Source organism: Centruroides vittatus, unplaced genomic scaffold (genome assembly GCF_030686945.1).
Source record: "Centruroides vittatus isolate TY-2023 unplaced genomic scaffold, ASM3068694v2 contig_1907, whole genome shotgun sequence".
NCBI classification, from domain to species: Eukaryota; Metazoa; Arthropoda; class Arachnida; order Scorpiones; family Buthidae; genus Centruroides; species Centruroides vittatus.
The window spans coordinates 48,469-192,647 of NW_027121173.1; the positions used below are offsets into that span (position 1 = coordinate 48,469).

At 32.3% G+C, this 144,179-nt stretch overlaps 2 protein-coding genes across 2 annotated transcripts; one reads left to right on the plus strand and one right to left on the minus strand.

The window, feature by feature from the left end:
• Nucleotides 1-26,069: 26,069 nt before the first annotated feature.
• LOC136970299 (ubiquitin-like modifier-activating enzyme 6) lies at nucleotides 26,070-94,812 on the minus strand. Its single transcript, XM_067264712.1, has 34 exons — nucleotides 94,793-94,812; nucleotides 91,477-91,533; nucleotides 90,758-90,852; nucleotides 89,849-89,877; nucleotides 89,661-89,755; nucleotides 84,561-84,669; nucleotides 84,403-84,483; nucleotides 82,363-82,467; nucleotides 79,184-79,240; nucleotides 75,292-75,368; nucleotides 75,159-75,219; nucleotides 71,745-71,891; nucleotides 71,485-71,537; nucleotides 69,256-69,325; nucleotides 67,063-67,137; nucleotides 65,297-65,374; nucleotides 63,317-63,365; nucleotides 62,104-62,133; nucleotides 59,628-59,730; nucleotides 57,809-57,914; nucleotides 57,647-57,736; nucleotides 57,374-57,454; nucleotides 55,325-55,453; nucleotides 53,724-53,772; nucleotides 53,585-53,648; nucleotides 52,719-52,788; nucleotides 51,117-51,191; nucleotides 48,123-48,231; nucleotides 46,604-46,683; nucleotides 44,628-44,741; nucleotides 42,891-43,018; nucleotides 31,981-32,068; nucleotides 28,986-29,080; nucleotides 26,070-26,339 (listed from the first exon to the last, which is right to left on the minus strand). Exons 2-34 carry the CDS (start codon nucleotides 91,497-91,499, stop codon nucleotides 26,222-26,224), a joined length of 2,733 nt encoding a protein of 910 aa, XP_067120813.1. The 5' UTR covers nucleotides 91,500-91,533; nucleotides 94,793-94,812; the 3' UTR covers nucleotides 26,070-26,221.
• A 1,228-nt stretch (nucleotides 94,813-96,040) lies between these two features.
• On the plus strand, nucleotides 96,041-112,085 carry LOC136970301 (ribosome biogenesis protein WDR12 homolog). Its single transcript, XM_067264713.1, has 13 exons — nucleotides 96,041-96,174; nucleotides 98,294-98,379; nucleotides 98,977-99,080; nucleotides 101,572-101,678; nucleotides 103,440-103,555; nucleotides 104,742-104,896; nucleotides 106,153-106,198; nucleotides 106,487-106,575; nucleotides 108,898-109,038; nucleotides 109,132-109,237; nucleotides 111,181-111,313; nucleotides 111,405-111,528; nucleotides 111,960-112,085. The coding sequence occupies exons 1-13, from the start codon at nucleotides 96,110-96,112 to the stop codon at nucleotides 111,996-111,998; spliced, it is 1,311 nt and encodes a 436-aa protein (XP_067120814.1). The 5' UTR covers nucleotides 96,041-96,109; the 3' UTR covers nucleotides 111,999-112,085.
• Nucleotides 112,086-144,179: the final 32,094 nt, after the last annotated feature.

Below are 144,179 nucleotides of genomic sequence, written 5' to 3' on the forward strand. Positions count from 1 at the left end.
AAATTCGGTAGGATTCGACTGATTTTCCTTTTTTCAAGACGTAAACGAATCTTCGAGACAAGTAATTTATATTCTATCAGAACTGATAACACAAATACTTGAATTCGTCGTATGCGCAATGTCACGTGGTCTTTTTCTATTTTACAATGTGACGTAGATATCTTATAACAAATCTTTTCATCTGTAAATGCAAATTACGAAATCTTTACTTTCAAACGCAGGAATATTTTTAAATAGAAGTTATAGCGTAACTTTTTAAGAAATTCTTCTCTAACGGGAACAGTATAGTTTTATAATTTTTATAAAGAAAATACTTGAAGAATAGGGAACTGACAAATCAAGTTGCACGTAGTCGCAATTATTTTGTAGAAGAAAGTCATTCGAAATTCATTCCCGATACAATTGAATCCATTCAGAATTAACAATTTATGTAATCATTTACAGGAGAAAAATCGAATAATTTGAACTTTTGTAGCCCGTACTCTTCCCGTGTCCATCTCGAATATGTATAGAAAGTTTCGCAGGAATCGGTAGGAATTGCTTTCGTGATACTCGATCACACAAACAGTAATTCGATTTTATAATTATAGATTAACACGCGTTATAATTTATACAATAAATAAACGGCCACAACAATCGAGTGACATAATACATTACAAACGATTTTGGGAACGGTTGAAATCGTCCCAATGACTGGCGATTTTGCAAATCTGTCATTAACTGATACGTCGCTACACACATTTCTGTGTGTCACTTCATACGTTACTTCTTTCTACAATTATTTTAGAGACGTGTTATTTGGCACAGTACAATATTTATCTAATAATAAGAGTGTGGAACTTTCGAAGATTAATTCTGAATAGTTAACTTTTTAAATTTTGTTTTAAATTAATATATTCAAACCATACTCCGAGTGAGATAACACCTCCACTCTCCTCTCAAATATGACGTTTTCTTCATCTCTACGGATTCGATAAGAATATTTTCCAAACAATTATATACCTAAATTAATTAACGATTTCTGGGTGGAATATTAGCGACATCTGTGTAATTATCAATATTAGATCACAGTTGTTTCGGCACGTGTGAATCACACGTGGCATGTCCCCGTTGCCAATATTTTCTGTTATAAAAGTAGATTGGAATGGAAGAGGCAATCACTTCTCTTCGACTTCGTCCAGAGAATAACAAACTACGAGATGAACAACTTCTACCTCTTCTGTGTTATCGGTAAGTGTTATACCTGGATTTTAGTGTTCGATCTTTCGTAAAGACGTCGTTCGTGTCGTGCGTTTACGCTATTTCTTTCGATTTTATGTGTTATGGACAATGGAAATTTTTTGTTGCAGGCTTTACTTTGTTGTTGACAATCGGCGGAGTGAATTCTGTAAGTAATAACTTCAATTCTCTTCCAACTTCACGAATTTTGCACTAGAATTTTCTCTTCTGTAACTTTAATAATGAAATTGAAAAATCAAAAAGAAAAGCAGAAATTGTTCTGAAATGTGATGAAAAATATTAACAGTTTCTGTTGCTTTTTATTATATTTAAATTTGTTTATCAGACATTTTTCAGATAATTGGGCTGAAATATCCCATTTGTAGACATGTAGATACCATTGTTATTACTCTTCCTTTATCTCGAGAACGGAAATACTCAGATGAAAATAGAGACCATATATGGAAATTTTACGACTAGGTGGTCCTTATTCACTACGTACGAATTTCCGGTCTGCACCTCAAATCACGCAATTTTTTAAATTAAAATATGATTAAAAATTGCAGCCCGGCATTGTGACGATGTTACAATGAGTAATTGCTTGTTTCTTTGAAAGTTGATTTGAAAAAACAAAGTGTTTTCTAAGAAAACGTTTCTTTCCACTTGTAATATAATTTCTTTTTTCTCTCGAAAATGTTAAAAAACAAGAATAATGTGTTAATAATGTGTAATGTATGATGAAATTCGTGAAAATTATTGTTCAGAATTTGATATTTTTGAAGAAATTTCTTCAAATAACGAAATTAATTAAATGAAATCTCATTTCGTTTTGTTTCAGGTTGAAATTCGTCGGGAAACTGGGAATGATGGCAAGGAAGGCCCACGACAAGTTAACATTGAAAACATTTTCAGTGGTGTCGCCGAAATTTTTCTTGCTCCTCCACTTCAATTCTTCGCTATTGCGCTCTCAATCGCTGCTATTTTTCTTGGAATACCAGCTCCTCCCGTTCCAATAACATCAGACACAGAAGCACTAAATAAGTACATTGCATTATTGTTTCCTAAGGTTTTGGCTGCAATAACTGGTACTGCAAAGTAAAAATTGAAATATTAAGTAATATGTAAATTCTATAAGTTAAAAAAATATAAAATGTAATTACTTGCTCGAAATTAAAAATGTATTCAGAAAACGAACCTTTGTTTCGAATTAATACTCGACTTTCTGCAACGACCTTTAACCTTTCCAAATAACATTTTCACTAATTCCGGGTTTCCATAACGTGTCGAACGCCTTAATACGGCCAATTTCCCATAGAAAATCCACCCGAAGGTGCCTTAACCTTTTTACTGTGTGGGGAATTGTCCTACCCTTATTAATAAATTTGGGTAAGGTTAGCATTATCAAAACTATATTTATTGTTAAGTCATCTAATCTTCCTTACACATTGTCAGTAAACCGGGTGCAGCGAAAAATAGTTATTATGCAGCCATACGTAATTAATATCTTTTCAATCATTTTATTGAAAATACTATGTATAATGTAAACTAATTAACATTTATTATAAATACATGCACGAAGTTTAAAGATAGCGCAAAAACAAAATTTACCAAGTTTGGGTACAACACTTAAAAGTTAGGTCGAAAAATACCGCATTATGACGAAGAAATTGCCATATTTTAGGTTTTCAGATTTAGCTGCAAGATTAAAATATTGCGATTGTATTTATTACTGGAAATATTTCACTGGACTATCGACACAGTGTTTTACTACAGCACCATCTCGTACCCCATAAACTCATCTTTGTCTGAAGGTCTCTTGTACACATTTATCATAGTTGAGCCAACTGGAGAACTTTATATATCTTGATACGAAACATTTAAAATATCTAAAAGTCTTTATTTCTCGCTAATTAATTTTGTTTTTACCTCGTTAATTTGAGAGTGGTCATCCTTTGTCTGTGGGCAATAAGCTTAAATGAAGAATAAAAAATTGTTGGTCAAGAAACCCGAGTAATTTCGCCATGCTCTAAATAAAATCGAAATTTACAGGCGCGAGCCGTAAACTCTCACTAATACGCAGGATTAGCGACTCTACGCAAATTTTTTTATTTATATCCACAATAAATTACAGGAAAGCAAACATCCTTGAAGATCAACTGTTTAAGGATCAACAAACTCAATCGGTTTATTACAATTTTCATTGAAACGATTGGTACCATTTGAGTAGAACCAGATCCAGACACGCCCTGCAATCTTCTACGATATCGTGGTTAGGTGTCTGGATGATTTTACCCAAATGCTAAAGATTTTAAAGACGATCGATACGGGAATCCGCGTCTATCTGGAAATATAATAGATGTGTCCACAATCTTCTCATGGATCAAACGAAGAGCTTTCAGATCGTTTTCAATCCGTGTCCGATGATTATTGTCTCTTTGTTAATAAAATCTAACAAAGACTGTCTCATTTCTGCAAATGGCACTAACAATTTTCCGATCATTTCCCTGCATTTCTTGTTATGCCCGAGTATAAGAGACTGTGGCAACATGTTCGTCTCGTATATTAATGTACCATCGAACGACATGAGTATGATCTTATTGATTTCCTTCCCGAATTTTGTGTAACGCATTTCTGTATCCAATACTACTATGTTTTTTGCTAAGAAATTGGACTCTTCTGTAGAAAATAAAACGTCCGACAGTCTGCATTTTGATGTGGAAATGTGATAATTATCGAAGAAACACCCCATGCTAGCTTCTTCCTTCTGCAACAGGCATATATTTTATAATTATTTTCTGCGCGGACAGGAACTAGTTTTTTGAAATGAAACGCAGATATCCTCGGGATCGTCCATCCATACATTAAAATAGGTGTAACATCGAAGACATAATCGTTTATTTTCGTCTTCCGTATAATTTTCCATGCCTGAAACGTTATAATACGTTTGGCCAGTTGTCGAAGACCGTAAAGGAAACCCGTAGTCTTTCAAATCTCTTGGTTTTAACATAATATTTTCTAAAAATCCATAGAATTGGTCCAAGTAACCTTCGTTGTATTTTGTCTTAGATGCACAACGGTAGATAATAGACTCGAAATTTGCACTAGTGGCCATTCTGGTATCTTGAGTATCTAAAAAATAAACACGAAAAAGAGAATTACTTATAAAATATTTTTTATCACAGATTAATTCATGCTATTCATACCCCTGATTTGAATAACGTGTCATTAAAAAAACATTCCTTATTCACGACAAATAGAAACCTTTGAAAGAAGTTCCGTATGTGTTTCTACTCATTTCACACGAAGATACTGTACATAAGTGTTCGGTATCGAGTGAATCACTCCTGTATTTTCTTTTAAAATTCAAAACGTAACAATAAAATGAATTTAATTTCCAACAATTTCGTCTTACAGTTAGAAAAGTGGGGTTTATTTAACAAACACAAACTTTATGCAATTGAAATATCAATTAAATAGTAATCAGGAAACTATAAATTATATTAATTACAGTCAAACCTGTTTTTATGCGCTCTTTTTATGTGCGATTTTTATTTGTGCGATTTTTTTAATGCGAATTTTTAATTTGTGCGGTATAGTTGGCGACTAGTCTCGTGCGATTCGTCATGTCTTACGTTGACTTATTATAGCTAAATAAACTTATTATAGCATAAATGCACTTATTATAGTAATATTATTGCATGAATATGCGAAAAATGAAATAATTTACTTTTTAAGTCAACAAAACACCACCTGGACAAAAATATGTAAAACAGACGATAGACCAGACGATGCAGTCAAGTGCCGACATCTGTTGTCAATAAATTCTATTTCGTACGGTTTTGAGTTATTTTCTATGTGAGACTTCTTTTATGCGGTCCCTGTTGACCGCATAAAAAAAATATTTTTTAATTGTGTCGCGAAAACTATTATTTACAGCCATTCGTGAAGTTTCGTGAGATTTTTTTTAATGCGTTTTTTTTAATGCGGTCCCTATCCCCCGCATAAAAACAGGTTTGACTGTACTTCTATTTTATCTCATTTATTTAACTTTTTTCCCAATTATCCTAAACATGTCTTAGAGAATTATAAATTTAATATCATTTGCAAATTTTGTATAAAAGCCAAAAAGTAATCCATGATTTAAAAATACCATAGAATCTCCGTAAGCATTCTTCGGGACTTTTAAAGTACTAACTTTTACCATTAATGTCATTTATGAATTAATTTAGAAGCGAAAGTAAACTTGTATCTCTTTGCAATATAAATCTATAACTATTGAATAAAACAAATACCAGTAGGAATAAATTAAGCATTATAAACATTTACATTCTGCTGACGAAAAAGTTAACAATAAAGAAACACCTGTAAATATTATATGCTATTTTCTAATAAGCTAATTCTACCGTTTCCTCGTAGTTTTCTTCGAATCCCTTTCATACCGAAAATAATGCTTTCAATCTTTTCCAATATGCCCACTGCTAATTTCAAAATAGAAAATTCGATTGCTCGTAATGTATATATACATTAAGGACCCATCTAAAAGGAAATGCAATTAGTAAAAGCTGAGTAACAACTAAGTTTTCAAACGGCACAAGACATGATGCATCAAAATTTACGAAACTCGCTGTAAATCTTTTAACCGCTAATTAACCGAAAACAATGCAACGGATATTATTCGAATTTTGTAATGACGTAGGCGAGCGGTAAACGAACCTAATTCTAGATGACGTGACCATTCAGTTTTGATTATATAGGCGATATTTGCACTGTAACAGGCCCCTTGTTACAACTAGCCCCGGTCTCCCCTAATCATTCCGACTTTATAGCGTTTTCGATTCTTTCCACGTTAATTACAAGAAAGGATAAAGATTAACGATGGTTCTTTGTCCGTGTGTCCCATTGTCACGAACGGTTCTCTCAGTGGGAAACGGTTTTTTATATACGCTCTAAGACGACCGTTACACCTGGAGACAATTTTACTTATTTGTCTACAAGCGGAATCTTAATTTTCCGATTGATCCAATGGTAATTATGCAATTTAAGGGAATATGAGTTTTTTTAATTATTATTTTTTAAAAAGAAGATATATTTAATAGCCATTCAGAAAATGCATAACATTTTTCCAGGCGATCCGTATATAAAGTGTTATAAACAAAAAATCATAAGACTACTTACCGATTGTGCTCCGTTCGAGACGCCATTGCTTAAGCTTGTATTCGTCGCGGGGCGACACATTGGACGGCGGACGCGTATGAAGTGTGTCTCGTGACATTTCTCGATGCCATCTGGCCACGTGACTACTCTCTGATAACTTATTCTTCTCGTTTCAGCTATATTTATTTACATCAAGACAATAGACATCTTATGTCGCATATGACTAATTTTTATCATCATAATACTGTACTGTATATATCGTGAAAGAATTATCGTCGTTAACGAGCAGTTTTACTTTTGTTGTTTTATATATTTATTCATTATTTATTATTATTATTGTTAAGTTATCAGGAACACGTCGGATGCGAGGCGAGAGAGTAGTCACGTAGCCGGATGGCATCGAGAAATCTCACGTGACACACTTCGTACGCGTCCGCCGTCCAATGTGCCGCCCCGCGACGAATACAAGCTTAAGCAATGGCGTCTCGAACGGAGCACAATCGGTAAATAGTCCTATGATTTTTTGTTTATAACACTTTGTATACGGATCGCCCGGGAAAATGTCATGCATTTTCTGAATGGCTATTAAATATACCTTCTTTTTAAAAAATAATAATTAAAAAAACTCATATTCCCTTAAACTGCATAATTACCCAAGTACGAAGAGTGAGCATTGTTAGAAAAGAACTACAATTATTCTTAACTACAAATGTTAAACGATAAGAAAAAAATTATGTTACTTTTGTCAGTAATTGTGTTAAACAAAAAGAATTTTGGGAAAAGATTCGTATAAAAACAGTTACAAAAAATTTCAGAGGACTACTTACCGATATTCAAGTATTTAAGGCGACCGAAGTTATTCTTTTATACAATATCTTCTCCGTATACACGATCGGTAATAAGAGGACCAAAACCGAAACACAGTTGACTACTTGAAACACACAAAGGAAACTATAGGTGACAAGTACGAAAAAACTTGTTCTTAACGAGTGGCATTAACACAGCTTCACGGGAAAGCCAATAGCGTAACCCGTTTCATTTGAAACAAGTTATGCCATTGGCTTGCTTGTTCAGCCGAGAAACGCTTTATCGAGTCAACGTGTCCAATAAACGGGAGCTATATTTTTATTAGCGCCATCTCTCAGAATTGAAATGAATAAAAAGCTTTAATATTTAATTAAGGATATATTTTTGCTACCCTTTTCTGAAATAAATGATAATTTTTACTCCAGAAAATTTTTATTGTCAATATCGTTAAATGAAAATTCTAATTTAAAAAACATTTAATCGTTATTTTTCGTATTATAAAACAACGAAAATAGCTAATTTTACATAGAAATTTTTGTTAAATTTATTATAAGTGCTTTTATATATTGTGTCATATTTTATGAGAGAATATAAAATAACAGAAGTGATTAATTTACACGTAATTATGTCTAATTTACATGAATTGTATGCTTATGTGAAACGGGAAATGGAATTAAGTGACACACCTGTTTAGCCTGAAGTCAGAAAGGTTAGAACAAAGAGGCTTAAATCGAATTGTGAAATGACTCTACGGGTCATTTCACAATTCGATTCAAATCAGTATTTCACCAGCGATCGGGCGATATCAATAGAAAAACGGCAATTAATATAAATAAAATATTGGCAATATTCATTGCTTGTGATTCACGACCGTATTCTATTCTTCAAGTTGTGTAATTAATACACGAATTAGAACCAAGATATGAACTATCCTCACCAAAAGATATCGGCAATATACTTGTATTTAACTTGTACAAAGAGTGTAAAGGAAAATTGAAAGTTACGATCGATAAAGTGAAACATGTATCCATAATAACCCATATGTGGACTTTTATAAATAATCAGTTATATTTAACTGTAACGTGCCATTTTATTTTTAATCGTATATTTACATCTAGTGTACTTAAAACTCTGATAGTGTCATACATTTGAGAATATAGAGCTAGTGGAACTGAGTTGAGCGCCACCTGTACGCAGGCAAAGAAAACTGCTTCGGGAAAACACGTGAGTCTTTGGGTTGGATGCGGTACTCGTTTTCTTCCTGTGATAATGAACCGCAGCTTTCTGCCACACAGAAACTTCAAAAAATAACTGTTGTGTGGTCGGTTGTAGTGTTACCTATATTAGTGCGCCGCCAGGTACAGAGTTTTATTCGTTCCTGAATGAACAATACCTTGGCAAATTATTTAAATATGTACACATTATAAAACGACTTCAAAAAACCAAAATTAAAACGCCAATTTGATTACATGACATAAATGGAATCGCCTTGTATCATTACTTGTTTCTAATTGTAAATGCATGCCATGTATATATTATATATTATTTAAATATATACTTATGAATAATATAGAATTTATCAAATTTCTATTTATTAAAATATATATAGTGTTACATGTAACACACCAAATTCATGCAGGATAAATTCATATATTGCAAGAATGCTATTATTCCTAGGTGGAACGACACTGGTGCTGCCTTTGTAGCCCCGATTCTGTTCCTCGGCGTCACCGCTAGAGGCGCCTCGATCTAGTTTCGCCTAGAGCAGGGATGTCGAACCTTTTTGAGTCCGCGGGCCATATTGTAAGCATACTTAGCTTTAAAGATGTTAATGAGTGCCAAAGTCTTAGACTTCGAATAATGATATTTAAAGAAATTAAACGAATACGCTTTAATTCGAATAAATGTAAAAAATCTAATTGAAAAAAGGATGATTAGGTGATAAACAGAAAGGATGATTGAAAAGGACAGAAATCATATGATACATTACGTGCCAGATGATTTCTCCTACGTGCCACTTTGGACACGCGTGCCATAGGTTCGCTACCCCTGGCCTACAGTACCTAGATTATCAGAGTAGCCACAATGGCTTGTCTAACTTTCTATCGGTTAGTTGTATCACGTGGTTAAAATCCGCCATGTTCTGTCAAAAATTTTGCGTGGCTCCGTGTATTTTGAATGGTAAGTGTTATTTAAAGTAGAGTCGTTTATAAAGAAATCTAAAAGTTTTTGAACACATTTGACAACAGATAAAAATATAGCGAATTCATGCCTATGTTTACGTTCATATTTAAGCTTTAATCTAAGGCAACAAATGAAAATATTCGATAGTTAGGGTATCTGTTTACATTAGAAAAATATGTATGTTGAAAGAACTTTGTGTTTAACTACGCATAAATTGTTATAACTTAATAACTTAACTAGAATAACTTAAAAATTAGTGTTCCAGCGAATGAAGCTTATCTGATTGGAGTACTGTAATAATTATGCTGTACTGTAATTTGGTTCTAACATAATAAATTACATAGATAAAAGATAAATAATTACTAACCTTAAATCTATAAAAATATTGCTATAGAAAAGTATTATTTATAATAAAACTAAACATGTACTGTGGTGCTTAAAAAATTATTTTGTTATCCTGCTCAAAACAAATTTAAATTCTATTACTTGTAAGATTTCTTCAGATTTAAAAGCCTTTTATTAAAATTAAAATACTATCATTAAGGTACAATGGTTATATAGAACAAAAATTAGAGGTAAATTCAGCGAAGGTGCTGAATAAACGCGCGTCCATGGGCACAGAGCCTGCTAAGGTATTTACAATAGAAGATAAGAAACGCGCTTTACAGGGGCTCAGAGCCTGCCAGAAACCGCGTACACTACGTACAAAATGAGAGTCGCGTCCATGGGCACAAGCCAGCTAAGTGATGAACCGAGATACTCGAGATGATTACTGCAGAGAGGACTAGTTACGTTCAGCTGGATTTGGATTTGCCTGTCGGTGATGTCCCGGGGGGTAGTTGTTTGGTCGGTTATGTTGCCAGCTGCTGTTTTCTTGGTTGCCGTTTAGGTGACGTATATAAATTTCACCGCTCGCTGTGATGGCATCGCTTACCATCAATTTCTTCATTGTGGCAGCGTATTGTCTTGGGATGGCTAGACGTCTCAGGATGGATTCGTTGGCTGGATCCCAACCGCCAAGGGCACCTACGATGAAAGCATCTACAAAGGTGTTATATCCCTTACCTTTCAAGAAGTCTGCCAGAGATTTGTACTTCTGTATTTTTGTTTCCCTTGCAGTTTAGAAGGCGTCCGACCCATTCTCAAAAGGGATAGTTACGTCAATTACAGTAGCCTCTTTCGTTGCGTCGTTGAGGAAAGCCAGCTCTGGGCGACAATTCTCAGGAAAGTCGGGTATTCTTTGATTGATGAAGTGTCTTCCAGCCGTTTTGTCGAAGGCGTTGGCCAGTCGATCCAGAACGTTATGCCTCTTCGAGATGCTTACCATGCTTGGGAGGCAGTGGCAGAGGACGTGGGCTAATGTCTCGTTTCGATGGGTGCAGCGTCTGCACTTTTTGGATAAGTTACCATATCTCCTGTGGCCATGGAGCGGAACCACACTCATGCGGGCACGGTGGATTAATACATCATGTACAATAACCATACAAAGACACTACCTTATTGAAAGGCAGTATTTATTTGGTAATATGTGATTATTTAAAATATAGTTTGTAAAGCTAATGTAATTTAGAAAGCATATCATGCAATAATCATGCAAATGATTATTTTTACATACTAGTACTTTTGTGTTGTTATTCTGCTGCATGCATTAAAGGTATCTTAAAAGTCACTTTGAATCCAATTTTAGAATATACCCTTTAATTTTATTATGCAGATATCACTGGATGTTCAGCTTTTAATTGTTCTAATTCTTCTGTAAAAGGATATATCGTGAAATGATTTCCAAGAGATCCCGTTCGGAGAAAAATTTGGGCTAAGAAAAGTATGCAGAGAAAATTGGAAACCTACAAGTAATTCTTGCTTGTGTGAAGTTCATTTTGAACCACAAATGTGGGGAAAAGTGAGAGTTGATGGGAAGGAGAAATAAAGCATAATGCCATTCCAACTTTGTTTTCATTCACAAAAATTATTCACAGAAAACCACCAAAAGGAAGATTCTGGATTCATGTCTTCGCTGTCACACCTATTTTAATGTATGGATGGACGATCCCGAGGATATCTGCGTGTATCATCCCAAAAAACTAGTTCCTGTCTATGCAGAAAATAACTAAAATATATGCCTGCTGCAAGAAGGAAGAAGCCAGCATGGGGTGTTTCTTCGATAATTATCACATTTCCACATCAAAATGCAGACTGTCGGACGTTTTCTTTTCTACAGAAGAGTCCAATTTCTTAGCAAAAAACATAGTAGTATTGGATACAGAAATGCGTTACACAAAATTCGGGAAGGAAATCAATAAGATCATACTCATGTCGTTCGATGGTACATTAATATACGAGACGAACATGTTGCCACAGTCTCTTATACTCGGGCATAACAAGAAATGCAGGGAAATGATCGGAAAATTGTTAGTGCCATTTGCAGAAATGAGACGGTCTTTGTTAGATTTTATTAACAAAGACACAATAATCATCGGACACGGATTGAGCTTTCCAGAAAAACTAGCAAAAATAGTAAGAGATTATTTGGTATAGCTGTTATCGTAGACCACGTATTGCAACAACGATTTTGCATTTTTTCAGAGGAACACTGAAGTGAAATGGGGACATACAAACCAAGGGTCTTAGTTTAAGTTAGAATTAACAAAGGAAGAATCGAGAACAATAAAAATTGAAATGAGTTTCCTAGTACAAAGTTCGTTTGCGAGAACACACGATGAAAGTTACTAGAACAAAGGTAACACACTGATGCCAATATAATATTTGCCTTGTAAGAAATGGTTATTATAGACAACTTGCATGCGACATATTAGAGTCCCGGATGTGCTTTCTGTCCGACGTCATATTTCTGACGTTTCCGTTCCGTTATAACGTCACCCGATACATGGCAGAGTAACCAGAGTTTAATGGTGAAGTCAACTGGGCGACTGCGAGTGGGTCCAGCTGTCGCGTATGCCTTTCAGTTTTTCACCTAATGAAAAAATACGAATTAATTCTATTCGTATTTTTTAGATACTCAAGGCACCTTTGGACAGAATCTCCATTAGTGTAAACTTTGAGTGTAGCAGCTACTGTTGTGCATCTAAGACAAACTATGGGTTTCCATTACGGTCTTCGACAATTGGCAAAACGTATTGTAACGTCTCGCGCATGGAAAGTTGTTCGGAGGACGAAAATAAACGATTGTCTTCGTTGTCACACGATCATTTGCGTGCACCATCCCGAAAAACTATTGCAGATAATAACTATAAAATATATGTCTGTTGCAAGAAGGAAGAAGTCAGCACGGGGTGTTTTTTCGATAACTATCACATTTCCACATCAAAATGCAGACTGTCGGACGTTCTCTTTTGCACAGAAGAGTGCAATTTCGCAGCAAAAAAACATCGTTGTATTGGACACAGAAATGTACTGTACTAAAATAACTTTTAAAAATCCAAGACAAAATGTCTATTCGTACAATTTTAAAATATATAACATTGAAGTCTTCTAAACGTCCTTTCACAGTCACTGGATGCACAGTCAACAATGCCGGAGTCGACCTTCCTTTATAGGCTCTTCCCTGCGTATATTTATGTAAATTGTTTAAAAGTTCTGTGACGTCGAATTATCTTCAAAATTTTCATTGTAAAATAATATTTTTTTTAAAAAAATCCAGGAAGATTTATATATTTTACAATGAAAATTTTGAAGATAATTCGACGTCACAGAACTTTTAAACAATTTACATAGATATAGGCGGAAATGAGCCTACATAAAAAGATCGATTTTGCCAGTGTTGATTGAGTCAGTGTTGAAACACAACAAATGTTTTTAAATTTGAGCAATCGAACGCGATTTTAAATACATTTATATCCATCTTTATAAATCACATATTACGTCATACACAAATGTATTCTTCTCAGTGGCGTAGCATAGTGGGTGCGGCAGGGGCGGCATTTTTAGAGGGCGCCAAAATTTCACAATAAATAATAATATCTTGTAAAAAATATCTAAATAAGGGGGCGGAAAAATTTTCCTTTGCCCCGGGCGGCTGACACCGACGCTACGTCACTGATTGTTCTCGTTCGCTATGGAGATTATTGCATAATCGCTTATCATCGGCCACACAAATGTATTGTTTCGGACAAAAATGTGCGATTAGATGATAACATACTCCTCTCTGGTTACCAGGAAAGGACCAATTCATTGTTTATAGTGGTAGTCGTGGTAGTGTTTTTTGTGGTATACAGGTAGTAATCAAATTCCAAATTCCCCTCTGGAAATCTGTTTCCTTCCGATTCCATAAATGCAAGGTGTTTACATCAACATTCGACAGCACTTTTAGAAGAAATTTTGGAAAAATTTCTTTGGGGGACCATTCTGTTGTTCGTGTTGCATTTAATTTGTATCGGGTGTCCGTTGACCTTGGCACGTGCATCGGTGGGCATGAGCTGTTTTAAATTAGCCTCAATGAAAATCGGTGGTCCTGGCAATGCACTTTAAACAGGATGTGTCCGATTCGTATCTATACGCTTTTATGTGCGGGAAACTTTTGCGTTGAGAGAAGTTAAACCTGGAGAACATTTCGGGGTATTCATCAAGCATTTCGGAAAAGGAACCAGGTACAGGCATATTGCAGTGTGGCAAGAACCAGAGGCTCCAAAAATTACAGCCACGAAACGAATTAGATGCGTTGAAAAACTGGGCCAAGAAGCATGTTCGAAACATGAATGAAACAGCCAAGAAATTTGTGCGTTCCGAAGTAAAAGAAGAAACGAATTTAAGCATGTGTTTTCGGTGAATAGTATTTAATACATTTTAATTGCCTTAATAGATAGATAAGACAGTGGCACCGGTCGTCCTCCTGCTTGTGGACGTCACGTTCGCAAGCAAGATGGCGACCGAAGTTCTGCAATTCGGTTTCCATAAGTAAAAATCTTCCCCATTTTTCTATTAAAACAGTATATTTATAGAACACTACGGAGAACACTATGAAAATGTCGGAGATAAGTGGTTCAACGCCTCTAGCGTACAGAAATGATATAAATATATATTAATTGTGAGTTAAACGAAGTGGATTTGTATTTAATTTTGAAAAATATAATAATAAACCCATTAAATGACCCATAAACCCATTTAGTTTCAAATGTTATCATGACAGTAACTTTGATGCATAGCGACAAGCCTGTGTCCCATCAAAAATGCCCTTTCATGAATAAAAAAATCACGCAGATGTGCATTTTATGTAAATAATATTAAAACATAGACCAAAAAAAATTATCTGTGATACACTGATGTGAAATGGCACACAGATTGAGCATAATAAACCTTCGAAAACTGTGTAAAAGTGAGGAAAATTCGTGAAAATTTGACAAACCCTCCCTCCATCTCCGATCCCTATTGACCTTTAACCTCCAAAACTTACTAGCGACAATGCCCCATATATAGAAATAACCCTACCAAGTTTCAAAATTATCCAGTGCTGAAATATAATGCAAAATAGACAACACGCACACAGAATTTTTTAAGGGTTTTCTATATTTTTGGATATCATAAGAGTCAAAACATTGAGAAATTAATAAACTCGAGGGGATTTTACCGATCGCCATAATTTTCCTCTGTTGTATAAAACCAGAAACAAGTATTCGTGTGAAAAATACATTTTTAATTTCCAGCAAATGATTACATTTTATATTTATTTAAATATATTTTTTATCATAAAACTTTCAAACTTTTGTTACGTTTAGGTTTACATGTTTATTTGTTACCAGAAATGGCAGAAAGCACCATAGGAAGCACCTTTCCGCAATAATTAACAAGTTGATTTGTATTTGCAAACAGTGGCAATGGGGGTGCCTCTAATCCTAAAACGAAGGCTGCGATCGACAGTGCAGCTGCGAAGAATTGTAACGGAATGAAAGTAAAAAACTGCAAGCCTGCATTTATTAAAGGATCGATATTAAATGATTGTCTCTTGATGTCACTCGAAGTATCCTGCTTAGTTTCAGCCTAAAACACAATGAAATCAGTCTTAATTTCAATTCTTTAATAAAGTTTAAACAGAATTGAAGTTATTACTTACAGAATTCACTCCGCCGATTGTCAACAACAAAGTAAAGCCTGCAACACAAAATTTCCATTGTACATAACACATAAAATCGAAAGAAATAGCGTAAACGCACGACACGAACGACGTCTTTACGAAAGATCGAACACTAAAATCCAGGTATAACACTTACCGATAACACAGAAGAGGTAGAAGTTGTTCATCTCGTAGTTTGTTATTCTCTGGACGAAGTCGAAGAGAAGTGATTGCCTCTTCCATTCCAATCTACTTTTATAACAGAAAATATTGGCAACGGGGACACGCCACGTGTGATTCACACGTGCCGAAACAACTGTGATCTAATATTGATAATTACACAGATGTCGCTAATATTCCACCCCAGAAATCGTAATTAATTTAGGTATTTAATTGTTTGGAAAATATTCTTATCGAATCCGTAGAGATGAAAAAACGTCATATTTGAGAGGAGAGTGAAGGGGTTATCTCACCCGGAATATGGTTTGAATATATTAATTTAAAACAAAATTTAAAAAGTTAATTATTTAGAATTAATTTTCGAAAGTTCTACACTATTATTATTAGATAAATATTGTACTGTGCCAAATAACACGTCTCTAAAATAATTGTAGAAAGAAGTAACGTATGAAGTGACACATAGAAATGTGTATAACGACGTATCAGTTAATGAAAGATTTACAAAATCGCCAGTCATTGGGACGATTTCGACCGTTCCCAAAATCGTTTGTAATGTATTATGTCACTCGATTGTTGTGGCCGTTTATTTATTGTATAAATTATAACGCGTGTTGATCTATAATTATAAAATCGAATTAATGTTTGTGTGATCGAGTATCACGAAAGCAATTCCTACCGATTCCTGCGAAACTTTCTATACATATTTGAGATGGACACGGGAAGAGTACGGGCTACAAAAGTTCAAATTATTCGATTTTTCTCCTGTAAATGATCACATAAATTGAATTGTTAATTCTGAATGGATTCAATTGTATCGGGAATGAATTTCGAATGACTTTCTTCTACAAAATAATTGCGACTACGTGCAACTTGATTTGTCAGTTCCCTATTCTTCAAGTATTTTCTTTATAAAAATTATAAAACTATACTGTTCCCGTTAGAAAAGAATTTCTTAAAAAGTTACGCTATAACTTCTATTTAAAAATATTCCTGCGTTTGAAAGTAAAGATTTCGTAATTTGCATTTACAGATGAAAAGATTTGTTATAAGATATCTACGTCACATTGTAAAATAGAAAAAGACCACGTGACATTGCGCATACGACGAATTCAAGTATTTGTGTTATCAGTTCTGATAGAATATAAATTACTTGTCTCGAAGATTCGTTTACGTCTTGAAAAAAGGAAAATCAGTCGAATCCTACCGAATTTAGCACTTAATAATAATAATCGAGTGGCCAATTTGTATTCGTTTGAAGAAAACACAAGTAAAACGCAATGCGTTCGGAAAATAAAGTTCATAAATATAACAGTAAAAATACAAGATAAAAAATATTGTGTTCAAAATTTAAAAAATTCATATTTAAACATTCCAGAAGAGCGGATGAAAAATGGGTTTCTAGATTTTCTGAATATGTGTTTTACGTGTAACAGTAGAACACAGCAGTCTTTATTCGGCACGGCCGACGACTGTGTCAGTTGTTGGGGAACGAACCGAACTCATTTTTAATAACGAGATTCTGTAAAAATGCCGGCATAACCAGTTTACTAGGCTGGAGAATTAGATTTAGTTTAATCGTAAACCTTCTGTCCTTAAAACGCTACCGACAGATGATAAGTTCTCTGTGTGCTTATTAAAAAAATCTGGATTTTAGTAACACTCGGCGACCGTTTTACGAAATTAGATCTATTCACGAACACCTATTATAAATGGGAACAAACAGGTAAATATCATTTTAACACAAAGTGCGAATGCATTTATAAATCATAAATTTGGAATGTCGTAACACTAAAAATAAATGTTTTAATGAAAACAAACCCTGAATAAAAAACATTCAAACGGCGTTTGTACACGTTATGGACGGTACATATACGTGTGCGTAAATTCAATACGTTAACTGGAAAAAATCATTGTTAACGTTGATAATTTTTGAACCGAAACTGTACTTGTCGATTCAATTATCAAATAAGAAGAAGCTCGTTTACGAACAACCGATAGAAGAATCGAAGGACCTTAATTAAAATTACAGTTACAAAAGGAACAAAGGATTAGTTTGACTGCTTTACAGAAATTGTGGTAAATGCGTTTAAACTCAAAAGTATTTCGCTCTTTGTTTATTGATATAAAAGGAGTGGACAGTTAGACTTTGTTTTAAAACTCTCTTTCAAAAATATAGTCGTATAACATTCGGAATTTACATTAAAATAAAAGAAACACGCGGGTATTGTGGCTATGTTCATCTCGCATCTTACCCCATAACATTAGTAATTTCTTACGCAAGTAATTCTACGTTTTCAATTACAACTCCGATAAACAATTGAGGCAGTTAATCATATATTTTTTAATGACCGTCGAAGTATTTGGATAATCAATTATTACCGTAATAATCGGCCGCTGGCATTTATACAGAAGAGACGTGGTGTTAACAGGTGAAATCAAACATACGCCGCAACATAAATTAAGTATGCAATAAGTTCACGTTCCCGTTTATGAAAGCAATTGAATAGAAGAAAGAGCCTTTACCTGGCTACAAACTGTAAATATTACGTTAATTCTTCGTATTAATACGACGGCATTGGTCACTTACTAAAGTTATAAAATTGTCGCGGTTTTCTATTTATTTATTTGCAAGAAAATGAGGAATCTTGATAACACTGCTAAATTTAGTGTAATTAGTAGGGTTTCTCAAACGGGATTCCGGGATCCCGGTTGTTTTTTAACCCGGGAAATATCCCGGGAAATCCCGCAAATTTCTTAAAATTTCACTTTTTTCTTATTTTACGTTACGGTTGAGGAAATTTTCTAAATAGAAAGTATATTTCACTCATAAACTGTCAGAATATATTTGTATTTATTAATTTTAAACCTACTTATTAGTTTTTTTTTAATTTTTACTCGTTATGGTACGTCACAAATGGTCAATAATCAACACGTAGCTTATTTGTGGCAGGACTCTCAAAATTCTTTACCAGTAATATCTGCAATAAGTGTGCTTACGCTGTTTTAATTTTTAACCATGCCCAGTAGCTTCGATAACTGCGTAACGCCACGTTGTGCAAATTGGGCAAGGATACAAACGAGTACGAAGTCAGCGAGTATGAAGCTTTTCTTCATAATCTGATTATTAAAGATAAACGAAGTGCCGAACTATTGGGCTATCATTTGGGCTATCATTGGATTTCATGACATTTTGTATATCATAAAAATAATTAATTTTCCACGGGATTTCCCTTGATCCCGGGAAACAGTTCACTTTTATCCCGGAATCCCGGAACAAGCAAAAGACTGGGAAATGAGAAACCCTAGTAATTAGATACGTGATAAATGATAAAAGGGAAATTTGAACGTTTTCCTAAGAATATTATCAGTAAATTTTGAATATTTTTAACTAGAAAATCATTATGTAAGTAGATAGTTCGTCTTCATGCTTGACAAGGAACTACCTGGTTAGGGGTTTGGTCTTTTGTCCGAGTCGGGGCCGGTGGGAGACCCCATGTTAATATGTTACCATAACATGCTGAAATGGTAAAATGTATTTATCTTATTCTTTTAATGTGGAATTTACTTAATGAATATTGCATTGCTTTCTCTTAGACATCGATATATACGCTTCTAAATAAATATTTAAAAAAATGATGACGACGAAGCAAGGTCTATATAAGAAGGTCAGGACACGCGTACTGGAGCCGCCATTTTGGGATTTTTAGAGTCGCATGTTTAAAATAAACTTGTACGAGCAGTCAGTTTTATACGACATTAATTTAACTAATTCATGTAATTTTAGTTAAATTAATGTCGTATAAAACTGACTGCTCGTACAAGTTTGTTTTAAACATGCGACTCTAAAAATCCCAAAATGGCGGCTCCAGTACGCGTGTCCTGACCTTCTTATACAGACCTTGTGACGAAGGGGTAGAGTATCTACATATCAGAGTAGCGACATACGAGTCATCGCCGCCATGTTATGTCGCGTGGTTAATAAAGCATTTTTAGAATAAAATGCTTTATTAAACTAAAAAAAATCATCATTTCTTAATGTAAACCCATAGACCACGTCATGACAGTCGACAGAACATGGCGGCGATAACTCGTATGTCGCTACTCTGATATCTAGGTACTCTACGAAGGGGTAAGAAGTAGCGCCATCTGTGGAGTAAGAAAAGAAAACAAACAAACCTATAAACGCGCAGTTTGGTATACGAATAATATTTTGTATTTTCTCGTTCATTTATGATTAATATTCTGAACGAAGACCTTTGCTCTCTCCGATGTTTGCTTCGAGTGATAAATAAAAATAAAATGTCTCCTGAAACTTAATACGAAATTAAAAAAAAAAAAAATCATAGCGCAGTAATCTACTAGCAACTTTCGCCATCTAGTGACGGTCTTGCGCATTAACATGAAATTTTTAAAAAATTATTTAAAATTAATAACAATTATCTGTATTTAAAAAAAAAGACTATAAAATACAATTTTAAAAATAATTTTTTAATTTACTGTAAATATATATATATATTAGACACCAACCAAATGTCGAAACTCTATCGGACTAGTTTAAGGCTAATTACTAAATGAATTACGTACCAATTTGGCTCTAAAGGTAAGCGTTAGGCGCCATCTCGTATTAACATTAATAATTATAATTTATTTAATTATAATTATTAATGTTAATAATTATAATTAAATTATTATTAATATTATAATTAACTTGAAAATGTTTATATTTTCGTCATTGTCTTAACTTTCAAATTATAATATAATTAATTAATTTAATTACTGTATTTAAATTAATTAATTAAATTATAATTATCAATGTTAATACGAGATGGCGCCTAACGCTTACCTCTAATGCCAAATTTGTACGTAATTTATTTCGTAATTAGCCTTAAACTAGCCCGATAGTGTTTCGGCATTTGGTTGGTGTCTAATCTTATAATATATCGGGTTTAGCGATGTTGTTTATATATATATATATATATATATATATATATATATATATATATATATATATATAAATTTCAAAGAATTGTAGACCTATATAAATAATTGATTTAGGGAAGTTAAAACAAAAATGTAAGTAGGAATCTTGTACATATTTCATACTGTTTTAAATTTTATAGATTTACATACTAACTTTTGTATTATTTTCTTCAGATTTTGCTACCTGTGCTGCCACAGGAACCAGCGAGTTCTGTGTACTAAAGTTCTTTCATTTAGCCACGTTTTGGACCTTATAACAAAAATTATAAATTCTATAGGAGCTGCACCATTACAGCACAGACTTTTTAAAAAGCTATTGGAAGATAATGATGCCGAGTTCTTAGATTTAATAATGTACACAGAAGTGAGGTGGATTAGCAAAAGCAGAGCATTAGACCGGTTTCTTAATTTGATTACTGAAATAAAAGAATTTCTTGAGCAAAAAGGAGAAATTTATAACGAACTTTTTAACGAGCCTTCAAAATAAAATCAAAAAGAATCAAAATTAAAAATGACAAAAATTAAATGAATAAAAAAATCTTAAGAAAGTATAATTAAGTAAATTTTATGGAAAATTGTTTAATTTATCTAAATTACGTAGTGAATCGCAATATATATATTCGTGTCCGGACTATATTGACACGTAACTCTTAGACATAAAACATATTATAATTAATGTCGATCCGAACAAAGACGTACTAAAAGAATTATACGATTTAATATCATTAATATATACGGTACCATTTAACGGTGGGTCTGCTGAGCGCAGTTTTTCGACCACGAAGCGAATTCATACATTGGCCATGAACACTCGGTCGGAGGAAAAATTGTCGTCGCTAGTGTTGCTATCGATAGAAAAAGAGTTTTCAAATACGTCGATGGAGTCGACGACCAGCGACTTTTATGATAAAGTAATTAACGACCCTGCGGAAAAAATCGCCGGATAGAGAGTTAGTTTATAAAACAATTAAAAAAACAAGTTTTTCTGTCATTGTATCATATCAATTTGTATTATTTGTATTTTAGAAGTAAAATACATAAATTGTTTATTTTTGTCATTTCCAGTATTTGTTTAAAGCTTTTATGGAAATGTCATGTACTGTACTGGACAGGTATGACCCCACGAAAAATACGAAAAAACGATAATTTAGAGAAAAATTTATTAGTTTCAAAAAATATAGGTAAAATTCGTTTGTAGTCGGACATCCATTGTTTATATCAAACTGCGACGCAGAAACCATAAATCACGCTCTGGGTAAGAGTCTGGTTACGTTTAGTAACCAGGGACCAACCACTCGGGAAGTGTGATTGAGGGAGAACGACCAATCAAAAAGGATGAAAGAAAGAGGGGAGATTGATATAATCTCCGACAATCGAGGACACCTGGCACTCGGTGAACGTTCCGAATAACCAAAACGCCGTGTGTCAACGCGCAAGAATAAAAAAAAACTGTTTCTCGTCTATTGTGCCAACCTGTAACCCGTGCCACTTCGGACTTAGACAGTGTCCCTGACGCCAACAGAAAGCCGACGACTAATTTCATATCTGATCTGGAATAGGTGATTTTGAATTTTTGTTAGGTATGCATTTTCAACAGTGGCGTGCCGTCATTGGAAGCGATGGAAGCGCCGATTCCACCTTCCAATGACCTTCCCTTGTATTTTATAAAATATAAATTTTCACATTTTAACGTACTTTGCATTAATTAAAATTAATATTTTATTATAACTGCATTATGTATCTTTTACAAATTTCTATACTACATGTGAAAAAAACGATAAGATTGCTATTGTATATTCGAATGATTCGGTGGCGGAAGGAGTGTCAAAACCGGGTCAGTTTCCAATCAGCCAGATTTTTTTTTTTTTAACTCTTTCCACCCTGTGGGCACTAAGAGGGCCTCTTTTAGAAGGCCCATTATGGGTTCGGCCAGGCCCACAATGGGGCGACCGGGTGGTGAGGGACGGGGCCCGACATATCCGAACGGACCACCCCCCGAAAAATTCCTGGGGATTATTCGACCCGTTCGGATTCGATCCCGGGTCCCCCAGAGCGGTAGGCTGCCACCTTGACCGCTCGGCCATCCGGCCACTAATTAGCCAGATTATATAGGCATTGTCACATGCGGTTTACAGAGCACCAACCTCACCCGGTTTAGCTGGTAGAAGCGACACACGCATAAAGAGTCCTACTTTATATCCCGGAACGGTTGTGGGCTGTTAGCCGCCTACTAGATATTCGGCCACCCTCGCCTGATTATGTGAATCACGAGCAGACTAGATCAACGGCGGGCAACCCCCGGCCCGCGGGCCAGCTACGGCTGGCGAAAAGTTTCTATCCGGCCCGCGAGATCTTTAACAGATTATTAAATTGGAAAAATAACTAATTAACAGTTATTTTTCCAATTCTTTGTAATTTTCGAAAACGACAAGAGAAATAAATGTAGTAATTAACTTTTTTATTTATTTATTTCATATTTGCAGACTTAAAAAATTACGAGTTACAAAAAGGCGTCAATTAACTACTACGGCCGGCGGAAATAACGTAAAATTTATTCTGGCCCATATTATAAAAAAGGTTGCCCACCCTAGACTAGATTTATAACTTAACCCAACCGATAGGAGTTTACTGGTATGTTTTTATGATAGTTCTGTATAGTTGATAGGAGTTTTAAAAAAATCCATTCGAATATTTGATATATTTATTCTGCTCTCCCATCGTATATGACTTACGGATTTCAATGTTAAACCGGTGATATTACGATTTAGTATGTCCCATCTGTAAGGGGATGCAGATAAAACGTGTACAATTCTTGTAGTGTTAAAAAATTAACTGTTACTTTGGCAGCATCATTTACAACCAAATTTAATGAATGAGACGCATGAGGTACAAAAAAAGCTCTAGAATTTATTTTCCTTAAATTTACGATTTATGTATCGGTTGTCATAAAAATTTGTCTTTCCACTGTTTTCCCAAGACTACAAATATTCAGGTACAAAGTAACTGGTTTTGACTTATTTCTACTTAAGTAGTAGTTAAATAATTAAGCGATTGGGGAATTAGAAACATATATAAAACCCTGATGAGAGCCGAAATTTTACTTAAACAGAAGCTTAACCGAACCAATCTCTTGCCGAGTACAGTGGGGTCTGATCTCTTCGTAATATTAGATGTAATAAAGACAGAAATTTCTCCAGTTCAATGAGAATGACCGAAAAGTTGGAAATTTTGGAAATTTCCGTGAACACTTGGTCCTAAAACGAATTAGTTAGAAAACGAACGACGGACAATCTGTTAAGTTTAACATATTTAGATTTTTACAGCTATGGTGAGAAACGTTTAAAATCTACAACAGCCCTGTGGCGTCCTTTGAGATATACTAGTGATGCGACAAAAGACGCATTTGACATTGACCGGTATCGGCACCCTCGGGATTTGGCAGCCTGCGTGCATTTAAAAAGTAAAGAATATTTTGTTATTTTTATGTACGTTTCTTCACAAAGTTATATTTAATTATAAGTTTCTTTAAAAGTATATTCGTACAATTGAACAATTTTTTGTACTAGGCATGTATATTCATCACACATTTTGTTTTACCAAGTAAGTTTTTCTGATAATTTTAATTTTAGCCCTTATATCGTGGCTAGTGATTCAAAAATTTATTTTAAAAAAGTTTTGGCTCGAGACCGTATAATGAAAAAGAGAACATTATTAAAAGAGAAAGACCAATGCCTAAATTAAATATAAATACGTCGGCAAAAAAATTTCGACATTTTGACGATAAAATTTATGGCGAATGACGATTCTTTCGTAAAATTGAAGCAATTTGGAAATCAAAGCGGGATAGAATTTAACATTGGTAGACAATATAAAATAAATATTGAAAATTATAACGAGATAATTACGATTAATAGATATATCTAAATTAATAATTATATGTTTTATCTCAAAGCGAGAATTGGAATTTACGGGCCATAGGTAATTTATTGAATCTAATAACGGAGGTAATTATATTGAACTTTCTTATTTATTAAGTACGTCGGATAATCTATTAAAAATACATTTAAAGAAGTATACGGTTTTTACTGGCTTATCGAACAAACGAATACGAACGGGCCCTGACGCGCAATTAATTGATTGCCCTGTAAGTCGGCTTCTTACAGAAACACAGCTTCCCTATCATCAAATGTCACGGCACGCCACTGTACGGTACCATTTAATGGTGGGTCTGCTGAGCGCAGTTTTTCGACCACGAAGCGAATTCATACATTGGCCATGAACACTCGGTCGGAGGAAAAATTGTCGTCGCTAGTGTTGCTATCGATAGAAAAAGAGTTTTCAAATACGTCGATGGAGTCGACGACCGGCGACTTTTATGATAAAGTAATTAACGACCCTGCGGAAAAAATCGCCGGATAGAGAGTTAGTTTATAAAACAATTAAAACAAACAAGTTTTTCTGTCATTGTATCATATCAATTTGTATTATTTGTATTTTAGAACTAAAATACATAAATTGTTTATTTTTGTCATTTCCAGTATTTGTTTAAAACTTTTATGGAAATGTCATGTACCGGACAGGTCTGACCCGTCACGAAAGATGCGAAAAAACGATAATTTAGAGAAAAATTTATTAGTTTAAAAAACATAGGTAAAAGTCGTTCGTAGTCGGACATCCATTGTTTATATCAAACTGCGACGCAGAAACCATAAATCACGAAAGGAAGTCGTCCTATGATCGGTGGAAGATCGAATTCGTCTTCGATTTTGACTTTTCTCCCGCTCCAGGTAAGAGCCTCGTTACGTTTAGTAACCAGGGACCGACCACTCGGGAAGTGTGATTGAGGGAGAACGACCAATCAAAAAGGATGAAAGAAAGAACGGAGAATGATATAATCTCCGACAATCGAAGACACCTGGCACTCGGTTAACTTTCCGAATAACCAAAACGCCATGTGTCAACGGGCAAGAAAAAAAAAAAAAAAAAAAAAAAAACAGTTTCTCGTCTATTGTGCCAACCTGTAACTCGCGCCACTTCGGACTTAGACCGTGACCCCGACGACTAATTTCATATCTGATCTGGCATAGGTGATTTTGAATTTTTGTTAGGTATGCATTTTCAAAACCTCACAGATGAATATAATGTGTAAAATATACCTGTAATGGGTTGCATTTACAATAATTATAATTAACAGATATTTCGTGACTGTATGAAGGCATGCGACAACGCTGGTTACTACAGTAAAACCTGCATAAACTGTAATCTCACAGAACCAAATATTTTTTCTGGTTTGGCAGGTTGAACAGTTTTTATTTAAACATAAAAAACCTTTTCTGTTTTAGATAGGTTTTACTATCTACATTTCAAGCATTTATTCCATAAAATAAATTGAATATTGTTCTGTTTTGTTTATGAAATATTGCATAATATTAATATGTATATAAATAAAAAAAAAATTTATTAAGAAGCTGTATTAAAAGAATTTGTGTAAAAATTTTCTTTTCTTCATTAACAAATGAAATTTCTACAATTACCAGTTACAAAGATTATACAGTGAAACCTGTATAATCACACAGTTTCCTGGTTTGGGAGGTTTTCGTCCCGGACGAGTTTCGCCGTACTTCGGCATCCATTTTAAAAATAATATAAAATAGAAGGCGCCATCTCTTCTTCTCCATTTTCGTCGTAAACGGACACGGACAGTTCCACGTGGTCTCGCCGCTCCTGATCGGGATCTATCAAAGATTTTATTCTGAAATAAAAATTTAAAATTTTAGTGTGTATTTATATAAAACTTTTCACTATTTTTGTAACTGTCAAATATAATTGATCATTCTTCACTCAAATAGTCTTACATATTGTTACACAAGTTTACTGTTATTAAAAACTACAAGAATGTAGTAAATATTTGTCTGTGGAAGAAGGTAATGGCAATAATTGCATGCCTTGTGTATAGAGGATTTGATCCCGGGATCCCGACCACTTTTTAGTCCCGAAATTTTCGGGATTAAGTTTTCCTGATCCCGAGATTTTCGGGATCGACATAATTTTAAAGAAGTTGCAAAATAGACTGCATGAAGTGAAACATTCAGTGAGAGTGCTCTTAACAGAATTACCTGCCTATCATTTTAATATAAAACTTCTTGTATTTTGAACTAAAATGATAGACAAGCAGTTCTCACTGGGTTACCTGTTAGATGACCAGGGCTAGATTTAACAATCAGAGGCCCGTGGGCACAAATACAATGGGGGCCCCTTTTAAGAGTAGGCAATTTGAAGATTTAGAAAATTTACACAAAATACTGTACTTTCAACTATATTTCATTTCAACTAGGAACTTGTAAATTTCATTTAAAAATAAGGTTATTGTAAACATACATATATTTTATTGTGTAAAACTAATTATTTAAATTTAATTGAAAAATACCTATGTAAAATTTTTTCCCAGAATTTTCCGATATGTTTCATAGGTTTTTTCCCTGGGTTTGGTTTTCTCCACCTGTGGCCCTCGCGATTAGGCCACACTAGGCTGTCGCGGTAATAGAGAAAAAAATTTATGTTTAAACATAGTTTTGTGGTGGCCCTGGGCACCGGCCCCAAATGCTCTTATGTAAATTCGGCCCTGCATAAAGGTTTTTTCAATTTATGTATGTTTAAAGAGATCTCACTGATGCTTGAAAAAGAATAACTTTAACATGAAGACTGAGTGATTTTACGTCTGGTTAGTCTGACTCTGTCTGATTAGTTAGAGTAATTTGATTAGCTAGGTGTATACAGTAAAATACATTGATTTTTGTCTAAATTTTGATTTGTTGATTAAAGAGCTGATTTCTGTAAGACTTTCTTATTTTTTTATTTTTTATTAACCCTCAATACTGAAATAATCCCGGGATCGACTAAGTATAATCCTGAAATCCCGGGATTAGAAATAAGGGCTGGGATCGAATTCCCTACTTGTGTATCAATAATCTTAGATGGATTACTTGGTTTTAAAAGTATATATGATTTTAGAACTGCAAGTGCAGTTATCTAGCTGGCATTGTCACTGATTTGGTTAAATTGCTCCTAAATAATACATTATTTTATATTCTCATACAAACTTTAAATGAATTTCTTTTACAGTTTCTTGGGAGTTTTAAATTCCAAAAAATGTCTGTATTTTTAAGACTTAATGTTTTATTTCTTTGCACGTTTGGTGTCTTTTTTGAAGAGTTGTAAACTCTCCTAAAGACTACAAGTCTTGGCAAAGTTATTTATCTTAAACAGTTGATTTTTTATGTTTATTAAGGTGTTTACATACTATTCACCATGCAATTGTTGAATGACTTTGTAATACCCTAGAGACTAGGTCATGGATGGTGAACCTTTTTGAGTCCGGGTGCCATATAGTAAGCATACTTATCTTTAAAAATGTTTATGCATGTCAAAGTTCTAGACTTTGAATAACCGTGTTTAAATAAATAAAATAAATATGCTTTAATTACAGTATATGTAAACAATCTAGTTGAAAAAAAGGATGATTGGGTAATAAACTGAAAGGATGATTGAAAAAGACAGATGATAAACTGAAATTGTACAATAAGTTATGTGTGAATTTGGGATTGTGTGTCATAGGTTAGCCACCCCTGGACTAGATAATCAAAAGAAAAGATTGGAAGCAGTGAGAGAAGTTTGCTAACTCTCACTTGCAGTGTTATTGATGCCATAGCCAGTGTGCAACGAGCATAGCCAAGTTCACAATGTCACTTAACTAAGTAACAAATAAACTCTTTGCATTAGTTCTCACAAATGCTGCTTTCATTGATCATCTGGTACTTCTTTTTTCACAATTTGTCTGTATAAATTGTGACTGTGACATGAATTGTGTGTGTTATATCTGTATTAACTGAACAAATATTGCTAACTGTTTGTGTTCAAGATACAAGATTAATCAATTAAATTTAACTTATTGATAATTTTTAAGCATAATTTGGAAGATTTATTTTCCATTCATTGTGTTATAAATATATTTATATCTTAAAGCTTGAAAAAATTTTAGTTTCTTTTGAGATAGATTCAGAAGAAAGTAATAAAAATTATGATACATCTTACAAGATCATAATACCAGTTAAATGTTACCTTCAAATGATTACACATCATACATATAAAATGGAGGAGACATCAAGATGTCAGCTATTATTTTTCAAAAACTATTGCTTTCAATTGTTCTAGAAGTATCATTCATGATAACATAACACAGTACTCAGTACCTGTTTCCTAACAATTGTCAGTCTTTGACCTAATCATTTACATCTTATTTTATAACAATATAGACTAATATCCATCCATTTTTACAAGTGGCTTGATACAATATAAAATTTTATCAACTAATTAAAATATACGTAAAATTTTTACTTACGTCTGCGACTTTCTTTTCTCATACAAAGGTATAAGTGGTAACCATAATATTTTGGAGCCGTAAACAATCATGGTTGGTTCCAAATTAAAATTTGCCTTGAAAATTAACAAAGTTTATTATTAGTATTGTGTGTCCAACACAGTATTTAGTACTATGCTAGACCAGGGTCAGAGCATAGCTTCAAAAAAGCAAAAATGTGATATTGCTGTGTGTGTGTGTGCACGTGTTTGTTTGTATTTAAAAATTTCTTGACTGATATACATCACATTACGAAAAACAACCATATTAAGCACATATCTAATTGTTAAGACCTAACTTTTCTAGATTTTTGTATAGGGAATGTGCAAGAGAGGACTACAATTACAATAAGTGATCTATCCATTCTCCATGATGCATTCTAAGTATTCACTGATTCTTCAATCTACATATTTTGTATGTTACAGAAGTTTGAAATAGAACTGTCTGTGATGTAAGTGACTTTGTTTGTCAATGAGATGTCTGGTGTGTTGTTATTACAGCTTAGTTATAGTATATTTTGTGTTGTTTTCTAAGACCATCTGCAGTGTGTATTTGTAATGCAATAGTTGAGTCCATAATAGTTTGTTTGTGTGCAGGCTTTTCATGTTTGTTGTTTACTTATGTCAATTGTAAGCTTTTATCACATATCTTGTGATATGTTGTTGTTTTATATGTGCACATTTACACTTTTATACCAAAATATATATCTAATATTAATAAAGAGCAAATTGTTTTCAGTTATAAGAAACAGAAGTATAACCATTTATTATGGCTAAAAATATTAAACAGGACAATTTTAAAATGGTCAATCATTTTTACATTTTCAAATCTTTCAACATCTCTGCTTTTGCTTTGAATCAAGAAAGATGAATTATACGATGATCTCACAACCTTATGAACTTTCTCTTTTGAATCTGTGTCTGATAATTAATTAATTAATTGTAAATAATTAATTAATAAAGTAATGTTAGTTTCTTTTATTATGGTGTGAAAACTTTGAAAGTCATTTTTCTACTGATTTAAAATCTTTATTTTCACTGATGACGACTGTTGAATCATAATTCATTTGTATAAAATAGATGAAAGATCACTTCATACTTTAATAATTATTATTCTTGTGTATGTCTGAATGATGGAATCCCAATACAGTTAACCTATACTATATACTTAGCAATCTTTAGAAAGGGAAATAGCTGGGATGTAGGTTGAAATACGTTGACAGCATAAAAAGCAAAAAAATTCTTTATTAACATTGATATTGCACAATGCTTATATTAAATACCTTTAATAAACAAAATTTAATGTTATATCTGCATGTGATATCTTATAAAGCTATTGCCGTAAACACTGTCAAGTGTATGGGAATAGCTTCATACTCTTTAACATCACAATTTAAAAAAAGTCAAATATTTTATGGGACATATCATAAACCTACACCTAGATTTTTGATGTTTCATGATTCTTGATATTGAATGATGAGTGCCTCCCGTTATATGCTTTTGTGCAACCATTGCACAAAGGTATATAACGAGAGGCACTCATCATGCAATGTTTTCCCTTGTTAATCATTTCTTTTGTCATGGTACAATGCACTCATGATAGTTACTATCAGTCTATTGACTTTCACTGCAATTATTAAGGACAATAACTTTTCTGTTATTTACTTCCTAATATCATTTCCTTTGTAGTAAAACCACCATCAGCCTTACTATTTTGCAAAAATTACAAATCTTTGTAAAATATTAAGGCTGATGATGGTTCTTTTCTTGAGAAAGTTCATACCATTACATCCTATATATTCTTAAATGATGAATCAGATGTTTCTTCTTTTTGGTGAAGAAACTGTAGTGTTGCTAATTATTTGGTATAATTGTAAAAGTAACTCATTTCCTTCTGCTGATTTATTGGCCATAATTGATTTAACTGCCAACATAATAGCAAAGGTTGCCAGAATTAAAGATGCAATTTATCTTATCTGCCATTTAAAATTATCACATTTGAGCTAAAATTCTCATACGTATACCACCATACACATATGAAATTATTATTCTTGGTTCTTTTGCAATTGAAGGAATTTGAGAATGTTGTTCTGGTTTGCTTCAGTCATAATAAAATACACAATGTCTTTGGCATATATATTGGTGTTAGACTCGTTAAATGAAGTGTTTATGTGATAATACCAAACTCTCTAAAAACGCTGACAAAAGAGAAAAGTGGTCTGTGTGCTGACAGAGCATACGAAATGCTGCTGGTTGGCAACTATGATACCAACAATGAGCTACACCAGCTCTCAAAACCTATTTAAATTTTCATTCTGCTATTTAATAAGAAAATAACAACCATCAAATTTGACATGTAAAGATGAAAATTTTATTAATCTGCAATGTATTTTAAGCATGGTTTATCTTTAATATTTTATAATGTGAGGTATTAACAAAATTTTATTTTGTAGAGCTATATTTGGTTACTTATATTGTTTCCTTTTTCATTTCTGTTATCCTAAGTTTTGGGAACTGCTTTTGTTTAAATCTCAACACTTCCCAGCTTATTAATCAATTTGTGAAATCAGATTCGTCCATCAGAATATTGTAAAAGTTTTATATGAATTAGTACAATATCTTTAATGTTTTTAAAAAATTAATGTAAAGCAGACAAGATATGCTTTAATATATACTTTGTGCTTGTCAACTTTTGTCATTCAATACTACAATAACATAAGGTATTTAAGATTTCCTCCTCTCCCTAATTGAGTTAATTCAAAATTCAACATATACAATTAATCTTAAGTTTAGAAAGTTTAACACTAGTAAATAATCTAGTTTTTTGTTTTTGTTTTACATACTCTAGTCCCTGGTTCTTTTCTTTTTAATAAGAGACTACAGTTATATGTTTCAGGTTTTTTTACCTAAAACATATAACTGTAATCTCTTATTAAAAAGAACTTTATACTTGGTACTTTATACAATAACAAACTTACCTTAAATTTATTTATAAACTGCTGTAATGTTTCTTCTTTTTGTCCATAAATATTCCAACAGTCCCATACTGTATAAGCTAAATCTTTTCTGCAAAATAACTTTTTTCATTAATTAAATAGCTAAAATTAAAAATTGTTTAAAATTTGTTAAAATGCTTCATTAAACCTTATAAAAACACACGTGGGTGTTAAAGCCCACATATGTTATTTCTTATACCATTCATCCAACTTACTAGTAAGAATTTATAAGGAAAGTATTAAGGAAAGACACAATGGTGTGACTTAACATTTGTAAGTTTCATGTAGAGAATTGTGAAATACATTGTGAAATGAAGAGAAAAAACAATCTGGCCATAGACTATTTTTTTTTTAATCTTAGAGGTAACATCAGATCAGACTGTAGATTATTTATGAACTGATCTGAGTTACATTTGGATGAGATAAAAATGTAAGGAGGTTTCATATTTTGTTTTTCAATATTTCTATGCCAAATCATTCTCCAGTTGTCTTTAGTCCCTTTAGAATAAGTCCAAAATATTTATTGAACAGAAATTAAATTAGTCCAGAGCCAAGTAGCAGTCTGCATTTAAGAAATTCATATGGGTTCTAAAGATTGATGATAATCCATATAAATTGCATAATATCATATACGAGGGCTGTTCGGAAAGTTCGCGACCTCGTCTGTATGCAGCCCTGCGATCAATTTAATTTTTGGCAGGAATTATTCAGCCATCTTTGCTAAAGATATGATACCAATTTCCGCTTGATTTGTCGTAAAGTTTTGCCATGACAGCTTAGCAGATAGTCAGTGTGCAAGTGCTTTGTCAAAAATGGAGAAGACGGAGACTTGTGCGGTCATAAAATACCTGACGAAAAAAGGGTTGACCCCATCTCAAATCAAAGCTGACATGGATGAAGTTTTAGGAGAGTCTGCTCCTTCGTACACCACTGTGAAAAAATGGACAGCTCTTTTTAAATCTAGCAGAGAGAGTGTGGAAGATGACCCTCGCAGCGGACGGCCATCAACTGCTGTCACTGAAGAAAATATTGACAAAGTTTACGATTTGGTGTTAGCAGATCGCCGTTTGAAAACGCATGAGATAGCTGAGAGAACAGGCATCTCTGTCGACCAAGTGTACCCCATCTTAACCAAAAATTTGGGTATGACGAAGGTCTCAGCAAGGTGGATGCCGCGTCTGCTGACCGCCGAGCAAAAACATGTTTGCACTTTGATGTCAAAGGAGTGTTTGGACTTCTACCAGAAAAATCCACAAAATTTCTTGCGTCGGTTTGTGACTACTGACGAAACATGGATCCACTACTACACTCCTGAAACAAAAGAACAGTCAAAGCAATGGAAACACCACAGTTCGCCACCACCAAAGAAGGCAAAGACAGTTCCATCAGCGGGGAAAGTGATGGCCTCAGTTTTTTGGGATGCTAAAGGCATCATCTTTATTGACTACCTAAAAAGAGGAAAGACAATCAATGCTGTCTATTACTGTGAACTTTTGGAAAAACTGAATAAAGAAATCGAAGAAAAGAGGCCACATTTGAAGAAGAAAAAGATTCTGTTCCACCACGATAATGCACCTGCACATTCCGCCAGAATCACCAAACAAAAGATAAACGAACTTCGCTTCCAATTAGTTCCACATCCACAGTACTCACCCTGTGACTTCCACCTTTTTCCAAACCTAAAAAAAATTCTTGGCTGGAAAGAGATTCCACTCAAATGACGAAGTCATCTCTGAAGTGAATGAGTATTTTGCACACCTTGACAAATCGACCTATTGTGATGCATAAAAAAGCTAGAACATTGCTGGAATAAGTGCATTGCTTATAAAGGAGACTATATTGAAAAATAAAAAAGTTTTAACATTATTTTGTTTGTTGTTCTATTTGAGGCCGCAAACTTTCCGAACAGCCCTCGTAGTTCTTTCTCAAATCATCTCAGTAATACAATTTATATTAATTTTATAAATGTATATCAGCCAAAACTATAGTTTCTGATGTGTTGTAGACCTTTCCAGAAGTATCTGTTTCAAATTTCAATGCAAATTCCATGTATCTTTGGCATCTTTGATAAGTATCACAAATAATATTTACATGTAAGTGCATGAAATAATATTCTTTTTTCCATTTGTTTTTTCTTAGCAGATACAGTAAATATAAATAATTCCCAAAATATTTGTTGCCATTGTAAATTCTGCATTACAATTCCTATTATTTAATTTTATTTTTCATTTCTGTTCGTTTCAAATGAAATTATTTTTCATACACTCGTGTAATTATACAGATTTTGATTGTATTTTATTTCATTATTGATAGACAAATATTTAAAGAATTGTTATACATGTGTAAAACAGAAAAATATTCAAATTTTATTTCTAAATAATCATTAATAGTTTATTATTTACTTAATAACTGTTACTTTAATTTAATCAAAAACACTTATTCTCACAGATGGCGGTTCGGAGGAGTTACGCGTTACGCGAGTGGATGCGAGTGGAGGAAGTGCATGGGTTCGACGGTAGAGCGGCGGATGATGACATTCGAATAAAGGACATTACAACGGATAAAACAATAACAAAGATTTATTAAAGCTAACTGGTCGATTACAGATACGGCGAGCGTCGGTCGCCTGAGTTCGGATTCGCGGAGGGAGAGTTTACAAAACTTCGGGTCATACCTCGGGATCCGGGTCGCTCTTCACAGTCGATACGATTTCGTGGATTTCCGGCGGTTCCCCTCGACTTTTTGGCCGCACGCGCACAGGCTAAGAGATAGACGTAACCGACCCCCCTTTTCTCCGTCGTCGCCCTTTTATTCTCTCGGTCACGAGTTTCAGGTTCGCCAACCCGCGTTTTTCGACTCTTGTTCCTCCTGATTCATTTTTTCTATCTTTTGACTCATATCCCTTTTCCTTCTACTCGCGCGGAAAGGGATGTATCATTACCGGCTAAATTCCGGTGGGTTCGAATTTTCACACCACCTTGGGCTTTCTAAAATCGAAGCTGTCCCTGAAGGCAGGTTCGATTTTTTAAACAGGTTGAACCCTGAACCTCATCGACAAATAATGTTAGAACAATATCCGCGAGAATATCCGGAGTAAAACGGATAGGAGGCTCACGAACTAATTTAAGTGGCTGCCTCTTCTCGACGGGAGACGTCCTTTTGTTCACCTTCCAAACCCGTGAAACGGAAGATAAAAGGATCCAAGAGTCACGGGAGACATCCGGAAAGACCGACGAATCAAGAAGCGGACGATGCTACTCAGTCGCGACAATGATTGACATGGTGAAAAAAAATTTTCCACGATTTACTTGGCGACATTGATAATTTAATGATTACGCGACAATCAAGGATTAATCGGCGCGCGTTACAATAAGCTGTTATGCTAAACCGACCACGGTGAGTGGGTAAATAACAACGGTGTTCCCGGAAGTAGGGTTGCTTCCTGGCTGGCACGTGGTGCAGACGTAGTTTTCTTTCGTCACTTGGGCACGAGAGTAAAGTTCAAGGTCTTGAGTGTTCGTTGTTCTCGCGCGTTATGTGAAAACTTTGGGTTCGCCTCGGGCTACAGCAACAAGTAGTGTATCTACTGGTAGTTCGGTTGTGTTGGTAATAGTTCTATGTCTGGCACAGATGTCGAAGTTAAACAGGAACTTGAGGGCTGGAGGATTCCGGTGAGTGGTGTCTTGATATCGTTTTGTTGTAGTGTGGCGGTGTCGTCGGGTATGAAGCTCGGAGCGGTGATTAATTTTGGTGGAGGGTCGTCATAGTCTTAGTCCGTTGCGGCGAGGATGTCGTCCTATTGGTACTCACAAAAGTTAATTAAAAACAGTATTTGAAATGAAAAGATGATTTGTTCTCGGATCGAGGTACACATTACAAAAAGTTATAACTGGGGTTACTCTCCCTCAGGTCGCTAGGATAATAAAATTCTAACTTAAATCTAAATGAGATAAGCTAACACGTTGGTCCAATTCAAAACGGTGGTTAACATGGTTAAATAAAATTCGAACGATATTAATATAACGAAATATAAGTAATATAATATTTGACTAATAGTAAGTAATAATATAGGTTAAGATGCGATATAAGATGATATATTATAATGGATTATAATAAGGACAAAACTTCGAAAGAAAGAAGTTGAACAAAGGATCTAAAAATGGCGGTGTTAATAGGTTTGAACAATGGTCCGTTGGTGAAGGCGGGTGGGATCGCTCCGGGGTGCTTCCTGTAAGGGTGTGTCGCTTCCCGGAAGCGGGTTAGTTTCTCTTTCTTGAAGACGGATTTCTTCAGGTCGAGTATCTTGCGATTGTTGTCGGCCCGCCGGAAGTTGTTGTCGGCGGCGTATAATCGATCGGAAAGTATAGAAGAGGCCAATCAGAATTACGGCAGCACCAAGGCAACTAGCAAGTATAGTGGATGGGTGCATATAGGAGGCTGGCTCGGGGTTTGCTGTCATTCGCAACAAATGATTGAGATCATATTTGACGTTAGAGAGAGATTGTTCAGCCATCTGGATGTCATAGTCCGTCGTGGATGAGAGTTTTTCCTGCATTGCGGGGTTCTTAAAATGGTTCAATAGGAGTTGCATCTCCGTTTGATTGATAATCTGGTCGATGGGTGGAATGACCAATTGGTGGGTCCACTGTAGTGATATAGTTGATTGGCCTTGGAAATGTGAGGTAAGGATAACTCCGGGCAAGGATCCGGAAGTATCCAAACAAACGGGAGTGCTTCTTAAGTGGCCGTTCGGCTTCGGTTTCTGTCGGTAGGGCGGCGGCGAGAAGAGGACGAGCCAGTGTTTGGTTCCGCTGGGGCCGCTGACTGGGGATGGCTAGCCTTCATTCCCTGCGCTCAGGGGATGACGGTAGACTAGTCGTCGGTGAAACGAACCGAGGGATGCGACTACGATTTCGACTGGGCCGCGGCATCACCCATGGCTGTTCGGGGACCGGGCCGCGGCTACGTAGCGCGTATGGAGGCGTACTCTCTGGTTCCTCAGTTTCCGATTGTTCGCGTTCTGAGTCCTCGTGCTCGGTGTCCTCTTCACTTTCCCTTTCTACTATTTCTCCCGAAGGGGGTTGAGTAGGGATAGAGGTTAAGATAAATTCGTCCCACGGGTCGAGATACGGGGATGGATCAAGCTCAGTGGGTGCGGTCAAGGTTGTGAGCTGATCATTATTTTGCGTTTGCCGCAGGTGGACTTCCTCGCGGGCGGTTGTTGGTTTGATTCGATCCGCGTGGACATGCATCTTACGTTTGGTTTCTAAATGTTCAATTTTAAAGTTTACCGGACCGAGAGCTTCGATAATTCGATAGGGTCCAGACCATCGCGGTGCTAATTTCTGCTTTAACCCTCTTGGCGTAACGACTTCCTTTAATAGAACCCTGTCTCCCACCTTATAACAGGGAGGTTTATTTTGTCGCCGGTGTCGTTCTTGTCGAGCTTCGGCGGCCTGTTCGGCCACCTGTTGAGCGGTTTGATGTGCTAATTTCATCCGTTGTTGTAATTCTGAGGCAAAATTGTCATCTATATCATAACGCACTTCCACCGGCTTGGTAACTATATCAAACGGATAGGTAGGGTCTCTACCATACAAAAGGAAGAATGGGCTCTCATTCATAGAAGCGTGAACCGAGGTGTTGTACGCGAAGAGAGCGTAAGGTATCCACTCATCCCAATCGTGTTGATCTCTGGCTACATAATGTGCTAAAATATCAATTAATGTTTTGTTAAATCTTTCCACAACGCCATTACTGGCGGGATGATAGGCGGTGGTGAGGAGCCTGTTTATGTTCAGAAGCTTGCATACTTCGGTAAACATTTTCGAAATCAGATTCGGAGCTCGGTCCGTCAGTAAGTGCGTCGGCGTCGAGTGACGTAATATAATATTGGTAACGAAGGCTTTCGCGATCGTCTTACTACTAACATCCGGTAGTGGAATAGCCTCAGCATACCGGGTAAAGTGATCGACGAAGACTAAGATATATTTATTCCCCGTAGTGGTGCGCGGGAGTGGTCCAACAATATCCATAGCGGTACGTTCAAAGACGTGTGAAAGGGGAGCAAATAATTGTAATTCGGCTTGGGCTCTGCGTCCGCGCCGACGATGTTTCGCGCAGCTTAGACAGCTTTGACAATAATTTCGTATCTCCTTGGTCATTTCCGGCCAATAAAACGACTTAGCTATTTTAGAACGCATCTTAAGTTCTCCCAAATGTCCAGCGATGGGATTATCATGGAAGGTATATAGGAGATAATCCTTAAGAGCGGCTGGGACAACAATTTGTTCCCACCAGTCGGACTGTCCTTTATTGGTGCCTTTGTGGCATAGGGCGCCTTCTTCATTGAGATAGAATTCATCTAAGGTAAGGCCGTTCCAATTTCCTGAGATTGCTCCGCTTTGCAATTGTTGGATAAGGGGTTTCCACCGCGTATCTCCTTGTTGCGCCTTCGCGATTTGCGTCAGGGAAAATATAGGTTCTACCTCCTGGATTTGCCGAATAGGGATACGGCTAAGAGCATCTGCATTTTTATGCGACTCTCCAGCTTTGTGAACCACGTCAAAATCGAATTCTTGGAGGAAGATAATCCATCGTGATAGCCGCGAATTGGTAGTTGAGTCCTTACAGTCTAATAACCAACGCAGAGGTCGATGATCTGTGAGTATCGTAAATTTTCGTCCATATAAGTAAGGTTTGAAATATCTCACAGCCCAAACCGTAGCTAAACACTCCTTCTCAGTCGTGCTGTAATTAAGTTCGGGTTTTCTCAGTAATCGACTTGCATAAGCAATCGGTTTCTCGGTGCCATTTTCCTCTTGGGATAATATGGCTCCTAAGGCAACATTTGAAGCATCTGTAGCAAGGATAAAAGGCTTCGAAAAGTCCGGTGATTTTAATAATGGAGTGGAGGTTAGAATGTGCTTTAGCGTCTCGAAACTTTCTTGTTGAGCCGGGCCCCATTCGAAAGAGGCATCTTTCTTCAATAAATCCGTTAAGGGTTTCGCAATTTTTGCATACTTGTCCACATGTCGACGATAATAACCAGTTAATCCTAAAAAGGATCGAATTTCTCGCTCATTTTCGGGCCTAGGGAAGTCTAAGACGCACTTTACCTTATCGCTATCTGGTTTTATACCCTGTTCAGAAATTTCATGGCCTAAAAATTTTATTTGCCTCTGCAGGAAATGACATTTTTTTGGTTTTAGCTTAATTCCGGCTTCGCCTAATCGTTGGAATATTTGTTCCAAGCGTTTGAGGTGAGTAGGGAAGTCGGGACTGAAAGTCAAGATGTCGTCCATGTAGACGAGGCATGTCTTTCCCTTCAGACCATGCAGGACAAAGTCCATGGTTCTTTCAAAGGCTGCAGGTGAGTTACGGAGCCCCATGGGGCACCTGTTCCATTGATAGTGCCCATCAGGTGTGGAGAAGGCTGTTTTCTCCTTATCACATACACTCAATTGCCAAAATCCTGAGACTGTGTCCATGGTGGAGAAATATTTTGCTTGGCCCATCAAGCTAAGGGATTCCTGCACTAAGGGCAGTGGATATGGATCTACTTTAGTGATTTTGTTTAACTTGCGGTAATCTATAACTAATCTCAAACCGCCTAGTTTTTTCTTAACGAGAAGCGCTGCTGAACTCCAGGGTGATGTAGAATGTTCGATGATGTTATTCGCTAAAAGTCCATCGATTATTTCATTTAATTGCTGCCGTTGCGCATATGGAATTCGATACGGGGGGGAGTAAACGGGCGCCGCATCGCCGGTATCAATTTTATGTTGCACAATATCACAATACCCCAAATCGTAATCATTAACGGCGAAAACGTGTCGATATTTATATAATAAGGTTAAAAGCTCTTGGTGTTCATCTTCCGGGATATCAGTCCAATCAAATAATTGGTTAAATTCGGCCTCTGATAATTGTGCCGTTTCTCCTTCTCGGATAGTCCCGACCGGGTCTATTTCCTGGACCGCCTCGAAATACGTGCCTACTTTTTCTCCTTTCTTTAACGTTATCGTCTGGTGGGTCGAATTGCGGAGACGGATGGGTACTTGTCCCTTTTTGTTGGGTGTGACCAATACATCGGCTCCGAATATTCCTTCCTGGGCAAGGGGAAGTGTCTCAATTACTCCCATTTTATTACTTGTGCGACGTCCTCGGATGGTCGCGCTTACGATATTATCCGTCATGGGGGGAAGTCGGCACGGTTCTATTAAGACTACCTCCTTTCCTTCTCCGTTTACCTGTCCTTGTGATCCCTTTTTAGATCTTATAGCCGCAGTTACCTGGGCCTTTTCCCTCGATTTATTCCGACTTCCCTGGACCTGTCGGTTACGCGTTGTCGTTTCGTCGGGTAGTTCCGTCCCCGACTCGTCTCCGGACATCGTGGAGTTTAATAACGTTACTACCGTAACAGGAGGTATAATCAATTCTCCTTTCTTTAAGTTGATAAGAAAGCCCTTATCAGCGATCATATCCCTTCCAATAATGCCGTCGCAAGGATATGTAACGTCTATATCCACTAGACAACACGCAAAGGGGAACTGCAGGTCGCCGATTTCGAAGGTAGGGTTCGCAATACCGTAAGTTTGAATGATATGACCGGTAGCGCTTCGTAAATCGGTCTCTTTATGGTGATCGATGTGTATCCTTTCCTTCATTGTTTTGGCAAAAGCTTTAGACAAGAGGGATACCTTAGCTCCAGTGTCTATCTGCACAATGGCCGGGCTTCCTCCTATATAACATTCAAAGGTAGCTTCGCTTCGAATATCGGGATACGTAATAGCAGTGACCGCTTGAGCCTGGGGTTTCCCGGTGTGCGGGTTTCGCTTTTTGTCCTTTTCGGGAGTGTATTCGGCACGAGAGGGTCGTCGCCGGTTATTATACGGGGATCGCTGGCCCTGGACGCTTCGTACTTTTCCTCTCCACCTGTTGGGTTTCTCCTCTCTAGCACGACCCCGATAGCTCTCGCCGCTCTCGCGCCTTCTTGGGGCCTCCGCATGCTCGACGTCGCTTCGCGTACGCATAGGAGCATCGCTAGGATTGTTCTCTCGGCGATCGGAGGGATTCCGGTTCCGATAGGGTTGATTATTCGGTCGATTGGACATACGACTAGTGTTACCGGCGCGGTAGCCTCCTCGTTGGGAAGGCGGATTATTCCGATTACCTCGATTATCTCCCCAATTATTTCGCCTCTCTGGAGGGATTCTAACATTACCGGTCGCGGAGGTTCGGGTTAACCCTTCCACTCTGGCTTGCAGTTCTTGCATAGCCGACGTCAATTGAGCTATCTGATCCTGTGAGGGGGGGTCGGTCACTCGCTCGCTGTCCCGGACTGTTCGTAATATTCCCCGCGGATGGGAGGTGAGCTGTTCGATCGTCTCCTCACTGATCGCGGCTTTGAGTGCCTCATCGAAGGTCTCAGCCTCGCGACTCATTACTCGTCTACGGATCTTTATATCTATTCCGTTAAGAAATTGCGCCTTTAACCGTTCATCTAACTCCTTTCTTTGAATGCGCTGAATAATAGCGGCTTCTGCGGCGTCGGCTCCGGGCTCCGGCGTGATCTCGATTTCCATCGCGAGCGCTTGAAGTCGGGCGGCGTACGTTTGTACGTCCTCGTCCCGTTTTTGGACGCAGGTATAAAATTTACTAAGCCTAAACGAATATGGTTCCCTTTCGAACCGCGCGATCATTAAGCGCTTGAACTCGTCAAATTCGTCGACCTCTTTAATTCTTCTATCCTTCCGTACGAATTCCCGAGCTATCCCGGTGAGTTTGAGCTTGGCTACGGCCAGCATTTGGGCCTTTGACCATGCCGCGACTTTCGTTACGTCCGCTAACGAGTCAAAAAAATCCGTAATTCGGAGACCTCCCGTTTCTCCGGAAAATACGGGCAGGAGTGGAATGATTCCGCCCAACCCTCCTAGGGTGAGGGGGTTTGGATTCGGATTCGCTTGAGCTGGCCCTACCGCGGGTTGTGGATTGCCCTCCATTTTTTTGCGATAGGTTTAATTAGCTTAGGAAGACAGACTAGGAACAGTATCGGAAGTAGTTCTATGACTTAGGTCCCTACTTCGACTGGAATGGTCCCTTTTATTCGAATATGATCCTTTCCGCTCTATCGATATTTCGAAGGAGTCGAACCCCACTCCTGAAAAACCAATTTGTGGGTGCCGGGAGGTGGCCGATTTCTCGTTCCCCCTTTTTGTCGGCTAACAGGTCCGTGAGACCTGCCCACGTCAAGATGGCGGTTCGGAGGAGTTACGCGTTACGCGAGTGGATGCGAGTGGAGGAAGTGCATGGGTTCGACGGTAGAGCGGCGGATGATGACATTCGAATAAAGGACATTACAACGGATAAAACAATAACAAAGATTTATTAAAGCTAACTGGTCGATTACAGATACGGCGAGCGTCGGTCGCCTGAGTTCGTATTCGCGGAGGGAGAGTTTACAAAACTTCGGGTCATACCTCGGGATCCGGGTCGCTCTTCACAGTCGATACGATTTCGTGGATTTCCGGCGGTTCCCCTCGACTTTTTGGCCGCACGCGCACAGGCTAAGAGATAGACGTAACCGACCCCCCTTTTCTCCGTCGTCGCCCTTTTATTCTCTCGGTCACGAGTTCCAGGTTCGCCAACCCGCGTTTTTCGACTCTTGTTCCTCCTGATTCATTTTTTCTATCTTTTGACTCATATCCCTTTTCCTTCTACTCGCGCGGAAAGGGATGTATCATTACCGGCTAAATTCCGGTGGGTTCGAATTTTCACACATCATGTGTAAAACAGAAAAATATTCAAATTTTATTTCTAAATAATCATTAATAGTTTATTATTTACTTAATAACTGTTACTTTAATTTAATCAAAAACACTTATTCTCACCTTAATTTGTATATTAATGGTGATGCAGGTTCAGAAAGTAAAATACTTGGTTGTGAAAGATCAATAAAGTAATTGGAATATTGAGATTTTTCAAAATCTTTCAAAATTTTCAATAATTCAAAAACTGCCTGCAAAAATAATTATTATTACTAGACAAATTTCTTCAAATATCATTGAATAAACTATGTCAATAAGAATAATATCAATAAGATTAAATTTAATCTTTGAAGATATTTGTGAAATGGAAACAGTTGCTAAACACAGTGAAACCTCTCTATAACAAACACGTGCAGGACCAGAGAAGTGTCTACCTGAGAGAGATTTTTGAAAAATTATTCTAAAATTATCCTTTAAACATAGCTTGCGCTATTTTATTTGCAATTTTATAATTTTTGAATGTTTTGTGCATTATAATATGAGGAACTACCACAAGAGGGTCAGTATAACTTTTTAAAAATTCAGTCATGATTGATTATAGTAATCTGTCTCTCTTTAAGCTTGTGATAGCTTTGTATTGTCTATGTCTTTTCTATTGATGTGAAACTGTTCGTGTATTCCAGGGTTTAACTCAAGCAGTCTATTTGAAACCTGCTACAGGGCCGCCAATAGGAATTGGTGGCCCTGTAGCAGGTTTCAAATAGCTTGTGTCAGCTCTTGACTATAAAGCTAAAGTACCACCAGCTGGATTTGTTGCTGAAGGGGCTGTTTGGCAATCATTTCAGAGTAAGGCCAGTAACTTTTGCTTACAACCTATTCAACCCAATAAATACAACTATGTCTCTATGAGTTATTTGGCCATTTAGAAACTTTTAATCCATCATAGTGACATAAGAATGAGAAAAAAAGAAAAGGTAAATTAGCATGCAAGACAAGTTATGACAATTGTGGGACTAAATGAATGTCCACAGAACTGTTTTCAACCAACATCAACAATATGATTTATGTTGTTCTTTGAAAAATGTTGATTCTGCTAGTTACTGTCATAAGGTGCATATGCTTCCTATAGACTGATTTGAACTGAGTAACTTACTTTGACACTTAGCCAACTCCTACAATGGCAAGTTAGTTAGCATAATAATACAACAGACTCTCACTAATCCAAAAACTCCTAGCACAAAGAAGTGACAGATTACTGAGAATGAGTAGGCCTAAAGACAGTGAGTGAGGCAACCTATCACCTTACAGTACCCCATTCTTTTTGGAGATATTTCAAGCAAGCAAATAATATAGCATACTGACTTGCAATACTGTAGAAAGAAATAAAATAGTCATGTCACACATCCTGTTTTCCTAACATTTTCATAGAAATGGAAGCACGGACGATTGCACTGGAAGGTATGCCAGATAATTGAGAGTCCACTGTATCTCTGTCATAATAAATCAGTGCAGTTAAACTGATTCTAAAAACTTGGAGAATATTGTATTGAGTTTTTAGAATCAATTTTACTGCAACTGCAAAAACTCCAAACAAGGAAGTCAACTTTGTGAGAATCTATTGTATCCATTAAGAGAGAGATTGAGAAATTAACTTAATGCATTTCATGTGTTCATGTCCATTCTGAAGTTACATATTTTTTTATACCAGACTGTGAAAATTGTCTGTTACGAGATTTCAGTGTACATAATAATCTATTGTAATTATATATATAATTAATAATTTCAAACTACTGTATTTAATTAAACATATAAAAATCTGATTTTACAGTTTTAACTAAAGTTACAATTTCTTAATCTTACCAAAGCAGATATAACAGCATTAGTAGCAGGTAGTGATGGAATAATTTGTCCAGTCATAAATCGAATTCTTAAATAAGATTCAGTTTTGATATTATACATCAATGCTCTTAGATTCTAAATAATAAAAGAATAAATTTTATTATAGTTTCATAATTTAGTACATTTATTATTCTTACTTTAAATTTAATACAATAATTGAGTTAATTTAATGATAATATTAAGAACTGTTTGTCAATAATGACTTATTTGATTTCTTGCTGTTAAAAACTAGAAGACAAATGTCTCTTTCTGATTATTTTAATCTTCTCTTTTGAATTCAAAATGTTAAGATTGTAAAATATTTTCAATGCATTATTAGCAAACTTAAAAATTACACAAACGTTTTCATTTCTTTAAGAAAAACAAAATTCCATGGGTTAATTTAGTTTTATACACATACATATTAAGGATACCTAATATCTAATGTCATAAAGGCTTATGTGAGAACCGGCCCAACAAATTTTTAAATTTTATTGTTCAAATCCCCTCGGGAGATGTCGGAGAAGCAATCAAAATTCAAAGGATGTGCAGCCTTCCGCCGACGAAACGCACTTCCCTCCTCTCTGGATCCGACCTCTGAGTCACGGAGATCGACTCATCACCCATTATCGCAATTGGTGATCGCAGCGGACGGGACCTGGAGTATATACAGGGGGAAAATATCTGTGAACGGGGTCGCTGAAAGTCCACATAAGACGCCCGACCCGTAGGATCCGTCCAGAGAGAAGAGGGCCGACATCCGAAGTCACCAAAGCCCGCCGCCGAAGAGCCGCCCCGACCGATCCTCTTGCTTCCCTCCACGACCGGAGAACCGAGACGATTAACCCTACGATTACAGCTAATCCTTCGACTAATCCTAGGCAGAGGTATGACCCCCCCTAAATCTGTAAACTCTCTCTCCCGCGGTTAGGAACGGAACACGTTAGAGCTTTTGTATCTGTTTACCGTCTAAATAAATCGTTATTTGTTTTCCTCATGGTTCTGTTTATTCGAATATCGCCGTAAACTTATCGACGAACCCACACACTTCCTCCACTCGACCTGACAATTAATCACCCAATCCCGACAAGTCGGGATAGCATAAAATTTTAGCCATCCTTGACAGTGGGGTGGGTCTTGCTGACCTGTTCGCCGAAAGAAAGAAAGTACGACTCCGTCCTACCTCCCGGCGTTCCCACACTTATAAAGCTAATGATTCATTGTTCTTTATTGGAATATTTATTAAATATTCTGCTTAATTAATTTATTGTAAGTCATAAACAAAGAAATGTACTTAACAGTTATGTTTTTCTTTTTCAAATACACAGAATTTTAATTATATTGGAGTGTTTATACTTAATTTTCATTAAAAGTAGTATCAGTGAAATATGTCACTGACTGTTCCTCATATTAATTATTGCAAATATAATCAATGCTCAATACATTTCTATTACTGTACATCATTGAGTTATAATTTATTTGTAAATTTTAATGATGCTAGCAAATTAATATATGAAAAATATCACAGTAAAGATACAAATAAACACAATACCTGGTACTGCTTATAATTAGTTGTAAATGGTCCAGAAAAACGTTTAATCATAACTAATGGTAATTTATCATCACATTAGCTTAGAATGAACATAAAACCTTTTGAAAACATTCAATGTTGATCTAAGGATGATATGTAAATTATCTCAAAAAACATTCAGCTGTAATAAATGGATGACCCTTTAAACTTTATTAACTATCATTAACTTTCCAACTTAAGAAACATATTATTACTAATAATTTATTTCGATATTGTCTGTGATAACTAAGGAGAATAACTAATTAACTGTTTTGAAACATCCTTTTTCCTGTATTTACTTTTGTGTTCTTTATTCATGAATTTCTGCATTTAAAATAGTTATCACAAATAAAATATCACAGAATAAATCATTAAAAATCCAACTTACCGAAGCAGAATATATAAAGTCCATCTGACCTTCCGTTTCATCATATTTATTAAATTTTAGAGGTGACATTTTCAAGCATTCTATAAAAATATTAAAAAAGCATTTATAAAATTATTAAATAGTATCAAATTTCATTTACAGATAGTACATATAGTAGTAAAATACACTTAATTTTAATATGGTATTGTAGTAATTACAAGTAAAAAGCTTTTTTTCCAATACAGAATTTAATCCAAAATTTACACTAATATTAATTATCATTTCAGAGAAAACACCTCAATATAGCTTTTAAAACTAATCCAAATGATACCTGTAATTAATCACACTATTATTACGCTATAATTAATAATTAGAAACTAAGTAATTTGGCTTCGTATCAATACATTGGGTATCAACATGTTGATTTGGACAAATCTGTGAGAACTGTCTTATGTAATATGTATGAAAATGATTAGCCAAATTCTAGCCAAACAGTTTAGCAAATCTACGACTGCTTACAGCTCTTTGAGTTCCCGACCGCAACACAATCGCATCAGCATGCTTAACTGTCTTGTCCTACAAAATATAAAGATATAACAATATGATGTCCACTTTGTAGAATATGAATTCTTTTTGACGCTGTGTAGTAGATAAAATGTCAGTTCTGGTCTAAACACAAAGAAAAAGCTGACACAACTCTCTTAGGAAATATTTTAATAATATTGTTTGAAAATATAACATAACTTTTTCTAGAAAATAAGTGGGATGGGTGTGCTTGTTGATCAACAGCCTAAATGAATAACTATGCTTATAGATTGGATTGAACTAATAGGATAAGGCAATGCATTACTTGGGCAATCTACCAAGGGGATGCTACCCAAGAAGACTTTCTGCAGGAAACTTGAACTCTATTTAGGTGTTAGTCACATGAATGAAATCCAGAAAACTCCACTTGGCTGGCTTGTTGGTGAAGTGCAAACTCGCCATCAATTACTGGTGTTCTTTGGTTTACACTTGATCACTGGCGAGTCACGTGTTTATAGACTCTTATGTCAAGGACTAAACGTGAACAAGCTACTGTTGTTACTATTACACAAAACTTAATAGGAAGATCTGAAATTTTAATGCTGTTTTAATTTTTCTAGTTATTTGAACAGGTTCAATTGGCAATTCCTCACATCTCATCAATAAAATAAAACATAACGAAAGTCCACTTCCTCGATTAATATGAAAACTTTAGATTTATCTACAACTAAAGTGTTAAACTCATCGATGTTATAGGTTGTTTTGTTTGATTAATCTGTGCCTTTAATTTTGACTTATATACAAGCAAATGAATATTTTACTACAGAATAACAATTACTAAGTTAGCCTTAATACACTCCAATAATCTGACAGATCATTTGACATTAATTTGATGTTTGTATTAGAAATTGACTTTTTTGCATTTTTGCTTCAAATAGTTTTAGTGAACTATATATTTTTAGCATATTAAAATTGTTTCTATATTTAAGTTACATTTATTTAAGATTATACTAACCATTAGCAGTTGATTCCATTTCCTTTCTGAGAATTTCTAGAAAAACTGGAACCATTTGATCTCCTTCCTCGTTCATTTCAGGTTTTTCATCTTCTGCAACTACAACTTTCTGTAATCAATTTAAAACATTTATCTTATTAAAAACCAAAGGTGAACAGTGCATGTGATCATACAGCCATAGAACCATGTTAGAAATGATAATTATTTTAATTTTATAGTTATTTATCAAAACTATTTATTGTATATTATAGCATGTACTACAATGGCCATTAAAAAAACCATGCAGATATTGCAGCATAGATTTTCCAAACATATTAATTCAAATAAAAATAAAATATCTGTTCTGACAGTAAAGTGCATTCAAATATAAGCAGGATTTGGTTTATTTTTCTTAATTTAAAAACCAAAATATGACTCCGTTGTCCTATTTTGGTATCAAGAAATTAAGGTCAGCCTACTAAAATACTAATTGGGATTAAAAAATATAATTAAAACATGCCAGGCCAAAATTTATACATTACAATATTAAATGCACAGAAGTAACCACAAAAGTGTCTTCTTTTAAATTTTAACGTCTTTTTCACTCTTCGGGAACTAACTGTCTTTACGGCAAAGTCGACCTTCTTTTGTAATCTACTCTTCCACTCTACTCTTTTATAACCGTGTTTTACATATTGAGGTGGAAGAGTAGCCTACAAAAGAAGGTCGACTCCACCGTAAAGACAGTTAGTTCCCGAAGAGTGAAAAGGATGTTAAAATTTAAAAGAAGACACTTTTGTGATTACTTCTGTGCATTTAATATTGTAATGTACTAATTGGGATGCTCTACTATTTGCATATTCACAACAAAAAATTTCTCTAATGGCTTTTGCAGAACATGAATGTGGTATAATCCACTTATTGTAATCATTTTGATATTCATCTACACTGGTGGGTGATGATAACCAACTAATTACATTAACAGACACAAACAAATGTCACAAAACATTGCATTTCGAGTTATACAGAATGATGAGTTATAGAAAGTTGCATTTCCAGGACACCACTGTAATTATAAAACATCCAAATTAGACTTGTAGGAGAATGAAATCATTATTTTTAAAGAAGTGTCTTGTGACAGTATGGCAACTTCAATGCCTATCTTCATAGATTCCACAAGATTAAGGATGGACTCTGTACCTGCTCAGATCCGGAAGAAGAGGATCTCCAAAAACATAATTTAAACATATGACAACATCAGGTTTCAAGTTATCACTGTAACTTACAGTGAGGGGCTCTCCTGGTCAATCAATCTGCAGTCTCTTTTGGTATGATCGTCCACAAGGCATTCTTCGACTTTATAAAGAAGATTGGAACTTTTCAACCATGCTTAAGGACTGGATGCCCATTTGGCTCTGACTTTGGCTTTAAAGCCACTCTTTTCATCTACCTACATTTATAGACATTGTATATATATTCTTGCATGATTCTGATTATTATAATTATCTTTGACCTCCACATCTCTCTCATTGTTTCTCTCACTGTTATTGTACACTGTCAAGCAACTTCCCCTCATATTGGCACTCTTCTTTAATTCAACAAGTCACATTTCTTCTGTCCTTTACCACTGTATAACTGAACATAACTTTATTTTGTATGTCCTTATAACATTCATTGTAATCATCAGCTCTTGAATGAGCTACTCTGTAACCCTTTTTGTTTCTTTATATAAAACCCAGCATGGCACTCTTAGCACTCCATTCTTCCCTTTCCAATCTCTTTTTCCATCTTTCATCTCTATTTCCCTTCTCCACTATACGCAATCACTTTCCACCTCTACGCTACTTCTCTCTACTCTCTCTTAACCTCTTTCCTTATGGCTATACCAATGAGTGCAGCCATTAACACCTTTCTCTAAATAATAATACTATTGCAACAGTATATTAAACATAATCAGTTAATTGTTATTTCTAAAATAGAATGTTCTGTTATCTGCCAAAAGACTTTCAGTATAATATTAATTGTTGATTTGTGAGTGTAATGTAATTGAAGTTAATAGACTTTAATGTCATAACAAATTTCTCATTGCACAGTAACTTTTCTATATGTTGAGATTTTTCCCCACTTCAAAACCTGTGCAATACTTTGCATATAAAAACAATTTTATCTATTAATGCATTGTACTGTACCATTGCAAGAAGAAACATTTTTATAAAAGTTTACATTACATACATTGATTCCACTGCGTGATTGTCATTCCTGTGATGTGCCATGTGCATGACCATGTTAAATTCATTTTTAATTTTACTTGAAATGTATTCTTGTGATTTTGGCTAGGACACCAGATGATATTTTTATCATACTTTACATTTTTTACTATGGAGACAGTAGCCTACAAGGAAAGGTCATCTTCATGAGTTTTGTGATTTTATGAACTGCAGATGATGCAAACAACTGAAGCAAAGTTTAATCTTTGGTAAAAGTTGTAATTATATTTATTATATTATTAAGATATACAGGGTGTCCCAAAAGTTTCCATACATACAAAGGTAAAATGTAACTTTATTCACAAAACATTAGAATGTCAGCATTAAGATTTGTGTCAGTGGATTGACGGAGTAAGGCAATGGAACACATGGATGATTCCAATGGGGTAATAACTTTTAGCAGGACTTCCTATGTGGAAACTGGATTCTGTTTAGGTGTTAGACACATGAAGGAAACCCAGAACACTGCATGGTGGCCAGTTCATTGGTCAGACATGAAACAATGACCAACTACCAGTGTTCAATGGTTTTATTTATTCGGCCACTGGTGGGCTTGATTTGTGTCACTGTAGGAAACTTTTGAGACACCCTATATATTTTTTATGTTGTAATCGATTTATGAATTTCAAATCAATTAATCATTTTCATTCAATAATTTTATTAATTATTTGATAACGATGTGTTAAACTAAATTTAATAACAAGACAAATTAATTAAAATATTTAAAATTCAAACTTTATATACTTACTTTATTTGGATCTGGTTCAAACTGTGGTAGATTTACATGATTTAGTATCTGACAAATGTTGTTAATTTCTATATCCTAGCAAATAAAAATAATAATTAGAACATTTATCAATTTAACCCAATTTATCAGAAATCAGATTCTAAATTAAATTAAGTAATGCATGGTAAGAGAGAGTTGCAGGTTTGAGTTCTGCTCTGAAACAATTCTTTTCTTCCATTTTAAATTAAATTAAATTTAATAATTATAAAAAAATAAATTTTATCACGAGATGGCAACCTAACTACCGAACTCTGGCCAAGATACTTTGTTTTGGATTAATAATTAGACTTACAACAGCCGTACAAAAATCTGGCAGATCGTTTAGTTATTCATCTTTATTTTGAATTCCATAAATTTAGAATTATGTCAAGCATATTGTATAGAATTTTTAAATTATTTTAATCATATTAATAATGCGTCATATTATTTTTATACTCTAAAAATGAAAATAATATTGAAACTTGAATTTTCTAGTAAATTATAAATAATAAAGCTAAAACTTCTGGGCTAGATTCATAAGCATCTCATATCATAAGTTACAATGAAATTCCTCACAAGTTGCTCAATATAAAAAGTTTGGTAGTTACAAAACAGTGTAAAATAAGATATTGTAGAAAGTCTTAGCGATCACTTTCCCAGTACATTAATTTATAAGTACTGTATTGGCACTATCAGCAGATAATCAAAGTCATTATTCTTAACTGTCTCTTTTAAAATATTTCTAATTCTAAACCTTTAAGAAGTCATTAAATGCCAAAAAAATTAATAAAATTCCTCACAGTGAAATTAAAACTGTTTATAAAATGTCATATCTAAAGATCTCGTTCGTTATAATTTAACATTATCCTTACTTTTCTTTGTAAAAAGAACTATTAGTTTGTCGATTCCTTTCAACTTTCTTCAATATTTTTATTAAAACATTAATGGCTTTATGAGGCACATGTGTCTAGTTAGGATGACAGACATAATCGCTCGTTTTCCCCTGGGGCAGCACATATATTTTGATAACTGATAATACTACAGGCATCATACTTGATATATCAATATTATTTTATTCGGTGCGAATAAAATATATTAATTTAATAGCACGAGGCATGGGTAACTCGTGCAGCCCTGTATTGAAATAGACAATGAGTCACCCATGACTCGTAACACCCAGCAGCTGCCTATTTATTTAAGTGAAAAAAAATAATTATTATTATCTTAATAATACAGATATTTGCTAATTATATGACATTTGTATACACAGTTTATAATGAGAATTTTATGTTAACACAAAGAATGAATAAGATTCAGATCCAAACAGCTTTATTGTTTAAAATATCCCTTTGAATCTATACTAAATACTGTACTTTTAAAAGAATATAGATTGGAATGATAGAATAAGGCAATGCAATATAAAGACAATCTGCTAGGAGGCTTTCTATGGGAACTGTCCCCCTATTTGAATTTTAGAAGCATAAAGAAAACTGGAACAACTCACTAATGTTCAATAGTTTTTATTCATTTGGCCATTGATAGGCATATAAAAGAATATGACTAATTATAAATTGCAATACTTACATCATCATCATAGGAAATATTCCATAATTTAGCATGTAATCTGGCTGTAGAGACAATGAACAGTCTATGCCTAGAAAATACAATTTTAAAAACCTCTAACCATTATTACATAGATATAAATTGTATTAATCTTATGTTTTAAAAGATTTAAACTTAGAGACCATTTATTACTTTTAATTTTTGCTATTTTTTCCTTTAAATGTAAAATAAAATTTTAAATTGACAAGTAACTGTAATTCATAATGATTCTCCTTCTTCTCCAAAATTAAATCATTTTTAAAAATAATAAAATATATATCCAAAAATTTTTTTCTATTCTTTAAATAATATTACAAATTTTGTAAAATATAATTTGTAATATTAATTTTCATTTAAAACTTCAAAAAAATATTTTTTGTCACCTCAATTATTTTTATGGTCTTGGATATGTAAGACAATTTAAGAATTCTGCTTTCCTGGAAAATTTAATATTACATATAACACATAACACACTGTCTCTAGCACTTTTATTCCTGAAGATATGCTAAAATAAAGTTCAAAACTATTTGATTAAAAAGATTGTTTCAAATTATCTTTAATAACATTCTTTTATGCCTGAGCATGAGCTTTAAAGTATGTTCTAGGAACAAAATATCTCCTTTTATTAAGTTCTCCAGTAAAGCAGATTAAAGATTAATCTAAAAATGGCTTTAAAAAAAGAAGTTGCAAGTGTTCAAAAATGTGTTCGTCATAATTGCAATTTTTCCGATAACAAAGACAATTTTAAAAAAATAATAATTGAAGACTTGGACTTCTTTGTGTAAATTTTTAAGAATTGATAATATGAAGTTAAACAAAAAATATTTATAATATTAATTTATACCTACAAGGCATTTTTCCACTCAAACAGCAATGGAATAGGAGCACATTTGGGATACTGCCAAAATGGTTCTATAATCAAAAATTACATTGTTGTCATGTCACCAAGAACATAATATTCAGTTTCTTATCAATAATGAGACTTACTTCCTTCGGAAACATAATCAAGAGGAAACAAATGTAACAACTGATGAGCCTAAAATATTTTTGTTGTAATTCATAAAGTATTTCGCATTAAGCTTAAAATCAAGTAATTATTGGTTATTAATATGCATTAAGTAATAACGTATATTTTATTATATATAATAAAAGCATATTTAAAAAAAAATTAATTAACTTCAAATATCTCCAATTTTATAATTAGCTGATAACTAGGGCTGATGTTTTTGAAAGTACATATTTGAGTTATTGCAAACAAGCTATCTCTTGTCCTGACCCATCTGACATCACACATGCATGAACAGCTCAATCTGAAAATCTGTTCTCTGTAGGGATGCAAATATTGTAACCTCACAAATTGAAATTATTTTTTAAACTCATATATTATAGTTTTAAATAAGCATTAATTACTTAAATTATTCATTAATTTAAAAGAAATATTCCCCCAATAATATTTTAATGCTTATCCCCACACAATACCCAAAACTTCTTGTTTGTCTGTCTCCTGATACCAGTTAAACATTGCTAGGCATTTATTTAATTACCATGTTATGGGCCATCTCTGAAATTTAGAAATTTTACTTTTTATCGATTTTAAACATTTTAAGAATACAGTAGAGCGTCGATAAGTGGAACCAATTGGGGACTGGGGTCCTTCCAGTTAATGATTTGTTCCAGTTTCCGACTTTGTACGAAAAAATACATTAACCTGTCCGATGTTCAAATTTTTCTCCGTTGCGTATCGCTTCCTGTTGAATTTTTCTCTGTTGCGTGTCGCTTCGTGTTGAATTTTCGTCGATTTTAAGCCTAACGAAAATTTTTATAATAATCATCGAGGCTATCGTATCGTTAAAAATTATTTCTGCATTTTGTACAAACAAAATAAATATATTAAAGAATATAAAGAACATGAAAATTATACTTTAGAAGTAAATTTAGCATCAAAAACATTCGATTCGGCACGACACAGTCTGACTGAAAATCGTTCCACTTTCCGGCCATTCCACTTATCGACGCTCTACTGTATATGCAAAAAATACTTTATTTCAGAAATTTTATGATTTAATAACTATTCTATATATTTTGTATATTACTTTATATATATTCTGCTTGTTTTGTATTGTTAATTAGCCAGTTTTATTTGAGACTTTGTTACTGGGTAGAAATAATCAATAGTCTTTGGACTTAAATAAAACTTTTTAAATTTAAGTACATGTCAATTAATGAAAGTGCTAGAAAAAATTAAATCATGTGAGGACGCCTAGAATAATGGCTGAAGTCTTTTTGATTTGAATGTGACACGTTTCATCATTTTCACAATAAAAAGTGTTCAACAATTTTATATACTCAAATCCAATATATTTGGTTATCTAATGTATAAATCAAATAAATATTATAGTTATTGAGGATGATAATCAAGATGCTATCAAAGAATTACCTGTAATAATTAGATAAATTTGGAGAGATACTGAAGATAAATAAAGTTATTTATATTTTCTTGAACTATATAGAGATCTACTTCCTTATTTACATCTATTTTATTGAAAATTATTATTATATAAATCACTTGATTTTTAACATTTACTTACCTTATTACAAAAATATTTTTCAAATTTCCGTCTGGCGAACTCAACACAATCCTTCCAAGACTTAGGCCTTGTCAACAGTAACTTTATGGCTGTCGATAACCCATTAACTCTTTCTCCCGATTCCAATCTCTATCAATTAAAAAAAAATCTGTTAATGATGCTGTATTTTTTAAATATGTGTAACATTTGAAATAAATAAATTTTAATTAGACTTGCATGACTGTTTAAAAATAGATATAGTAATACAAATGCTGGATTATGGAATATTCCCAATATAACTGAGATCGATGATGTCAAAATTAAAACTACTACAGCTAATTTAAAGCTTTGATAATTACTTATGTAGAATCTTGATTATTCAAATTACTAATTAACTGAATCACTAGTAAGAAATGTGAGATCAACTAGGCAAGCTACATGGTCATAGTTGCTGTCCATTCACAGCCTGTTATATGTATCAGTACATCATGTAAATGTTCTGTGTGATTTTCAAGCATTGTAAATTTTTGGAGTCGTAAAAAATATACTACAGACTGTTGTCAGTGCTGTAAACAATTAATTTTCCGAAGAAAAGATAATCAAGAAAAAAAATTGCTGAAAATTATGGTATCAAAGTAGCCAGTTTCTGACACTAAAAAGAATAGAGTCAATTTAATTATTTGTTTAGAAAAATATATATATTTTTTAAATGTGAATTCGTCCTGGCAATTTTTAATGTAACTATTAATTTTTATAATTGTGTTAGCCACCGCTAGAGGACCTTTTTTAACTTATTTACATTGGACGGCAGAGATGTAGCCTCAAATAAAAGGTCGGTTTTGCCGTAAATTTGTTATTGCCTCTACAAAAGTGTGTGACAGGACAGAAGGAGTAGGACTCATTTGTATGTATAGTCCAAAAGAAATATATATTTTTCTAAATGTGAATTCGTCCTGGCAATTTTTAATGTAACTACAGGTATACCTCGTCTTACGTCGGTAATTGGTTCCAGGAGAGGCAACGTAAGTCGAAAAACGACATAAGTCGAATTTACTTGTGTAGTTATGACGTAAGTCGTAGTTTCGACTTACATCGTAACTAAACGCCAATAATGGAGGAAACGCCAATAATGAGCACTTAAAGACCGCTAAATAAGACAACATCACAGAAACACAGATGTTTTCATGGTTCGTTTCCTAGGATTTATGATGATTATATTAACATTTACTGTAAATGTACATATTTTAATATGATTTTGTCAGCTTTCAATGCTTTTCTAGTGATATTACGACTTCAATGTTTATGGCGGACGGATTTAAAGTCGAATAAACTGACTTAAACTTGATTTTTATTTTTCCATATACTTTTTTTGACAAACGACGTATAATCGGGAACAACGTAACTCGAGAGCGACGTAACTCGAGGTATACCTGTATTAATGTAATTATTTGTTTCTTTATTAGAAAGTTAAAATGGTAACTTGCAATATCGAAATAGAAGAATCATACAAATATTTATGTAAAATAAAAAGATCAGCTGGATAGCCAATTTCAGAACTGATTTTATATGAGAAAGTTTTAAGAGATATTAATAATATAAAAGTCAATGTTAAATTACCATCTAACTTTAAATCTCAACATGGACTTCTAGAGCTTAAATTGTCTGTTAACAAAAAGTGTTGAATGGTTCATCGATAAACTAGCTTCACTTATTGAAGTTGTATATAAAACTGAGATTGTACTTCTCAAAGCTAATAAAGTAGGTTTATGCTAGAGAGACCTGTCTCAAAACACAAATACATTGCTTTTAGTTATAAATTGAATAAAGATGAGTTGTAGTAACAGTTTATGCTATTTCAAGTGCAATTAAAAATTATTTGACTTTCCAATTAGAAGCAAATACAAATGTCCCAGAGTTCTAAAGAATATAAAATAAAGCAAAGTGTGCAAATAAGAGTAGTGAATTTTATTATTAAAATTTATACTATTTAATTCATTATCTTATCCAAATCACTAATGTTTCAACACCTAAAATTTTAGATTAATAAGGAAAAATAATTATTATACCTACCTCTATGATGCCATTTATACCCTTATTTTTCTTCCAAATTTCATTATAGGATGACGGTTTGATGATAAATAGATTCACAAACTGCAAAAATAAAAATTCTATAAATAATTCCTGTAACGTAATTAAGTTTTTATAATTTTTATGAAATGAAAAAGTCAATACATTCTGTTGTATAACATTCAAATAAATTTTATTGTAATTAGTAATAACATTTTAATTCAAATGAACTTTTTCTTCCTTATTTAAATAATAAGATAATAGAATATAACTTACTTTTTCATATGCCCACTGAACAGTATGTTCTATTTGCATTGGAAATGATTTTATGGTACAGTAAGGGTATTCAACATCAGAATAATCACACTTTTAAATAAAATTTCAGTAATTATTAATTTTATCACATCTAAAATCAGAATTATTTTGAAAAAAACTTACGACTGCAGTATAATTTTCAGTTAAGTGGGGTAAAATAACTTGAACGTGTCCATAAAATCCCATTGATCCAGTATCAATCCATGGCTTACCATTTCGTATGCAACATCTAAAAGACAACCACAAAAAATTAAACTTAACAAATAAACTAATTAAAAATTAATGTTACATAAAAGTTTTGTATTCCTTAATTAATAAATTAAAATAATAATTCTATATTATTATATTTTTAAAATTTGTTCATAAACAAAATGCTTATTTACAAGAATTTAGTTTGTTTGAAAGGTTAAACTCAAATTTTGATTTTATTAAAGAATTTTGAAACTATACACAATTCTTCATCTCAGTCATCAAAATACTCTCCTTTAGTAAAGAAAGTAATATAATAAAATATTTTTTAAGACGAGATTTTTTCAATAACAATTAAAAAAGAAATCACTCTGTCAAAGCAAAATTTTATTGTGAAATATATTGTCAAAAGACAACAAACAGAGAAACGAGATATAATTGAAATAAATATCGGCAACTTAAACATCTGTACTTTGAACAAACGATTAACATTTAATGTTTGATGCACTGGTTGAGATTGATATTGTAAAAAGACTATTTAAAAAAATGCCTATTTAACAGGAGATGATGATAACTATAACCAAACACTGATTACAGTAAGCAGTTTTATAATGTGTTTTAAGAAATACAGTAAACAACTGTCTTTTGACATTAAAACTCTTTAATAAACACAAAATATATATACAAGTACTTTCAATGGTGCATTACTAGAGTTGCCAGATGTCCCAGTTTTCCAGGATTGTCTCCCAGATATTTTCCAATTACCATCTAATGACAGGATGACTTTATTGAAGGAATAGTTTTTAGAATAAAGGAACTTTTCCATATTCTAAATAAATTTCTGTCACTGTTAGAATAAAAATATACATCTTCCATATCCCAGAATTGAAACATCCCAGTATCTTTCAGGAAGAACTCATTTTGTCCTGGATTTTATCCTAAAGTATCTGCTTATCCTAAATGTATTACCTTCTTCTTCAGGCAAAAGATTTTTGTAAAAATTAAATATTGAACGAAATTTTTAAGTAATAAAACGCAAGTTTAAATTTTTCTTATGTGCACAAATACTTAACGATCCTTTTAGTAAATTTTTAAGGTTCAATTAAACACTAGAGAGGCCCACCAGTAGCCAAGCGGTTCTGTCACTAAACACTGGGAGTTCGGTTGCGGGTTTGCACCGCACTCGGACGGGGTGGCCACGTGGAGTTTTCCAGGTTTTCTCCATATTTATAGCACCTGAATAGGGGCCAGTTTCCCTTACAAGATCTCCTGGAAGGCATTTTCCCTCACGTAACATCACGCACCGGAGAAGGAAATGAGGAACCACTCTGGTTGTAACTTCCCCAGGATACACCTTGGCGCCTTACTAACCACTTATTAACCTGCACCAGATGCATGCCAACGTCAGGATTTCTGATATGGCACGCAGAGAGAGAAAAACGCTAGAGAACACAAATTGATATAAAACATATAAATAATGGTAAAGGCCATATTAATAACTTTTTAAGAATTACGAAAATGAAAATTCTTTGCACTGTTGAAAGTAGTTGCAAATATATTTTGTGTCATTAAAGAATTTTAATACCAAAAGGCAGTTGTTTATTGTGTTGCTTATGTCATTTGGCATCAAATGTGTGTTCAAATTTTGGTAATGTATTTTAACTTATATGTTTTATAACATGCTAATTAGATAACCAATAACAATATTTGTGATTACAGTAAGCTTATTCTATTATATAACAAGTAAACATACTTATCCAAATATTTTCTGGAGTAAACATTATCCACATTTGCTATTATAATATCTTGATTTTTAAAAAAATTGCCATCATAGATTTTATCAGTTTCCAAAGATACTATAAATTAAAAAAGAGAAAGAGATTATTCAGTATATGTATTTAAAAATATACACAGTATCAGAATATCTACGCTTTGTTTCTTATGCAATACCTAGATTTCTAAACATCAAAAATACAAATTACAGATTATTGAATCAAAAACAAGAAAAAATATTTTTTATCAGGAATAAATACTATGTTAAATACAATTGTATATATTAATAAGCAAAGACAAAAGTTTATTAGTGAATTTCCACTCCATGAAATCAGCGTAAATATTAAGCAAAGAAAATAATTTATATTTCTTCATCTGAGAATAAATCTAAATAAGTTAACGTATAAAGCATTTGTTCTAGTATCATGAGCTAAAAAGATAGTCCAAGGTTTTTTTCTCCAAACTAAAACCCATAAATTTGAAGAAAACATTACAGAAATGCGGAATAATTCTGTTACATGTTGAGAATTGTAAAGTTTGCCATCAACTTCACTTAATTAATTAATTAGAAGATATATGATTAAATGCTTCATATGAATTCCTTCCTTTTTACTTTATACTATCATCAATGATGTGGAAAATTATTTAAAGCCATATTATCTACCAAATTATCAGACTATGCTTAGGCTAATAATTAGATAACTCAAAAAGACACTTGCTTTATTAGTGTCTGTGAGAGATCAGATGCATGAGATTGATGCGCTGGCTCCACATATCCCTTTCAGTTTAAGAGACTAAAATTTCCTGTTCAGTGAAGTTTTGCAGAGATACATAACTGTTACTGACCTACAACTGGATAAATCTTTCTTTACCAATGGACAAATACATGTAGGACATTAAAGAGTTGAGTGTTCAAGAATCAAAGTTTAACTTTAAATAATTTTTTTGTTTGTACTCTTGCTGAATGCATAACATTGTCACTGAACATCTCAAAATAAACAATGTTAACCAGTATTTATATGTACAGTAGAGCATCGATTATCCAACCTCCAATTAACCGACTTATCGGTTAACCGACCGCGTTCTAGTCGGCAAATTCGAATGTCCGCTAGTGATGTGGCGCTACAATATTTGGTTGTCTTGGCTACTTTAATATTATTTTTGTTAAATTTTTGCATGTTTTAGCTGGCAGCACTGGCTCGACCGTGAAAGGGAAGCTAGTATTTAAACCAGGCCTAATACACTATACTAATAATGTATTTTTTCATACTTTTTGGTTATCCGACTTTTCAGTTATCCGACCAACCCCAGTCCCCAATTAAGTCGGATAATCGATGCTCTACTGTATTTTACTATATATTGATAAAGAGTGCAGATCAATTTAGCAAATTACATGTGTCTGTTAATTGATGGAAATCCATATTAAAAGTTTGGTTACTTTTTAGCTATTTAATGCTTCAGTATTTTTAATTAAAATAACTTGACCTGCATTTTTAATATATTTTTCATTTACAATAACAAAAACTTGATTCTCTGAAATTTTAGATAAATATTATCTTTACAAATATAATACATATATTAAACTTACTAATAGTAATTTTAATCATTTCTAAAAATCTAAAAACATTAAAAAATTTTTGATGTTAAGAAAGAACTATTCTCATGTTTTATATATTATTTGCTGATTTGGGAAAATAAAACAAAATAAAGTATGCCAAAACTGAAAGAATTATAATAATAGCAATAAACTTTATAACATAAAAGTTTCAATATTTCTTTCGAGTAAAAATGAAACTACAGTAGACCCTCCTATAGCATGGTAGATACGTTCCGTGTTGTACGAGTCACTTAAATACATGAGCCAATCACAGCCTGGCACGTGTGCAGTTTAGGGGCTACGGCTGTTTGAAAGGTTTTCTTCCATAAAATTAATCAATTCTAGACTAATTTGACTCAACATTTCCAAATCACACATAATTTTTTGGGAATAATCCATATAAACTATGCTATAAACAAAAAATTGTAGGATTACTCACCAAGTGTGCACCGTTCGACAACGCCATTGCTTAAGCTTGTTTTCGTCGTGGAGCGGCTCGTCGAACGGCGGGAGCGTGTTTCCCAATAAGTCATTTTTCTGCGAAAAATTCGCTGAACTTTGAAAACATCATTAATATAAATATAATTTTTATTGCCATTAAATAATAAATGGTTTTTTTAGTAGGTCCACTGCTCATTTAAACTCAACGGTTTGTACAATATCCACTATTGGTCCAGATTCAACCAATCCTGTCGTGACACGAGTCAGAGATGACGTTTTACCGTGTTATACAAGTCTCTTTTAGCATGTTATACAAACGCGATTGCAATTTTTTTGCCGTGTTATACAAATCCGTATTATATGAATCCGTGTTATAGGAAGGTCTACTGTATTTGAATTAAAATGATCAAATACTTACATTTGTTTGTATTTGGAATAATCTTCATTTCTAGAAAAGATTAAAGAGCTGAATAAATTTATACTTAAGTTAAACACAAATATTCAATGGACAGTCTCCAATTTATGATGGTCCAAATTATGACAATTCACAAAAGAAATTCCAAAAATTCATTAAAAAACAAAAATAAAATTTTAAAAATACAAAAACCTGGCATTGGTATAATTCGTAAAACATTCATACCAATAGTGCATAGTTCTCTCAACAGACATCATACCACTGTCAAACAAGATCAGTAAAGAGCTTGGCAGTGTATTACAAGAGGACTGAACTCAGGTTAACCTAAGTGCTCTAATTTAATTTTTGTCACTTTTAAACAATTACAGTATATTATCATGTTATTTATTAAAATGTAAGTATTCTTAATAGTTCCTTTACCAGCTCTAAAATATTTTAAACTCATTCAAAAAAATACATTGTAACTTGTATTCCATTTATGTTATTTCCAGAAACATAACTTCATCATAAATTGGGGCAGTCTATATAATCTAAAAGTTGAAATTTCAATAAGTAATTTTTTATGATTTTATTTAATGCAGAAACTACAAAATTATAAATTTTTTTCTGTTGTTGTTCTAGTTTGTGATGATTTCTTTTAATTTTTACAAAAATATTTTCTAACAAGTTTCTTCTATAACGCTTTTTTAAACTACAGAATGATCAAATGTACGCAGGAATACCAAAAAGTAGGGTAAGAAGTTTCGTGATGCTTTGAGCTGGCTGTTTGTCACCGCCCCACCAGAGAGCACATTAAATCTAACATTTACTGACTACAGACTTGACAGAGAATATTTGAAACTCTAAATACACAAACAAATATTCGTTATTATATTTAAGGCCAAAATTGATTCTTTTTGTTAGCTGTATGAACAAAGCCATGAATTTAATCTCTTGAGAAGCACTTTAAAGAATTTGTGCAACTCACTTCTAAGCATATTCAAATGTCTCAAATTTTTTCCTTAAATAATTTTTGATTGCTTTAATTATTTTTGTGAAATTCAAATTTCAATTGATCACTATTTCAGTAAATTAAAGTAAAAGGCAAAATTAACGATTTCTTAATCACAGAAATCAATTAAAAGTTATAATAGCTACATAATTGGTAGATGAAGATACCATTTTGTTTTAAATAATGTAAATAAATTAAAATAATAAATTCGAAATTAAGACATACTTGAGTTAATTTTCAAAATTTCCTCACTTGCTGCAATGCTTTTATATTGCTTGAAATATAAATAAAAAAAGTTTGATTAATATAAAATCTGAGAAACATAAAAGTTCAAAATTTTTTTTCTAGATTTTGATTTACAATAAAATTAATTTTAATAGTTCAAGAACTTTAATGTTTTCAATAATAATAGCGAGGTTGAGGCTGAAGTTTTAAATGAGAAAACGTGTACACTGGACGTTCGGCGCCGCTTTCCTGTAAGCCTAGAAGTTTGACAATGGTGTTTGGAATGTCGAGCATGATTCCACTGACTTTCCAAACACCATTGTCAAACTTCTAGGCTTACAGGAAAACGGTGCCGAACGTCCAACATACACGTTTTCGCATTTAAAACTTTGGCTCAACCTCGCTAATGTAAAAATTTAAGAACCTTTCTCATCAAATTTAATTACTTTTTTTTTACATTTCTTACATTAAAATTATTTATCTGTAATAATTTAAAATAACAATAGTTATAAATTATATCTAACAGGCATGTAAAGCATCTATATATATTATATATATCTAAATTAAATATACATCTAAATTAAAATAATTTAGCAAAAGTTATATATATATATTGGGTTGTTCAGAAAGTTCGTATCAAGTTTTAAGAGAAATAGAAGAAATTGTTTTAATACTAAAAATATACTTTTATTCCATTATATATGCGCCATTGTTTTTAATGACGTGTTGCCATCTATGAGGGAGCTTCATGATACCCTCTTCGTAGAACTTTCTAGTTTTTCCCGCGAAAAACTGATCCACGTGGTTTTTGCAAGCTTCCAAACTATCAAAGTTTTTATCATGAAGGGAATTTTGCAGAGAACGGAACAAATGGTACTCCGACGGGGCAAGGTCGGGTGAGTAAGGGGGTGGGGTAAAACATCCCAGCCTAGTTCCAATAATTTTTGGCGTGTTCGTAAAGACGTGTGAGGTCTGGCATTATCTTGGTAAAACACAATGCCTTTTCTATTGGCCAGTTCAGGACGTTTTTCTTTAATTGCCACGTTCAGCTTATCCAATTGGGAACAATACTTATCAGAATCAATTGTTTGATTCTGTGGAAGCAGCTCGTAGAACAGGATTCCTTTCCAGTCCCACCAGACAGTGAGCATGACCTTCTTTGGATGAAGACCGGCCTTTGGAGTTTTTAATGGTGATTCATTTTTCTTACCCCATGATCGTTTTCGGCTGATGTTGTTATAAATGATCCCCTTTTCATCACCTGTCACTAAACGCTTCAGAAAAGGGTCATTTTCATTTCGTCTTTCAAGAGAATCACAAATTGAGATACAATCCAGTAAGTTTTTTTCTGTTAAGTCGTGAGATATCCAAATGTCGTAACAATTCACGTATCCGAGCTTCTTTAGATGTTGAAATATAGTACTGTTTGATGGCTTCACTATGTCTGCAATCTCTCAAGTTGTGTAATGAGGGTTTTCATCCAATAATGCTTTGATCTGGTCCTCTTCAATAACAGGAGGTCTTCCCGAGCGAGGAGCATCTTCAAGGCTGAAATTACCCGTTTTAAATTTTGCAAACCACTTTCGAACAGTTGATTCTGAAACAGCACTCCCACCATAAACATCACATATCTTTTTTGCTGTTTGTACAGCATTTTTGCCTTTACGAAAAAAGAAAAGAAACAAGTGTCGATAATGTATGTTGTTCGCATCCATTTTTGCAATGAGACAAATTAAACACTATTTGAATAATCGTAACAGTTTTTTGTAACGGACGCAGCTCAAGGTCATTTATCGTAATATTCATTGGTTTGTACAATTCTAATCATTTTTGCGTCAATCGGTGTCTCAACTGTCGGCTATCAAAAATCGCTACGAACTTTCCGAACAACCCAATATATGTTTGAACTTTTGCTAAATAGATTTTAAACTTTTATTGGACTTAATTAATTATAATTTCAGAAATAAATATAATGTATACATTTATACGATTCCTTGAATAAAGAAAATGTTGTGTCACATGCGATTTTCCAATAATACTGTCATCGGAAATTATAATCTGCAAAAATAAAAACATAAAATTAATTGACTGCTGTCATATTTTTTAAAATTTTTGTTAACTTTTTATAAAAATGTATTATACATATTTTTATAATTACAAGAAGTTTGTCAATGTTGTAAGTCAGGCTAGGCAACACCATAACTCATGACTCTGCTAAGTTTGACTCAGAGCATCATCAAACTCCTCACAGAGCTCACGAGTTCTATTTTTGTTGATCACTCAATATTAGAAGATTTAATCTAACTTTCTATGTACCTTTAATATATTGTTTTATTTTATAAATTAATAAAATTTTAGATTTTGAAGAGTAAATACGTACATAACACTAACTACATAGCAAAATAAATCATCATTCACTTATAACATTTCTTCACTAATGAATGAATTTAATACTGTGATATACATTTTTATTCAGAAGTTAGATAGATCATTCTAATCGTTTTGGGTATGTTATAACATATTTTGTAACACACATTTTACATAAATAAAGTTATTTATTTTGTGTTTTACAAAAAAAATATATTTTTTAAATTATTAGAATATATTAATTAGTAAATTCAAAGCAAATCCTTCCTTTACAGGAACATGGTTTATAACTTCAAATATGTGTTAAAAGCAATTCATGAAGCAGTACATAAAACTTTAAATGATATCAGGTTTTATGTGTAGATCGGTGATATACAGGTATACTTCACCTTACATAGGTAATTGGTTCCAGGAGTATTCCAAAACGTATGTCCCTCAATTAAAAACTGCGTTGCATCTCATTTGTCCACAGAAAATAGTTCCTTATTACTTATAAAACCATTAATGAAATACAGATCACTTAGCAATGCTTATAAATGTGGTTATTTCATATTAGTTAAATTGTTATTTTTAATGAATATTAGCACATTCTGAATCATTAAAAATAAACTTTTTCCAGTCATGTGCATTATGTTTTGGTTTTGTTTTTCATTCATCGTGTATTAAAGCAAACAACAATGTTTGCCTTAATACATGCATTTGATAATATTTTATTTGTGATTAAATGAAATAAAATTAGAATTGTATTAATAAATCTAATTTTCTTTATTTTGATCCTTAGAGTCACACCTTGTCATATATATGAGATCATCTTATACGTGAGTAAATATGGTATTTGACAATGGGCTGAATGTTTTAATCACTTAACCTATAGTGCACAATTTTTTCTGTCTTTTATCTGAACTTTATTTTATTTTATTTTTTTTTTGATAAATATGCAATTTATACATTAAAATGTATAACATAAATATTATTTGTTTATTTATAATAAAATCCTCTACTAGTAAATAATTTTTAAATACGTAATTATTATTATTTTAAAGTCTAATAAATCAACTTTAACCTTTAACGACGTTAACATCTACACTTATCTGTTTTCTTGGAGGTCAAATAAATCTTTCCTAATCTGAACACTCTTAGACCTTTCAACCCATTGTTAGAGATATAAAAATTGTTACTGTTTAACAAAATAAAGGACAGAATCCAAACGTCCAAAACCATTGAGAAAATCCGAGTTGTATTTCTGCTACAACAATTTTTGTATCTGTAATGATGAGTTGAAAGGCTTGAAATAACTTAAGATTAAGAAAAACATTTGTTTGATGTCCAAGAATTTTCAAAAAGTATAGATGTTGATAAAGCAACTATTTAAGTTTTACCTTTCCTTGTCCAATAGATGCATTTAACAATGCAAGATTTTTCAAAACTTCACAGCTGATACTTCCACATCCAACCTATTCAAAAAACAGAAATACTGTAATTTTATTCAAGAAATTCAAACGTATTTGATTGAATTAAGTACATATACACCAAAATATCTTATAATGTAATTTCTAAAATCATTTAATATTTTTTTATGACTTATTAATTCTAATGTACTGCAACATATTACTGTATTCATCAAAAATTCCATGTTTACCATTTAATTCAATACAATAAAGTTTATTAGCTTATTGCTTCATTGTTTTGTGAGAATAGTAAACCTGCAATCACTTATCAATTTTTGAATATATTAATGCAAATGTTCCTGCAAAATAAAAAGTATATGAATTGTGTTCCACAGATGTAAAAAGATTGAGAACTACTGGTCTAGACCAACATTTCTCAAACTTTTTGCTCATGTGACCCAAATGCCTATAATAAAATTTTAAAAAATCCTGATAAACAGGAGTCACTATATAATATAACAAAACATCATTATGCATTATAGATAATTACTTCTGTATGTGAAATGTAACATTGAGTACATTTCTATTAAGAGCAGTTTAGGCTAATTATGATTTGTAACAAATACAGTGGAACCTCGCTTAATAAGCACCTCACATAACAAGCAAATCAAATTTTTAAAAAATGACTTGCTTAACAAGTTTCGCATAACGAGTAACAAGGAGAGAAGAAGTCCTGGATTGTGTGCATGCTCCATTATGCTATTATCTGTGATTTTTTTGTTTTCTGCAAATCGAATTTGCATTCCAGTCGGTTCATTCCATGCTAGAAGAAAAGACGATGATGGTTCACACTCCTTAACAATGTATATTGTATAATTTTCTTTGAATAAACGTTATACGTAAAATACTATATTTACTCACGTATAAGACGACCTTGTATATAGGACAAGGGGTGACATTAAGGATCAAAATAAAGAAAATTAGATTTATTAATATAATTCTAATTTTTTGTTTCATAACAAATAAATTATCATCAAATGCACCTATTAAGGCAAACAACCACGTTTTCTTGATGCGATCACCTGGTATCCACATACCAAAACCAAAAATTTATAATGCACATGACAGGAAAAAGTTTATTTTTAATGATCCAGAATGTACAAATGTTCATTAAAAATACCAATTTAACAAATATAAAATAACTACATTTATAATCATTGCTAAGTGACCAGCTATTTTCGGATCATCTCTTTAAAAGGGACATTCACCTTGACCTCGATAGCACTCTGCTTTAACGGCTGCATGAACTATACACAGTTCACAAAAATTATTGCAAAAGCACAAAGGATACTTCACTCATGCATATAGGATGACCCAAGTTTTTGAAGCAGTGAAAAATGAATAAAAACCTTGTCTTATATGCAAATAAATACAGTATTTGAGTATTTCTTTCAGAATGGAACGCATTATGATATTTTACATTAATTTCTATGGAAAAAATTGTTTCGCTTAACGAGTGTTTTGCATTACGAATAAGGTTCTGGAACAAATCATGCTCATTAAGCAAGGTTCCACTGTAACCTACTTCAATTTCAGTTTTTATTATTTAAATTTAACTATTAAAGAATGTAAGACTGACAATTATAAATTAAACAGACTGTTACTAAATTATTTAGGAGTCTGTTTTACTTTGAAAAATTAATAAATGCTTAATTTTAAAACTTAATAAATCCTATTTTAAAATATACCTTTCAGATTTTAAGAAGAGTTTATCAATTTCATTTGTATATACACAAAAATAATTAATTGATCCATTTGTGCCAAAATTCATCCATTATTTATTTTTTATAATTTATTGTTATATATGACAATAAACCTACAGTTTAAATAAACAAGGAGATATTTTCAAAACCACTGTGACTTAAACAGCTTTATGACTACAACCTTACATATAATGATGTAAGGTCTAACCATGAGTATTAATTATAGATTAATGTTTAAATCAGTTTTTTATATAAGAATTTGCATAATTTAAAAAAGTAATTAAAAATTCTAAGCTTAATTAATTCTAAATAATTTATATCATCAAATTAAAACACAAGTACATACCAATAATCAATGATTTCATTATTAATATAATTCTGATAATAAATAATTAATATAATTTGAATGTTACATTCTTACCATAAATAAATTAATATTCTTTAATTTCTCTAATAATTTTCCATCAATGCAGATTGATGACATATTCTTACTGAAAAAAATTAATTAATTTTAGTATTTAAAAAACAACTATTTCACTTTCACAATTATCATCACTAAAAAATCTTATTTCATTTATTAACACCTATAAATTTTTAAATTAAAATTACATAAATTTAACTTTAAGAAAAAAAGCTTTAAAAATGTAGTCAGATATGCATTATACAATGGGACCTTTGGCCACCACTATATAAATACATGTGAGCTATTTTGCAGAAATTATAAATATAATCTGCAATACTGAAACATACATAGACCTCTTTCTGTGAGAAAGTAGAGATTAAAGAATTGAGAAGAGTAGAGATTTCAAGAAATTCAAGAAGAACAGTTAATATTTCTACAAATTATTGTATGTACATTACTTAGATGCATGATAATACATTTTTAAATAACAGACTCATTAGATCATTACTTTTGATTGAACAATAGAGTAGCAAACAATCACAATAGAAATTTTTTTAAAACATTTCTTGCGTAAGTGAACGATGCAGCTGTTTTTTAATTTAACAATTGAATTTTAAAATTTTATTTCAAATTCTATTTAAAGTTGTATTTACAACAATAATTTAGCTGTAAAACTTCTAAAGTTTCATCAGCACAATCCCTTGGATAAAACATAAATTGTTTTTATATTTAAAATTTATTAAATTTTATATATATTTTCAAATTAAGTAGTCTATACCTTTTTGTTGAAACATAAAAAGCACCTAAGCAAATTTTCATCTGAATTGGACAAAGACAGCAGGAGTTATAATGAAGTCACACATACACGGATTAAGGCTATTATACTAATAATAAACTAATTATATCAGCAAGAAACGTGTACAGTAGTGTTTCCCAACCTTTTTTGTGCTATGCCCCACCTAAGCCTTTCTAAAATTCTTATGCCCCCCAACATATATGTTGAACTCTTTTGGAAGGTCTCTTGTTGCCGTGTTTGTTGAAGTTTTTTCTTGCACTTAATTGTCACACTGTTTTATTGTAACCACGATAAAACCCAATCCTTTCATCAAAGTCTCTTGCACTTTCCAGTCATTGCCAAACGCGACCTGGAACACCACAACTCACGTCTGCCCACCTCAAGGTCTGGGCAAAGAATGTTCTTTCTCCTCTTTCACCGGCCTCAGGGCCTCGTTCATCTCTTTGTTCTCAGTGGTTCCCAGAATTGTTAATCCCACCCCAAGGGAAAAGGGTTATAAAGGAAAGTTCTAGAAGGAAAGGGAAACAAAGAAAATTAAAACTAACTTAAATCAATATTTACAATAAATATGGCATACAGCAGCTATACGGTTAACTTAAACTCTGGATGAGTTTCGAATTGCCCCCCTTAACAATCAAATTGCCCCTTGTGGGGCGTGGGCCCCATGTTGGGAAACACTGGTGTACAGGGAGATTTACAGCATAAATAATAGCAGCTTTATTACATAATTTGTATGAACGCAAATAAGAAGTGTTGAAAAGTTTAATATTCTGACACATTAAGATTAATCTTAATATATAGCAAACCAAAATTGTAAATTTATGATTTGTGTTTTTACAAATTTATTAAATGTGAAATTCATTTAAGGAATAAAAATAAGGAATAGGGGATAAGGAATAAAGGAATAAAAATAATTTATTCCTTTAAAATCCAGAACTGTTTATACGAATTCACACTATTACTCAAACCATTATGATTCAAGTCAGATCCCTAACAGTACAGGTAAGGCGTGATCAGATCAGAGATAACATCCAAAGTAAAACAGCTAAAAAAATTCTGGAAGATTTAAATTGAATTTAAAGTTAAAGCTCTCAGAAAGGTAGTTGTACTCTTTTGTCTCCTCAGCATGCAGTTGGCTAATGTTAATGTTTTCAAAAACATTTATAAACATTTGCATCTTAAATTATTGGAAGCAGTAGTCAATGGATTCACTTCATAATTGTAGATAAATAAATAACATTTAAACATTTTTTACACAGTTTTCATTAATTAAAATTACTGTTGTCTAATACTAATCTATTATTGCTTAATTTCAGTAAACAGAAAATTCAGCTTATAATAATTTAACATATGATTTGAGATAATCTAGTACATGTTTTGTTAAGCTCAATTATCTAATATTTCATAATAATATTTACAAATAATTTTTCAATTAATTAACTTTTAATTACCTTCCAACATTCACTGGATCATTATTTACAATTTCAGGTGTACAGAAATGAATCTGAAACATATTTTAAATTATCAATTTACACACTTCATTAAAAATTTCTCATATAGTTACTATTAAAAATGTATATTATTAACAATTATCAAATACTTCACATAATTAAATGATATTTAAATAAAAATATTTCTAAATAATTTCAGGTTTATAGTAGCTATATATACGAATTATATGTTAAAAATTAATGTCTTGTATGATAATTACCCAATGATTAAGATGATCAAATTTCTTTGTTATTGATTTTAAAACCTCTTGTGAAACAATACCGCCCACAAATGTCGAAAGAATTGGCAGGGTTCTATTTGAATTCGATAGTAATAATTCAAACAAATTTTTATCTATTTGAATAATCTGAAAAATAAACACAAAAATTAATTATATATGTTGTGTATATACATATATTAGAAGAGAATAACGTCATTATTAAAATTTACATAACTGCTTTTTAATAAAATTTAATTATAATACTTTTTAATTGACTAATATTTTTATAATTATGATTTAACTTAATATCTTATATGTATATATCTATTCGATAATTTTTCTCTATTTAATTTGAATAGAGATGATAACGATGATGTAGCTCCTTATCTAATTGAAAAATTTTAATTATTATTAATAAATAATTATTATATTTACGTCGACATAACATACCTCTGAAAATACATTACAGTAATTTATATCAGCAGATTAAAATTTGACAAAATAGCATAACCATAAATATAATGTTGAGAAATTTGGAAAAACAAGCACAAAAGGTTACTTGAAATTAATTAAACTATATTCAATAAATGTAAGTACATAATGGTTAAGTGCAGAAGGGTGCTGACCTCATTAAAACTTTTGAAGCGATAGAAATAAATATAATAATATGCAAAAAATAATTTAATACTAATTGCCATCTATTTATATTATTGTTATTTATTCTGAATTTTAATACTAATCAAATCTTTAAATTTAAATCAGCATTCTATGTACGCTTCCAATTTTTGACCAAATACAACAAAAAATTATTAATTCATTATTTGATAATTATAAAATACTAATATTAAAATTGAATTTTAAAAGTTCTGTTACATATTTTTCTGTTTTATGAAATGAAATGCTGATCAAAACATTAGGGAAAACACTAAAGGTGACTGTGGTTTGGGAACAAGAGAGCAAAAAAAGGAAAGATCAATCAAGAATAAAATGAAAAAAACATTCTGAATAGCATAAACATAAGAGGGCAAGAGACAAGGATGTAGAAAAGAATGGTAACTAAGATTAATGAAAATTTTAAGTTTAGAAGACTGTCAATAATGAAGAAATCATGAAAGAAAAACAGATATTCAACAGCATATACAGCAAATTCGATTCATTCTTTATAACTAAGAAATACAGAATTTTGTAAATAATGTACATCAGTGGCGTGCCGTCATTGGAAGCAATGGAAGCGCCGCTTCCCTTGTATTTTCTACAATATAAATTTTCATATTTTAACGTACTTTGAATTAATTAAAATTAATATTTTATTATAACTGCATTATCCATCATATTACAAATTTCTATACTACATGTGAAAAAAAGATAAGATTGCTATTGTATATTCGAATGTCAGTGGCGGAATGGAAGCGCTTACGAGACAGCTTCCACGACGAGAATAACTGAATGGTGTAAAACAACCAGAGGGCATTGGCGCATGCACTTTACAGAGCACCAACCTCAGCCGATTTAGCTGGTGGAAACTACAAATGTGTAACGCTTCCAACGATTCTATCCCTTAGCTATCTGACTAAGTGAATTGTTTAAGATTTAAAAAGTAAAGAGTATTCAATGTTATTTTTATGTATGTTTTTTTTGCAAAGTTATATTTAATTACAGTATAATTAAAAGAAAATTATAATTATATTGACAGATTTTCAGACATAAAATCTTTAGAATTTTTATCACTTTTAGATGTTTTTCATATTAAAATTATTTACAATTTTTCCAAGCGTGTTTTAATTCTTTAAATGAAGCAAATTTTATGGGAAATTTTTTGATTTATCTAAATTATGTAGCAAATCGCAATATTTATATTCGTGTCTGGACTATATTGATAAGTAACTCTTAGACATAAAACATATTATAATTAATGTCGATTCGAACAAAGACGTACTATAAGAATTATATGATTTAATATCATTAATTTTTACGGTACCATCTACCGGTGAGTCTGTTGAGCGCAGTTTTTCGATCACGAAGCGAATTCATACATTGGCCAAGAACACTCGGTCGGAGGAAGATTGTGGTCTCTAGCGTTGCTTTCGATAGAAAAAGAGCTTTTAAATACGTCGATGGAGTCGACGACCAGCGACTTTTATGATAAAGTAATTTACGACTTTGCGGAAAAAATCGCTGAATAGAGTTAGTTTATAAGAAATTAATAAAACAAGTTTTTCTATCATTGTTTGTATCACATATTATATATATTTATTATTATTGTATTATGTATGTATTATTTGTATTTTAGAACTAAAATACATAAATTGTTTATTTTTGTCATTTCCAGTATTTGTTTAAAATTTTTATGGAAATGTGATGTACTGGACGGGTTTGACCCGTCACGAAAGACGCAAAAAAACGGTTAATTTAGAGAAAAATTTATTAGTTTAAAAAAACATAGGTAAAAGTCGTTTGTAGTCGGACACCCATTGTTTATATCAAACTGCCAGGCAGAAACCATATATTGCGGAAGGAAGTCGTCCTATAATCGGTGGAAGATCGAATTCGTCTTCGATTTTGACTTTTCTCGCGCTCCAGGTAAGAGTCTCGTTACGTTTAGTAACGAGGGACCAACCACTCAGGAAGCGTGATTGAGGGAGAATGACAATTGAAATGGATGAAAAAAAGAACGGGGATTGATATACTCTCCGACAATATAAATCATACCCTTGCCCAGCAGAATTAAATAAATAAAAAACTTAATCAAACACCTTAATATTCGCTGAGAGATTTTTAATGTAAGGTGTTTGATTAAGTTTTTTATTTCTCCGACAATCGAGGACACCTGGCACTCGGTTAACGTCCCAAATAACCAAAACGCTGTGTGTAAATGCGCAAAAAAAACAAAAAACAATTTCTCGTCTATTGAGCCAACCTGTAACCCGTGCCACTTCAGACTTACTCGTAAACCGTGTCCCCGACTCTAACGGACGAAGTCACCCCATGTCTTACAGATTTATTGACGTCACTGTCCCGGGGCCACCTTCGATCGACCATCGAAGAACCACATTGATGCTCAGGACGTCCGAACAGTTGATTGTCATAAAAGCAAACAATTTCGTACATAGTGTATGTTTACTTATGTTAAAATAAACGGTTTTTGTCAGATACTTGTTGTCTTTGTCTCTTCTGCCACCACGCACGTACGAATGGATCCTAGACCATTACTGACGCGCAATTAACTGATTGCCCCTGGAAGTAGGCTTTTTACAGAAACATAGCTTCTCTATCATCACATGTCACGGCACGCCACTCATGTACATTGAGTAAAATATATTTTAAATTTACATGATTTAAAGTAAATGAATGCTAGATAGCATATAATAAAAGATGATAATAAATTCTTTTTAAAATGTTAAAAATTATACTAACTGAAAATTTTTCTTTTAAACTTTCTGCCAGGTTTAAAAATGTATTGTGATCTTTTTCATTCCTATATAAAAAAAAAAAAAATGAAATATAAATTAAACATTTTGTATAAGATAAATGTACATATTAATAATACCCAATATATGGATGTCTTCCAAACTCCTCTTCGAACTTATAAAGACATAATAATCCCAAGTGTAGAATCTCTTGTCTCTGTATAATAAATAACATTAAATTAAATTTTTATAAATATTTTTTATGTATTTTTTTTATCCTAAACGAATTTCTTAATTATAAATATATATTACTGGATTACAGCATATCTTATTTACACCATCTAGTGCACATAAAACATATAAAAAATGAGCATGAAACCTGCAAAACCATTAGAACCATAAGGTACAGATAGATGAGATGACAAGTTGTATAATTTTAGAATTGTAACTATACAAAATTTAAGAGTGTAGATAAAAAAAGCATTTATTTTAAGTATAATTTGAGTATTAAAAACCAAACAATAGTCTACTAGAAAAACTCCACACAGTTTTAAGTACAATACAATCAGTGATGATATTCGAAATATTTAACAAAGGGTTCGCTAGCAGAAAATTTTTCCCGAACAATTGCCGACAAACAAAATGGAAGTTTTGGCTAGAAATAAATACAATACCTTTTCTTGCAATATATCTAATAATCAGTGGTGTATTTGGAACATAAGGGGTCCTGGGCGAAGACCAGGTAACAATAGTATATTAGAGCTGTCGACCATTTTTTTTTTTTGTTTTTTTTTTGTTTTTTTAGGCAGAGAAATTTTTCACCCCAGATGGCACCACTCATAGTAAACAGACATAATCATCTCTCATAATACAATATCCTTTTTATTTCGCTGTCCATAGCCCGACACGTTCCACAAACATCTTGTATTATCTCGCGCGCGTGGGATTGTGGGATCTCTCTTATGACTGGATCTAGTTTCAAGAACTCTCTTGAATCAATTGCGATTAAACCTCATTTCGGTAGAGATTGAAATGGTCAAGAGAGATTGCACCAAGACATAGTCCCCGACCTTGCTCACAATCTAAATTGAAATGCTCGGTACAAACGGGGTATAAGGCTCTAGTTTAGTAGTATTACAGAGTATAATACGTATATTTTAATATATTTAAAAAAAAAACAAAACCACTTAGAAATGTTCCGTGTGTTTAACAAGGTTTGGAAAACTGAAAATTTTACCAACGGGTTCGAGTGAACCCGTTTAGAAAAACTGAAAATTTTAACAACGGGTTCAGCCGAACCTGTGCGAACTCGCTGAATATCACCACTGAATACAATTCCCCAGAATGTCTGTATTGCACTTAAAATTGTGTGGGGTTTTTCCAGTAGAATATTTTGTGGTTTTTAATACACAAAATTTAAAAAAATTATGTAGGGAAAATAATATATACATAGATACAACATTTTTAACAAAATAATGTGTAGGAAAAGTCTCCAGTAACATTCCCATACAAGTGGCAAAATGTCAAAATTATATGTAGACATTTTGAAAGCAAAGTATCAACAAGAGATATGTAAACTTGCTTTTATGGTGTCTTTCAATAGTCAATCAATTCTATAGTTTGTAGAAGTATCAAACACAGAGACATTCTTAAAAATTTATTGCAATTTATTCCTTATTTTTGTTATTTCTGCCCATTTTTTTCTAATAAATTTATTGCTGGATGTTATTTGCCATGCTATATCACAACACTTGTAGTATTTCATGCAGACTACACATGTTAATGCATACAAAACAACTTTGTTTTCAACTACATTAATTGTTTGGTGATCATAAAGCAACGTTTAAAGCATGTTACTTGTAATATGATAGTCTGTAATATATAATAACTGTTTTTTATTTATATATAAGTATTTTATTGTGTTTTAGTAATGATTTTGAAAAGTAGTTGAAAGATTTAGTTTTAACATATTATAATTTCTTTTTTATTTTAAAGTAATGGAAAATAGGCTTGCAGTTAACATTTTCCAACAAAATGTCTGATTTTCAAGAACAAGTTATTGACAGAAAATGCAGAATGAAGTATATAAGGAAAAACATATTAAAAATATAAAAATATGTACAGTCGAGTCCGCATAAGTCGACACCTGGATAACTCGACACCATCGGTTAAGTAGTCAGTTTTCTGTGGTCCTGGCCAACTTACACAGGCATTAATGTTAAAAACCTCCAGTTTACTTGACACTATCACGTCTGTAGATTTGTAGTTTAACTCTGGATAAGTCGACATACTTTTGCTGTCCCACACACTGATAAGTCGTCACCCCTCCTGAAAAAATGAATTCACTCCACACGTGTGGTGCAAACTTAATTTTTCAGGAGGGAAAGTCGATTTATTTATTAATATATAATTAATATATATATATATATACAGTCAAACCTGTTTTTATGCGCTCCTTTTATGTGCGATTTTTATTTGTGCGATTTTTTTAATGCGAATTTTTAATTTGTGCGGTATAGTTGGCGACTAGTCTTGTGCGATTCGTAATGTCTTACGTTGACTTATTATAGCTAAATAAACTTATTATAGCATAAATGCACTTATTATAGTAATATTATTGCATGAATATGCGAAAAATGAAATAATTTACTTTTTAAGTCAACAAAACACCACCTGGACAAAAATATGTAAAACAGACGATAGACCAGACGATGCAGTCAAGTGCTGACATCTGTTGTCAATAAATTCTATTTCGTACGGTTTTGAGTTATTTTCTATGTGAGACTTTTTTTATGCGGTCCCTGTTGACCGCATAAAAAAATTATTTTTTTAATTGTGTTGCGAAAACTATTATTTACAGCCATTCGTGAAGTTTCGTGAGATTTTTTTTAATGCGTTTTTTTAATGCGGTCCCTATCCCCTGCATAAAAACAGGTTTGACTGTATATATATATTAATAAAATAGATAAAATGTTAAGGCATTTTTATCAATATGTACATATATACACATATTAATAAAAATGCCTTAACATTTTATCTATTTTTATGTATAAAATAATAACAGATAAACAAAAAGAAAATATACAATCTACATCAATGTCACACCAGAATCCAATTTTGCATTTTCTCACGCTAGAGGCATTAAGAATCCTTAGACGTTACTTGCCAACAATTGACAATTGCAAAGATGATGTTTTCGAGGTATTCATGATCGTTGAAAAAGAAAGTCGAGACAGTTAAGTGCTCAAAACAAACAACACTAAACGAATTTTTCAGTTTTTCGTCTACAGAGTAATTGTAAATGGAGGACACAATGTATTGTAAGCCTATACTACTGTATAACGCACTACTGTATTTTCCTAATTGTAGTTTTGTGGTTTTTTTTCCAACTTCGCTTAAGTTGTCACATCGGATAACTCGACACATTTTCACTTCCCCTTGGGGTGTCGACTTATGCGGACTCGACTATATATATATATATATTTTTTTTTATTTCATAATTTTATTCTGATTTATAACATAAAAATTATATGCTAGAAACATAAATAAGGTAAATTTTTGATATTTTTCTAAATATTATTTCTTATTTCTTATTATTACTTAATATTTTTCTTAATATATGATCTAAATATTAATATCAATTTGATGATATTGATCTTTGACTAAATCAGTATGGAGTTAAGAATTTTTTTTTAGAAGATTAATAATAATAATAAATAATAGAATCACTCAATTTGTATTTAAATTAAAGAACTTCTTATTAATAATATATGAACTTTATTTTTCATTTCAAAGTGTAAAAAATAAAGTAAATTGTAAAACATTAATTTTTTGTGTTATGTTTTTCATTGTAATATGTCATTATAGGAAATATTAAAAAAAAATCTTTAATGCAATTCTTTTCAACAAAATAAAATAACCTAAAATATACATTATTAATTGTGAGAGAAATTTGTGAAATTATCACTAATGTAGCATTATGTAACTAATTATTTAATTGAGAGAATTAAATAAAATGTAGGCCTTCATTACCTGTATTCCAGAGTTATCATTTATTAATCGTGGATTCCATATTTGTTTTTCTATTGTCTGAAAAATAAATTATAATAGCATCAATGCCCCTTTATATACAAGCTACCATGCAAAATTTCATTTCATTATCTTCACCCCATCCTGAGATAATAAGCGAAATAGATGCCAACATACACACACATATCCACAGAATGTTTCTGCCTTCTTTTTTACTTTTTTGGGTTCAGGGCAGTGGCGTGCCATCATTGGAAGTGATGGAAGCGCTGCTTCCCTTGAATTTTCGAAAATATAAATTTTCATATTTTAACGTACTTTGAATTAATTAAAATTAATATTTTATTATAACTGCATTATGTATCTTATTACAAATTTCTATACTACATATGATAAAAACGATAAGATTGATATTGTATATTCAAATGTCAGTGGCGGAATGGAAGCGCTTTCGAGACAGCTTTTACGACGAGAATTATTGAATGGTGTAAAGCAGCCAGAAGGCATTGGCGCATACGCTTTACAGAGCACCAACCTCAGCTGGTTTAGCTGGTAGAAGCTACACTCGTATAACGCTTCCAATGTTTCTATCCAGGACTGGTTCTGGGCTGTTAGTCGCCTGCTCAAGGGCGTCACCAAGGAGGCAGGAGGGGGCAGCTGCCCCCTAGAAATTCCATAAAAATTATTTAAATACTAAGTTTTAATTAAAATAATCTTCTTGGGCTTCTTGTAAGTTAAAAAAATGTGTTAATTAAGATATTTCTTCTCCAGTACATAATAAATGATTAAAACTTTATGAATTGTTTTTATTTTACCTACATACAATTCATATCCTCTATCAATTTATATCATCTTGCTCCACTTGACCCATTGACTCGCTACGCTCTTGCACCTGCCTGCAAGATATTCGGCAGCTCTCACCCGATTATGTGAATCACGAGTAGACTAGATTTATAACTTAACCCAACCGATAGGAATTTACTGGCATTTTTTATGATAGTTCTGTATAGTTGACAGTTAAAAAAAATCCATTAAAATATTTGATATATTTATTCCGCGTTTATTCTGCTTTCCCATCTTATATTACTTACGGATTTCAATGTTAAACCGGTGATATTACGAGTTAGTATGTCCCATCTGTAAGGGGATGCAGAAAAAACATGTACAATTCTTGTATAATGTTAAAAAAATTAACTGTTATTTTGGCAGCATCATTTACAATTAAATTTAATGAATGAGACGCATGAGGTACAAAAAAAGCTCTAGAATTTATTTTCCTTAAATTTACGATTTATGTATTGGTTGTCATAAAAATTTGTCTTTCCACTTTTCCCCAAGACTACAAATATTCAAGTACAAAGTAACTGGTTTTAACTTATTTCTACTTAAGTAGTAGTTAAATAATTAAGCGATTAGGGAATTAGGAACATAAATAAAACCCTGATGAAAGAGCCGAAATTTTACTTAAACAGAAGCTTAACCGAACCAATCTCTTGCCGAGTACAGTGGGGTCTGATCTCTTCATAATATTAGATGTAATAAAAACAGAAATTTTTCCAGTTCAACGAGAATGACCGAAAAGTTGTAAATTTTGGAAATTTCCATGGACACTTGGTCCTAAAATGAACGACGGACAATCTGTTAAGTTTAACATATTTCGATTTTTACAGCTTTGGTGAGAAACGTTTAAAATCTACAACAACCCTGTTGCGTCCTTTGATATATACTAGTGATGCGACAAAAGAGGCATTTGACATTGACCGGTATCGGCACCCTTGGGATTTGGCACGCACACACCTACCTGGACAGTCTCTGATTCCATTCATTAGCCACTCGTAGTGAGCTATTTCACTAAGTGGATTGTTTTAAGATTTAAAAAGTAAAGAATATTTTGTTATTTTTATGTACGTTTCTTCACAAAGTTATATTTAATTATAAGTTTCTTTAAAAGTATATTCATACAATTGAACAATTTTTTGTACTAGGTATGTATATTCGTCACACATTTTGTTTTACCAAGTAAGTTTTTCTGATAATTTTAATTTTAGCCCTTATATTGTGGCTAGTGACTAAAAAATTTATTTAAAAAAGTTCTGGCTCAAGACCATACAATGAAAAAGAAAACATTATTAAAAGAGAAAGACCAATGCCTAAATTAAATATAAATACGTCGACAAAAAAATTTCGACATTTTGACGATAAAATTTATGGTGAATGTCGATTCTTTCGTAAAATTGAAGCAATTTGGAATTCAAAGCGGAATAGAATTTAACATTGGCAGACAATATAAAATAAATATTGAAAATTATAACAAGATAATTACGATTAACAGATATATCTAAATTAATAGATGTTATATGTTTTTTCTCAAAGCAAGAATTGGCATTTAGAGGGCATAGGGAATTTATTGAATCTAATAACAGAGGAAATTATATTAAACTTTCTTATTTATTAAGTACTGTACTGTACGTCAGATACTCTATTAAAAATACATTTAAAGAAGTGTATGGTTTTTACTGGCTTATCAAACAAACGAATATGAACAGGCCCGGATGCGCAATTAATTGATTGCCCCTATAAGTCAGCTTCAAATGTCACGACACGCCACTGGTTCAGGGTATCTCAAAACATGAAGATTTGCATGAAATTGGAAAGGTGAGATCTGACATGATTCCCATACTTTCTCTTGTTATGTATACATAACAGCAGGGAAAGTAAAAGTGAATGGATAAAACCACTGAACACTGGTCATGGGTTTGCACCTCATCAATAGGCCAGCTGCATAAAGTTTTCTGGATTTTCTTCACTAATAAACATCTAAATAAGAGCATTTCTTATAAAATCCCCTCTCAATTAGCAAATACCTTACAAGATGTTAATTTATATTAATTATTCAGTTAGGAGCTTTCAAAATAAAATTTACTTATAAAAATTTAAAGTAAATATAAAATAAACTGATTTAGATAAAAATTTTCAATGAACATTAATATTCATAATTAAAACGAATACATTTTATTCTGTAACAGTAATAAAATCGTTATAGAAAAATGAATAATAAACGCAACATAGAAAATAGTTCAGAGTTCATATTATAAATGTAATAATTTATATTTAGAGAAAAATAAATATTTTTTAATTCAAGCCTATCTTCTGTTAAAATTACTGTTTAATTGCAAAATATTTACCTCATATTCATTTTGTATCATTTGCTCATTATCAATGCTTCCTTTATTATATCTCAAATCACAGAATACTGAACACAAGATTCCAAACGTGTTTGCAGAAATAAACTGAAATATGAAATTAACATTAATTATATATTGAAAGTATTTAATGAAATTAGTTTCAAATTTGTTCAGAATATCTTTATTTTTGAATCAAATGAAAAACATCGGAACACTTTCAAAACATTGAAGAAATTGCGGAAAGTATTTTTAAGGTAAATTAAATATTTTTAATATGTAAAAACACTTTTTAATTATTTGTACTGCTGTGACTACTTATTTTATATCACAAAATTAATTTTTGCATTAATATGAAATATTGTTGATTTTTATCTCATTTAAACATAAGATAAAAGTTATTTGTCCTGTGAATAATTTTCATTTAAACACTTATTAAAACTTTAAATCAAAATAGCTTGTTAACATATCACAATTTTATGTTAAAATTTTCTTGTTATTCTTTAATTAAATCATAGCAAAATCAGGAAACTTTATTTTAAATTATGCAAATTTTAATCTTTAAATGCTTTCAAAATTCAGCATTTAATTTTCAAAAATTTTAACAGAAAATTGAGGAAAGAACTGCCCTGCATATTCCTTTATTTCTGGTTTCTTCTGAAGACAAAATATTAAATTCCAAATTATGTGAAAGTAATTATAATTTTCTAAAATAAGGCTAACTGATTGTATTTTTTATTTCACTAAAAGTTATTTAAATAAAGTTGTAGAAGTCATTTATTCAAGTATCAATCTAGAAAGTTTTACTAAACTTAGGTCTGAATTCTTTTCTACATTAATCTCTTCTAGACATTTAAAATTCATTTTAATTCATTTAATACTTCTATAATTATTAAAATATTTATGAGATAACATTGCCTACTTCAGCCCAAATCACAAATGAGTTAATTAATTTAAAATCTTATAATAATTTAGAAAAATTCCAACAATAATCAGATATTTAGTTTAAGAATTTAACACTGAATTAGTTTTTGTATCCAAAAAAATCATAATAATTTAAATCTTGTTCCTTTACTTTAAATTGTAATTGCTATAGTATCTTTATTTTTCCAGATTAATTATGTAACACAGTAGAAACTGAATTATCTAAAATGCCAGATTAGCCAAAAACCTAGAATATTTAGTGTTGCACATACAACAGAGTATAATATAGAAATGTCAGGAGAAGTTTGAACTAAATAGAACAGAAAGCTGATTAAATTTGAATGTTCATTTTATAAATCATTCTGTTTAGTAATGTAAATAAAAATACCGTAAATCTCGGCGGATAAGATGATAGTTGAATCAAATCATAAAAAAAGGCCCCGAAAATACGGGGTCATCTTATAGGATAGATACAAAAAATTATATTGAAATTTATATAAATTAAAACCATTATAAAAAAATGGACAAACTGTAATTATTTACTAGTAGAGAGTAGGGTATGTGCACAAAATAGAATAGCCCATACGACGTTTTTGTGAATAATCAAGGTCATTACCCGAATGCCGAATCAGTGCAAATGCTTGCAACAATCGCAAGGCAGTGCTGCCAGATGCAAGAAAATAAATTTGTTCATTTGAAAAATTACAAATAGGACATAATTCTGTATACGCTATACAGTATTATTATTCAGATGATGATCGCTGATCTAAACTAAATTCACAGGCTGTTGATAGTTTGGGGTCGTCTTATAGGACAGATATAAGTTAAAACTATAAAACTTCGACAAAAATTTATATCTCGTCTTATCTGAAGGTCGTCTTATCCGCCGAGATATACGGTACATATTTGGCAAGTTGTAAATGAATTTTGATAATTGTTTTATGGTTTTTCATCATATTTTTTAATATTTTTTTTCTTTTGTATCTCTTAAGATGTAAGAGCATTATAAAATAATAGCAGCAAGATGTTATTATATCAAAAAATTTAATAAGGAAATTAAATCAATAAAAAGTTAACATTTAATTTGAAAATATCACAATGTAGTTTAAATAAACTTACTTTAATAGGAGGATTTTGCAAGGTACAAAAATTATTTACAGTCATTTGTAACATTAAGGACTGATCACATAAAATTACAAGCTGAAAAATAATTATTATTATTTATTTAAATATTAAATAACATTATGCAAATTTTTATTGTTATTTAATATTATTACCTGATAATATAATAGTGAATTCAAGTCAAAATTTTCAAGATCTTCTGTTTTTACTTGCACTTCTGCATTTGGATTCATTGTCTTTAACTTTTCATAGCAAACTACAGCTCTGAATATACATTATAAAATATTTATACAAATAAAAATTAATTTAAAACATTGTAATTGTTAAATTAATATTTAATAACATCTAAAGTATAAATATTAGTGTATAAACCAATCTCTAACCACAGAATTAAAACAAATGATCAAGAAGGAAACTTCATTGGAATAGAAATCAATAGATTTTTTTTATTCTGATACAAATATATGACACTATAGAAATCTAACACATAGAACAATGTTTATTAATTAACAAATCAATTATCACTTATTTCCATTCTTTGACTCATTCCTTAACAAGATGTAACACTTCAATCTTCTATTTAGCCATTTATTTTAATTGTTTAGTACTTTAGATAGATTAATCTTTCAAAAATATTCAACATTAAAATAAATAACTTCTTAAATAAAAGTTTGGAATATTTTATTTTTAATTTTTAACATAATTAAAAAATAACTTAACTAAATAATAAACGCATTTAATGTTTAAAATTTTGGCCATTCATAATTTGATTAGTAAATTCAAATTATGCTAAATACAAAATATGAAAAAAAAAACAAAATTGTTTGATTCAAATACCAAAAAGATTTCTTCAGAGAAGTTTGATCAAGCTATCATAAGTTCAGACAAAACTAAATATTGGGTACGTTTGTTAAGTCGAACGAGTTAAACGAGAATGACGTCATCGTTATTCTTGTTTCGTTAGACTTTCCGAACGATTCCTTTAGAAAATGGCCGTTTCTAAATCTGAAGTTTTAAACATTGTTAGTGCAATTGTATCTGAAGTATTTTTTTCGGATGAATCTGAAGACGAGATTGGAAGTTATGTAATTTTAGAAACTTCAAAAAAGAGAAAAAGGAGACTGCATATAAAAGGATACGTAGAAAGTGTCGTTCCTTCGTATTTAAGCGACGACTTCCAACGTCATTTTAGAATGAAGCGATGCACTTTCGAAATTCTTTTGGAAAAATTAAAACCGAAATTACTAAATTCTTTCGGAAGACCTTGTTTAGATGCAAACAAGCAGATTTTGTCAGTAATTTGGCTTCTAGCAAATCAGAAATCATTCAGGTAAAATAAACTACTTAATAAATTTTAAAGCTAAATACTGTATTCAAATTTATTAAATAATGTTTCAAAATTAGATAAGCCAATAGTTAAGTGATAACATAATTCATTGTTACTAATTATGTACGAAATTTGCCAATATTAAAGATTTACAAATAAATTTATAATTTTCTTAAAGAAATTCCTCAAGTCTGTTAAACTTAATGAAGTTAATACAAATAATTTGTATGGTAATATTGGTATTTATTAAATTTAAGTATAATTAATAAGTTTTTTATTTCATTATAGGTCAGTAGCAGACAGATTTGACATATCAAAATCTACCCTGTATAGCTACCTGAATAAAGTTTGTAATGAACTCATAAAAATGGTAAGTGATGTTATAAAATGGCCAAAATTGGAAGAATATGCCCATTTAACCAGAAAATTTAAAAATATAGCTAGTTTTCCAGGTATAATTGGTGCAATTGATGGGTGCCACATTCCCATTAAAGCTCCAAGTGAAGCAGCGGAAAAATATATAAACCGGAAGATTTTTCATTCTTTAATTTTGCAGGCAGTCTGCAACCATAACTTAGTTTTTACAGACTGTTATTGTGACTTTCCTGGTTCTGTCCATGATGCCAGAGTTTTCAGAAATTCTGAAGTGATTCAGAAACTTAACGATTCTTCATTATCGGATTATCACATTGTGGGAGATGCTGCTTACCCACTTATGGTGTCATTAATGGTACCATTTAAAAATAATGGTCACCTAACTGCTCAAATGCATACATATAATAATAAGCTGTCAAAGAGCAGAATTGTTATTGAGAGAAGCTTTGCATTATTAAAAAGAAGATTTAGACGGTTAAAATATTTTGATGCAAATAAAACATCAATGTTTCCCCTCTTTTCTGGAAGTAGGATCTCAAGAAACAAATGGTATTGATGGTGTTGTCTCCCAACCTACTTATTAATGAACTGCATATATATCCTGCTGCAAAGAAGGCCCTTTCTGCTTCAGGGTCCTCAAATAATCATAAATCATTCCGTCACGTGATTCTTTGTCGTCACAACTGACTGTAAATTAGAATTACGCACCAGGACTAGGAGAAGAGTTACTTATTTTATTTAGCGCGAAGACACTTCATTTAGCGAGAGCAGAAAGTCAACTGGCAATTACATCAGCAGAGGTAAAAGGGCGGGCGGTGCGGTATAGAGAAGGGGGTGTAGCTTGTCCCACACTTAACGGCAACGTCACTCTTGCCATCGAGCGATAGTGCACGTAGCAAAGCGGCAACATCGACAACTATAGACTTTTGCACCATTATTTAGAAAGTTAATTGAGTATTTGCAGATCCGCAGTGCTGGATTAGCAGTCCGCAGTGCTGGATTCAGCTGGATTGCTGGATGAGGGATCCAGCAATTGCAATCCCTAGACAGGGTATGACCGCTAAGATATACAATCGGTACAGAAAACGCCGGTGAGTCCTGAGAGTCAAAACAGCAAATCTCTTTGAGAAAATCAAAAGAAAAGAGAACTAGTAACAACTAAGAAAGAAAATACATAATTATACCAGTGAAATCCAGGGGACTGCAAAGGTATATTTGGACAGTTTCATCATGATACATGAAGCAACAGGTACCCTTTTTCTAAGACTTCTTTCTTTGTAAATCTATCTCTCCCTATCTAACATCTCTTCCCTCTTTTAGCATTAATTAGAGTAAAAAAACATAGGCTGTAAGGTAGTTTTAAGCAAGGCTGATCTTTGTGTATACTTTTGTGATTTGAACCCCACAGGTGTGGATCTCGAAAAGTAGTTGAGAAAATCCTTTTGTGTAACGATCTTGATTGTACTATACTGTTGAATAAAAGTATTCACTAACAATGCACCAGAGTTGGGACCTAATCTTTTTTTGTGTTCATACGGTATAAAGTTTTGTTCTTCACATTATACCTGTTTCTTATCTTCGTCATGCTGAAAACTACACATAAGACTAAAATGCTAACAAGCATTCAAGAAGTCACTTTATTAATGTGATAAAACATTGTTGAAGACATTTCATATCTGATCTTCAAAGCCACACAAAAAAGAAGTTTGAAAAACACTAGCAACTTAGGGCAATAGTAGAAAAGCAATGATCTCCAACTATAGTTGTAAAATGGTCAGCTTTGTCAAAAATAATTTCAAAAGATTAAATGACTCAAGAATATAAGTTAGTAACTTTATGTTATCTTAGAGAAGACTAGAATTCAAATTAATCAATTTCATATCATTGGTGTATATAAATCTATTGACAACCAAATTAAAATAATAGTTTAAATTTAATCTGAAATTGATGATAAAATTTCTTTTGGATTACTCTCTGAATATGCAGAAACTTGGGTTTTTCAGATCAATATAGGCACCAAAACTTTGTCAAATGTTTTCTTAAATTTTTTTAATTCATGTGTTAACCAATAGTTTGAATTTAGAATAATTCTTTTCATGGGATTCACTCATATAGCACACTCAAAATGACTGTAAACATTACTTAATTTTTGCTTAAGTGAGACAGTAAAGCTTACGAAGGATTACCAATCAAAAGAACACAATAATCTAGGCAGGCCCTTCCAATTGGTTTGATTCCTCATGGGAACAATGGTATGGGAAAACATCATAGACCAGACAGAGAAGTAACAATAATTCCAAACAGACCACACAATCTAAAGCCATCAACTAGAGTGAAAATGACATCCATACAAATAGAAAAAAAACAAGATCAAGGAACAAATAAACATAGATGGAAAAATTAATGTGTTGCTTAAAATTAAAAATAAAAATACATTTCATTCTTAAAAAAAAATTTAGAGGAATCTAACTGATAAACAAATAGTTCAAAATTAACCCAAAAAATATTGGACAAGCTAATCACAACACAATAAAATTGTATAGGTAAAAAATGTACTAAAATAAATAAAGAAAATAATACAAAATAAAAATATATTCTCACAAAAGGAAGTTAGGGACATTGATTGATGCAATAGATTATGAACAGTTTTGGTATTTTAAAGGCTAAGATGGAATCATTGTATTCAAAAATTTTTTAAACATGTAAAATAGAATTTAAAAAAATAAATAAAATAAAATTCCATTGCCATGTTGCCTAACCTAGAAAGGCTATTAAAACTGTATGACTGTAAACAGTTCATATTATACATTGAACTGAGAGATAACAAATTCTCAGTGATTATAAAAATGTTATGGTCATCTTTCATAACAGACTGCAAAAAATAACTCTTGTTCTTTAAGGATTCTGCATTTTGCAGAAATATTGTGAAATATTGCATATTATTTAAAGATCTGTAATTATGTAAGAAAGGTAACTTGATAATACGAAACTGAAGTCACAAAAAGACAGAAATAAAGCATCCGCTGAACTCTAGCTCATTGGAGATTTAATAGCACATACTACACTGTTCTCATTGAAATGTCCTTTAAATTTATTTGAATTTTAAAAATGTATCTGATAATATATTCTTGTTCTTCAAACTTTCTTTGAGATAGTTCACATTTCATCTTCAGAGAAGATGAGATATGAACTATCTCAAAAACTGTTTTATTGCACTAATAAAGTAAGTCCTTAAATGCTCATTAGCATTTTCATGTTGTGATGTTATGGAATTGTTACCTACTAAAAAAATTTACAAGAAAACATGCAATTTAATACATTCAATGAAACTTTCAATATAAAAAAAGTTAAGATAAGATACTAAAATTTATTTTTTAAGTTTCATCTTTTTTCAGTTTGAATTTAATAAACATCAATCATCATTTAATAAAATATGAAAACAGGAAAATAAATAATGTTAACTAATGATATATTGTCTACCTGTTAACATTTCAATACTTGTTTTTCTAAATATTAAAAGTAATAAAGGCAAAAGAAATTATATTAACTGTACCTATTTGTATTTACATGATTATTTCCCCATCTTATTAAAAAATTGTTTTCTATATCGCTTTCTGATACATTTTGACTGTCTTGAATAGTAATATGCTAAACAAACAAAACACCACATTCTGTTAAATTTGATATATAAAATAACATGATTTTAATAACTAATTGTAGATAACATAACATAATACATACTTTTATTCCACTTAAAATAAGATTCTTTGCTGTAAACAAAAATAAAATCAAAAGTAAATCTAAATATGTATATAGTATTGTATAAATGATGACATTTATGTTGATTTGATAATTACCATTAATGTATCAAGATCCTTAATTAATATACAGGATGTCCCACTTATTATCGAACCCAGCTTTTCTTTAAAAATTTTGACACTATTTGGGCAAGCAAAAATCCCAATGAGATATATGAAGAGCCCTTTCATTCCAAGAAAATTGTGTTTATTGTGGAATGTCCCAGCAGCACATAACTGGTCGCATCTTCTTTGATACAACCATCACAACAGCTGCATATATGGAAATCTTTAACACCTTTGTAAATCAACTGGATAAAACACTCTCCATTGGATACTTCCAGCAGGATGGAGCAACATGCCACACATCACATACCAGCATGGCCAAAACTCAGAATTTTTCAGTGGCTGCATTATTTCAAAGGGACTTTGGCCACTCTGCTCACCCAATGAGCAGGATCTGAATAGGAAAGTTTATACAAACAAATCACTAACCATAGACAACTTGAAAGCAAACAACACTGAAGCAATTCATACAGTCACAGCTGAAGTATTGGCAAGGACATTCTGAAATATGATACAATGGGTTCAATGTTCTCTGGACACAAATAGTGGCCACTTCCAACACAAAATGAGGTAAGCCCACTTCAAATTTCATTGCAATATCTTCATTACTGTCAAAACTTTTAAAGAAATGCCAGGTTCAGTAGCAAGTTGGACACTCTATATAAAAAATTTTTGAACAATTTCTTCTATTAGATATAATTACTTATAAATATTGACAGTCAGGAAGCTATATTATATGGTTTTAAAAAAATTTTAAAATATTCTTTTCAATAATCAATACATTTACCAATTTCTGCTCCTAAATTTGTCATTCCGTAGATTAAAACATGTTCCTCAAACATTAATGAAATTGCATCTTCTCCAAATACATATTCTTGATGACTAAAAAAATTTTATAATAACAATAAACATTGATTTCCATATAAAAGACAAAAAATTCTATGTAGATGATTTTTAATTAGTTTGAGGTTGATACTTTAGAAATTAAATCATAAATTTCATTTTCTTTCATAATTCAATCTAATTTTAAAACAAAGAAAAAAACAATTTATTGCATAAATTGTGCTTTACTATAATTGAAATCCATAAATCTATTAAGTTATAACTTCAGAATCATTAATGAACTGAGAAAAATAATTCAAAAATAACAATATATCATTAACGTAAATTAATTAAACATGTTTTTACTTCATAAAAATAATTTCTTTAATCATTAATAATTAAATCATTTTTTGCAATTATAAACAGAAGCATTTTTATAATTTAGAATGAAATACTGTAAGAAACATCCAATGATGTTATATTCAATAAATTTCTAAAAATAAAAATCTTAAATTCTTATTAATTTAAAACTTTTTTTTAATTCACAGATAAATTTATCTTATTTTGTAAATCAGAAAAGCTTGAATTTTATATGACAATAGACAAAATCAGTAATTGTTACTTAAAATTTTTAAAAGTTATGTTTAATTATGAATATGAAGTATATTGATAAGGATAACTTACCTAAGATATAATGATTGATCCATATTAATTAAAAATTCTATGATGATCTTACATTTCCTAAAACAAACAAACGTTTAATTCGAATGTCCTTTTAGATGATAAAAGAAACAAAATTATAGATAGATATTTCTTCTTCCAATAGCAAGACGAGTGATCTTTATCACGTCTCTCTTAATTATCCACAAGAAGTGTGATAACGAGCAATGTGATAATGATCACTAGTTTCTCTATTGGAAGAAGAAAACTTTACTTACGGTTACGGTATATCAACACCATTTTAATAATTTTATTAAACAGTTAACAAAAAATATAGACTTTACACAGGTTTACAAAATACACATCAAGATATACTCTGGGCCAAGGGCATACCCAGTGAAAGCAGGGAGGAACAGTTGCCCCTCCCTAGAAGAAAAATTGAAGTGTAGTAATTGACACACAGCACAGATGTATCAATTTAGTATATTTTGAATAATACAATAATTAATAATTCAGTTTTAAATAATGAATATTGTGATTAGACTAGAGCCTAGAGCCATCTGTCATGAAATCTTACAACTATTTTGCTGTTTGTTGCTATTCCTGTACTCAAAGAAACTAAGAGTTGCCCCCTGCAGTTCAGATCCTGGATATGCCGCTGCTCTGGGCTTATTTTTTATTATTATTGAAAATGTATAGTATATGTATATAATACTATATAGAGATGTAAATTTAAAGATTATGTATAAAAAGTTTAACAAATTAATTATACTTTTTTCCTACAATATTATGACAACATAATAATTAGAAACATCTGCTAAATTATAAAAATCAAAATATATTTAATTCAGAAATATATAAATTGAAATAAATTATTCAGAATTCCTGTGCAATTCACACATTATTTAAAGATATATATATATAAATTACACTTATTGACAAAAAAAGAGTTAAGCACCCAGACAGACTTAGGCTATCTGATATAAATGAAAGTGGTAAATAAGCATGTCATAGGCAGATATTCAACTGATGTTGGTTTGGAATTAAATGGAACAACAGAAATTTCTACCAGAGGGCTTACGTGTAGATATCTGATAAAACAGATTACAGCCACCATACACACGCCTTGTGTATTGTGTACAGTACATTTTAAGAGGAGTTCTGTGAAGATGAGGAATACCTAGAAGACGTAAGACACCACTATCAGCAACTAATGAACTTTGAAAGAGGACACATCATTGGGATTCACAAAGCAGCCTGCTTTCTGAAGCTATATTACATATCCTTTCTCACAATGTGAGTATGGAAAGATGTCAGAACTAGTGGGTAACATAAAGGGACTCGCACCCATCAGGAAAGCTCTGGTCAGCATATCTGATCAATTCTTGGTTCTATCAAACTAATTCACTTCTGTATCTAGTATCTTCTGATGACACAGTGCTAAATGAGTTGTAAAGCATAAAACAGAGTTTTTGACATGTCTGACCACACCAGAAAGAACATAAGAAAACTTTGGCTTGGTTTGGTTCACTTTGATGTAAAACAAAACATATGGATGATCTGCTGAGGGATAAATATCTTCCAGGAAGACTTTCTATGGAAAACTGGCCCCTATTTAGGTGTTAGATGTGAAGAAAGCCCAGAAAACTCCTCATAATCAACCCATTGGTGAGACACAAACCTACAACTAACTGCAGCATTCAGTAGTTTTAGTCATTTGGCCACTGGCGGGTCAGAAAACTCTGAAGATGATCTGCACATCTTAGCAACAGGTAAACTAAATTAAAATAGACTGAACTTCTTCGAATTGCAGATGTTTCTAGCGGCTCACTTTCCAAGGTATAATTAATAATTAGAGTATTTTCCAACTGAATCAAATTATAAAAGAAAAAAATTTCAGTTAATTATACTTATTAGAGAGGTTGCGGCCGAAGTTTTCATCTCTAAAACGTGAATGTCAAACATTACCATCTTCTAAGCCTAGAAGTTTGACAATGGCATTTGGAACATTATTGGAATCATGCACAACATTCCAAATGCCATTTGTCAAACTTCTAGGCTTACGTGATGGTAGCACTCAATGTTCAACGTTCATGTTTTAGAGGTAAAAACTTTCGCCGCACCCTCTCTATTACTTAAAAATCTTAAATATAATTAAATATCAACTAATTATATTTAAAATTTTTATTTATTACAAAATCCCATTAATGCACTGACAACTTCACTTTCTTTTACATCCTCTACATTTTTCACGAACCATTCAAAATCCTTCCGCAACCACGTTGCACAGGACTTCTTTGGCAAAGGTTGCTCTTGTTTCTAAGATGATGCTTAGTTTTGAACAATTACACCTCTAACAAGATGACTGGAACCTTACCAGAGCCGTAGACCATATCTACAGGAGAGTAAAGTCAAAAGAACCATATATCTATGTGCAACCCTTGTCAAGATACGGCCCCCAATTCAGCACATGCAATTGGGAGTTGTGCTGTGCTCTCTGCTAAAACTATTGCATTTAACTATTTAGCCTGGGCAACTATGCCAGCTTAGAGTAGTCTGCTTGACCATTTGTGTAGTACTCAATGTTATATAGTTTTAGGGAGTGTGGGAGCTTGCCACCAGGTGTCAAGATGTGAGCGATAGCAGGAAGTTTTGTATGTCTTTTCTCTGGAAAGTTCTGTGTCTTTTCTACGTGTTCTGTACGTAGTCATGCACCGAAGTGCAAGACCACAGAACGTAGAGAAAAGGCAGTTTACCAGTACACGGTAAAAAATGGCCTTCGGAGGTGAATATCTTGCAAAGGGACATACAGTTATGGTTTCTTTGACCTTTTTGCTCGTAAAGGGAATCTACAATTCTGGAGGGCGGAAAACTTCTCACTCTGATCACATCTTATCCAGGTATTGTTTCTTTTACTTTCTTGCTTGTAATGGGGGCCTACAATTCTGAGGGTGGGATACCAGTAAAAACTGACCTTTGGAGGTGAATATCTTGTGAAGGGTCACATACAGGTATGGTTCCTTTGGCTTTTCTTGCTTGTACGAGGGTCTACACTTCTGGGGAATAGGAAACCCCTCATTCAGAGTTCACATCTTACATTAGTTTTTTGTTCGTACAGAGATTGCCTGTAACTTTAGCAGGGTGTCAATGGTATATGAGACAAGTTTTTCATTTTGAAATGTTTGTCAAGATTCTAAGACGTTCTGATTTAATGTTTACTATAAAAGTTGTGTATGTGTAAAGGTGTGCATTTTCCACCTGTTGTTTCATTATAAAATGTCTCTTCTAAACACAATTTAATGTTATTTCTAATGAAGACAAGCAGACGATTTAAATTTACCTGTAAAGATCTTTACGACATCAGCGCCCTCTCTAAAATGGTTATCGCGCGTCTACATACACGAATATTTTTAATGGAGAAAAAACAAATTTTCTTTAAGTATATATTAAATTTAAAGTACTTAAAATAATTCTAAATGATAATTATAATAAATTTTAGAATAAATTTCCAAATACAGTATTTTTATGTTCTCTCTCTGAGTTTTACGTGTATTCCCCCCCTTCTTTTTAAATGTTTCTTCTCGATATCCTACATTAGAAGAAAATTGACTAAATAAAAACTCAGTAAAAATAAGAATTAAAGATTTCAATAAATTATTTTTCCAAACATATAGCAACAACGTTATTTAACGCTTGATAATTCTTTGTTCTACTACGCACATGATCAATTCCTGAATGGTCGAGCGATCAATGTAGCAACCTACCGCTCTGGGGACCCGGAGGAATCCCAGACGAGTCGAAGAAGGTCCGGGAATTTTTCGAGTGACGGTCCGTCCGGCTATGTCAGGTCCCGTCCCTCACCACCCGGCGTCTCCATTGTGGGTCTGGCAGAACCCATAAGACCCTTTGCTTAAAGAAACTTTTTTAGTGCCCACAGAGCGGAAAGAATTTTAAAAATATCCCTTTCTAATGCCTACAGGCAGGCGAGGCCGGATGGCCGAGCGGTAAAGGTGGCAGCCTACCGCTCTGGGGAACCCGGGATCGAATCCGAACGGGTCGAATAATCCCCAGGAATTTTTCGGGGGGTGGTCCGTTCGGATATGTCGGGCCCCGTCCCTCACCACCCGGTCGCCCCATTGTGGGCCTGGCCGAACCCATAATGGGCCTACTAAAAGAGGCCCTCTTAGTGCCCACAGGGCGGAAAGAGTTAAAAAAAAAAAAAAATAAAAATATCCCTTTCTAATGCCTACAGGCAAGAGTTTGAAAAAAAAACCGCGTGGTGTTTATCATTTTATTTATAAATTACTTTATAAATAAAAATAAATTATATACAAATACTTATTTGTATATAATTTAGCGTATTTAAAGTTTAATTTTAAAATATAATTTATCTATTAAAATAAATTATTTTTTATAAAATAATTTTTTAATTTGATATTTACACGAAAATTATTATTTTATTAAATAATTTAAATTATCATTATTATTTGTATTTAGTATTTTATAAATATGCCTACAATATATTTTATATTTAAAAATGTTTTGTTTATAATTATCGATCGTTATGTCGCCATCTGGTGTTGAAATTTTATTTATGTACAGTACAGTCCATGTGGTCCCATTTGAAAGATTATTTATAATTAAGTAATCGTTAAAGATGGATGATTTGGATACTCAAAGTATTTCACGTGTTCAAGTTAAATTTTTCACTAGACATACAGAGTAAGTTTAAAAATACAGTTTTAATTATCTTCTGGATGATTAATAATTTATTTAAAAAATAAATGTAAATGTAACTTTAGAATGAAGAATCAATCACATATAATGGGATTATTTAAATATTAAATACTCTTAATCAATCATCATCCGAATCTACAGATGTGTTTATGATTAGAAAATCATCATTTTTTTTTGTGCAGAAGATGAATATATTATTAAAATTATAAAATACTCATTTTGCTGTATAACTGCACTGAATTGATTTTCATCTCCAGTCATTTTATGTGGATTTATAACTGTGGAATTGGCACTGATGGATTTACATTGAAACTTGGTGATGAACTTTGAAAATATGAAAAGTATGATGTAGAATTTTATGCCAAATACAGTAAAACTTCTGTAACTCTAATATTTTTATTAACCTGAAGCAAATTAAGTACTTTGTAGGTTTCAATGGAATAGCATAGGGATTTAACATCTTCAAGCTGAAGTTTTCGTGGTCCCCTGACACTAATTTTCATTAGTTTCAACTTCGTCGACTTGAATTTTTAATATTTATTCTATCAAAAGTGATCCTGATTATTGGATTTCCATGAAATTTTCAGGTAGTCGTTGTATCTACTATTCAACACTCATTTGCAGACAATGTTCCAGTCCAAAATGAGAAGACCTCTGCCTTTATCTCAACACGATGTACCTGCAAAACTGTTCAATTTCATTTGTTACATCAAACATTTTGCTGGAATGCATTACAGTGGCATGCCGTCCATGGAAGCTGTGGAAGCACCGCTTCCCTTGTATTTTCTAAAATATAAATACATATTGTGTGATTATTTTCATATTTTAACATACTTTGAATTAATTAAAATTAATATTTTATTATAACTGCATTATGTATCTTATTTCTATACTACATGTGAAAAAAACGATAAGATTTTTATTGTATATTCAAATATAAATTCGTGTATGCGTATTTTCAATGGAAGCACAGTACTGTCAAATACGGGACAGCTTCCATGGCGAAAATAATTGAATTGTGTAAAGCAGCTAGATTATAGGCATTTGCGCATGCAGTTTACAGAGTACCAACCTCACTCAGTTTAACTCAACTACACACTAAAATATTGTATAATGCTTCCAATGATTCTATACAGGACTGGCACAGCTTCCCTATCACCAAATGTCACCACACGCCACTGATGCCTTACACAGGCTGATTCTTTATATATTGTAAGAGAGGTAAAAATATAAATCTATTCAAAATTGGCATTTTTCACTCTGTTGTTCTCTACTCGAAGTTTTTTCTGCACCTTGCAACTTTGAGGTAGAGAAATTTTACCAAAATGTATGTTATTGCCTATTTCTTGTTATGTTAAATTGATTAGAGGGCTGTTTGATAAGGTATTGGCTTACTTTTATGAGAGATCTGGACAAAAATCCAGGCAATATTCTTTGGGTAGGAGATTGTGACATCATTCCTCGTCCCTCACTTATACTGATTATTCTTAGGTTAGGCTTGATATATGATTAAATATTATAAATGAGGGATTTTGTATTGTTATACAAATACATGTGAATAGTTGATTTTTGAAATCAACTGTTAACTACTACTGTGATACCTTACATCAGCAAAGCAATCCTTAAGGTAAGGCTTATAAGGTTATTATAAAGTATTCAGATTTTACAGTAAACAGTGTAAAATTGCTAACTTACTTATCACCGCTAATATTCTAATAATGGATTTCCATTGGCTGTATTATTACACGTTCTTAATTCAACTCTCAATTAAACACCCACTAATTAGATACATGTACTATGTTCTGAGCAATTGACATCAAATTTAAATTAAAGAAGTGAATTATATCAGCATCGGCCAAACCTTGTTACGACAGCAGTCGTATATCGTCTATCAGAAATACAGGCTCTACATTCTCTATTGAAACTGTATTTTACATAATGGATACGTATTCCCATATGTTTAATTATAATCTATACATATAAAAATCAATTCTTGTTGTTTTGTCCTTACACAAATCTTTATTAATATTAAACCGATCTGGACCGAAGTTTGTAAGAGTCTTGTTTGATATTTGAATTTAGCCAATGCATTTATTTTTTACAGATATTCAATTCCAGATACGACGTATTCTATTCCAAGTCATGTGACATGCAAAGAACTTTGCACTTTTATTAATAAATTACTTTCAGGTAAGTTTTTTTTATCATTTTCTATGAATATTATTTAAAGTTTTCATTTTGTTCCATAATGATTCTATATATTTCAAGCTAAATTTGAGTTAATTAAAATATAGTTTGATCTTCACAGAAATGTTTGTATTAACATTATACTTAAGTACAGTGTGTGTGAAAAGTTTCTGTGCATTGAAAAGTTTATAATGACATTAAAATCATATGTGGAGCATTGCATACAAGACCTGTAATTTGTATGTCTCGTGTTTCAGCTTTACTGTAGATGGGTTACTGTTCGCTCACATGTTTTGGTTTTTGGACTACAATTTTTGGAAGACTTCTTTGCTAATTGTATAATTTCGTCTGGAATCTGGCTTGCTAAGTCTCTGGACCTCCTGGATTTTGATGTTTCTGAGGGATATTTTCAGCATTTGCTGCAGGAGAAACTGCAATTTTTATGCAAAACTTCACATAAATCATTTCCACTGCACAGTGTTTTTTCAGACACTCTGTACAAAATAAGGTAGAAAGTTTCGAGTTTTCATATGAATATAATGAAAAACTTATTTTTTTCTTCCCAAGTTTATTGTATTTCTTATTTATTTTTGCAAATAGATGGTTCCGAAGAAGATAGGAAAATTGCATTTGATTTTTTGATTAATGGAGAAATATTAAGATTACCTTTGCAACAGTTTCTCGAACAAAAAGAAATTTCATTGGTAAGTTTAATAATATAAAAATTAATTTATTTTTATTGCCTGATGAATTGCTGCTTGTATTTTGTAAACGTTTCTTCAAATACTTATTACTCTTCATAAAAATTCAATAAATTTATATATAAAACAAATACACACCATGTATGAGAAGAAATTTGATCTGATTTGTTTTCAACACTTTTACTACTTCCAAAAACTAGTTGTATGTAATAAAAAACACACCAAATATAATAAAAAAAACCAGTAAAATCATTTAATAATACAAACATTTTTGTCCATTACCCACAAATGTCATCAGGTGTATATTAACAAATACTTTAAGCATTCGGACACATTTAAATATAAAGGTTTTGTATTTAAATATTTAAATGTATTCAATCACTTAAAGTTGTTCTGTTTCATATTCTTTAATATATACCTGATGATGTTCATGGGCGACAGACAAAAATGTTTGTATTTTTAAATGGTTTTACTGGTTGTGGGGAAATTTTGTGTGTTTTTCTTATATATTTCTTATAATCTGAGCATTTCTGATGCACCCAGATTAACTTAAGGAAACGTCAAACAGGTTTGAAAATTGCACGCGTTTTTGTTAGTTGGTGACTATATACATTGAATATTTGCTTTTATTGTAGTACCAATGAACCTTGTCATTTTACCGTTTGATCATCTCTTAAAATAAATTTTGTGATATTGGATATGAAAAAAATGTTTAGGACCCTACGTATCTTTCTTCTCTTCTATACCTTTTCTTTCTGTACAAACAGAGTGTATAAAAAATAGTTAGGAAAATAATCGGTTTTGTATACAAAGTTTAGAATTTTATAGTAGACTTTACCTACTTGAGTGTTTTATTTTAATCAGGACTTATTACACTTGTAGTATGGAAGGAAGAAAGATTTCTAGGTTGTTTCTGTTTTTCTTTTTATTACTCCCAAATGCATTTCAAACATTTTCTGTCCCTCTTCAGTGGGTACAAAGATAAAATTAGTTGGCACAATATATTGAGGTTAAAATACATAAAACAATTTTTATAATATATAATAATAATCATATAAACTTTTCCACCTACATATTATACAAGTAGTATACAAAGTTTAGGACTTATTAATATCAATTTATACATGAGTACAGGTGATTGTCTGTTGTGACATCACCTCTATAAAGTGATAAACAGTGTGGTTATATAAAGTCTTTTATCAATGCTGGGATGAAATTCTAGTGACTGGCAAAGGAATAGTATTGTGAGATCTGGAAATTCCCCTGAACGTAAAATTATAATAATTGTTCCCTATATTGAATTGAGAATTTTTCCTATTATAAACATCCTTGCTAGAAAATGTCCTGGCCGAGAAAATATGCGTCCCTGGTCGTATAACTGTCAACTATCCATTGTTCTTACGCTGAGTACAGATCATCTTGCAACTTAAGTTTATAGTTAGCGCCCGAATTCTCCGTATTGTTTCCAATCCCGGGAACACCTGTGGCCTAATCACATTCACGTGACCACTTTCCCAGCAAAAAGCTATATAAGATGCTTCCTTCCCCCTCGCAGGGGAGTCGATCATCAACTGGTAGATAGAGGGTGTGCCGAAGATAATTAACTTCTCTTGCTCAAAAATAAGTAACGTCTTTTGTGCGAAACTGTGGATATCCTACCGATTTGGTATACGGGTACGACGCTATAGAACATTAGATTGTCTAAGAGGTATGGAACCTGTTTATGTGAGCTCTTCTCTCTCCTCGCATGGTAGGGATATATAGCTATATATATATATATGTCACCCCTTTAATGTCAGATTTTTGTAACTTTTTTTTTCATTAAATCGTTGTTATTCTGTTACATGGTGTCTTGTTTGCTTGAATATTTGTCTATCACCTTACCACGACTCCACCTTCCCTCCTACATTCGACTGCATGAAAAAGTAGTCCTGTCTTTATGGGGACCCTACCGACAAATAAGCCATCTCTGACTCGTGGGCAAGTTTCTCCGACTTGTTAGCCGAAATTAGACAGAGGTCCAACTTCGTCGTACCTCCTCGGTACCCACAGTATTGTCAGTATACAAAAATCTAGTTGTAAATGTGAATTTCATTGTTTATTAGAAATCAGTGTTTGTCTTTATAACATAAGTCCACATCATGGATTGGAAGGTCACTTACTTTTAGGTCCAACATAATGTTAGGAAGTTGTCATCATCAGTGAATCTGTAGCCATTATCAAAAAAACTAGAATTGTTTTTGGGAATTCTTACTTTATCATTATTAGTTGTATGTAAACAACTTTCTCATTGATCTTTGCAGTTCCTTTCTCTTTGTCAATACAAGAACAAAACAAAAGTAGATTTATGTGCAAGAGTTTGGAATTTATTATATAAAGAAATTGTTTTTTATCTCCTACTCCAACATCAATTGTATTAAAAACAAACATAAGATGCTTTCATTTTCTGCTTTTTATATTAGATGAATCTAATGTTTTATTTTTAATTTTGTAGGAAACTGTTGTAGAAATAGAATTTATTCCTTCTTATCCTGAACCAACACCAGAATTAAGTCTTGCTTGTGATGATTGGGTTAGTGCAGTGCGGGCATGTGAGAAATGGTAAGCTGGTTTATATAAATATATTTTATATGATTAGAATGCTAGTAATTTTGATTTTTGTTTTATGTAAAAGTCCAAAAAAATTATATTAGCAATTGAAAACATTATTGTTTATATATTAATATTAAGTAACCTTTCTTTTTGGTGGTTTTATTAGCTTCTTTGCAGCTCATAAATGTTAATACAAATTTGTTATAACTGTTTTATCAATATATATATATATATGTGTGTGTGTGTGTGTGTTTAACACACACACACACACACACACACATTCTTATAAGTACTATTAATTTTTATTTATGCTGTAATACGTTGCTTAGCACTATTCTATAATAACAAATGTAAAGGAGTCTCTTATAACATACCATCAAAGCATGTCAGAAAGGTGCATGGTCCTCTCTGAGGCCCAACCAGATAAATGATGGTGGGGAGGCCAGCCTTCTGTCAACAATGGTTTTATCTTTTGGAAATTATCCTCTAGGTATCCAAGAAAAAGAGGATCTCAGACTTCCATAGACTGTAACACTCCAAAATCTGTTGCCACCAAACTACAATCCTAACGTAGGATGTGCCATACTGCTAGACTATCACAAGCCCATTTGTAATAGTGCTGTCTTTTTATAATGCTATTGTTACTAAAAATATGAAAGAATGGAAAAAAAACATGTTTCATGAACCAAATGCTTGTAATACACTAAAAGCCATTAGTTATAATTACATTCATTTAGTTAATCAGTGTGTTCTACATGTTTGTGTTCCTTTCCATTACTCCAAGCTTATTGTGATCATTCTATATTTCTTGTCTCTTAGATCATAACTGATAGCTTAGTACACAGGCAAAGAGAAATGTTCTCAATACAATTTCCTGCTAACAAGAATTAGTGTAATAGAAACAACTCATGTCTCTTTGAATAATTTTAATACATTGTAGTGATATCGGACCTTCTCGTCCTCCCTCACTTGCGGTTTGGTCGAAAAGGGTGCAATCCACCTACACGCGGTAATAAAGGGTTGTAAAAGGGGATAATAAATATAGACAAAGAACCATAAAGAGGAAGGGAGAAAAAGGCGGGAAGAGGGACGGTGAGAGGAGTTCGGGACACGAGAGAGGAAGGACGAAGTGGTGGTCCCTGAGTGTAGATTAAAGTTATTTTGTGTGGATTATCTGACTGTTTTTTGATTTTGTGAGACGAACCGACGGGGTGGAATCCGCTGTTTCAGAACGGGTTCCCTACATACATTTTAAAATTATTTAGAAAAAAAAACTTGCATTGATCATGTTTATTGGATTTCAGTTGGAGAGGATGGGAAGGTTGGACTACCATTATTAAAACGTATTGTTGTCGGGATTAGATATGTCTTGAAAGTTTCAGCATTCTGTCTTAATTAGAAGTGGATAAATTTCAAGTTGCATTATTTTAGGACGGGATACAAAGCAAATTAAATAAAAGCATTTAAGAATAGTCAAGAAAATGAGAACAGCTCACAGTTAGCCACTCATTCTAAATGTAAACTGATGTTCACGATGCTGTTCAATATAATGTACAGTACATTACTGTATTAATCTGTGTTTAATATTACCAGTGTTTTTCATATTTAATATTTACAGTAAATAAATAAAAAATAATCTAATTAAGATTGCATTCTATATTTAATATTTAAATCGTGTCATTTCAGTTAATGTGTCATTTGTCACTTACGTATCATAATTGCTACATATTAGCATAAGTTTTTCTTAATTTATTTTTGATCATCAAACAGGATACTAACGGGTTGTTATGATAATACACTTCACATCTGGACATCCGAAGGAGAACACAAGTTGACCATTCCTGGCCATATTGCTCCTGTAAAATCTGTTGCTTGGATTAGTATTGGTAAGAAAAGTTATATATTATTTTACATGTATTTTAAAGTCCTCTTCTTTGTTCTTGTGTTTTTTCTACTGGTGAAGAGTCTGCTTTCTTGCACACTTTCTTTCACTTGACTTGATTGAAAGCATCCTTGGAGACATTATCCTCCCTCAGCTGCTTTTGCAGTTACTCACACATTCCTCCTCTACATGGGCTAAGATGCAGCACTGTCTTTGCTACTAATTGTCTCTCACTCCCTAACTATATGCCATATTGGTGGAGTCATACTTCTTGCATTTTTTCAGTAATAAGTGCCACACCCATGTCCCTTGATGTTTCTGTTGTGGTTGAATCAGACCCTAGCTCTGAGTTATCTTGGGCAGATCTTGTCCTCCAATGCTGATGTCATTTGTATGTGGGCTACTCTTCATGTATTCCATGTTCAGAATATTTAACCTCATTTCATTCTTTTCTAATTGAGGAGCTGGATGGAAAAATGTACAGTATCCTACACTAGGAATTTTTAGAGAAAAGGAAGGATTTGTGTTTTAATTTATAAACACTTTAATATGCAATGGTTTATTAGCATGGGTTTACAACCTGCAACCGAACCATGAAAGTTTCTTAGAAGACAGTTCGATTATGCATAATTGGAAATTTGCTAATAAATTGTTTTTTGTACTTTTGCAATCCATCTCCTCAATTATTCTTTCCATTTATATCAAGACTGCAATCTAGGTTTGCACCTGGATTGCAGTCTCGATATAAAGGCGTGTCGGGGATGGGTTGACATTATGTAAGCAGTGACTGTGTCCATTCCAAGGCTAACTAAACCCTTGGAAGGAGAATCACATTGGGAGAAGTTTGTGCATTTGTTGACATCACCCTTATACTTCCAGATTAGCATTGTGATACACCCAAGTTTAGGGTATCTAGAGATGGTCATGAAGAGTTTGATGCTGCATGGCATCCCAGCAACTTCCATGTTTCAGTGGAGATATCATCAGACAATTGGTTCATATAATATTTTATTAGAGCTGGAATGAAAGTGCTTATTGCTGAGCTTTTTCTTCTTGAATTATCTGAAATGTTATAAATAGTTTTCCGAATTTTACTAAATAAATCTTCACTCAATTACAATTTCATTAATATAACTATTTTGTAAAAAACATTGTTTAAAAATCGATTCATGAGGATTTTGCTTTTACAGATAATCCTGTGAGCATTTTTGTCAGCACTTCTCATGATGAAACTGCAGTTATTTGGAAATGGAATCAACAGATGAATGCCGTGGAATGCATTCATGTCTGTCGGGGGCATGCAAGGAGTGTGGATTGCGTCGATGTCAGCTTGTGTCGGAGAAAGGTAATTTGTATTAATTAAACTTCTAATGAATTATTTTGTTTATATATCATACTTTAATGTTCATTATATATTGTATATTTGAAATATGACAGCTTTATTCATTTTTCCTGTTCACTAACTTACTCAGTTTCTATTTCTAAGTACTTTTAGTTCCATAGCCTATCTTTAGGGACATTCATCCATAATATTTTACATTATATATCATAAAGGAATCATTAATTATAAACTTTGCTTAACACAAAACTCTCATCTATGCCACATACTTTGATTATTTTTCATTTGAGTTGCCTCCCAAATCTTCAGGGATGTTCAGTTTACATTACAATATTATGAAACAATGAAAATTATACTTACAGTCTACTCCATACAGCAAATTTTGATATTTGCTATTTAAGTCAGTTTCCATTAGAAGTTGAAAAGGTGACTCTTGTAATGTTTAATTTAAACAATTATGAACCAAAAGCATTTGGAAATAGAAACTGTAAGTGATATAAACTCTTAGTTAGTCATGTATAAAATTTCTGTTTAAGATTGGAGTTTGAAGTGCAGTAAGTTATTAAGTTTAGTAAGGATATGTTGTGCCGACCAGTGGTCGAGTGGTTCTGTCGCTAAACACTGGGAGTTCGGTTGCGGATTCGCACCACGCTCGGACGGACTGGTCACGTGGAGTTTTCTGGTTTTTCTCCCCGTTAGTAACACCTGAATAGGAGCCAGCTTCCCTTACAAGACCTCATGGAAGGCATTCTTCTCCACACTCCAGAGAAGGCAACATGGAACCACTCTGGATGTAACTTCCCCCAGGATACACCTTGGCACATTACTAATCACTTATTAACCTGTTCCACGTGCTCACCGACATCAGGATGTTCTGATATGGCACGCAGAGAGAGAGAAGGATATGTTAAGTCATGTTACAGTATGATTAACATCATACTATATTTAAATGACTGGATGTTGATTGGTTAGGATGGCAGCCTACTACTTTGGAGGACTCGGGATCATATCTGGATGGGTCGAAAACCCCGGAAATTTTTTGTGTAGTATTCCATCCAGATATGTTGGGTCTCATTTCTTGCATTCACCTCATTGTGATCCTTAATGGCTTGCAGATCTTCTTAGTGCTCACAGGACAAAGAGTTTAAAAAAAATATATATATATTTTATGCATATATGTGCATGTAAATTTAATTTAAAAATATAAAAATTAAGATTTTATTTATTAAATTAAAGATTTGATTAATTTCATATTTTTTTAGTTTGCAACCGGTTCTTATGATCATATGCTGAAGATCTGGTCTCTAGGTAAATATGAATATTTTATATTTTACTGTTGTTTGAAAGTCTTAGAATTGAATTTGAGTATGAAGTGTCAGGTTTTTTATTACAAAAATTGTAATTGGACATTGAGGAGGATGCCGAAATTATTCATAATTTCCAGACAGATAGAATGCCAGAGGTGTCATTTCTGATCCACAATTTTCAGTCCAATTTTTTGTTATAAATCACTCTTAATGTTTAATAAATCTTTAATGGAAAGTAAATAAATAAAACAGTATTAAAAGTCTAATTTTGAAATTGTATGATTTACAGATTTTGAGAATGATCAATACATTGATAATGTTGAAAGTGAAACAAATAGGAAGAAAATGAAAACAGAGAATGGTGAAACCAAAACCAGAGTAAGAATTAATTTGTGTAAACCAGAAATAGTAATAAGATAAACTTTTTTTATGTATTCATGCTATCTTGACTTAAACTTTTATTCACCTTATAAGAATTCATATAAACGATCGGTTAGATTTACCTTTGGTAGTCAAAATGGCGGTTCATCTCTGATTCCAGCATACAGAAGGGAAACAGTGGGTTCGCATGTTCTAACCTAACCTAACCTATTCTAATAAATGATCATAATTATTACCAACCAAATTATTAGAATAGGTTAGAACGTGTGATCCCACTGTTTCCTTTCTTCTGTATGCTGGAATCAGAGACGGGCCGCCATTTTAACTACCAAAGGTAAATCTAACCGAATGATCAATTGTTTATATAAAATCTTTGCCATGTTCTGGCTGTTCTGAAAACAATGAGCAAATTTTTTTCTCAATTTTTTTAAATTCCAAATATATTATATTGTTGCCTGAATTTTTGGCTATCACAAACTATTTTTCATTATAATTTTTTTTCAAATCTGTGTTTTACTCCATTGACTTGAGAAAACTTATGTACAGTGATCTCATGAAGGTATATATCTCTTTTGCGATTCTCTCTATATCAGATGTAATTTTGTCATGCCTAATTCCTGTCATAAAGTGCATATTTCAAAGCATTAAAAAGGTAGTAATCAGAAAGAGCAAGATACAGGGTATAAAAGTGAATGGCACAAGACAGGCCCACTGAATTTTTGTGATGGCTTCTTAGTACACATCATGTATGTATGGTCTTGCATTTATCTGAAGAAGCATTGTCATATCTTTACAGATACTGATCCTCTTGAAATGCTTCTTCAGAGAGTTTCAACAGACTCAAATTGAGTGATCACTTGACAATGTGTCTATCAAAATCACTTCTTTGTTGTTTTCACTAGCTGAGGGCATTAGTGAGGTTGAGGCCAAAGTTTCAAATGCAAAAACATGTACATTGGACATTCAGTGCCGCCTTCCTGTAAACCTAGAAGTTTGACAATGGTGTTTGGAACATCAAGCATGATTCCACCGACGTTCTAAATGCCATTGTCAAACTTCTACGCTTATAGGAAGGCGGCACTGAACATCCGATGTACACGTTTTTGCGTTGAAAACTTGGGCCTCAACCTCACTATTATCTTAAACTTTTCCTTCACGGGAAAGGTAATATGGTACCTCATTGGCTGAAAGTATTGAATCATATCTTATCATCCTTGATGAGAAGAAATGTCATCTACAACTTGTTAATTAATAAGCAGTTCCAAACAGATGATTGTTCTTTGTTATGCTTGAATGGATCCAGTGGACATGTTTGAATATCCTGACTAGCCAATGATTTTGTTGACACTTCCATTACTAATACTAAGTTTAATAGTAAGTTCTCTAGTTCTGATTTGTTGGTTATCACAAACCAAGTAAGTTCATTGCAGTGTTTCATATATGACAGTTGATGGGAGATCTGAACATATATCAGGTTGTTTGCCCAACAACTGATAGCACTCTTATCCACTGCCATGTGATCATAGATTTTTTTAATGCTTTGAATATTTATGTGGATTTGTTTTCTCCCAAAATAAATTTGATTGCTGTTCTCTGTTTAGAACCTGCATCATTCACAAACACCATTTTAAAACACCATTTCATCTAAGATACATAAACACAACACATTTATGTTTATGAATCTAGTTTGTCAAGATAAAGTGCAAAATGTTTATCAAATAAAATTCGACTGGGAAACTAATGTTTTGAATTACTTTCTATTGATATATTTACCTCAACCAATACAATAGAATTTGAATTGAATGCAGTAGCAAGATGATATGTATTAGTTTGCATATCATTAGCATATATTATTTTACTACTTAACATATTGGCAGTTACAGAGTATGTTACTACTTGGCAGACTTAAAGCCTGCAACTCCAGGAGAAAAAATATATGCAGCCTGCCAGAAACTTATGACGCTCCCTTGTGGTCCGCATCCAGTAAAGGTTGCCCACCGCTGCACTAGAGATTACTAGCAAATGTAATACCTATCTAGAAAATCCTTAGTTATCATTTTCTAAAAATTTCTGCATATAAGTATAGTATTATTTAATAGAATTAGTTTTTGTATATTTGAAGCATTCAATCACTTGCATTCTAACTTTTTTCTTCAGTAACTTGGTAAGCTATTTTAATTACACTTGCTTTCCTATAGTATTGAATATACATATACATATATATAATTTCTCAACTTTTAGATAGAGATTTGTTATATTTTTGTTTAAAAGAAGCTTTTATAACTTCATAGTGAGTTCAACTTTTAATACTTTTTTTAGGTCCCATTGTTAACTTTATCTGGTCATTCGGAAGCTGTGACAGGAGTGCAATGGACTGATATGAATGAATTATGTTCAGCATCTATGGATAACAATCTTTCTCTTTGGGATGTTGAAATGGCAAGTTTAAAATCTCAGCTGGTAAGACAATGCAGAAGTTTTTTTGGAATCTTAAATGTCACATCTTCAAAAAAAATGTATGTTTACTAATAAAACACTTCTTTTTATTTTAAGAATGGATCAAAGCCATTTTTTGATATTTCTTATTCTCCTTTGTCTCGACACATAGTGTCTGCTTCGGCTGACAGACACGTCCGTCTCTGGGATCCTCGGATTAAAGGTAACTTCTCATAATGAGTGGCACATCTTCCATTTCATAGTATATACAAACTCTATCTATTGCTATGTAAAATTTATCCTGAAAAAATATAAATATCCAAACCTATAGTTATAATTCGGCAATTGTTTGACTTTAATACATATTAGATAAGCAGGAGTTGCGGGTTCAAGTCCTGTTTCGAGCCAATTCTTTTCTTCCAGAATCTTCTAAATTAATTATTAAAATATTAATTTGATTATAATTATTAAATTTAGATGCCTAACATCTGCCTCTAGTGCCAAATTACTTAGCATTTAATTAAAAATACTAGTAGTAATATAGCCTGATGTAATTCAGCAATCATTTGGCTTTCTGAAAAAAACTTAGGATAGATAAAAATAACTACTTTATTTCTTCTTCTTTTGTTTGATTTATTAGTGTTTTAGACTTTAAAAAAGTAAAGGAACATCTTACAAAATACCATTAAGGTGTGTCAAGGAGAGGGGTATATGATCCTCTATTCATAACCTGGCTAGAGAAGGAATTAGGGTGGCTGGACTTGTGCCAGTGCTAACTTTACTTCACACTCCAGATCATATTAGAAAGGATGCTGGGTGACGTGAGACCCACAGGAACTATGACAGTTAGAAAGCTCTAAGCAGTGACGTACCCAGGATCTAAACTAGAGGAGGGCAACTCATGTTAGTTTTGAGGAAGTCGGGAGGGAGAGTGAGATTTCACAACAGATGGCTCTAGTCTAGTCACAATATTCATTATTCAAACTGATACTAAATTGTGCTATGTGTCTTTGTGTCAATTTAATTTAAACCACACTTTAATTTTTCTTCTAGGGAGGGAAAGTTGGGTACTTACTTGCTGTCATCACTGAGATTTAATCACTGATTAGCTGCACAGTAATCCAACGTCATATCATTAGACTACCACAAGCCTATTTTGGATGTGTATAATACAATAATATATTATTTAAGAAAAAGTTTTATCTTAAAAATTCATCCTTTATTAATGCAAAACATTGATATGTGTTGAATATTAGCTTCAATGTCCAGCATTGCTTGGAAAAATACAATTAACATGCTTAACTCTTATTATAGTTAGATAATGGCATATAATACATAGTGTACATAGAATTTCCAAGTTCAAGTTAAAATTTTAATGTTGTTTCTCCAAAATAAAAGTATTCGATGATGTACTGTACATTGGCTTGAGAATGGCGTAATGCTGAAACCATTGCATTTAGGTATATATACAGAAGTTGGAGTATTTTAAACTTGAATATGCAAGTAAGGAGTCATAAATTTATCTCAATCCATTATATAACCTGGATGGTTCCCATTTAATGTTTAATGACAACCAAGTAGACGTGAATGTTGTCTGATACAGTATAATCTTTTAATCTATAATTGTTTCTTCTTCAAGATGAGTCCACTGTACTAAATAAAATTGCATCTATGATGCGATTCAACATACTTTGTGTTACTCTTGCCATGCTATAACCAACCGCATTACCTAAACTGCTGCAAGTCAAATATATTTTAGAAAATTATCTATTTAATTAATTTAAACCTAATGCATTTTAAAATCTAACTGTAGAAAGATATTTCTTTAAAAAATATCAATAAATTCATTCATAAAGGAGCACTTTGTCCTCTTGCAACCAGTGAAAAAAGGATCTGCAAGAACTGGTATTCTTCTTTCTGTGTAATAAAAAGAATGTAATTTGTTGTAGTTTTGCTTCATATTCCCTTTGATGTTACAGGAAATAGGAGATAATTTCAATTGTGACATCTAATTCACAGTCATGCAGAAACATACATATACATTTATAAGATAAATTATTCTTTCAGAAACTTTCTTAAGGAAATTTTTAATTTGCAATTAAAATTGATCTGTTGACTTTCAAATGATTTTATTTCCTTTTAACAAACTTACTATTTTTATTTTAGATGGATCAGTCGTTCAATGCGCATTTACTTCTCATAACGGTTGGGTTTCGGCCGTTCACTGGTCTCCCGTCAGCGAACATCAATTTATATCTGGATCGTATGATTCTGTTTTGAAACTCTGGGACACGCGAAGGTAAAGTATATGAAGATTTCCATTAATGTCATTCAGATATGCTTAATTATTTGCAAAATCAGTATGCTAAAACATTTTAATCTAATTACAGTCCAAAGGTGCCATTGTTTAACATGCTAGGACACGAAGAAAAAATTCTGTGTGTGGATTGGTCGACACCAAACAGAATTATTAGCGGAGGTGCAGATAATTACATAAAAATTTTCGATTCTCGGGTAAGTTGGTGTAATTTCCATTTTATATTTCCAACTTTATTCAACATTCTTTACTAAAATTTATTTTTCAATTTAGTCGGACTTACCTTCATAATAGTTAATAAAATATCTAAGTCAGAAGCCATTTAACATTGACAAAAATCTTTCAATGATAGAGATGTTTACATATGTATCATTTTAAGCCTGATTGTTATATTAAAACCAAATTAAGTACCGAGTAATTTGAAGCCAAATTACTCGGTACTTAATTGTTAATAATAATGGTAATAGAGCCCAATTTAATTCGTCAATCATTTGGAATTTAGTCTATCATTTTATCAAATGATAGACTAAATTAATTCTCGTATACATCAATAACAATTGAAGTTCTGAAATTAATATTAAGCTTCGTGTAATCTTCAAATTAATCAAGGTTTAAATTGTATTTTTAGGTGGAAGTTACCAAAGGAGAAGGAAACAGTCGATCTTGAAGTCCGCAATTTCAAAATATAATTTATGGAAAGATCTTATTTGTAAATTTAATAAAATTCCAATAAAATAATCTTTAGTATTATTGATATTTTTCTATTGATTTTTAATTTGGGATAAAAGAATGCCTTTATTGTCGATTACATTACTTTATATTTAATACATGTAAATAAACTGTTTTTATGAATGTTTATCTAGTAAATATATCCATTGCGGTATTCCATAAAAGGAAAGAAGAATTGGAAATGGATTCCTAGATATAATATTTAAAGCTTTATTCCAGTGTTTTTCAACCAAAGTGCTGCAGCCCCTTAGGATGCCACAAAGTTTAGGGCCGATAATAAAACTAGATTTAAAAAACAATACCGAGACTATTATTTTACATACAGGTATTTCGACAAAATTCAATGGACTTAAATTTTGATTTTGAACACGTAGAAACCCATTTTTTGCATTAAAATGCTGCTTCAAACTGTTAATTTTTAAAAGTTTTTTTCCCAGGGAGGGAGTCTCCTTCCCAGACCCTACCGCAGCGTTGCGCGTAATACTCGTTTTCGCAATAGGTTTATCTGCCCCATTAGCCTCCTCTTATCTATCATAGATTCTAGACCCGCCGCTGGTCGAGGGTGTCACGATTTTTTATTTTTCAATCGGGTGCCACTCAATGAAAAAGGTTGAAAAACACTGATGTAGCGTGATCAAAAACCTTAATGTAGCATTGGAATACAATGCATTAGCTATTCTTAATTTGTTTTTTTTTCGCATACTCTTAAACCACTCAATGCGTACCTCTAACTCTCACCTCCCTTCTCAACAGACGATCAACTGGCAGAAAACTAGAAATATTTTCTGATCATTTCGAATTGTTAGTTAACAGGAAACCCATTTATTGAGTGTGGATTCTTGAGTTTTAATTGAGTTTTATTAAGTAGATTAAGTATAATATTATTCAAAATGAATTCCTTTCTTATGCACAAAATACCATTGCCGCTTGAGTGAAAACCTGTACTCTAATGACAATAAACAAGTTTGTTTACAACGGCTAAGAATTTCTCAGTAAAAACTGATTATTAAATACCGCTTCCATTCCTAGAAATAAAAACAAATACTTAGTATTAGGTAAAATAAATTTCGAATGCATTATATACGGTATTCAACATGATGCTAAAAGTTCAAAAAATTTGGTTTGGATCAACTTCCACGTGTATTCAATTACACCTGTCAATACTACTGGACACTGTTAAAACTTGAATATCTACGTTACCCGAATTATCAAACGAACGATATACAGGTAACCCCCGTATAACACGGAAGTTACGTTCCAAAAAATTGCCGTGTTATGCGAATCCGTGTTATACGAACCAAGATCTAGTGCGAAAAGGGGGGTTAGGTTCCAAAAATTAAAAAACATGCTGTTAAATCTTTCTTTAAATCGGATTTATGATTCACAAAAGGCCGATGCAGGCATCGGGGCATACAAATTTACAAATAAAAATAATAATGTACTGAATATTATACTGTAAAAATATAATATATATATATAAAATAATTTATATTGTTAATTTAAATTAATTTAAATAATTGCTAGGGGCGCTCCTAGTGGCCATTTTTGGCATACAGTGATAAAATCCGGTTTTTCATCTTTATATAGTAGATTTTTTTCATGGGTAAAACACTTATTTAAGTAAATATTTTACCAGAGGATCATCCATCCTATATGATGATCTCAGCACGAGCATCAATTGGTAACAGTTTTTAATACATTTCACGAGCGGTCAAGGTGGCAGCCTACCGCTCTGGGGGACCCGGGATCGAATCCGGACGGGTCAAGGAATCCCCAGAAAATTTTCGGGGGTGGTCCATTCGGATATGTCGGGCCCCGTCCTTCACCACCCGGTTGCCCCATTGTGGGCCTGGCCGAATCCATAATGGGCCTGCTATAAGAGGCCCTCTTAGTACCCACAAGGTGGAAAGGGTATATATATATATATATAAACATGGCATAATGAACCCTATACAGGTGTTACAACGTGAATAAAACCTGTAAAACTCCAAGCGGTTAGCCAACTGGCCAGACACGAACCCACGACCGGTGTTCGGTAGTTTAATCCACTCGGTCACTGTTGGGTACTCTCCCTCTTTTTATTCGTTAATAATCACTGGAAATGAATGAAAAACATTTCTGTAGAAATTAATTTTGTTTATATTTAGTGATTTAACCAAAAATTAAGTTTGGTAGAGCTAACAAAAAAATTACAGAAATACTATGCTATTCTTTTAGAAGTAATAAGACCCATAAGATGAATCTAAAATAATGTTTCCAACCTTTTTAACATTTAATAATTTGCTCTAGTAGAATATTTAATATATTAAAATTCATTCTTATAATGTACTATATGAAATATTAATCATATCACCATGATCTTTCTCAAATTAGAACAATACATTTTATGTTTCTGTTTTTACCTGAATAAAGCAATACTGTAACTAGTATCAAAAAGTTTATTTTTGGGGTAGAAGAAACCAAAAAGATATTGTAAATGTCACTACGGAATAAAATTTTCATTTCGTCTGCCATCACTCGAAATATGACTAATGACCTCCCCTGTACCTTCTCATTCCTTGACCTTTGACTACGAAAATTTAATCGCTTGAACGCATTACAAATACGTATAAATAACTCTGCCAAGTTTGGAAATGTTCATCCAGTCCTGAGATATAATGCAAAATAGACACCATCACAAACACGTACACTAATTTGTATGGTTTTTTTTTCTTATTCGCTTCGGCATTTTAAAGGCATCGAGAAATGCAATAAAAAAAGATGGAGTCAAAAATCTGACCGATTATTATAATTTTCTCTTACGGCCGCGACGGCCTTACTAGCGAAGCGATCGACTGGCCTTGGTTTAACACGGCTCAACTCGCTTTGACGTTGGTTTTACAGCCTGCTCGGGCGTAAAATATCTTGAGCACGTGATTATAAACTTTTACGGCCGTAAAAACGCTGGTGGAGTCGCGGCCTTAGTAGTGAACACAGTCACAGACTAGCGTAATATTTTATTTCCTAAGAAGGTACTTTCATGTCTGGAATGTAGCTGTGACAATACAATAATGCCGTTTCGGCCACAATCTAGATGAGTTAATTAGTGAGTAACAAATTGGACATATTCTGGTGAAGTTTCTGATTAGCAAAGAGAGGATTTCTTTGTAAAAAGTCAAAAGAAAATACCTTTGAATGCTTTCAAATACGTTTATTGTTTACAGCAAAATAGTTATTAAATAAAATGAAAATATCAAAAAATTTCTAAACTTTTTAACTTTAAATAATAATTTCTCTAACTAAACATTGATATTATTAATATTCTTTTAGAATAAACCGGAGATAATCGATCTTCTTATTCTTTACCCTATCTAATGAAGTCAATGCTTTGATAATTTATCAAACTTATAACATACGCCTTACATAATAAGTTTGAATCCTTTTAGATTCTTTTATGTTATATTACTTCATAAGCACGAGTTTAAATCATATCTTAAATTATTCCTTAATAAGTAAGCAATTATCTTTTTACTTAAAATTATTAATAATACACAATTATTACTTTTATTTCAAAATTACGAGTGTGAATTATAAAGATTTATGATTTTTAGGGATATTAAAATCCATTTTTAGGAGAATCTTTATATAATTTCTGTCGGGATTGTTTAAAAACATCGTCGAATGACCCTCTTTTATCAAGAAACGAATGGGAATTCGAATAGTTATTTGCGAAACGATAACATTCTGTTGTGAAAAGGAAAGCGAAGTAAGTGACTGCATTTCGTCAACGAAAGTCATCGCTGAAATAGCATCTGAGAAAGTAATCTTCGTATATTCTAAACAACTTACGATCGCATCACCAGGTTCCCACGCAAATAGCATAAAAGATGGACACACCGGGAGTTCCGGGCGATCCTAATAAAGGTGCGTTTTTCATGCGATAGTCCCAACGGAAGACGACGCCATGTCAGTCTCCCTAGAAGCAATCGGACATCTCCCGTCCATAAAGGACAACGACTCGAAGACTCGCCATTTATCGCTTACGAATCCTTCTCCATAGACGATAGACCGAACGTCATATCAACGATTAGAGTTATTAGTAGATATTTGTATACTCTCTCCGGGCTTTCGAAAAATTAGACATGCCCCACGCGGAAGAACCAGAATAGTCACGTCGCTATTATACCATCTAATATTTGTATTTTATGGCCATATTATATCCATGTCCTTTGTATTTCGTATGTAACCTAGTTTTAGATGTGTAATTAAACTTTTATTGTTATGTATAACCTGTCTATCTTTCGATTACTCGGAAACCGGACACTTCCTCAACCTCCCCACTCGATTGTTTAAGCACTCTTCGTATAAATCACGAGTTAGGACGCGATCGGAATTATCTTGAACTTTATTGAAACTGATGTCAGTCTGGCAGAAAACGGAAATCTCCCGATTTTTCAGTCTCCAGCCCTCCAAAGCCATCCACTGACAAAGTGAGCGGTTTTCACATGACTGTCGCCGATTAAGTGGTTTATAGGGACACCCGTATGGCCCACGTTCTTTCACAATTAATTACATCAGATAAGCGCATATGCGCTTATGATGTTTGCAAGTCACTGTAAGTAACTTAACCAATGTATTTTTCTTTTTGTAAGACAAAACATCCATATACTGTATATACACCTGCCATTTTGATGGTCTGTTTAGATTGTGACAGGTGATGTCACGTGCACTGAATTTAACGAAAATTACGAGGCGATTACAGCAATGATTCCAGACACTGCATGAAGATTGTGTGCTAATGCCAAAAAATTTGGCTAATTATCTAAAGTGAATTACAAAAAAATCTAAGATATTGATATATTTTACATCGGTTAAATAAAATAACTTAAATTATACTAATCGTCGTTACAAAATTAATATTGCAATAAAGAACCGTAATTTCATAGTCTTCAATTTATAACATTTTGTGAATTCAGTAAAACTCATGCGTAGTTATTTACACACTTTTAATAATAATAATAATAATTAATAATAACGGCCCATTGAAATGTGCCAAGATTTTCAGTGTGGCCCACCTACACATAGGATTGATACCTGTGGTGTAGAACAATACTGTACTTTTAACCAAAGACAATTATATGCCCAATTCTAACAAAACCAGATTAATACAATACACTTAGTTCCACCACACGAAAACCATTACTGTTGTGCAGGGCATCAATTCGTAGTTCTCTACACAAAAATACTCGTTCGGGATGGTTGATAAATAATACGGTAAAAAGCTATAAGTAACGTATTTTACTAAAGGAAATACGTTTCTTAATGCTTGAGTGGCTGTACAGATGCACAATGAACACGCATCGTGGAAAGTGTACACGAAACATCTCTTCTGTACAATTCTGTGCTCAGACTGTTTCAGCCTTTCCAATTTCTCTTGGATTGTTGTATGACCAGGTTCATCGTGTTCATAAATATTAATAGAGACCTGAAAAGCATTTATTCTCTCACCATGAAATACTGTAAGCCTGCATGCATTTTTGGGGATTGAGGAATTTATAAAAGATTTACGATTGCCTTCGTCCGAATATACTGCAATATCTCTGTAAAAGATGACGCATTTCGTTTGTTCCTTTGGTATATTCATTTTGTGACATACTTTCTCTATTTCCTTTTTTATATATGGCTTGTTAAATAGTTTAGATTCGATTGAAAAGAGTTTGAACGAATAATTAAAAATATTAAAACCTTGAATGTTTGGAAACGTCGATATTGTTATTTCAGTTGTTTCTTCTATCGATAACCCATAATGTGCAGGTAAAAAGTGTGTGCCAGCATTTCCTGGAATTAAAAAAGCGATTGTTATTAACAATTGATAAGTATTTTAAAACTTATATAGTACTGCTACTTACGATCCAATAAACTCTTAAAATCCATATATTCACGATACGAAACAGAAGGACGTGTATATTTAGCTCCAGATCCTAAAAAAAACCAACAGTATTGGAAATTTTCGTCGAACCCAACGTAGGGACGTAGCTTTTCCAATTCGTAGAGTGCTGACTTCATTACTTTAACAGGAATTGTCTGTTTAAATAAATCAGAATATTTCAGTAAATATAATTCTATTTGCATAATGTAATTAATGTAAACTTATTTTATTGCAATTCAATTATTCTAAACGTGAGCTTGTGTAAATTTATTCAAGTTTATTCGTTGTAAGTTTTGAACTAACTTTCATACAAATAGAATAGTCAATTGTCGACCTATCATTAAACATTTTAAAAATCAGCAACATTATTTGAACTTTAAATAACAAGAACAGCTGTCGTAGAATTTATATGAAGGCAAAAAAACAATTACTCCTACATTTAGTCATTCTATGACAATTGTAAATAAATAAAAAACAATAGAAATCTTATGCATAGATTACAGGAAAGCATTTGATAGTGTCCTACATTTACAGTTCTTACATACATTACACAAATACAAAATATTCTAACAGTTATTAAACATCTGAAAAAACAATGGGTAACACTGGAAAACGACACTACATCTGATTTCTTATTACGTACGTTAATCAATTCAAGATTAGGTCTTTTTTAGAGAGAGAGAGAGAGAGAAAAAAAACACAAACTTTGAATTAACAGCAAACGTATTTTAGAAACACCACGGACCAATATAATATATATATTTTGTACGTCATTTGCGTAGAATACATAAAACCCTACATCCTCACAAAAACAATCTAAATAGCCTATACTTACACACCGTTACTCTATTGACGAAATGAAAGTTTAATGTAGACAAATGCAAAAACACTTCACGTAGAGAAACCAATTCCGAGAAAGGACACAGCATTAAACCCGTCGATGACTGAGAAATCTACAAATGTTTAGATTTACACAGAGAAAACTAACAGACTTCCGCACAAATCATACAAACTCTAACAAAATCAAAAATTAAAATTCGCCATTTCAGTAATTAATATTTTCTAAACCGAATTCCCTAACTCAGAAATTATTTGTTAATCGATTTTGGCATTTTGAGCGTTTGTAGCAATTATATAATCAAAACATTTAATCAACAGAATAACGTTGTAATAATTACCCTTGTTATCATCGTTACTCGGCGATAGATTACGTTTTCGATGATATCTCTCCATTGAGTACACACTTGTCTGTATATATCTAATTGTGCATCTTTCAAGTATTCAAATATATTAATCATTATTATTTCTGGCAAATCTGTGATTAAAATGCAGCCACGTGGCGATAATCCACCTATTTCCGTTGTTGTTTCAAGTGCGGTTTCTGCCATTTTGGTTGGTTTCAGTTTTTTGGCGCAAGGGCAACAAAGGCTAAGTTCTGTCATTTTGGAAATTCTCTGTAAAGAAAAAAATAATTTATTAACTTACAAAGACAGGGCCAGACGTTCAGGTTCCCGATCCGAGGGAAACTTGGTGAACGTGTAGATCTAAACACAAACAGCTTATTTTACAAATAATAAAACTCAATTCTCGAACGTTTCCGACAAACGTGCCTGTGAAAATTAAGTGTTTAGCTTGTGTTTAGCAAGGCTAAAAGCAGGAAATTTCTGTTTCTTTAATTTTTCTTTAATGTTAGTCAATAATATAGTTTGCATTTTTATGAATAAAAATTTGACAGTTTCAACCAGTGGCGTAGTGAACATAACTGGCGCCCGACACTTTATTGGCGCTCCTTTCCCTCCTCCAGAAACACATATAGTTTGTCTTGGAGACCATTTGGGCCCCCCTCTGTGAGTGGCGCTCGGTGCATGATACACCCATCCCCTTGCACCTCCTTTGCACCAGAGGGCCTCGCGAAATGTACTTTGCCCACATCAAATTTGTCTTGCCTCGCCACTGCCCGCGAGGCTTCGATTATGTCTAGTTTTTCGTACATACATTCTTCGAGATCCTGAATAAGTCCTCTCTCGACTGTCTTTACTACACTAGCTTTTCTTATCAGAGTGATTAATATATTTATTATGTACTATATATTATCGATCTATACCGTCCCAGACACCAGAAAACGAAAAATGTTACTCACCACAGCAAAACACGTCCAACCAGATTGAGCTTCTGTACTACAATGAGAAAAATTGGATTGGTAACAAAGAAAGAAGAATTGTAGACAAAAGAAACTCGTTCCTATTGTTAACTGCCAACGCAGTAATTGCTTAATTAAGTGGAAACACTTCTGTAAACACTTATATAGCGCCAAATTCGACAGAGGGCGCTCAAAATGGCTGCCGAAACAGGTAAGGAACCGACAGGAAACGTTGTCTTGTAGAAGGTGAAACCGTTTTGGATGCTGGACACATCGTATTTTGTGGATTAAACTCTAACAACAACACTGAACATAGTTTTATTTATCATAATAGTTACGTTTTTATATTGGCACATGGTGTATACTGCTTAAAATATTTAAACACGTGTAACAGGTGAAAAGTGTTCTAATTCTACAAATGATAGTCTTTTATTTTATTTTTACATAATAATTCTTATGTAGTCATGACGTAACGGTAATATTCCAATTCAAGTTTGAAAATCTGAAGCCGTCCACATAAAAACAAAAAAAAAAAAAATGCCTAATTGTGTTTGTAAATGGACATGTTCGTCGAAAAGTTGTTCTTGCACACAGATCGGAATGAAAATAGGTAAATTTTCTATCTTCATATACATATGTCGAGATAACTTTCCAGTCAAATTTTTAAAAATATTCTTCATTGAAAATATAATTTAATTGACGCTTTTTGTTTTCATTTTAGTATTATGCTCGGCTATGACATGTTTACGAAAACCAGACAGCCCCGCTTTGCACGTGCATTCTCCGCGTAATTGAGATGTATTAAAACGACAATATCTGAGATTGCAACACTAAAGCCACAACGTGAACTTTCAATGTTGTTGTTGTTAGAGTTTAATTCACAAAATACGATGTGTCCAGCATCCAAAACGGCTTCACCTTCTACAAGACAACGTTTCCTGTCGCCGATACAGTCTAGAATTTGACGTAAATTCAATGATTTGTTCTCCATTTGGTCATCGCAGTAGCCGTCACCGATGGAAACTGAATCGGCTCAGGCATTGAACAAACACATGGTCGGTTCATACCTGTTTCGGCAGCCATCTTGAGCGCCCTCTGTCGGATTTGGCGCTTGCTAATAGTTCACGAGCAGGGTGCATGCTAGGTCAAGAGGATCGTCGCTTTCAAAGAGATTGTACGAAAATAGCTGGTCATTTAGCAATGATTATAAATGTAATGATTTAATATTTGTTAAATTGGTATTTTTATAAATATTTGCACATTTTGAATTATTAAAAATAAACTTTTTCTAGTCATGCTCATTATAGTTCTTTGGTTTTTCACGAGCGTTGACAAGTCGGAAGACTCTTTTGTTTGTATTTGACCTCAGGTCATACAGGTGTCGAGTTAACCCAGTTTCCTATTATATGAACAATGCTAAGCATTTACTTGTTACAAAAATGCAGTGTACCGTATGTAATGCGCAGACGTATTTTACTCGTACAAAAATACAAAAATAACGTTTTTATAATTATTGGATGTTGTTTATGACATGAAAAAGTACGTTAAAAAACATTACCAAAGTGAATGTTCATTATAAGTTCATAACGATAAATTAATTTGATAAAAGAAATCCTATAAAAAATAATTAAGCGTTAATCGCGCGTCAGTAAAGATAATTATGTAATTACTAAAATAAATCGTAACTTGCAGTAAAAAATAATAATATTTGGTGTTTTTCATAAAAATTCACAAATTTTTCAATTTATGTCAGGCTTTACATATGCCATCTTGTAACGAAATTTTAAACTAAAGACGTTCCAAAATTATTTATTTACTTATTAATACATTATAGTGTAAATTTTATGTGTTTGAATTTAAAAAAACTAAAATATTTATACACTTATATTTAAAGACTCTCTTTTCATTAAACAAAAAACTATGCTATGTATAAAGTTAATATTTATTTAAAAAAAATAAAAGAAATGTTACTTCTCGTTTGGTTCATAAAAATATTAACATTTAGAATTGTGTATTTTCACAAATTATGAATTATGTTGAATTACTTCAATTTTTTAATTAAAAAATGAAAATAAAAACGGAATTGACGTATTATATACATTGATGCCATCTGGAGATCAAAATAGTACCTATCTTTTACATATACAAATCATGTATTTTATATATCATAAAGAAAAAAAATTTAACTTATTAATATATTGCAAAATAATAATTAGGATGTACTATCTATATTTCTTATTCTGATAACTTATTATTATTTTCATAATAATATAATTCATTTGTTATTTTAATATATTTAAATTTAAATTATCATAAATATCTAAATAATAAGAAATAAATTTATTTACTGAAATAATGCTTTTAAATAATGGAAAGCATTTAATGTATTAAATTATTTTAATTTCTTAGATAGCTTCTACGTCATAGGAATGTCACAGTAAATAGAATGGCCTCACCTTATCTGTTGCAGGTGTGTCTGCGGTCACGTGACCTGTGACGTGTCTCAGAGACACGTGTTTTTGTTTACAATATTATATTTTGTAAATTAATTAACAAAATTGAATAAAAATGTATAAAATTACAAGAAGCGATGTATAACAAATATATAAGAGCATAAATTAGTACAAAAACTAAAAAAATAATAATAAAATTTACAAAAGTGTCTTCTATACATTGCATATACGATTAAAAAAAAAATTGAATCAGAAATCATGAAAACTATAACGGAAATATGTAATGAACTAAATAAATTTGTGATATCACAAAAACTAGCAAAAAAATTAAAGAAACAGAGAGAAAAACGATTATTTACTTCAGTACTATCATGACCTTGAATAGTCAAAATGACAAATTTATTTAAAAATAAAATCCAAAAAAAATATTACTATGTAAAATAAAATCAGAAGAATATAATCGCCAAAACTGCATACGTCTAAGATGCATAGTTCAAATAAAAATTGTTGTTATTGCCTTCGTTGTCAGCCCGGCAGAAAAATCAGCCGGTTGAGTGTACGAACTTGAGAATGACCCGGCAGAAAATTCTGCCGGGTCAGGATAAGAGGGGCTATAACGAGATTCACCTTATAACGCGGGTGTTGTTGCCCGCCCGACATGGCGTTATATCGGTAGTCCACTGTACTAAAAACAAATCATCCGAATTTGGAAACCGAATTAAAAGTAATTATGACACAACGTAATGAACTTTGGAACTATGTAGAACATTTAAACGGCTTATTCAATTACGTATTAACAATTTCCTACGGTGCTCTAATAACAAAAACTAGTCTGCTTTATTATACACACATCCCTCGATTTACACGGTAGATAGGTTCCTGAGAAAAACCTGTACATCGAAATTGTAACTTTTTGAATGTAAAACCGTTTACTTCGAGAAGTTCGTAAAAAAAAAAAAAAAACGGATAATTTCGTTGTTTATTAATTATAATTTTTTTCAATTTTTTAAAGTACATAAATCAAACAAAAATATTTAAGAGCAAAAAATATATTCTTTTATTACTTAAATACAAAGTACAAAAAAACAAAAAATAAAATCTAAAAGATGTCGTGTGTCACGCTGAATCGAACGTTTTTGATACTAGATTAACTTCTAAAGTATAATTTTTATATTTTTCAATATATTTATTTTGTTTGTACAAAATAAAGAAATAACTTTTAACGCTACAATAGCCTAAATTATTATTATAAAAATTTTCGTTAAACTTAAAATCGACGAAAATTCAACACGAAGCGACACGCAACGGAGAAAAAATTCAACATGGGATAGGTTAATATATTTTTTCCTACATGATCGGTTATCCGAAAAATAAGTTATCCAAACAACTCCAGTCCCCAATTGATTCAGATAAACGACGCTCTACTGTAATTTCTTTCGACATAATAAACCTACAAATATTACTCAAGATATAAACTATGTAATTAAAAATAATGTAATCGTTTGTTACTTACGAATATGAAAAACTAAGATTTTCTGATTAAAAACGATGTGCAATGAATGCAACTTCGTGCATATGAGGAAATTCCCTGTATCGGTTTATCGGTTACTATTTGACAGATTGAAATAGACTTGCCACCTAGTGCCATAGGTATCAACTATATCTTATAATTAAGATGGATTAGTATATAGATTGGAGTTGAAAATTATTTTTTTTATCACAGTAGAGAGTCGTTAATCTGAATCAATTGCGGACTGGGGTTCGGATTAGTGATTCGTTCGGATAACCGATTATGTACGAAAAAATATATTAACCTATCCGATGTTGAAATTTTTTTCTGTTGCGTGTCGCTTCGCGTTGAATTTTGAGCCTAACGAAAATTTTTATAATAATAATAGAGGCTATTGTATCGTTAAAAATTATTTCTTTATTTTGTACTAACAAAATAAATATATTGAAGAATATAAAAACATGAAAATTATACTTTAGAAGTAAATCTAGTATCAAAAACGTTCGATTCAGCAAGATACAGTCCGACTAAAAATCGTTCCGATTACCGGCGATTCCGATTACCGGGGTTCAGATAAATGACTCTCTACTGTATATTCATCAGCTCGTTTTTCTGTTTTGCCACTATACATATAAACCAGATTTAAAAAAAAAAATTATTTATATTTCTGAAATAAATTATTTATATATGGAAATTTAATATATGAATTGTCTGTCGTTTGATTTTTAACTTTATATCTCTTATTTAAGTAACTGTTATACTACTTAATTAAATTATTCTTTAGGTAATTACTTAATGAATATTTTTTGTGTAACTTCCTTACTTCTGTATTTTCTTAGCACAATGTTGCCGTTGAGAACATATCACACAGGAAACACTTTCAGAGGAAAAAAGTCGTTTTATTGGTGTGAACGGATATGCATTTCGGGCTTAACGACCCTCTTCAGTCCTATTTTTACATATTTATCAGTTAATTGATTATAGGTTTACAAATTTACAGAATGCATTGAAAAAATTAGGATACGCGTACAATGGTTTATATAATAAAACTTAATTACCTGAGATAGTGACAGTTGAACCGACATGACTCGTAAGAAGATATACACGTAGCTGAAAAAGGAAAAAGGTGCTATAAATCTATTTGGTTCCACACATATACACATTAGGATAGCATAATATGTGCTAAAATGAAAAAAGGAATGAACTTAAATCTAAAATTAAGTATATAAGCAACATTGTGCCAAGAAAATACATATAATAAAGAACGACAAGCAACCAAGTTCCTTATTTCTGTTTCTATGTCTTCATTAAACGTCGTCCTATTTAATGTTTCCTTTAATTTTATTAAAAATGTATTTTTAATGGAATTTCGTGCAAACAGATGTATCCACAAAATATTTCTCTCCTGTTTTTTCACCCTTTAAATTTAGGGAGTCTCAAAACGCCAAAATTTACAAAAAAGTCCGAGTGTTGATTTGTCATGATTTTAATATTTTCTCGAGTATTATTGAAATTTTTTGTAATAGTAAATTTTTATAGCAGAATAACCTACTGCTGAAAGCTCAGTAAAACTTCTGGTAAATTACTGTGTCGCACATCAATCTCATATTCTGCGTAATCAGAGGACATTCCCGATAATTTATACAACCTTATTCACTATTTCAAGAACCTGTGTTATACGAACTTAGTAGGTGTCGCTACATCACTGACTATAAATGCCACTAAAAAAGAAAAAAAAAAGCAGATTAAAAGTTTAAATTCAAGAAAGGTATAAACTTTTGCAGTGTGTTTAATATAATTCAGCAGTTCTTTCAAGTGTCAATACTTCGTATATGTTCTATTGTGAAATAGTTTTTCTAAAGCCAATTTGTTCTCTTATTAAAAACATATAAGGGTTTTAAATTTTGTATTATAGCATTCTAAAAAGAATTGTCTCGGCATGACTAAGGAGAGGTATTGATGTATAATTATTACAATATTTTATGTCCTGTTTTTTAAGGTTTGAAACGATAATTCTCGTTCTCCATTGTTTTAGTATTTTACCTGTAACTCTTATACTATTGTAACGTTTGATCAAAAATCTTATGATTGTTTCTCCTTAATATTTCCATAGTTACACTGGAATGTTAATAATACCAGGGATTTTTCAGATTGCATTTGCTTTGTTGTCCTACTCCCTCAGAGAGGGAGTAGCACATTACAAATATTACAAATCTTGGTTCTGCACATTTAGAATAATTTGTAATGCTTGAAATCGTGCTAGTTTATATTTCTAATGGAGGACTTCCATTTACTTATAAGAATGCAACCTATGCAATTATGCACATTTTCCAGCAATGGTTTACAATAGAAAAAGAAGATAACGGAAAACCAAATGAAAGGAAAAAATTCTGTATTAATTAAAATATGGCATAGAAAAAACCCTGCTTCACTTTTGAATCAATTAAGATTTTCTCTAATCCAACTTTTTTGATTTTCTTTTTTCTTTATTCTCTGTAGCTTCCTATTACTTTCCCGGTTGTTATATAAAACAGGAGGCTTTCTCTCTTTATATATAAGGCGATCAATTCAGTATGGCGATCAGTCAAAGAAATGACTTCATTGTTATTTTTATATAAAGCAGGGGTTTAATACATTAATACATTATTGATTAAGATTTTGATTCTTAAGACTGCAAATCAATGATAGGATCTCAAAGTACGAGTTAAGATGAATGGTCCTAAATCGTACTTTTTAAGTGTTTTTTTAAATTGCTTATTTCTCAGAAATTTATAAGATTTATGCTAAATTTTATTATGCTAGTAATAAAATATTACCCAAATAAAAATTACTTAAAATAAAAAATAATTTGTTTATTAATTTCGATAATATGATGGTTTTTTCCTTAAGGGTACGAATTAGGCAAGTTTATCCTACTAGTTTAATATAGCATATCGCAAGTTAGTATTCATCGTGGACATTTCTCAAATGACGGAACCGTAAAGTTATTACACAAAGCATAACAAGACATGATAATTTTGCCTTTGGTAGAGAAGCTCAAAGGCAACTATTCATATTCTTAGCACAAGAATCACGTTATTAGACGATACGTGGAAAGAGTGTCTTAATACAAGTAACAATATAATCATGTATGGTACAGATGAACAATCAACAGTTAAAGCAAACGATTATGAAAAAGTAGAAAAAATATATTCAAGTACGATCCAAATTATCAGCATTAATGACGAAAACGCATCAATAACAGAGACATCAACACAAGCATCACCACAACAGTCGAATGCATCTATATAAATGTCAAAGGCATTTATAGGAACATAGATTTAAATGAATAATTAAAGTTCAATGAACAAAACAGTTTAAAAAGCATCTCTCTCTCGTTAACCAAACTTAGTATTATGAGCTAAAACACAGTAAGCTCTCCTATAGTATTGTTTACCAGTTAAAAATGGCCTGGTTATAACATTCTTTGTATGTTAAAAGATAAAAACTTTTAAATTACACACAACTGACTGCTTTTTCGGTGCAAAGCTGTCTCGATATTAATTTGTGCCGTATTTGTGCTTCATCTGAAAGGTAACTGGAAATACTAACTTTTGCTCCTGTTGCATAGTTTCCTTTGCAAGCGGGTACATAACACTTTGGAGGCGTACCGTTTATCCTAAAAAATCTTAGCTAGAAAGTATAGATATACAAAAATAAATAACAAATAAAAGCAAATTCAATTCGAAGAACAGCGTGTTCGATAGGTCGAGCTTGGAAATGGTCGTTAGAAGGGCCTCTAGTAGTAACGTCACGCCAGATTTCTGGAAGCTTTATTCCTAAATGGCGTTGATTGATCTCGTATTTTCGTTCTTAACACAGATAATCAGCGAATAATTTAAATAAACGTACTTTTAATGAGAGTAAGCAGAAACATTAGTTTCGCCCAACATGTGAATAGTGTGAAGCGACGTCATATACTTATAAAAAACATAAATTTTCCGAATTATCATAATTAATTTTAATTTGCACGTCAAGGCACTTTATATCTACTACACTACTTTAACTGTGTTAGAAGATATGTGGCATTGGTGGTCGTTAAGGATAAACTTTTAATATTTCTATCAATTTCAAATATACAGGGTGGGCCAACGAAAACGAAACGAAGTGTTCGTGCTCGTCCAAGCAAATCGCTCGGACAGGTCGATTTTATTCTCGAGGGGACATCTTATGCAATAAAGTTTTTGCGAGTCTGAATATTAACTAAACGAACATTTTTTTCGAAATAAATGTTTGTTTAGTTAATACAAAATAAATGAGTTTTTAAAATTTTTTGTTGTCTGTTGTATTCAGAATCGCAAAAACTTTATTGCAAAAGATGACCCCTCGAGAATAAAATCGACCTGTCCGAGCGATTTGCTTGGACGAACACGAACACTTCCGTTTCGTTTTCGTTGGCCCACCCTGTATATATATTTTAAATTAAAGATCACAAACACTTAGGACATATTTATTTCTTTAATTTTTTCCAATCCTATAATACACACACATGTATGATTTTAACATTGCATTTTATAAGCGTTTACAGAAAAGTTTCCACTTAATTAAGCAATTTCTGCGTTGGCAGTTAACAACAGGAAGTAGTTCTTTTGTCTACGATTCCTCTCTCTTTGTTACTAATCCAGTTTAACTCATTGCATTACAGAAGATCAATCTGGTTGGACGTGTTTTGCTGTGGTGAGTAACATTTTTCGTTTTCTGGTGCTTGAAACTGTATAGATCGATAATATATAGTAAATAATAAATATATTAATCACTGATTACAATGGCTAGTGTAGTAAAGACAATCGAGAGGTAGTTCTTCAAAATTTTGAAAAGCGTATGTACGAAAAACTAGACATAATAAAGGACTGCACCGAAGTCTCGAGAAATATGAGAACCGAACTGAGAGAAAACGCTATCTAAAGATTTGTGGGTGCAGGCTTCCTTTATCTAGGGCAGTGTTTCCCAACGTGGGGCCCACGCCCCACAGAGGGGCAATTCGATTGTTAAGGGAAGCAATTCGAAAATGCACTTGTCCAGAGTTAAAGTTAACCATATAGCCGCTGTACGCCATATTTATTGTAAATATTGATTTTAGTTAGGTTTAGTTTTCTTTGTTCTTCGTTTTTTATTCCTTCTAGAACTTTCCGTTATAACCTTTTTCTCTTGGGTAGGATTAACAATTCTGGGAACCACTGAGAACAAAGAGATGAACAAGGCCCTTAGGCTGGTAAAAGAGGACAAAGGACATTCTTTGCCCAGACCTCCAGGTGGCCAGACACGAGTTGTGGTGTTTCAGATCGCGTCTGGCAACGACTGGAAAGTGCAAGAGAGTTTGATGAAAGGATCGGGTTTTCTCGTGGTTACCATAAAACAGTGTGGCAATTAAGTGCAAGAAAAACTTCAACGAACAGGACAAGAGATCTTCCAAAAGAGCTCAACGTATATGTGGGGGGGACATAAGAATTTTAGAAAGACTTAGGTGGGGCATAGCACAAAAAAGCAGATAAATAATACCGATCCTGGAACTTTGTTGTTTGCCATTTGGTATATTTTCATAATAGAGAACCTGTTGTGTAAAAGGGTGCATTACTTGATCGCACAGGGAGGTCTACAATTTGGGAGGTTCCCGCCCCCTTCAGACAACCCCTTACCTCTTCCCGTACAGAACTGCGTTTGGTTCTCGACGTCAATGCATTTCGGGTCTTATGCCACTCTCTAGTCCTTATTACATATAATGGTAAAACTATACAAGCAATTACAGAACACATTTAATAATAATTTATATGTAACCTACGCGTACAAGTTGTAAAAAATACAAAAAAATCACTTAAAATATAACTGATGGTGACTACTAAAATAACTAAGTGTTAAAAACGTAGAGTAAAACCAATAGAACAGTAATAAATTTTAAATAAATAAATACAGTAAAATGACTAAATACTGATATAAAAAATAGCCAAAGGGTGTTCCCGTAGAATGAAAAAGTAAAACTTGATAACATATAGGCTATATATTTTTAAAAATGACAATCAAAAAGTATAAAAACATTAAAACGAACAAAAACTGTGCTAAAGCGAAATATGACGAGCTTTATTACCCAATGGAGCACATCTTAAAATGGACTCTTCCTATTTCTGTAGTAATGTTTGACAGGTCTGACTGATGACAACGCCCGTGTATAAATTTATTCCGTTACTTTTTTTAAATAATAATTTCAGTATCTTCAGAGTGATTTCTTTTTATAATAGTTCTTTCATTTTTACTAATTTTGACGCTGTCCGATGAGATCTCGCAACCATCATGGTTACGTGGTGACTGCTCTATTAATATAATTATACGTCACAGCTCGTCTATTCTCTGTTATTTTGGATTTTAACATTCTTCCAGTTCTATCCAAGTAATAATAATCCGGTTGACAAGTACAAGTGAAGATACAAACAAAATTTTTATTAATTATTACATCCATTTACCTATTAATTGATTCTTTGATTTTTAGAAAGTTTCGATTTCTTTGTTCAATGCGGGAACAAGAATAATATTCAATGGTTTAATATTTTTTGTATGTTTTCAAAAATAACCGCTGTATAATTTTGTTTTTTATAAATTATATGTTTTAGGTATTATTTATTTCCTAGTGTGATTGTGAAGCCAATTGTCAATAATTGTGTTGGGATAGTTGTTTGCTGTAATGTGAGGCATATATGTTATGTTAATAAGTTTTGGTCTGTGATATCACTTGCACGTAATTGACTTTTGTTAATGTACATATTAAATATATTCTTTTCTAAGTACACGTTCGTACTGGAATAGTAATTGATGACCTTTTTAACATTACATTAGTACATTATGCTGTGTGACACAGCATAATGTACTTTTTAGAAGTGATAAAATTATCAGATCTTTGAACTGTGTATGTAAAAAGTTTAACAGACCATTATTTTCATTGTCTGTTTCAAAGATATGCGTGTTTTCTAAGCTTCAAACGCGATGAATAATAATAGTAGTAACAATGCTAATCATGCGTAAAATGATAAAATAACTTTCTTACACATTAATAAAAAAAACTAAACTTGTGTACTTGCATTGCTCAGCGCCATGCCTAGTACACTATGCACTCGGCTCTCGCCGTTACAAGAAGTGAAACTTCAGAAGATTCATGAACTAAACACTCAGTTTTCACAGGTACGGTTATCGAAAATGTTTGAAAAGTATTATTATTTGGAAAAGGAGCTATTTGTGTTTAGAGCTACACGTTCACGAAATTTCCTTCGAATTGGAAATTTGAGTGTCTAGCCCTGTACATGTGTGTTGATAAATTATTCGTTTCTTTGCAGATAATCTTCAAAATGGCAGAATGCACACTTGAAAAAACAACGGAAATAGATGAATTATCGCCACGTGGCTGCATTTTAATCACAGATTTGCCAGAAATAATAATGATTAATATATTTGAATACTTGGAAGATGCACGATTAGATTTATGCAGACAAGTGTGTACCCAATGGAGAGATATCATCGAAAACATTATGTATCACCGAGTAACAATGATAACAAGGGTAATTATTATAACATTATTTTGTTGATTAAATGTTTTGATTATATAATTGCTACAAACGCTCAAAATTCCGAAATCGATTAACATAAATAATTTCTAGTTACGGAATTCAGTTTAGAAAATATTAATTACTCAAATGGCGAATTGTACTTTCTTATCTTGTTAGAGTTTGTATGATTTGTGCGTAAAATTGAGAGTTTTCTCTTTTCGAATCTGAATATTTGTAGATTTCTCAGTCATCGATAGATTCAGTGCTGTATCGTTTTTATATGTGAAGTGTTTTTGCATTTGTCTACATTATATCTCAATTTCGTCAATAGAGTAACGATGTGTAAGTTCTAATAGACTGATTGTCAGATTGTTCTTGTGAGGATGTTGGGTTTTATGCATTATACGCAAATGGCGTAAAAATATTGTCTTTTGGCCCCAATATAATTTTTACGACAGCCTCTTTTCTTATGTAAGGGTGTAATAATGTTTTTTATTTTGAAGATGTTTAATGAATCCTCTCATAATTGACTTTTCTTTTCAATTTCGTATTTGTTGCAATCTTAAATTTAAATTTAAAAACTATTATCAATTAAACACATTTATTGTATATTTATTTGTAGAACGGTTAGTTCAAAATTTAAAAGGAACTGCAGAGTCTTCGTAGACATAAATTTGGATCCATTTATACAAATATACTATTAGAATTATTGAATGGCAGTAAAATAAGTTTTCATTAATTACATTATGTAAATAAATTTACATTTGTTTTATTTAAACAGATAATTCCTCGTAATGTAATAAAGTCCGTAATCTGCGAATCGAAAAATCTACGTCGCTACGTTGGGTTCGACGATCGTTTTCAATACAATTGGTTCGTTTTAGGAGATGAACCTGAACGTACGATTCAGTCTACGTATTATCTTAATGGATTCGGAGAAACTACACTCGCTTCTATTCCACGTCATCAACTTATGAAATTGGTGCATTTACTGCATCGTAAGTAGCTGTACTATGTAAGTTTGAAATTATTTATTAATTGTTAATAACGATTACGTCTTTGATTCCAGGAAATACTGGTAGACGCTTTTCTCCTGCACATTATAAGTTCTCGTCAATAGAAGAAACAAGCGAAGTACAAATATCAATGTTTCCAAACATTCCGGGTTTCAATATTTTTAATTATTTGTTCGAAGTATTTGGAGACGATTCTATACTTTATGATAAGTCAGATTTGATAAAGGAAATAAAGAATGTATGCGACAAAATATATATAGCGAACGGACAAACGAAATTCGTCATCTTTTACAAAGATATTTCAGTACATTCGGACGAAGACGAAAGTAAACCTTTCGCACATTTCTCAACCCACAGTGATGTATACAGACTCACAGTATTTCACGGTGAGAGAGTGAATGCTATTCCTGTTTATATTTATGAAGTTAAAACTGTTTATACGGCAGTCAAAGAGAAATTGGAAAGGCTGAAACATTCTGTTAAACTCAGAAAGGTGCAGAAGAGATGTTTCGTGTATATTTTTCGTGATGCGTGTACACGTTGCAACGATACAACAACTCGAGCATTCAGAAAAGTGTTTCCTTTAATGAAACACGTTACTTATAACTTTTTACCGTCCTATTTATCAATCGTCTCAAGAAATTTCAAATATTTTAATGCAGAGGACGACGGTTCCATTCCCTGCAGAACAGTAATGGTTTTCGTGTGGTGGAAATAAATTTATTGTATTAAACTGGTTTTGTTAGAATTGGACATTTAATTGTCTTTGGTCGATACTATTGTTCTACACCACAAATTTCAATTCTATCTGCAGGTGAACCACACTGAATGTTTCTGTATTTTCTTACGGGCTGTTATAATTGATTTTTTCTCAATAAAAATGGTTAAATAACTACGTATGTGTTTTACTAGATCCACAAAATTTTATAAATTGAAGAGAATAACTTTAGGTTCTTTATTGTAATACCAATTTTTTAATCACGATTAGTATAATTTAAGTAATTTTATTTAACGGACGTGAAATATGTCAATATCTTAGAAGTTTTTGAAATTCACTTTCAATAATTAGTCCAATTTTTGGTAGTATCAATCAATACTTCTGCGGTGCCTGGAATCATTCTTGCAATCGTCGCCTCCTAATTTTCACTGGAATCAGTATACGAGACATAACGAGACAATTGTTTATATATGGGATTTCGTGTTACAAAAGAAAAAAACATTAGTTAACTTATGTACAGTCACTCACAAACATCATAAGCGCTTATCTATTGTAACTACAGTAGAGCGTCGATAAGTGGAACGTCGGTAAGTTGAATGGCCGGAAAGTGGAACGTTTTTCAGTCAGACTGTGTCGTGCTGAATCGAACGTTTTTGATACTAAATTTACTTCTAAAGTATAATTTTTTTTGTTTCTATATTATTCAATATATTTATTTTGTTTGTACAAAATAAATAAATAATTTTGAACGATACGATAGCCTCGATTATTATTATAAAAATTTTCGTTAGGCTTAAAATCGACGAAAATTCAACACGAAGCGATACGCAACGGAGAAAAATTTGAACATCGGACAGGTTAATGTATTTTTTCGTACATAATCGGAAACTGGAACAAATCACTAACTGGAAGGACCTCAGTCTCCAATTGGTTCCACTTATAGACGCTCTACTGTAATTCACATTTTCAAATAAAAATAATACTAAATAGAATTTACTAGTTAGTTTTTTAGGTAATAAACTACGTTAATCAAAAAATTAGCAGAACTCATTGTATTAACAATGGGTAACCGAGCGAGTTGTTTGTTTACATCAGCGGTTCCCAACTAATGGTCCGCGGACCACCAGTGGTTCGCAAGGGCTAAAATATGGTCCACGAAAGATTTAAAACTTTTATTCATTTTAACTTATTATTTTCACATTGATACAAACTGAATTTAATGTTTACTAAAAATGTTATGTTTTCTATTATAATAGTACTGTTAAAGCATTTATTTTTCTTAACTTGTAATCCCTGCTAACAACAATGAAATCAAAGTGGTCCGTGGTCAACAAATGGTTGAGAATTGCTGGTTTACACGAACAAATGCCAACTCTTTCTGTGAAGGAACAAACTTACGGGCGCAATAACTTTTAATTGTGTATTATCAGTAACTTTAAGTAAAAACTTAATTGTTTACTTATTAAGGAATAATTTAAGATATGATTTAAACACGTAGTTTTAAAGTAATATAATATAAAGATATTTAAAATTTTAAATCTTTTTTATAAAAAAGATGTAAACTTATTACAGAAGGCTCATGTAATAAGTTTAATAAATTATCAAAGCATTGACTTCATTAGAAAGGGTGTATAAAATTTATAGTAATAAAACACATTAAGATCGAAAGGATGTTCGGATATAAATTGTAATAGAAATCCAATTAACATTATTTGATAAACGTTTTTATATAAGGAGTAGGAAAGACTCGAGAAACAACATTAATTACAATTCACTATTTTGGTCTTCGAGACAGTATTGTGTATCGCTTAGAATTAGAAAACCAATTGTAACATATTTAATGAATGACATGGCATGGACAAAGTTTAAATAACGTTTCAGAACTTAAATTATCATCATGTAAAGAAGTTTAAAGTCAGTTGACAAAAGTATTTGTTGAATGTGCAAGAAATTCGCAAAAAGTATAAACAAAAGTCCTTTTATCCGTTTTCTTTTATTATCCCTACACTCGAAGAAATAATTTTCCCTTATACGTACAGTCTGTCTCTAATCGGAAATAAGTGAAAATACAATTAATATTCTTCCAGCTTTTTAATATCCTTTCTTTTTAAGTCGAATGAAACACAAGTGACAAAATTGTTGCTTTCTTCATTCTAACCTTCGTAAGCTTAACGCAGTTAAATTTTATTTTTTTTAAATATTATTTTCGACAATATTAACCTTTTAAATTAAACCAGTAATAACTTCAACACTATTACGTCTGTGTCTGCTTTCATGTTCTGTTTCTAATTTGTTAATTCTCTCGGTTAACCTGTTAATTTCGTCGTTTTGTGCTTTCTTAAATTATTATAAAATTATTAAGCCCGATTTTGGAATGGCGACATACTAAATAGTTAGAGTAAGGTTAAATTGTTTTATATAAAAAAAAAGTCATTCCCGGTGCACGCCGTGTAATCATTTGTGTAAATATAGTGAATGTTGTTTTCATATACATTGTAGTTGTGGAAATAATATGTGTGTTGAGTCCTTAGATATGTTACGTGGGAAATCTAATTTTCAGGATTTATTTAAATTTACAAACCATTTACGATGTGAAATAAATTTAATTTATTCATTCATTCGAAAGATTTTTAACATTTAAAGTAAAGATATGAAAAAGAACAATTAGAGCAAGATGTTATATTAATTCTGTGATTATTTAAATAAAACAAAAGTACAGTATGTTTATTTAGTTGCCATTGCATTTCATCTCCTAATTTAAATTTGAAGCTAGATAACAATCAAATGTCAATGGGCAAGTGAGAGGTTTCCAAGAAACTGTACTTCTGCTCCGTAGAAAGACTATTTTTAGCCCAATATTATTTTACAAAGACTGAAGAAGTTATAGCAACGAAAGCATTTTATCGGAAAACAGCGGGTAAAAATCCCAAAGCAGACAATAAGTGATTAACTAAGGAAAGCGGGACATTCCAATTTTCAACACGAGTGTTGAGTGTTGAAACCAACAATTGACGTCATCAACAGCGTTCCAACTTGAGTACGAAGTGCTTAGTTCCCATAATTCCATTCTCAGAAAGATGGATTCCATTCAAATGTCGTACCAATTACCCACAATTCATTGGAAAGTAGCAGTCAGCAGATCTGTTGAGTGCTGAGTGTGTTGAGTCAGCGCTGACAACAGCGCCACTTCAACGTTGAAAAAAAGAACGAATTTTAGCGAACGTTGAGATCAGCGTTAAAAATTGGGATGTCTCGAAGGCAAGTTATGACAGAAGAATTATTGCTTAGTAATTTTACGTTGTTATAAATCAGTCTTCTAAGATTAGATTCTGGCAACTCTAAAATCTTTAGATAATAATCAGAAATAGCCATAGCTAAACTTATAGCGGTCTCCCAATTCATATCGCAACAGCTCGTCACCGAACGATTAAACTGGAAAATCGACCTAATGAATCTCAATTGAATTTTCATAAGATGGACTTTATATAGGAAAAGGAAAACAGAAACTTTACCGTATCAAGGAATAAAACAGCCGAAAATATGTCTTAACAGAAGATTTCTTTATTATAATCATGAGATTCATTAAATTAGCGAATTTAACTTTCAAAAAAAACGTCTGTAGGTGAAAAAAAAACCATCTCTCTAAGGTAAAGTAAATATTCAAATATTTCTGAGACGACTCTTTTTTCATCTCATAATTAGATAAATAAAATTCATCGGCCTTTTTAGTTTATCGTTTTATTTTTTAAAACTTGCATTTTTTTATTATTATTATTTTTTAGTGATATTGGAAACATCTCTTGGTTAACGGACTTTCGGACATTTTCTATTTCAAATTTGGATTCAAAAGTGCAATGGTCTTGAAATTAACAAAGGTTTTCGACTACAGTTTTCACGTTTTATGAGAAAAAAGGCAATTTTCACTACATATCAATTTATTAAATTTCATAGAACATCGTTTACATGTAGTTAGATACAATTCACTCATATTTCTCATTTCTTATGTGATTTCGCTGCTGTTAATAATCTTTTATCTTGTTTTGCAAATTAATAAAATTGCTTGCCGTTGAAAGGGAAATTTTAGTTCTGTTTTGATCGGCTCTGGGTGGGTGTTGTTTGTAACACCTGTCCATTTATACTTTATTACTGAAATTACCCTTTTACAAAGGTATAAAAGCCTGGAACACAGTAAAAACAGTAAAAACTATATGAATTGATTTACGTCTGAAACACTATCTCTACAAATTTTACAAAAAATATACAGCCACTTCTCATACATGTTTTGACAATTTAAACAGTAATAAATCATCTTACACACAGAATTTCCCCTACAGTTCAAGGTTAACGAATTTTTGCAGTTTTTGTATATATAAACAGCATTTTCAAAGCTAGATGTAATTACAATATTCTCTTAGTTTTAAAATAAAATCTTATGTTTCTGGATGCGAGATGGGAAGAAATCGTCTTACTGGCAAAAAGAAAACATAAATCCGTAAAATGTACAAAAGAAACGTAAAGCTTACGGTAAAGACGTAAGACCTGGCAACAGTATTTTTAATTTACTAAATTATATTTTTTTAAAGTATTAATTAATTAACTCTTGACAAATTTGCCAGAAAAGTATAGAAATAGTATAGAAATATTTATGACAAAAAAGTCAAGTCGTGGATATTGTCTTATTGTAGTTATTGCTACTTTTATACGGAACTACTGCTCTATTATTTAGAACATCAAAATAATACGATACAAATATGAAAAACACCGCGCTCACAGTCCCTCGAGATGTATTAATCTGAGGTATTTTCAAACGTCGCCTTCCGGCACACCCCGTTATGAAAGAAAAGCTTTTGCTTAACTTGTACAGTAAACGACAGTCTATAAATGACTCCGCAGTTTGTAGTTGTCCTTTAACTATATTTTCATCTTCACTATTTATAACATTAATTACAGTAGAGAGGCGTTTATCCGAATCAATTGGGGACTGGGGTTGTTCGGATAACCGATTATGTACGAAAAAATATATTAACCTATTCCATGTTGAAATTTTTTTCTGTTGCGTGTCGCTTCGTGTTGAATTTTTCTCTGTTGCGTGTCGCTTTGTGTTGAATTTTCGTCGATTTCATGCCTAACAAAAGTTTTTATAATAATAATCGAGGCTATTGTATCGTTAGAAAGTATCTCTTTATTTTGTACAAACAAAATAAATATATTGAAGAATATAAAAACAATATAATTATACTTTAGAAGTAAATCTAGTGTCAAAAATATTCGATTCGGCAAGACACAGTTTGACTGGAAAGGGTTCGGATAACCGGGGTTCGTATAAATGACTCTCTACTGTATATTCATCAGCTCGTATTTCTGTTTTGCCACTATACATATAAACCAGATTTAAAAAAAAATATTTATATTTCTGAAATAAATTATTTATATATGGAAATTTAATATATGAATTGTCTGTTGTTTGATTTTTAACTTTATATCTCTTATTTAAGTAACTGTTATACCACTTAATTAAATTATTCTTTGGGTAATTACTTAATGAATATTTTTTTTGTGTAACTTCTTTACTTCTGTATTTTCTTAGCACAATGTTGCCGTTTGGTCAAAAATCTTATGATTGTTTCTCCTTAATATTTCCATAGTTACACTGGAATGTTAATAATACCAGGGATTTTTCAGATTGCATTTGCTTTGTTGTCCTACTCCCTCAGAGAGGGAGTAGCACATTACAAATATTACAAATCTTGGTTCTGCACATTTAGAATAATTTGTAATGCTTGAAATCGTGCTAGTTTATATTTCTAATGGAGGACTTCCATTTACTTATAAGAATGCAACCTATGCAATTATGCACATTTTCCAGCAATGGTTTACAATAGAAAAAGAAGATAACGGAAAACCAAATGAAAGGAAAAAATTCTGTATTAATTAAAATATGGCATAGAAAAAACCCTGCTTCACTTTTGAATCAATTAAGATTTTCTCTAATCCAACTTTTTTGATTTTCTTTTTTCTTTATTCTCTGTAGCTTCCTATTACTTTCCCGGTTGTTATATAAAACAGGAGGCTTTCTCTCTTTATATATAAGGCGATCAATTCAGTATGGCGATCAGTCAAAGAAATGACTTCATTGTTATTTTTATATAAAGCAGGGGTTTAATACATTAATACATTATTGATTAAGATTTTGATTCTTAAGACTGCAAATCAATGATAGGATCTCAAAGTACGAGTTAAGATGAATGGTCCTAAATCGTACTTTTTAAGTGTTTTTTTAAATTGCTTATTTCTCAGAAATTTATAAGATTTATGCTAAATTTTATTATGCTAGTAATAAAATATTACCCAAATAAAAATTACTTAAAATAAAAAATAATTTGTTTATTAATTTCGATAATATGATGGTTTTTTCCTTAAGGGTACGAATTAGGCAAGTTTATCCTACTAGTTTAATATAGCATATCGCAAGTTAGTATTCATCGTGGACATTTCTCAAATGACGGAACCGTAAAGTTATTACACAAAGCATAACAAGACATGATAATTTTGCCTTTGGTAGAGAAGCTCAAAGGCAACTATTCATATTCTTAGCACAAGAATCACGTTATTAGACGATACGTGGAAAGAGTGTCTTAATACAAGTAACAATATAATCATGTATGGTACAGATGAACAATCAACAGTTAAAGCAAACGATTATGAAAAAGTAGAAAAAATATATTCAAGTACGATCCAAATTATCAGCATTAATGACGAAAACGCATCAATAACAGAGACATCAACACAAGCATCACCACAACAGTCGAATGCATCTATATAAATGTCAAAGGCATTTATAGGAACATAGATTTAAATGAATAATTAAAGTTCAATGAACAAAACAGTTTAAAAAGCATCTCTCTCTCGTTAACCAAACTTAGTATTATGAGCTAAAACACAGTAAGCTCTCCTATAGTATTGTTTACCAGTTAAAAATGGCCTGGTTATAACATTCTTTGTATGTTAAAAGATAAAAACTTTTAAATTACACACAACTGACTGCTTTTTCGGTGCAAAGCTGTCTCGATATTAATTTGTGCCGTATTTGTGCTTCATCTGAAAGGTAACTGGAAATACTAACTTTTGCTCCTGTTGCATAGTTTCCTTTGCAAGCGGGTACATAACACTTTGGAGGCGTACCGTTTATCCTAAAAAATCTTAGCTAGAAAGTATAGATATACAAAAATAAATAACAAATAAAAGCAAATTCAATTCGAAGAACAGCGTGTTCGATAGGTCGAGCTTGGAAATGGTCGTTAGAAGGGCCTCTAGTAGTAACGTCACGCCAGATTTCTGGAAGCTTTATTCCTAAATGGCGTTGATTGATCTCGTATTTTCGTTCTTAACACAGATAATCAGCGAATAATTTAAATAAACGTACTTTTAATGAGAGTAAGCAGAAACATTAGTTTCGCCCAACATGTGAATAGTGTGAAGCGACGTCATATACTTATAAAAAACATAAATTTTCCGAATTATCATAATTAATTTTAATTTGCACGTCAAGGCACTTTATATCTACTACACTACTTTAACTGTGTTAGAAGATATGTGGCATTGGTGGTCGTTAAGGATAAACTTTTAATATTTCTATCAATTTCAAATATACAGGGTGGGCCAACGAAAACGAAACGAAGTGTTCGTGCTCGTCCAAGCAAATCGCTCGGACAGGTCGATTTTATTCTCGAGGGGACATCTTATGCAATAAAGTTTTTGCGAGTCTGAATATTAACTAAACGAACATTTTTTTCGAAATAAATGTTTGTTTAGTTAATACAAAATAAATGAGTTTTTAAAATTTTTTGTTGTCTGTTGTATTCAGAATCGCAAAAACTTTATTGCAAAAGATGACCCCTCGAGAATAAAATCGACCTGTCCGAGCGATTTGCTTGGACGAACACGAACACTTCCGTTTCGTTTTCGTTGGCCCACCCTGTATATATATTTTAAATTAAAGATCACAAACACTTAGGACATATTTATTTCTTTAATTTTTTCCAATCCTATAATACACACACATGTATGATTTTAACATTGCATTTTATAAGCGTTTACAGAAAAGTTTCCACTTAATTAAGCAATTTCTGCGTTGGCAGTTAACAACAGGAAGTAGTTCTTTTGTCTACGATTCCTCTCTCTTTGTTACTAATCCAGTTTAACTCATTGCATTACAGAAGATCAATCTGGTTGGACGTGTTTTGCTGTGGTGAGTAACATTTTTCGTTTTCTGGTGCTTGAAACTGTATAGATCGATAATATATAGTAAATAATAAATATATTAATCACTGATTACAATGGCTAGTGTAGTAAAGACAATCGAGAGGTAGTTCTTCAAAATTTTGAAAAGCGTATGTACGAAAAACTAGACATAATAAAGGACTGCACCGAAGTCTCGAGAAATATGAGAACCGAACTGAGAGAAAACGCTATCTAAAGATTTGTGGGTGCAGGCTTCCTTTATCTAGGGCAGTGTTTCCCAACGTGGGGCCCACGCCCCACAGAGGGGCAATTCGATTGTTAAGGGAAGCAATTCGAAAATGCACTTGTCCAGAGTTAAAGTTAACCATATAGCCGCTGTACGCCATATTTATTGTAAATATTGATTTTAGTTAGGTTTAGTTTTCTTTGTTCTTCGTTTTTTATTCCTTCTAGAACTTTCCGTTATAACCTTTTTCTCTTGGGTAGGATTAACAATTCTGGGAACCACTGAGAACAAAGAGATGAACAAGGCCCTTAGGCTGGTAAAAGAGGACAAAGGACATTCTTTGCCCAGACCTCCAGGTGGCCAGACACGAGTTGTGGTGTTTCAGATCGCGTCTGGCAACGACTGGAAAGTGCAAGAGAGTTTGATGAAAGGATCGGGTTTTCTCGTGGTTACCATAAAACAGTGTGGCAATTAAGTGCAAGAAAAACTTCAACGAACAGGACAAGAGATCTTCCAAAAGAGCTCAACGTATATGTGGGGGGGACATAAGAATTTTAGAAAGACTTAGGTGGGGCATAGCACAAAAAAGCAGATAAATAATACCGATCCTGGAACTTTGTTGTTTGCCATTTGGTATATTTTCATAATAGAGAACCTGTTGTGTAAAAGGGTGCATTACTTGATCGCACAGGGAGGTCTACAATTTGGGAGGTTCCCGCCCCCTTCAGACAACCCCTTACCTCTTCCCGTACAGAACTGCGTTTGGTTCTCGACGTCAATGCATTTCGGGTCTTATGCCACTCTCTAGTCCTTATTACATATAATGGTAAAACTATACAAGCAATTACAGAACACATTTAATAATAATTTATATGTAACCTACGCGTACAAGTTGTAAAAAATACAAAAAAATCACTTAAAATATAACTGATGGTGACTACTAAAATAACTAAGTGTTAAAAACGTAGAGTAAAACCAATAGAACAGTAATAAATTTTAAATAAATAAATACAGTAAAATGACTAAATACTGATATAAAAAATAGCCAAAGGGTGTTCCCGTAGAATGAAAAAGTAAAACTTGATAACATATAGGCTATATATTTTTAAAAATGACAATCAAAAAGTATAAAAACATTAAAACGAACAAAAACTGTGCTAAAGCGAAATATGACGAGCTTTATTACCCAATGGAGCACATCTTAAAATGGACTCTTCCTATTTCTGTAGTAATGTTTGACAGGTCTGACTGATGACAACGCCCGTGTATAAATTTATTCCGTTACTTTTTTTAAATAATAATTTCAGTATCTTCAGAGTGATTTCTTTTTATAATAGTTCTTTCATTTTTACTAATTTTGACGCTGTCCGATGAGATCTCGCAACCATCATGGTTACGTGGTGACTGCTCTATTAATATAATTATACGTCACAGCTCGTCTATTCTCTGTTATTTTGGATTTTAACATTCTTCCAGTTCTATCCAAGTAATAATAATCCGGTTGACAAGTACAAGTGAAGATACAAACAAAATTTTTATTAATTATTACATCCATTTACCTATTAATTGATTCTTTGATTTTTAGAAAGTTTCGATTTCTTTGTTCAATGCGGGAACAAGAATAATATTCAATGGTTTAATATTTTTTGTATGTTTTCAAAAATAACCGCTGTATAATTTTGTTTTTTATAAATTATATGTTTTAGGTATTATTTATTTCCTAGTGTGATTGTGAAGCCAATTGTCAATAATTGTGTTGGGATAGTTGTTTGCTGTAATGTGAGGCATATATGTTATGTTAATAAGTTTTGGTCTGTGATATCACTTGCACGTAATTGACTTTTGTTAATGTACATATTAAATATATTCTTTTCTAAGTACACGTTCGTACTGGAATAGTAATTGATGACCTTTTTAACATTACATTAGTACATTATGCTGTGTGACACAGCATAATGTACTTTTTAGAAGTGATAAAATTATCAGATCTTTGAACTGTGTATGTAAAAAGTTTAACAGACCATTATTTTCATTGTCTGTTTCAAAGATATGCGTGTTTTCTAAGCTTCAAACGCGATGAATAATAATAGTAGTAACAATGCTAATCATGCGTAAAATGATAAAATAACTTTCTTACACATTAATAAAAAAAACTAAACTTGTGTACTTGCATTGCTCAGCGCCATGCCTAGTACACTATGCACTCGGCTCTCGCCGTTACAAGAAGTGAAACTTCAGAAGATTCATGAACTAAACACTCAGTTTTCACAGGTACGGTTATCGAAAATGTTTGAAAAGTATTATTATTTGGAAAAGGAGCTATTTGTGTTTAGAGCTAC

Coding starts and splice junctions, on each gene's coding strand:
- LOC136970299 (XM_067264712.1), bottom strand. CDS start 91,499: ATGGATCAATCATTATATCTTAG. Junction 82,468..84,402: donor TGCAAAATCCTCCTATTAAA/GTAAGTTTATTT, acceptor TTCATATTTCAG/TTTATTTCTGCAAACACGTT. Junction 44,742..46,603: donor ACTTTATATATTCTGCTTCG/GTAAGTTGGATT, acceptor TTTATTATTTAG/AATCTAAGAGCATTGATGTA.
- LOC136970301 (XM_067264713.1), top strand. CDS start 96,110: ATGGATGATTTGGATACTCAAAGTATTTCACGTGTTCAAGTTAAATTT. Junction 98,380..98,976: donor TATTAATAAATTACTTTCAG/GTAAGTTTTTTT, acceptor TTTTGCAAATAG/ATGGTTCCGAAGAAGATAGG. Junction 109,238..111,180: donor CTGGGATCCTCGGATTAAAG/GTAACTTCTCAT, acceptor TTTTTATTTTAG/ATGGATCAGTCGTTCAATGC.